At 40.7% G+C, this 143,462-nt stretch overlaps 7 protein-coding genes across 31 annotated transcripts; 5 read left to right on the plus strand and 2 right to left on the minus strand.

Annotated features, from left to right (window-relative positions):
- Positions 1–1,458: 1,458 nt before the first annotated feature.
- Positions 1,459–11,257, minus strand: LOC137104669 (inositol monophosphatase 1-like). Its single transcript, XM_067486226.1, has 8 exons — positions 10,853–11,257; positions 9,988–10,121; positions 9,287–9,391; positions 8,986–9,031; positions 8,743–8,851; positions 8,416–8,524; positions 7,585–7,736; positions 1,459–6,513 (listed from the first exon to the last, which is right to left on the minus strand). Exons 1-8 carry the CDS (start codon positions 10,913–10,915, stop codon positions 6,392–6,394), a joined length of 840 nt encoding a protein of 279 aa, XP_067342327.1. The 5' UTR covers positions 10,916–11,257; the 3' UTR covers positions 1,459–6,391.
- A 115-nt stretch (positions 11,258–11,372) lies between these two features.
- Positions 11,373–18,355, plus strand: LOC137104668 (ADP-ribosyl cyclase/cyclic ADP-ribose hydrolase 1-like). Of its 6 annotated transcripts, XM_067486219.1 has the most exons (11): positions 11,373–13,909; positions 14,044–14,150; positions 14,223–14,345; positions 14,445–14,568; positions 15,036–15,192; positions 15,269–15,404; positions 16,290–16,372; positions 16,480–16,553; positions 16,625–16,720; positions 16,863–16,949; positions 17,076–18,352. In XM_067486219.1, exons 3-11 carry the CDS (start codon positions 14,294–14,296, stop codon positions 17,203–17,205), a joined length of 939 nt encoding a protein of 312 aa, XP_067342320.1. In that variant the 5' UTR covers positions 11,373–13,909; positions 14,044–14,150; positions 14,223–14,293; the 3' UTR covers positions 17,206–18,352. The 6 variants fall into 6 exon arrangements, with proteins under 6 accessions (XP_067342320.1, XP_067342324.1, XP_067342321.1 ...); XM_067486223.1 differs by having other exon boundaries at positions 14,044–14,345; positions 16,628–16,720; positions 17,076–18,355; XM_067486220.1 differs by having other exon boundaries at positions 11,373–14,150.
- Positions 18,356–19,017: 662 nt separating this feature from the next.
- On the plus strand, positions 19,018–25,705 carry LOC137104670 (ADP-ribosyl cyclase/cyclic ADP-ribose hydrolase 1-like). Of its 2 annotated transcripts, XM_067486227.1 has the most exons (8): positions 19,031–19,332; positions 19,956–20,082; positions 20,172–20,307; positions 21,322–21,404; positions 22,230–22,303; positions 23,481–23,567; positions 23,963–24,046; positions 24,140–25,705. In XM_067486227.1, exons 1-8 carry the CDS (start codon positions 19,151–19,153, stop codon positions 24,195–24,197), a joined length of 831 nt encoding a protein of 276 aa, XP_067342328.1. In that variant the 5' UTR covers positions 19,031–19,150; the 3' UTR covers positions 24,198–25,705. The 2 variants fall into 2 exon arrangements, with proteins under 2 accessions (XP_067342329.1, XP_067342328.1); XM_067486228.1 differs by lacking the exon at positions 23,481–23,567 and having other exon boundaries at positions 19,018–19,332.
- A 1,741-nt stretch (positions 25,706–27,446) lies between these two features.
- Positions 27,447–34,787, plus strand: LOC137105062 (TNFAIP3-interacting protein 1-like). The gene is made up of 11 exons (XM_067487013.1): positions 27,447–27,477; positions 29,257–29,273; positions 31,497–31,615; positions 31,701–31,782; positions 32,075–32,149; positions 32,246–32,311; positions 32,425–32,553; positions 32,663–32,797; positions 32,887–32,964; positions 33,811–33,936; positions 34,041–34,787. Exons 1-11 carry the CDS (start codon positions 27,447–27,449, stop codon positions 34,158–34,160), a joined length of 978 nt encoding a protein of 325 aa, XP_067343114.1. The 3' UTR covers positions 34,161–34,787.
- A 1,440-nt stretch (positions 34,788–36,227) lies between these two features.
- LOC137104501 (F-box/LRR-repeat protein 7-like) lies at positions 36,228–63,395 on the minus strand. 16 transcript variants are annotated; one of them, XM_067485767.1, is made up of 18 exons: positions 63,090–63,395; positions 62,866–62,971; positions 61,844–61,919; positions 61,705–61,759; positions 61,458–61,584; positions 61,354–61,382; positions 61,203–61,274; positions 61,014–61,088; positions 60,587–60,663; positions 60,445–60,507; positions 60,203–60,329; positions 59,971–60,095; positions 59,249–59,370; positions 58,947–59,145; positions 58,767–58,865; positions 52,393–52,482; positions 38,599–39,216; positions 36,228–37,680 (listed from the first exon to the last, which is right to left on the minus strand). In XM_067485767.1, exons 2-18 carry the CDS (start codon positions 62,953–62,955, stop codon positions 36,944–36,946), a joined length of 2,781 nt encoding a protein of 926 aa, XP_067341868.1. In that variant the 5' UTR covers positions 62,956–62,971; positions 63,090–63,395; the 3' UTR covers positions 36,228–36,943. The 16 variants fall into 16 exon arrangements, with proteins under 16 accessions (XP_067341868.1, XP_067341865.1, XP_067341866.1 ...); XM_067485764.1 differs by having other exon boundaries at positions 61,014–61,274; positions 62,866–62,957; XM_067485765.1 differs by having other exon boundaries at positions 58,767–58,862; positions 61,014–61,274.
- Positions 63,394–69,323, plus strand: ralaa (v-ral simian leukemia viral oncogene homolog Aa (ras related)). 4 transcript variants are annotated; one of them, XM_067485780.1, is made up of 5 exons: positions 63,394–63,545; positions 65,158–65,389; positions 65,490–65,698; positions 65,898–66,072; positions 66,180–69,323. In XM_067485780.1, exons 2-5 carry the CDS (start codon positions 65,276–65,278, stop codon positions 66,300–66,302), a joined length of 621 nt encoding a protein of 206 aa, XP_067341881.1. In that variant the 5' UTR covers positions 63,394–63,545; positions 65,158–65,275; the 3' UTR covers positions 66,303–69,323. The 4 variants fall into 4 exon arrangements, with proteins under 4 accessions (XP_067341881.1, XP_067341883.1, XP_067341884.1 ...); XM_067485782.1 differs by having other exon boundaries at positions 63,406–63,545; positions 65,256–65,389; XM_067485783.1 differs by lacking the exon at positions 63,394–63,545 and adding an exon at positions 63,604–63,738 and having other exon boundaries at positions 65,256–65,389.
- Positions 69,324–71,532: 2,209 nt separating this feature from the next.
- Positions 71,533–81,107, plus strand: cdk13 (cyclin dependent kinase 13). The gene is made up of 14 exons (XM_067486361.1): positions 71,533–73,621; positions 74,109–74,675; positions 74,759–74,917; positions 75,019–75,158; positions 75,327–75,497; positions 75,586–75,775; positions 75,876–75,932; positions 76,029–76,130; positions 76,230–76,307; positions 76,783–76,899; positions 76,996–77,127; positions 77,213–77,409; positions 78,831–79,331; positions 79,667–81,107. Exons 1-14 carry the CDS (start codon positions 72,474–72,476, stop codon positions 80,365–80,367), a joined length of 4,260 nt encoding a protein of 1,419 aa, XP_067342462.1. The 5' UTR covers positions 71,533–72,473; the 3' UTR covers positions 80,368–81,107.
- Positions 81,108–143,462: the final 62,355 nt, after the last annotated feature.

The raw sequence follows: 143,462 nt of genomic DNA on the forward strand, positions 1-143,462 counted from the left end.
TGATTAATGCCGTCGGTAAAACTGGAATCCGACTTGCTCCTGTAGCTGATTTGTTCTTTCAGGCTTCTCATCTGACTTCCTAACGCAGAATGAACACAGCTAGTTCACAGCAACTGTAACACATTAAAAAAACAATAACTGCATGAACTGCTCGTGTTCCATGTAGACGCTGTTTTTAAAAGATTACACAAAGCAGCAAATATTAATCACATCACCCTAGAAAGGTTCAGTCGTTCCTGGATTATTAAGCGGGAGAGCGGGATACAAAGAAAAAAACTGATAGTAAATATGCTAAATTGACTTTTATGAACTTGTGTGTAGTTCTCTGACCTCTGTGACATTTATCGTATTGTCCTACAAGGCAAATTCCAGCCTCCCAGTACTTCGGGCAAGTTCAAGCAAATGTTAAGATGTATTGTATTTGCAACTATTATCTGCCATGCTCTACTGCAACACATCATTTCACTCTGTTCTCCTCTGCGTGATGAAGAAAAGGAGCCTGGTGTTACACATCTGACACATCTGAAACACGCGTGTTGTGGAATTAGATTTTGCCATTTGAAAGACGGGTGAACAATGTCTCTAGTAGAGCATCCACCATCGTACGCCACAGCAGTGGCAGATGTATAGCGGCATAATTATGCGCAGAAATTGCAGTTAGTTATTTTTCAAAGGCACCAGTTCAAACACATTCGTGGACTCCTTCAACCCCCATCCAGTCTCACGCTGTCACTGTTGCTGCTATCGCTCCTGCTGTTTGTGTTGTTGCTGCTGATGCTGCTGCTGCTGCTCTCTTTCCCATTGCAGTAAGCATGTTCTCTAGGGTTGCTGCACTCTCCACTCTGTAATCTTCATTTGTGACTGATCCTGGAGCCAGTTGGTCTTTTATAGAAAAGGGACAAAAGTACAAGGAAGCAAAGGAGAATTTCTTTGAGAGGAAGAGGCATTTGTAAAGATGCTTCAGAACATGCTGTCAATTTCTACTAACTGTGCAACAACAAATATTTAGAATAAATGTAAGAAAGAAGTCATGCTCATCCACCAAATTAAAAAAGGCATCTAATTGTTGGTGCGTTACTGACCTCTAGTGGTGAACGTTAAAAAGACTGTAATAAATTGTGCAAACAGCAATAATGTTGAAATAGTGGCTCTCGGGCAAAACGGTGATGTTAGCTGTAAGTGAATGATATGACACTTGACAGGGCCAATGTTTGTAAAGCGACTTCCACCCCGACTTAACTCAGCGCTAAGGATTGTTGCCTCATCGGATATTTCCACATCAGTCACATATGATGGGACGGGAAATGACTTCTCGCCCAGAACAACCTTCAGTCTTAGACTTGTTCACTCATTATCTCCTGTAGATGAAAAATTGAGAAGCCAATCCAACACATCCAGCATGAAAGTAAAGACACCGGTGATGACGTTACTCTGCCTTTATTCAAACACCTTGTGTTTTTTACAATGCACTGGGAAATTTAGTGTAAACAGGTTTTTAAGAGTCTTGTCATTGCTTCTTGCAACAGAGCATCCTCCCTCACCGCCACTGGGAATATCTCGATTTCCTTGATGATCCGTTCGGCAGTAATGTTGCCGTTTGCTGAAACCGTCCTTTGAGACCTCAATTCAAACAGCCTTTCTAAACTGTTAAGCAAAGCCTTTATTAATAGAGGTTCCAGCTGTAGTCAGTGTTTACACATGCTGCTCTTATAACTACAGTTTCCACCAATTCTCATTTATTTATTTTGGTTGTTAAAGGTCTGCGATTAGTTTATTGCTACATAACCAGCCCATGATCAAATATGAAATCATACACATGCAGGAGGATTCCTCCTGCTTCAGTGACTGTGTCCAAACACTGTGCAGACAATCTGTTCTTAGTGGGACTGACAGTGTAGAGATATTAAATATATTGTCTTTCTCTCAAAGTCCTTTGAGAAATTTGACAGAAATCATAAAAATGAAGGTGGACTTATGTCTGTTTTACATACACTAACCTGTGATTCTTCAAATACATTTTTTTTCTTTTTGCTCTTGTCTGTATTAGTCCAAGTGTGTCCCAGTGAGCTCTGATAAGGCATCACGTACTTGCAGTCTCAACACTTTGGACACTGCGGCAATTACCAGGAATAACTGTACCAGTCAAAAGCGGACTACTCATTAATACTGTGAGTGTGGGTATTTGGAAAGACCCAGTGTCGGTCAACAGCGTGTGGACAGTGCACAAATCAATCTCGGTGATGCTCATTAAGCTCACTGCTGCCAACTCAGGGTTTAAACTGAAGATGGTTCACATTCTTTTATGCAACATCTTTAACGCCTCATTTCTACTCCAACTTTTTGCAACTGGAGAGTAAGACAATACAGTTGGAGCGGGCATGCACGACTGGGGTGATGGTTAAAAAGCTGCAGCCCACCCACTAGTGCACATAATCCTGTGGAATTTTGCTTTAAGTTGCCTCATAGAATCATGGGGCAACAGGGCATCATCTGTAGTTGCCCTGCTGACAACTAGATACAAGCAACAGCAGACATAAGAATCTAATAAGAAACAGCACAGCATAAAAATTCCATACATTTTTCCTTAATAATAGGTACATCCCTGCTCTTAACTTGGTTTTAACATGGGATTTGGCTTGACAAACAAAGCTGCCGTCAGTTTTATACTTTCTGACAGCTTCACAGCTACTGAGCTCTTCCTTTATGTCCTTTCATTGTATTCCACTGGTGGAAAATACTTTGAAAGGTCCCCCGGTGAGTCAGTGCAGATTATATGACTGTGTGTGTGTGTGTGTGTGTGCCCATTTTCTCACTGCGTCTGCTGAAAGTTGGACAAAGTCTTGACAATATCAGTGCAAGTACATGCACATTCACAGATGGAGATTTATCTGTACGTCTGAATGTGTCCTTAAATCGAATCAGCTCATTACTGCGACATTAATGATGTGGACAAGTAAAAACACAGTTACCGAGTTTCAGAGGAGACACAAGAGTTGAAAATCAAAAAACATTATGATAAAAAATCTGGACAAACTCACTGCAGTTATTCCACCCATGTATTAAAATACACAGCATAGTGAGCTTAAGTCTAGATGATGCCACTTGCAGAGAAAACATTTTAGTATACAAAACAATTCTCTAAATCCTCAAGCTACGTCTCATGAACACCTGACAGCTGTCTCGCAGACAAACCTACCTTGCTGAAAGATGCATCGCTCAATTAGTGGTAAATGCTTCACGTCTAAAGACATTTACATTGTGTCTTTTTTCCAGGACTTCACGGAAATGTGTTATTGACAGGACAAGCACTGAAGCAAATGTACGAAATCTAATCCTCTCAAAGCAAGTTAGTCATCTAATGTCAATCTTCACCGTTCTGTTAAACAGTGATAAAACTGGCAGACAGCACTTGTATCCCACGGCAACACTTCCTAGATTCAGTAGGAACCTGGTGCACAAGCTGTGCACCAGATACATTAACAGACATCTGTTGATTTTAACAGATCAGTATAGGGGGGCCTTGGAGGGAGGGGATTTGTTTGGAGTTTTGTTTGACCAAGAGCTGCAGGATAGCAGTTGTCCTGTCGTCTCTGTTGTGCACTAAATAGAAGACGCTCTCTGAAAATCTGGGAGACAGCGAGAGGGAAGTGATAGGACAAGCAAAACAAATACATCAGTCCTGCTGGCTCTCCGGCAGGTCTGGTATGAATAATTTATCCCGGATGACGGATGTTTTGGATGTTTTGTTCCCTGGAATCAGAGGTGTAACTGATGCCTGCCACGGCGCTAAAGTTGCTGAAGGTCAACGGCGCAAACTGAGAGACGAGCAGCAACTTCAGACAGGTTTCCCCTTTGAGCACTTTAAAAACAAGAGTGTGCAGATTCATTAGAAGCTCTTGTGAAAAGGTACTGAGCTGCTTTGAGATAAACGCTAATGGCAGCAGGTGGAGCAGGTGGAGTTTGGCATCTTAACCACCTTTGTTTAGTGTGCAAGCATTGCTAATTAGTGCTAAACACAGTCGAGCAGCTCTAGCCGCTCTCGTCTTGCCCGTCTAGCTGTTCTCTTTCTGTACGAGCAAACGTTGTTGAGTATGCCACTTTACTTTGACACGTAACGTTATTTTAAAAGCCACTGAGCTTTATTTCTGGTAAACACACTGCACAACATAACCTGGCATTACATCATAGTGACACTATCAATTCATCAAACTTTGTAAATTCATGTTTTCTTTCCTGAAACGGTGACATTTATTGACTTGAAAATTGAAAAAAGGGCAATTTGTATTTCAATAGTGGCATTAATTTGTTCCAAAACCTATCTTCTAATCTCATTGTATAGCAGAGAGGCACAGTCAATCAAACATGATGCGTTTTTAACAATAGAGGTCACTGGGACAGAGGAACAAGCTGATCCAGGCTGGAGAATGTGATTTATTCACTTCTTTACATTAAGATATGTTTTTTTTTTAAACTAAAACAGCACGTGTTAATGACTCTTTACACAAGTTTAAAATAAATAAATAATTTTAAAAAACATTAAGACACCGAAACTGAAGAGTTGTGTAGCAGCTGCTGATGTAGGTGGAGCTGACTGAAGAGGATTTTCAGCTGGCTGACTCCAGCAATCATTCCTAGCACTAGTGATTACGGCTGAACCCCCCGCTGTGAACTAACACGGACCATTGATTTCGGTGGAGGGAGCTGCCGCATATAAGGCCAGCGTTTGCTCAAGTAAAGTGTTTTTAAACCATCAGTTAGTCATCAGCAAACACAAACTGAAAAAAAAAAAAAAAAACCCACAGAAAACAGTCAGTGGAGAGCAAAACTCGAGGCTATTACATAGATCACATCAGCCCGGGGGTGGGGGGGGGTGGGTCGTCCGGGGTTGGGGTGGGGGGTGGGCCGTCCATCACTCTGCATGTGCAGCATCTGCAGCACTCACTCAAAGGCCAGAGTTTTACATGGTATAATGACTGTGAATGCTGCCATTTCTCTGCTGAATCACAACAGTAGCAGTTACTGTTACTTCCTGGTGTTTTATGGCGCGTCAGAGGCCCGTTTTCTGTTTATTTGGCTTCTTTTTCTCAGTTGTTTTTAGAGATTTGACGAGGAGAATGGACAGTTTCTCATTTTTTACAGGTCAAAGTGACCACAGACATTTCTTTATTTCCTGAGCATTTCCGTAATATGAGTCACCGTTTGCCAGTCAACAAAAGAGCGGGTTCCCAGTCCCACGTACACTTTCGCTGACCCCTTGGTAGAGTAGCAGAGAGTATTTAAATGAGGCGGCACACGATTCAGGAGGTGTGCGGACACATTTTATTATGTACCGCTTTCTACATTTATCACCGTCCTTGTTATTTCACAGGGAACAAGTCACGACACCAGAACTCTCGTGTTTACTTATTGGAATTGAAGTTGCAACGTCAGCATTGCTTTCTGCAAAAAACCTTCTCATTCGGGCTTCACTTCCGTTGCCAGTTACCGCCGTCGGCGTTCGAGCACATGCACGCGTGCTGACACCTGTCTCTGTGGGGCTTTAACAACACCAATGCATCCATCTTTGGTGTGTCAAGGGCTGCACGGCAGCAGGAGATATTTATAGTGCTTTAATTATATCCTTACAAAAGCCTTTTAAACATGGTGAACACTGCCAGTGTGTTTCACGTGTTGCCAACAAGCAGCAGCAGTACAGTAGTTGTACAATGTTGAACGCACACATTCTTAACACATTCTTGTGTTATTTTGGTCCAAACTACTGACGGCATTGAAATTCAAGAGCACACTTACAGCAGTGCTTCTCAACTCTGGCTGTCACAGACCCCCCCCCCCGCCCGCCCCCTCGTCTTCGAACTAACCCTGCAAAATGGCCAGGGTTAGCTGGAAAACAGGACTGAGGATGTTTGACTCTTTAACTGAAATCAGTACAATGACCAAGCGCTAACATCCTACATGGAAAAGCAATATGATTCATCAACACCTGAACTTTTAAAATCACTTCAGTCGCGCTTTATAGAGGTATTTTATCTGTGACATTCTCTGATCTTAATCTGACTACATTGTTCTCTTAATTAAATAGAAAACACCTAAATAAAGTGGAATCAACAATAGTAATTAATAACTAATAATGGCCAAGTGGTTTAAAACAATGCAGTAAAAGCAAGTGTGTATTTGTACATACAAACATTACATGTTCATCATTTGTTTTACTGCTGTCCACACAAGACACAACACAACAAAAAATCTGGATGTAAATGGTTCAGTGCAGAAATACAATGACTTAAAAAAAAAGTCTTAAGTTTATAGTTTGGGGCATTTAAAACCTGCTAAACACAAACCATATGAGCAGGTTTAATCAGAATTTTAGGCCGTCTGACGCGTTGTCAGAAGTTTACTCGCCATCTGTGTCATCCCTGCCGACGTGAAACTCTGTTATCGCCTTAGCGATGCGTTCCGCTATCGCTCTGCTGCTGGCCACAATCAGTCTCCGAGACATCAAATCAAATGGTCCACCTGGGTCAAAGACAAAACAATAACATAATAAGTGCAATAAAGCTGAGCATGGAAGAGGTTTATGATTTCATCTAGGATGGATTTTAAACTGTGCAGCAAAGATAAATAAAAAAACAGATTGAATCTATTGATCAACAGGAAACAGATTAACAGTTTTAATCTTTTTATTACACTTTATAAAATGTTAATTATCTTCTTTGATACAAGGATCTGCTGCTTTTCTAGGACAGTAAGCTGAATATGTTTGGGTTTGGACAAAACAAGATAAGCATATAATGTGCACGTAGGAAAATCCTCATCTGAATAAATCTGGCTCATTGAGCCACTTGATCAACGAAACCAACAGAAAACATTAATTTTGAGATGTCTGTGTGTAGAACTAACCAAGGGAAGAAGTGTTACCCACGTAAAACCAGATGGTGAAGGCATTGGAAATAAACGTGCAAAATTACAGCTCCTTTTCTCATTTTTTTAATATTTAAGTTTCGAGGAGCAAAACTGTTGGAGTTAAAAGCTTCAGTTATTGTCGAACGTAGTCACTATGGGCATCAAATTTGCTCCAAAACCTACGTGCAACTGCGCCTCTGTGCGATTTAGATACTGACGGGAGTATCTGGGCAGAAACTGAGGGCATGTTACTCTTTTAATAGAAATAGCAGCAGTGCACGTTTCACTTGACAGTGTGTTAGCAGCTTCCTCAGCTTCTAAAACTAAGACAAGAGGTTATGTCCGAGGGAATGTTGCAGAAATTCAAGATCAAATGTCTGTTTCCAGAATAAAGCCAGTAGCTGATTTTTAAAATGGGATAAAAACTAATAATGATAATTAGCGAAAAACAAATAATCCATATACAATAATAGCTATTGGTGTGTTTGCACTAGAGAAAAAAAAAAAAAAAGCCCAGCAGTCCAGTCTGCTGCGTTGCTTTATAAAGTAATCTCCTCCAGCAACACTGCAATTCTTTCCATCACCCTGCTGTGCACCTCCATTATTTCATCCAGTGACTCAGCACTGCTTTGAAAAGTTTGGAGAAGTGGGCTTTGAAGAGCTTCTATTTCAGCAGTGACTCACCTGAAATGTCCACGATTACGCCTCCAGCTTCAGTCACAACCGCCGCCCCTCCAGCCATGTCCCAGCAGTGGATGCCGATGTGGTAGTAGGCATCGGCCGAGCCGCACGCCACCAAACACATGTTGACAGCTGCACTGCCCGGACAGCGGATTCTGTGGACGGAAACATGATCTTTGCTCCGCTTTGAACTGATGTGCTTTTAGCTTCTAGATGGTTTAATGAATGTTTAGTGCGTTTGTGGGCGTAGAGTGATTAGCACTTTGAAGAAATAAAGCATGATTTGAGACCCTATTTATGGCTGACACTTTTTAAAAGGAACTTGGCAGTTACATTTTGCCTTCAACACGATTTTTATTCCCATGCAAGATTCAAATTCTCTTCACATGGGCCAGGATTTCACAGAAAAAAAAGGAAAACTTTGATATCAAGCTGTACAATGTTGTCAGCGCTAATGGAAACGTGTGGGGGGAAAAAAAACAAAAAAACATTCATAATCATGTTAGAAGCATCCAACTGGTGAAACACAGGACGACTTTTATGGTCCAAACATCCCAACTGGAACTACTGTGATAATCAACACATTATTAAGACATTTTTTTAAACAAAAACAAGCATTTCCAGCTTCTGTTTCTCCATTTTTGTTCCCCCCCGCTATTATTTAACAGTCAAACATCACGAGTTGTGTTGTACTGTGAACAGGCCAGCTGCTCTTCAGCTTTTGCTTTTCTGACAGTGTACAAGCAAATGCTGTGTCACCAACACTAACTACATGCGTCACCAAACCAACCAGGAGCAAAATTGTATAGATGATAAATTTATGGGCATATTTACCCGTGTACAGGGATGGTGAGGATGGTGTGGATGTTATCCAACATCGTTTTGAACTGCTCAGGGTCGCTTTTGAATCCCATCTCTGTCAGTACCAGAGAATGTCTAATATCTCGGATAGAAACACAACACGAGCAAAAATAAAAATCATCTCAACAAACCAAAGGCCGTTTACTCATAGAAAAACAGATTAGAAAAGCCAGACAGACTCCAATAGTGTAATGGTCAACGGCTGTCTGTTAATACAATCAAAGATTCCTCCTGTGATGTTGGCTCCACCTGGTGGAAAACCTATCAACTGCAAAGCCAAGCGTGATTGTCAACATTCACCTTCTTGCCGAGACACCTCGATGGGGACACCATTGCAGAATGCACCTTTCCCTTTCCGTGCTGTGTACAGTTTGTCCTCGATGCAGCTGTAGACGATTCCAAACTCGATCTGAGGCCAGGGAACAAAACAGCAGGGGATCATGAGGGATGAATGCAAATAACGGAACAACAGTGGGGAAATCCACTACTAAGACAGGCAAAAATCACGTCATTTGCTTGTGATTAATGAACAATAACGCCAACCTCTTTCTTCACAGAAAAGCCAATTGACACGGACACGATTGGGAACCTGCAAAGAAGAAACGTACAATATAAAACATCAATTGAATGAACTCCCTTTAGATTCAAGCTCAGGGGAATCCATTTCTATTATCACTGCAGTTTCATCTACATTGTCTAATTATCCCTGACAGAGAGGACCATCCAAGAGAGAACCTAATTAAAAGATAAAAATAGTTAAGGAGCGACAGAGATAAAACGAAATCCAGTGCGGCATCAGGATTCTACGCAGTCCATACAATATTTAAGCGAAGGCAAGAAGTACCTGTGAACGAAGTTGGTGGTGCCATCGATGGGGTCAATGATCCAGGTGGGATTGTCTGTAAGAATACTTGGTGCACCTGCGGCTACAGACTCCTCTCCTATGAAGCTTAACCAAGACACACGGACACTTTTAGGTGTAAAAATAATTTTTAGCTGTAAAATTAATGACAATTTATCACATTAAAAAGGTGTTTTCTTTCATTTTTCTCCTAATGTCTGCACTGTATGATATCACGTACAGACTACCTTACACTGAATACAAGATCAATGCTAATATGAAAAAAGACTGAGGTCACATTTTCTGTGTTTTTATATTAAGTTGGACAAAGTTTTGCACCTTGTGGGGGTTTCCAATCTGCAGAAGACACTTTTGGCTGAAATCTTTGCTACAGCCTTTAGCCTTTTCCTACTCACTTTGCATTAGAGGCCTGTTTTTGTGCGTACGCGTATGTGTGTGGTTTTGCTGGTAACATCAGTATTTTGTGACAGTTCCCACTGAATTACTGGTAAGAACAATTCTAAACTTGCTTATAGAAAACAACCATCCTAACTGCAAAAATGCAAAATAAAGAAACTGCACTAAACTTCCGCCAAACATTGACAGACTAGTTAAGAATAAAATGACACATGACACTGAAGAAAAATAATGTCCAACTCAAGCAATGCGTATAAACCCCGTGTCCACATTTGCTGGTGCACTACCTGTGTGTTGGGTACTTGTCCTTAATGGAAGATATAATAAGCTGTTCCACTTTCTGGTCCGTCTCAGTCACCAGGTCAACCGGCGAACTTTTCTGCACGACTGAGATGTCCTTCTGCAGCGCCTCACAGATCATCTGGCACAAACATAATGACAAACTCAAAAAGGGGATTTCTCACTCCCCCCCATCCCTTCTTCTTTTTGGAAGACTGGCTACATCTGCTACTTTAATTAGCCTAACATCTTGTGTGTGTCACAGCAACATATTGTTGGCAGTGATGGGTCACAGATGGTCAGGTGTAAGCTTTGTCATAATCAGTACACATTACTGTAACGTCCCCCAGAAATCATGCACATTCTGTACAAAAGTAGATAAAATTGCTCAGGTGTGAAGACAAATTAACTCTCCATAAGCACTGGAATATACACTGATGACCTAGTGAACAAACTTAAATATGTATTTTAAGAAATGCCTTCTCCTTACAGGTCAAAAAAGCCAAAATAAAACTGCATTCATCCTTCATTGATCCTTGTCCTTTGTTATTTCTAACCCGTCTATGTTTGTAACACTGACAACTCATAAACTCATTACTGTAATAGTTTAAACATCAACTTCACTGAAAAGGAATAAAAGGGTGTTTAAAATTAGAGATTCAAGTTTCCATCTTCGTCCTCTCTGTCTGCACTCAGTCACCCAAGACACGTTTTTAAGACACTTTGTTCAATAATTACAGCTTTAAACAAAAGCAAAGCAAGGTATAACTATTCCCTACAAAACACAATTATGCTTAATGTACAATGTCTCCCCTCAAAATGAACTGATTTCCGAGCCATGTAAGGACAAGCCCCGCTGTACTAGCTGCTTACCTTCCCTGCCTTTTTGGTGACCTCCACACAGTAGTCCATACACTCTTGCCAAGGATCACTCATGTTGATGTGGAGAAGAATATTCACAGATGCAGATGTTAAGACGAAGCCGGAAGTGGCCGTGCTCTATAGAATTCAGTGTATTGCAGACATGTGCGTTGAGAGGAAGCTCAAAACAACAGGCCAGCTAATTAGGAAGCGTGTAAACCTGCAGCGTTTTTTTTTTTTTTTTTAGCTAAATTAGCTCCGAGAGGTTACTAGCTAGGGAGCTTGTACGGGAAGACAGCACGACTAAACGAAAACAATAAAAGTTTTTGCTAAATGGCGATGGGATGGACGTCAGTTCACAGAAAGATCGGACAATATAACGGAAATAACGCTAAATCCCCCTGCACGCCGGCTAATTTGTCTGTGTTGACGTCTAGAACAAGGTGGGCGGACCTCTTTCTCTCATTGGTCAATAGATGGGCTGTTGGACCGGAAATCTGGGCTCACATTGGCTAGAAAAACCTGCCATTTGTCCATACAGGAAGTTCGCTGGAGGAAAAATAAATCAGTGGAAGTTGTGATTCCGAACTTTTTACCATGATGTCAGAAGAACACGCAGCTCACAATGGACTTTTTTTTTTACACACGTGAGTATAATGTTTGTAAAGAAGGTTCGGTTTATAAAGTATTTTAATAAACCCAGCTATGCCACAGTTAAAGACATATATATTCATAAGCCTCATGTTACATGCAGGTGTTTTGTTTTTTTTTTACAAAACAAATCGGCCCAAATTAATTAACTAGTAAAAAATCATTTCTCTCTGAAATGTTCTGAAGTAAAAGCGTAGTTATGTAAAAGCAAGTTGCGTAACATAGGAGTACTAAGTGATAACACCTCAAAAATGTGCTTTTTTGAAACGGAGAACAAATGAATGTTTTTAAAATGATAAAACACCACGAACGAGCGTCCTGGCTTCTAACTACGCAAACCCGCTACCGTCCAGCAGGTGGCGGCAGCAGCTTTATACAGTATGTGACTGTGTGGATGAGATGCAGCACACAATCACATGATTTATAGGTTTATGGGCTTTTAGTACTGGAGATTTATTTATTTATTTTTGATATTTAATGGTACAAAAAAATTCATTTATTTATTATTGGTCAAAATGCACACATTTATGTGTTATTGCTGTGGACTTTGCATATAATCTGGGGAAACCCAAAGCACTTTTGCTCAGTTCAGTAAAGAAAAACGCGATGGCACAATATAAATTGAGAGTCATGTTCACTGCCACTTTAGCTTATTAACACAAGTGAGTGTGTTAGACCAACTTACTGCAACTAAAGGCAGCACTAAAAGACGTTCCTCAATATCCATGTGACATATGAATAAAGAATTTCATTTCATGCACGGGCTCACTACCATGCCTTCCTAATTTCCCACATTACATGGGAAACATGGGAAAGCCCAGTATTCCGCAGAGCATTGACAAATCCTTTGTATGAAATTAGTGCTTTTTAATCTGCTAGCTTCAGCTCTCGCTTCCATATTTTGGCTCTGTTTAACAGCTTTTTCTTTTAAGGGTATATTCAGCTACTCAGTCTCGAAGCCATGTGGAGACACTTCATCTTCCTGTGCAGAGTGCTAAAAACACAATTATCTTTAAAAGCACAGGGTCACAGTCTCATCTGTGCTGTCATACTGATTTGACATGACTTGGTGGTGGCCAAAATTTTAAGATCATCACTCTTAAGCGCTTAGCAATGTCTGACAATAAATAAATTCAATCTAATTCTGCTAACCGGCCATTCCACAACATAGGATGATAGAGACCATAAGATCTCTCTTTATGATATTTTTCTGTGGATATAAACAACATATATCTTCACCAATATCATTAAACAAGAGTCAAGTTATGCTCATCACAGTTCAGCTAAGCAAATATCATTGAGCCCTCTAATCATCGTTCCTTTGGAATTAAAATGAGGCATTTTCCTTCACTGTGATAATAGTCTTCATTGGAAGACAACATTCATAGAAATCAGCAGTATACAATGCAGGAATGGAGTCCCCTCACTGCCATCACTCGCTCTTAGTCATCTTGTTATAAACATTTATTGCAACATGCCCAATTGGCAAATCCGTGATTTTTGAAAACTCTATAGTGATGAAATGTTTGTATGTTCCTTTTTTGTGATCATAAGTCAACTAATGGACCAATCTGGACCATGTGGACAATAGTGACAAGTGCAAGCCTCTAGCATACTATATTTTGCTGTTTGCATTTTTGTCTAGAACGTGGAAGTAACTAGTTGACATTCGGCTCACTAATTAAGTGAACAAGATGGGAGTTAATTCTCTGTTACTTGCTTAGTTACACATTCATTTTGACTTTTTGGTTCTAGTAGTTTGGAAGATATGTCACAGTTCATAATTCCTTCGGGACGGTTGATATTTAGTGGCTATTGGTGAGATGAGTGGACTGCTGACCCTCTGGCGGTTTGGCTTGTCTTGGCAAGTAACACACAGCACTTTATTATGGCTGCGGATGTTGTTTCATAACGCCCTCAAAATGTGCAAAGTAATGTCAGCACACGGACGCACGGCTTCTTTTCTGTCAAATTAAAGTTTAGCAACACCCTGTGGGCACCGAAGGCATTAGAATGTTAGTCAAACCGAGCATCAGGAACATTATAAAGGTAGAAAGTGCTTTAAAACATAAAATTGTCTATAAATGCCGGAATGATTTACAAAATCGTATACGCCATCTTCCAAATGACACTGAACGTACTCATTTTCAGACATACATATTGTAAATTGAGTTGACGTCATAATTTACTGTACCCAGTAACACAAATGGCAACATATTCGTTCCTCGAGCTCATGGCACCATGTCACAGAGAACAACACATACACTGTGTGCCCAGATTCCTAATGAGAATCATGTGGGTCTGTGCTTTGCAACAAACGGGCTGGAGAAAGCACCTCAGTTGTCCTGTAAGAATGTCTCTGGGAGTTTGGTACCGTTTCAGCTGTTAGGACTGAGAGGAAGGACAGTTTGGAAAATGGTGAGCATCTCATTTTTATTTGATAATTAACGTGTATCTGTTCGTTAACATGATATTTAATGATGGCATGTGCCACCCAAAAGGCAAAAAAAAAACTTACGTGCATATGTTTTGGACATTGTTTGTTATTGCAGAGGATGATTGAAAAGCTGGCGGGTCTGAAAGTGGTGTAGCAAAAAAAAGAAGGAAAAAAAAAATGTGTGGTTGCCCGTGGTGCACGATCATCAGTCAGTCATACCTTGTAAGTTCCTAGGAAAGTACGTGGTGGCCTGGGGTCAATTCCAAAACTGAACTGATTTTTGCTGATCTACAGTAAAGTACATTGAATCAAGAACAAACAAGCTTCTCCAAAGGAACAATGAGGCAGCTCGTGGTCTCATCATCATGACTGTCCCAAAATCCTCGTTGGCTCTTCCAGTTCCCACCGTGACAATATGTAAGTGACTCCTACATTCTTGGCTTTATTTTTTTTTCAATCTGTTACTCATAGATGTGAAAATGTAATCTCTCTTCTACCTTTGTGTTAATCTTAAAGGCCTCGTTCTGCTGCATTCCTGCTCCGCTCAACTGAGAGCTCAGCTCGGAACAACCCCCAACATTAAGCAAATTGTTGTTGGAAGGTGTTACAATTACATCACTTTAATTAACCCCCGGTTAAGGTAAGGCCATAACATTTCCAGTCTTGAGTGGGACTCAGTAGGCAAATTTGATTACTTTGACTTGCCACCAGAAACTTGGAATGAGTTCTTTTTATCTGCTTATACGCAAAAACAAAGTAAGGGAAAAAAGAAATGGCTGTTCTGATCTGTCAAGGCTATCATGCATAATCAGTTTGGAGGTGTAAGCAATGTTATGTGGCCTTCGTGGCCCACATTCCAGGAATGCGATGCGTTCTTATTCTCTTTTCGCATCACTAACAGATCTCTTATTCTGTTTACATTTTGAAATGGCGTTGACTTTAGTGAAGGACATACTGTGGCTTGTTTAGGTCACGAAACCCAAAGTTTAGTTTTTTGCTCCCACTTAGAAGTCAACAAACTTACCATTGCCCTGCTGAGCATAAACAATTTAAAATTGTTTGTGCAAGTACTGTGATGATCTTTTTTTTTATTTATTTTTTTCGTAGGTGTGACTGTGAGGCGATCTGGAGGCAGTTTGAGGAGGCTGTCATGCGTCAGTCATCCTGTAATGTGACGATGGAGGATTATCACGACATGTTTAATGCTGTGCCACAATCCTGGCCTTGTGATAGGGTGAGCAGGAATGAGACTTCAAACTCACAGGTGCTTTCGATCATATTTAACTAAAACCTCAGTGCATGGAAAATCATTCGGTTAACTTGCTTTGCCTTCTCTTTAGTTCCTCTTTTGGAGTAAAACCAGGACATTAATGCACAGCTATGCCGCTGTTGTGCGTGACGTCTGGACACTGGAGGACACACTGGTTGGCTACATGTTCAATGATCTCATCTGGTGTGGCCAAGAAGATGACTCTGGTAAATCCTTTTTTCTAGTGATAATTTCAAACCTATCTTTACTTGTCGGTGTGCAACTTAAGCTAGTTCGAGCGTGAGCCTCAGAAACAACCCTCAGTGCTCTGCCCTGTCATCCATCTCCCTGGTTTTATATAGCTTTGCTTCACTCTTGCTCCACCATGGTCTGCACTCTGCACAGCCCTTCAGGTAGTTGTCCTTACAGTGACATTACAGTGAATGTGATGCAAAGTGATATACCAATCAAGCAGAGAGCATTGCTTTTCTTATTATCCTGATTGTTCAGAAGGGCAGGCTCCAGAACTTTTAGAAGGGAATATCACTGCCGGTGCTGTTCACTCAGTCTGTATTTAGTCTGTCCCAGGAGGTTTGAGTGCACTGCTCCACAAAAACATGTTATGGAGCAAATTTCTGATAAGCAAATATAAAAAAAAAATACTTTAGGCAGTAAAGCAACACAAACACCTTATTTTTGATCCCCTCAAAAATAGCGTATCACCAATCAGAGGTTGCATATACTGTATGTGTAAGAAGAGGAAGTGTCACCTGAAAACAATATTCTATAGGTATAAATTTAAATAACAGAAAAACATTTTTCTTCATTTTGTTCCCTATATCCTGTTTTCTGTTCACATTTCTAAGTCATTTAGTCAGTTTGTTTAAATCTTAACAAGAGATCAAATATTACAGTATTTTGTTGATTTTTATAAATGTGTTTTTAACCATGATTGCAGAGAAGATCACTTGGTAGCATGAAGTCATAATACGACAACTGCATATTGTTTGCATGCCAACACATCCAGCAGATTTACTGTTTTATTATTACTCCTCATTCACATCTCACTTGCAAATTCCAAAAGTAATGACACGCATGAATTTGACACACAGGATTTGATTTCAGCTCTTGTCCGGAGTGGTCAGCATCCAGACATCATCCAGTCTATTCCTTGTGGAGACAAGCCTCCCAAAATGTGAGTTTACCATATCTACTTAATAATCCTGCAGGAGCTGCACCATGCTGTTCCAAAATCAGGAGTGGAATTCTGCTACTGTGTGATTTTCTTCACCCATTTGTTAGTTTGCAGAAATGGCATGTGGCAACATCACTGTATTGCTGAATGGATCTATTGTTAACGCCTTCAGCAGAAAAAGGTAAACGCAACGAGCAAAGCAAATATCCTCCCACAGTGAATATGTACTAAATATTTTTTTTTTGCTTTTAGTAGCATGTTTGGAAGTGTTGAACTAGACGGGCTCAACCCACAGAGGGTGGATTATGTCAACATTAAGGTGGTGACAAATCTAGAGGGACCACACCTGTAAGGACAAATGCCAATGATTGTTAAAGCTAAAAGTGCACTGCATGTTTTTCCTGTTCAATTCCTCTAAAGGTTTAAAAAATGTTAAACTTCTGTTGGCAACTGAAAGTTACTGTCACATACCCAAAACTTGCTTTTACAGAGAATCGTGTAGTCAAGGATCCATTGTAGACCTGCTGCAGCTCCTCCAGTCCCGAGGGTTCCGCTGGACCTGCTCAGACAACGACCAGTAAGTGAGATCTTCATTAGAGAGCTCATGTTCACGTGAGACTTAATGAAGATGCTCGATGACTTTATAAAAATATATATAAAAATTCCAATGAAAGCACGTAACAGACATCATATTTGTCAACAGGACCCTGATGATCCTTCAGTGCATCCAGGATCCCCAACAGTCCTCCTGCCAGACATGTGGAAACAGCCTGTTGGATAGAAAAGGCCTGTTGTCAGTTGAGGATAGTGTAGGCTCAGGGGAGGTGCAGTAAAACATGATTTATAAGTAAATCCACTTAGACTTTACTGTTTATTGATCTGGCTCATTGAATGTGCATCGTCATCTGTTTTATGAATGCTGTCTACTGTATTGTGTTAATGCCATTAAGTTTAGGAAAAAGGACCACAGAAGAAAGAAAAGCAATAGCTGTAATTAGCGCTGTCTTAGAGGGGATCCATCTGTGATGCTTTAAATTCTGATTAGTTTAAAAGGCACCAGAGCAAATCTGGGTTTGATCTTTTAGACATAAGCACAGTTGAACCATACGTTGGGAGCTCGTTTTCACCCCTACACCCATCATAGGCATTCAGGTTGTTGGTTCAAAGCTTTTGGACATTTCTGGAACTCTGGCCTGTCTTGCTCTGTTTTTAAGGGAATATAGAACCCCTAACAGCCCATTCCCCTCCCCAGCTGTGCAGTGCCGGTCCAAGCCCAGTAGAAATTAGGGAGGGTTGCGACCCCGAACTCACGGGATAAGCCGAAAGGACAAAAAAAAAAAAAAAAAAAGATCAGCAACAGAAATGCTTTAGGTGCTGAGAGTTTATTGTCCAAAAGCATAAAGAGTTGCAACAAACCAAACATTATGTAATAATATATTTTGACATAAATAAAGTGTAATTTTTGTCTGGTTGCATGTCCCAAATGTATGTTATCATTTTTGGGGGGCTGCCTTCTTTTGTTCAATCCCCTCGGTTTCCACGTGTAGCAACTCGGTAAACACATTTGTTCAAATTAAATCATATCAAAACCACAGTTCTGACTTTCATTTTAATTTAACACAGATGTCATTTATTTATGGTACAAGATGATTAGAGCAAAAAAAACATCCGCCAAATGATGTTCCTGTGTTATTGTTACATTTTTGCAAAACGGAGATCGACAACCTGTTTACTAGAATGTCTAACCTTTAGCTTTCATCCTCCTGCATGCAGTTAGTCATCAGTATCAGCATATCTGAACATGTCCGCTATTGATGGCTGCTCCCTGACCTTTGAATGACAGATCACAGCCATGAGTTGGTTAGTGTTGATGTGCATAAACGTCAGCCAGCTGAAACTACACAAAGTCACAGTGGAAGAGTTTAACCTAACTTACAAAGTGACAGAAATTCAAGGGAAAGAACATGTTTCTGATGCCTTTTAGAATGACTTCTGCAGGAGGTGCCTGTCTGCAGCAGACAGTGGTATTAGTTTTATATGTAGTTACACAGAACACCCTGGATGACAGTAAACTGCAGTAGTGCAAAGCTCAATATAATAAAAATTATATTGAGCTTTTTTGTTTTTACCTCATTGTTTATGATATGGCTACTGTCAAACGATACTCTAAACTTTTTTCCGAAGAGTGAATAAGAAAGATAAATCGGAACTTAATTCGTAAGGCCAGTCATGGAAGTATTCCATACAAGCTGTGCAGTAAAAATACTTAGTGGTCCTACATAAGTATTGTAAAATGTACTTGAAGTAGCCTGATCAGAATGACATTTGTCAGTGTAATTAATTATAGATGAACATTACCTGCTGTGATTGCAGCGTATTTGAACCTCTGTGAGTTGTTGGATAACTAGCTGTTAAAGAAACCCCGGCTAAATATTGACATAAACTTCAGTACATTTACATGTTGCATTACGTTTAGTTTTTTTTATCTGCAGATAAGAATAATAACAGCTAAATAAGCAGCAATAAACTCATTATGTGTTATTAAATGAGCGCATACAGGTGTTTTTGTACTTGATGAATTCCTTAGACCACACTGATCCTCGGACCTCAGTTTGAGCAGATCCAGCGCGACAAAGCAAGAGTGTGATTGGGCCAAGGCGGCCACGCGCCAGCGCTCGTACGCGCACTGTGATTGCGCCACTCTGTAAACAAGCAGACGTCCGACAACCGGCTCCCGGCAGAACCTCGTCCGAAGTGGTTTATCCTGACACGTTTCCAATGGAGCGCGGCGGGACTCGCTCTCCGCATAAGAGACGGAGAAAGGTTTTGATCGTGACATGCGTGACGCTTGTTCTGCTGATTGTGATTGTCGCCCTGTCGGTGGGGCTGACGCTGCGTCAGGGATCTGACAAGTTCCAGCAAACGTTTATAGGGAGGTGTGAGCAGTTCAAAGGTGATCGGTAAGTGATCCGAGTCTTTCTATGAGCACAGTGTGCAGCCCCGTGATGTGCACATGTCCATAACTGTGAACAGTAAGCTGCAGTGTTGCCACTTACACCTGGCACCAATCATGAAGGTCGTACAGGGCGACTTCACCAATTTAAACTTGTTTTCTTATTCTTTAGATTATGGTGTTAAGGTACATCAATGCTTTTAAACCTAACTCTGAATTCCCGATATTAAAATATTTCTCTGCTTCTTGCTGCAAAAACTCCTCCAGATGACCTCACCCAGGGGAGTTTTTAATCATTAGGACGTCCGATCTGGGGGAACATATTAAAAGCAGGTTGACCACGATTCCAGACTCCTTAGTGTGAGCAACAAGATGGCATAATCTGAACTCAAGGTTCCTCCGGGTGATGTTGTCTGGAGGCATTGTTTTGGCTAGAAGTTGAGAGATAGTTTAATTTAAGGAAGTTGGAGAGACCTTTAATGTACTACTCAAACTAGAACCACGAAAAGGAAGGTTAATGTCAGTGAAGGCTCGTGTTTGATTGAATCCCAATCTGGAGGCTGCACTCGGGTGTTCCTGTTATTTCGACCATCCCATCTAACCATAGGCACACTGCCATCTGTTTTTCAGGTCCGACTGTCAGAACATATGGGGAGCATTTGCACGTGCCTATGTCGGGCGGGACCCGTGTCAAGTTCCTCCAGAAGCCTACGATCCTCTCATCGCTGCAGCCCCCTTCATACCAGCCTGCAACCGAGTAAATCGAACGTCACATCCCCTGCCGCTCCTGCCATCATCAAGAATAACCAGTTTAATAATGTGATGCCAACTGTGTTTTGCTGTTAGGTGATGTTCTGGAGCAAGACAAAGACTCTGGTCCACGACTTCACAAAGAAGAGAGAATGTTTTAAAACCCTGGAGCAGTCGCTGTTGGGATCTGTCCTGGATGGTCTGACCTGGTGTGGAAAGGAGGGCAGCAATGGTGAGACACTCATCACTGGGTAATGTGTAGTTGACCTTAGGCTAATTTTAAAATACGGCAAATAGATTAAACAGCAAAGCACTTAGAGGAAAAAACATAATTTAACTACACGCTGCACATATTTGAAGACGTGTCTTAAGTGCACTGAAAATGTAGAACTGCCCTTTGTGTCTTACAAACGCTTACATCCTTATTTGTGCTGCACACACAGGTGCTGTTACAAAAATCCACTCATGTCACATTTTTAAGCCGCAAAAAAAATAAAATTAAAATCACAATGATTTGCAACAGTCGGGCCCGGGAACACAAAGACCTGAAGTCGAAGGGAGAAATGTTTGGAGAGGGAAAACCTGAACAACCAGTAGAAAATGTTGTTTCTGTTTTCGGTGGCTGTGCAAAGTGTGCTCACTGTTTTTCTTCTTCCCACATTCGTTGTGCAGCTTTTTCGGGGTGTTGTCCTATGTGCAACAGTGTATAGCAACACCTGTACAAGTCTCTTGGACGCACGCACACACACACACACACACACACACACAAGTTCAGATCGACAAGAGCCTTTTTTTTCCCTTTTCTTTTGCCTCGTTAAACACTGAATAAAGCTGAAAACAGGGGGAAACAGCTGCCCTGGCTTGGCGGCTTTCCAGTGACTCTCCGCTGGTTCCCTAGCAGCCTTACAAAGACAAGACCCCAAAAGATGCTGTGCTCCAAGAAATAGTCTGGCCCGTAACACCCTGTAAAATATATGTTGTTTTTTCTGATCTACCAAAGAAGAATTGTTATTTCTTCAGTTGTAGATGTGTTATCACAGACAGAACAGATGTCTCTCACTGTCACTGGCTGAGACCGATATTGATGTTCTTAACCCTCATCAGGAAACACTTTTTTGTCCAAATTGCCAAACTTTAAATTTAACCTCATTTGTATTCGAACTACTTGTTTGTTTGGCGTCGTGTCCTTAGATTTCTGTTTACTTCTGAGTTACCTAAAAGTGATGCTGAAGTTTTTAATCTGCAGAAACGTACACTACCGGCTGCCCGGGGTGGACAGACTGTGACAACAATCCTGTTCGCTCATTTTGGAACAGAGCCTCAGCTGCTGTAAGTTATCAAACAGAAGTCACTCATTTTTTTTTTTTTAACATAGTTAGTTTGCCAAATCATACACACGTGCAACACAAGGTGAAGCCGTTCCCTCCTGTGTATAAGTGAATATGATGCAGGGAAGAAACGAAAAAAAGTCTCTGCCTGGTTTGTCATCAATGAGGCTTTGTGTTGGTCTCCATGGAGCCGCATAGCTCCGTTATGCGGCCCCCACATTTAGAGGAGCCCCCACAGTTGCTGCTGCTGCCCTCTTTAGCAAAACACAGAGTCCAGAAAGTTGCTGTGAGGCAAATCTGGCTCTATATCACTAAATAAAACACATAGTTGTTAGTGTGTTTTGTTTTTATACTCATTCTAATTGTAAGAATACTGTCGTAAAACAAAAGGACCACGTTCCATTTACAAATGAAATTCTATGGTTGGTAAAAGTGCGATTCGCTGAGACTACTGCACGCAGTGATCAGTAGTTTTGCTTGCTACTCCACTAGCCAGCGGGATTCTCTTGGGAGCGGGTCTCAAGTTGATGTGAAGCTTGGAATGTGTTGTTGTTGACCTTCTTCTACCTCCGTGCAATAGTACTTTCCTGGGAAAGTCCTACAAACCCCTGTGCCAGACATGACATCAACTCGTTTGTTGAAATTTATTCGAAAGGTTTAGTCACTGCAAGGACAATGACGACGACAACAACCAATGTAGAGTGACATTAGCTGTTTGAAGGACAGGGTTTTTTGGAATGTTGTAATATCTAGTAATCACAATAACTGCGTGTTTTATCAAGTTAAAGTGGGTCTCTGGTCTAAAATCTAAACGTTCCTTCTGTAGTTTGCAGATGTTGCCTGTGGTGATGTCACAGCAATGCTGAACGGATCCATCAGCAGTCCTTTCAGCTCTGATAGGTGAGTTGCTTCCTGTGCTCACAGTTTTAGGACCTTAGTCTGAAGGGAAATACTTTTTTTTCCTAGTGTAGTTATTCGTGTAACCAATGATGTTCACGGTGTCGTTATGTACTAAAGACGGCCGGTTGCAGTAGCAGTACTTTTTCATATGCATCTCATTCCTGTGTTTTAAGAATCTTGCAAGTAAATTCACCATCCCACCCATACAGTTGGGTTTATCCCCCCCCCCCCTTTTTTTTTAATGGCAGAAAAGAATAATAATGCTGAATATTCAAACTGTACAAATGTTCTTTCATCACCAGAATTAACACAAAATGCTCAAGGAGAGTATCAAAAAGGTCACACTTCAGCAAAGAAAATGAAATAAATTATTAATCAAAAATTAATTAGAAATTAATTCTAACTCTTTTTTACTGTTTTTGCCGTTTCAAAATGAGGGATTCAAACGTTTATTAGAGTTGGTGTGCAGGCATTACTTCTTTCTTATCTGGTAACCAACAGCATATAGTCATAATTAGTCATAATTAGCAAAATCCAAATGGCAGAAAGCAACTTCTATGTGCTGACTACTCGTCTCTAAAAGGTCATTGTAAATATTAACAATGATCTTCCTCTGCACATGTCTTTATGTGCCAATAAAGAAAAAAGAAACAACCGACACCGTGCTGTCCTTATTCTTCTGCTTAACAACCTGCCTCTGCATCTTTTAATGCTCTGCTAATATTAATCCTGCAAAAATTCCTTTTCCTGTTTGGTAGCAGGCTTCCCGGTGGGCGAATACTTCTAGGTGTGTAGTATAAGATTGTCTCTCTTCTTATGCTTTGAACCTAACTGCCTCCCTGCCGCCTGCACATCATTCCACAAACGCTATTGTCTCTTTTAAGGCTGCAACTAACTAACTGAATAGTTTTTGGAATGTGCAGGTCCTGTTAGGATTTAGTTCTACTGACTAATTTGACGTTGTAATGATGTGAAAGTATTTTTAAATTTTTACATAATGTAACTTCAGAACTTCTACACCGATCAGTGGAGCTCAGTGGACAGAGACATTTTAATGCCGACCAATGTCACACATATGTCAGACTTCATGTCTGTCCACCTGGTGGTACTAATGTTATGGCGAGTAAACATTTACTCTGCTCTGACTTCATGTTATCTCTTTTATTGTTGATGTCAGTATTTTTGGGAAAATTGAAGTAAAGAGGCTCAACGCCACCAAAGTGAGGAGCATGAATGTTGTCCTGGTCACTCAGAAGAACCCTGTGTAAGACTTCTGCAACACTTTTGTCATTTTTGTTGGCTCTTTAATGTGATTCATACTCTCATGCACACAAACTCATTTAAGGTCCCATTAGAGTGGGCAGCTTCTGGCTGCCTTTAGTGAGAAATGTGGTAAAATATATGGTTGTCATTTCTTTGTGTGTGTGTGTGTTTGTTTTGAGTCACTTGAACTTTGCTGAATTTAGTTTCTACACTCATATGTTGTTAGTGATACCATTCACCACATATGCATTGCATAGTCCGACGTACTTCAAATTGAATTTGAACACTGACTCAAAGTAATAAAGTTACACCATCACTTTTGCTGCGCAGTGTGAAGTTGCTGAGTAAAATGTAGGTCATATTTTCTTTAACCTCTGCCCCTTTTCTCCTCCTCAGGACAAACTGCATGAATGCATCTTTAAAGGATTTAGAGAAAGAGCTGCAGAACGGAATAAATTACGGCTGCAAGGAGGTGACTGAGTAAGTGCAGTATGTGTGAGAAAGATATGCTGTTCATGTAGTTTCCTGTCCTGACACTTTACGTTAATGTTGTTGTGCTGCTGCTCACTGCAGATCACGAATCCAGGAGTGCAGCTCTAATGAAGAGATACCATGTGGAGCCTGTTGGTGAAGATTTCTGATTATAGCATGTTGACACTCACTGGCCACTCTATTAGGTACTGTACACCATACTAGTACTGGGTTAGACCCCTTTTGCTTTCAGAAACGGCCTTAATTCTTTGTAGCATCAGCTTAACAAGGTGCTGGAAACATTCCTCAGAGACCTGGCTCTCTGCCTAAATGCAGTGCAACCGATGTGATTGGTTGTTAATATGTTTGCATTAAAGAACAGTTGGACAGGTGTTTCCTCTGAGCAAGTCTTTGTATTTTTATACACGTTTGTAGAGAGAGAAAGATCTTTATATTGAATCCTATAAATACATCTTCTTCTTTTCCTTTCGGCTGTTCCCTTTCAGGGGTCACCTCAGCGAATCATGTGCCTCCATCTAACTCTGTCCTCTGCATCCTCTTCTCTCACACCAACTAACTTCATGTCCTCCCTCACTACATCCATAAATCTCCTCTTTGATCTTCCTCTAGACCTCCTGCCTGGCAGCTCCAACCTCAGCATCCTTCTGCCGATTTATTCACAGTTTCTCCTCTGAACATGTCCAAACCACCTCAATCTGGCCTCTCTGACTTTATCTCCAATACATCTAACATGAGCTGTCCCTCTGAAGTCCTCATTCCTGGTCCTGTCCATCCTCGTCACTCCCATAGAGAACATCAGCATCTTAAGCTCTGCTACCTCCAGCTCTGCCTCCTGTCTTTTCTTCAGTGACACTGTCTCTAAGCCGAACAACATCTCTGGTCTCACCACCGTCTTGAACACCTGAAAACCACAGCTCCTCTCTCTGCATCCTGTCATACGCTTTCTCTAAATCTGCGAAGACACAATGCAGCTCTCTCTGACCTTCTCTGTACTTCTCCATCAGCATCCTCAAAGCAAATACTGCATCTGTTGGACTCTTTCTAGGCATGAAACCATATTGCTGCTGACAAATGTTCCCCTCTGCCCTTAGCCGAGCTTCCACTACTCTTTCCCACAACTTCATTGTTTGGCTCAGAAAATCTACTGCCACCTCTCCTAGACACTTCCATACCTCCACAGGTTTGTCATCAGGACCAACTGCCTTTCCACTCTTCATCCTCTTCAACGTCCTCCTCACTTCACTCTTACTAATCTTTGCTACTTCCTGCTCCACACCAGTCACCTCTTCTACTCTTCGTTCCCTTTCATTTTCCTCATTCATCAACTCTTCAAAGTTCTCCTTCCATCTTCCCATCACACTCCTGGTACCTGTCAGTACATTTCCATCCTTATCTTTAATCACACTAACCTGCAGCACATCCTTCCCATCTCTATCTCTTTGTCTCACCAACCTGTAAAAATCCATCTCTCCCTCTTTAGTGTCCAACCTAACATACAAGTCCTTAAATTCTATAAATCGATATTTTGCAGATTTAATTTGTATAATTCTCGGGCCAGTTTCATTTAGAGGAAAATGTGTTTGTACACACTGATATCTTTGATAATGTTTTATCATATGAATAAATTTGTCACCAATTTGTACCTTAGTACTTTATAGTGAAATGATTTTTACCTCAATGAGGCAATGAGTGTGGAGGTTTTACAGCAGGGTGTAATGTACTGCAAAGTACTGCTGTTAATTACTTTGACGGGATCATTCGAAATTTTTAAAATAAAGTTTTCAAAAAACGCCTTCATAAAAAGATCTTAACGATTACCTATGTGAATCGTTAGACAAATACAAATAAAAAAAAAACATTAAAACAAGACATTTACAGTGCTTCCAGAAACTTTCCACATTTTATGTGACAGCCTTATTTCAAAATGGATTAAATTAGTTATTTTCATCAAAATTCTACAAACCCATAATGACAACACGACGGAAGTTTGAAATCTTTGCACCTTTAACACCAATTACAGCCTCGAGCCTTTTTGAGTATGACGTTACAAGCTTGTCACACCTATTTTTGGGTAGTTTCTCTCATTCTTCTTTGCAGTACCTGTCAAACTCCGTCTGGTTGGATGGGGAGCATTGGTGCACAGCCATTTTCAGATCTCTCCAGAGATGTTTAATCGGGTTTAAGTCTGGGCTCTGGCTGAGCCACTCAAAGGGCTTTTTACAGAGTTGTCCCGTAGCCACTCCATTGTTATTGTGGCTGTGTGCTAAGTTGTCCTGTTAAAAGATGAACTGTTGCTCACAGTCTGAGTTCCAGAGTGCTTAAGAACAGTTTGTCTTTTTTTTAAATCAAGGATGTCTCTATACATTGCTGCATTCATCTTTCCCTCGATCCTGACTAGTCTCCCAGTTCCGGCCGCCGAAAAACATCCCCACCACCAGGCCTTACTGTAGGGATGGAATTGGCCAGGTGGTGAGCGGTGCCTGCTGTTCTCCAGACATGATACTTGGCATTAAGGCCAAAGAGTTCAATCTTTGTTTCATTAGACCAGAGAATTTTGTTTCCCCAGATCTGTGCCTCAATATAATACTGTCTCAAAGGTCTACAGACAACTCCTTGGACATCATGGCTTGGTTTGTACTGTGGCACCATATATGGACAGGTGTATGCTTTTCCAAATCATGTCCAATCACCTGAATTTCCCGCAGGTGGACAAGTTGTAGAAACTTCTAAAGGATGATCAGTGGAAACAGGAAGCACCAGAGCTGTCATGGAAAAGGCTGTGAATGTTTCTGTACATGTGATTTATTTTTTGTTTTTTTTTATCTATTTTAATCCATTTTGGAATAAGGCTGTAACATAACAAAATGTGAATACTTTCTGGATGCACTGTAGACATGTGACAACCTAAAAGTGACACCTATAGCTTTGTGGCACACAAATACACTTTAGCAGAAGTGTGTGGTCTGTTGAATTTATGCTAAACAGACAATTTTCTGTTTCTCTTTTGGCTGAAGAATAGCTTGGATCAACTTCCTACGGTTACATAAAGGTGTAAGCAAATGTGGAAACCACAAAACCACTGAGCAGAATTGAAAGTGCATTAGGAAAAAAAAAAAAACCTAACCTGCTTTTGGCCACAAGATGTCTTATCTGCTGTGTGTGAACCAAAGGCATGTGCATGGTGACACAGACAGGAAGTGTGTGTGATCAAGATTCTTATGGCAGGGAGAAAGAGACTCATCAAGCACAGCTAAACCTCCGATTTCACTTCTAGTGATTGCTGTGTCATACGTACCGTAAATGGGCTGAGTAGGTGCTGGGAAGAGCTGTCCGGGGTTCTCAGTGCACAGGTGTTACATAAAGAAGGCCCCTTCTGTAAAACCACGACATGGGGTACTGTGAGAAGAACTGTACTGTCGGTAAACACCATCACAGTATGAGTCACTGCTGCTGGCAACGGCACCACCAATGATCCTCATTTTAAGGCCCTTTGTAGGACGCGTTCCGATCAGCAGAACAAATGTCAAGGGGCCAAGAGCAGATCACTGAGGCTGTAGGAAAGCACACATGTGTCTGATGAAGTGGTAATTTTCAACTAAAGCCCCATGTTAAATCCCTTTTTTGACAGTGTTTGTCAGTCTCCAGTTGTCAATGTTTTAAAAAAAAAAATCACAAAGTTTTATCTGTGTGACTGTTTTCAGCTTGAATGTCCCATTTCCGGGGTTAATTGTTATAGATATAGTGGTTAAGGAGCTGATCTGTACATTGATTTGAGGGTTAGCTAATGAAAGGCTACATTCCCAAATGGTGGACGACTGAAGCTCCGGCATCAGCGTGTGAACCGTCGTGTGCTAATTTTGTTTAAAGTTTATTTTGGATTATACATCCAGTGCACTTTCTTGATAAAAGCCATAATTACCTGATCTTGAAGGGGATTTCTATGTCAAAATCTAGTTTCAGTTTCGTGTTTAAGTGTTGCACATTTCTGAACAATCGCTTGGAGATTAGTTCAGAAACTCTTGAAACTCCTTTTGGGGTCTGTGCAGGGACTTATGGCATATTTACCCAGCAATGGATTGAAATGTACAATTACTCGAGGCTGATTAGATTTCAAGTAGGATGTGTAACCACTACAATCCGTGACATAGGTGGATAAACTTCTAAACCAGCGAGCGGGTTTCTTCATGACTCTTGATATCTTCTTATCTCAGTATCGGATTTCATTTAAACCAATGACTGGTGTGCAGGTGTGCAGCCTGTCCACAAAGCTTAAATCTGCATACCTCTGGTACCTGACGTCCGTCTGTCCAAATGTAACTAAAGTAAGGCCACATTGGACAAAAGAGCTTTATTATTATATGTATAAATGTCCCCAAGAAACAAATGATTCAGCAACTGAAACCTAAACAGGTCGACATGTCTGCAGATCTATGTGCCGCCGTTACCGACAACATTTCTTCTTGGAAATGTCATGCAAATCATCCAAAAAAAAAAAAAAACCCAAAAACCACAGAACGGCTACGAATGGATGCAAAATTACGACAAAGGAACAACGGTGCACCGGAGATGCAAATTGACCAAAAAAGCCACAAAGCCACCACATGGTGTCACAAAACAGCCAAAGAGAAACAGAAAGAGACAGGGAGACACAGTCTCATCCTGAATCGAGGTCTCTTTCAGTAGGTGTCTTGCTCTTATGTAGGAGGAGTGGGGGGCATTTCTCAGGTACCCATTGTCTCATAATTTGACCATGTTTGTAGTTTTGTTCTTAGAAAAGATGTTGTTGTAGTGACATCATTACCCTGAGTTGCAACCTCACTAGTCCCTTGGTGAAGTGGGATAACCCAGAGTAACCTGCAGAAATGTCCCCAACATCTGCTAAAACTAGTGGACCTGGAAGCCCCCACTTAAAATAAAATAAATAAATAAAATACAAACAGAGAGAAAGAGAGAATTACAGCAGCAACCTGTTTAACTTTGCTGTAGGAAGAGTCACCAGATGTGTCTTTTTGCCTGTGAGATTGAAGCTCTGTGAGATGTTAGTGTGGAAACAGTGATGATCTGCAGGGGTTTCTGTGAGACACGTTAAAGGTGTGGCCACGAGCTGAGTCCCCTGCGCTGAGTGCCGGTTACTGGAGGCGGACTTTCCCCTCGGTCTCTTTCCTGAAACAAGTCGCCTCTGACTCAACACCTTTGAGAACACGCCGAAGATTGTGTAAGATAATAAGCCGCCGCGATTTGTGATTTTTTTTTCCCCACAATCCGCAGCCCATGCGTTTTTGTTAATGATTGTTTTTTAGATTTTACTTATGTATTTATTTTTACACTTTGCTGGACAGTTTCTTTTCGATATCAGCGAGTTTAATACGTGTTTTCGGGCTTGTGAGCGCGTGCAGCCACCCAGGAAGTTAGACAGCGCTCACGGCGTGAAACTGCAGGCAGCACACTGTAAAAAACAAAACAAAAAAAAAACAAAACAAAACAAAAATATATGTCATAAATCTCGTTTTACTGGAATATTCTACTTCTTTCTTCGTTGCAGTTTTGCAATATCGAAAGATGGATTTAAATATAGAGATTTCTATTAAAAAAATAATATTTAAATATTTGTATATAAGTATTTTCAAACATATTCGATTATGTTTAAAATCCTCTAAAAATTGTTTTATTGTTATTTCTTTCTAATGTAGCCGTAGCCTATAGTCAATTTGCCAAATAGTAAAATAAAACATAATGAAAAGACCTGCAATAAAATGGTAAAACAATGTTTAACAACATGAGTTTTGTTCTTACATTTCTTACAGTGCATTTGCAGAATTTTCTCCTAGTCATCGTTTCATACGATAAACGCATCCTCTGTTACCGCTCGGGCATTGATCATCTGGTTGTACTTTCCTTTCCTGCGACAAAGTCCGTCAGTGGTCCGGCCCGGGGAGGGAATCCCGCTAGTGATTGGACAATAGTGGTTTTACCACGTCACATGGGGGTTAGGTATAAAACTCGCTATATATAAAACTCACACGCGTCTTCAAATCACAGCTTCACTTTGGTTCTGCACATGTGGAGGACGACTCTTAAATTATAACATGGTGAGTTGGTTTTATAACTTTCTCCACACATGCAAAGAATAATAATAATAATAATAATGATGATAATAATAATAATAATAATAAATAAAAGTTTGGTGTCTTCTATTTTTTTTATTGTTGGGCATAATTTTCTGCTCAAATGAAAAGCGCTTGAACTAAGAACTAAGTTGCTCTCAGCTGCATCATCGGACAATTCAGTGGCTCATTAACAGAAATTGACAACTTCGGATGTTTGATCTTGGTCCATAAGACACTGATTCTTATAAGGTTTCATGTCTTTTTAGTGTTATTTGTTGTTATTGTGGGGCGATCACGTGACTGTGTGGCCATGCGATAATTAACGTCGTGTGTGGGTTTGAATCAGCTCTTCCAACACTGTGAGATTTAAAGTACCAATACTACACTGTACACATTTCTGCATTTATGATTGTAGTACAGCTAGTACAAAGGTGTTCACAGATAAATGTAGTAATTTGGTGGCAGAATGGCCCTTGTGTGGTTTAAGTGGACGAGTAAAAAGTTACAGTCTAGTATAAGATGGAGACACTTGTGTGGACTCTAGAATTGTAATTACTTAACATTAATTACATGTATTTATTTAGTGCTAATGATAATTTTCATGAACAATTCATCTGTTATTTTTTTGTTAATTGGTCATTAGTTCTGTTTTACATTACTAACATACAGGCTAATCATATAACAAATGCTGTATTTTTGCAGTTGTGAGCAGGTATAAGGGCTTTAACTTTTTTTTTTTTTTTTTTACAGCATTCTATCTTTTTATATGAAAACATATTTTATATTGTTACACGTATATTTCACTTCTTTATTGTATGTTTAAATACAAGCCTTCCCTTATGGAGGAATCGCAGTTTTAAAAAATGCTGTACAACATGTAAATATACTTACAACAACTATATATTGTTTTATGAATAAGTTAATATACTAAATTTAGATGATTTACATCTTTAGATTTAGATCTAAAGATGTTTTTGTTTTTTCTGACGAGAAATTTCTGACCACAAATTTTATTTAGACTGGTGTAAAAACAACCTCAACAACAACAACAATACTAATACTCTATAATTACAACCACATTTTCTCAATAAATGGTTTAAAAAGAGTTAACCGACTTACATAACTAACAAACTGAATATAACCCTACACCTCTATATTCTATAGCAATAGTTTTACCTGCTTTAGGCTGATAATGTATGTAAGGATACGCATCAATCCATTATCTAAACTGATTATCCTGTCACGAGCCACTGATGCATGATATTCATTCGGATATTACTTAATATGATTCTGTTTATTTCAAACTACTCATCTCCTCTGTGTTTTAACAGTCGTTATATAAAGATAAGACAGACAGACCCCCTGTGGACCGACCACAGGCCACTGAAGCTGTTCCTAGAGACAACAGACAAACTCACAGACTCTACCCATCACTGCCAAATATAGACAGGTGAGGCTGGATACGTTATGACCAGAGAGCATTTTTAAAATCACTTCCATGTTTTATTAATAAACGGTTGTGAATCTGTTTTTAGATATGATGCCTGTGTGCCGAACCACCGCATCGAACAAACAGCTGGGGAGTTTCATGCAGACGCTGGGCTGGAAGAAACACAGGTACAGTACCAGTACTATACCAGATGCAACACTGGAAGATACTTCTGGGAAAATAATAATCACTCCCCTGTCATCATCTAATTCCCTGAACCCATGGAAATGACCGTGTTCACTTTGTTACTGGAAATTGTCTAAAGCAAAACTTTTAGAAATGTGTAAAAGGAAGTCCGTGCATATAGTCATATTTCCTAATGGCCTGGAGACATTTGGCAGCTGACAGATCCACTGCATACCACATTTGAATAGTTCCTCTTTTCTCTCTCTCTCTGTCTGTCTCTTTTATCTACTACAGTCAGACGTGTCAGCTACAAACGGTGATGTGAGAACAAAACCACAGATTCTTATCTTAGAGCAGCAGAGAAAAGAGGTGAGCACATTTCAGAACTGAGATTTGCATTCATGTCAAAACACATGCATGTACTGTTAAAACTCATAACATTCATGTTCTCTCTGTATTACTCAGCTTCTTTCTATTAATGAGAAATGGGCGAAAGAGTACCGAACCATGGTGCAGTACTACAAAGAGAAGGTGAGACAGGCAGCTTGTGTCAGCTTGTTTTAGGACTTAGATCTTTCCATTATGTCATTTCACTGCTGTTGTGCATTGTGTCACAAGTCTTTTTTTCAATAACACACACTCAGGTCCGGGACTTAAAAGCATTAATGCAACAAAACCACAGTCACTTTGAGCACGGGATGTGCAAAGAAACGGAAATTCACCACACGCGAAAACTAAAATTCAACACTCTCAAGGACAAAGAGATCAAATGGGTAAAGACAACATGTAGATTCTAAACCTGCATACATGCGTATGCTTTTCATTGGCTTAAATCTGTAGGCATGTTTAAACATTTGATCCTTACGGATCATCTTTTGACAGACTGGAGATGGAGATGGCAATGCCAGTTCTGAGTTGTTGAGGGCAGAGGAGGAGGCAAAAGAGCTGCGGCTGCAGAACAGAGCTCTGACCAGAAGAGAGCAGCATCAGCGCGAGGAGATCAAACGACTGAACAAGGTAAGAAAACAAATCCGGCTTCAACAGGGTCGAGGGCACTTTGAGGGTGTCAATGTGGTTGTAATAGTTAATTCATTGTTGCTGCACAGGCCCTAGACGAGGCTCTTCAGTCGGCCCGACCTCTTGGGGCGAGCAGTGAAACACTACAGGATCTGTGGAAGCACCAGGTGGGTTTTTTTTTCATCATCTTTTATGTTTTTTTTTTTTTTAAAGTAATGAGTTAAATGAGAAGATTGATATCACAAAAAATATGAAGCCACAGTGAGCAGACAGTGACTGTAGCTAGATAGAAACACAGGAAAACAGCTACAGTGTCCACAGACAGGACACTATCCTCCACCCAGCACCTTTTAAAACCTAGAGATAAACTCATTAGGGCTCATTTGCTTAATCCTTAAAGATGCTAGTGTATAAATTTCCCAATTGTAGTTGTATGTGGGATCTGTGCCTGACTATTTCTGAGCTGGGACAAAGAAGCCAGCTACGGCCAATAGTTGGTGACAATACACACCCTGGACATTTGAATATTTCATATAAGCACAATATAAAATACATAAATGTACAATTTTACAAGCAGTTTTATTGGCAGGGTGCTTACATTGTTTTTATATACTCTAATTCTACCAAAGATAGTGTCTGGAAACATATGAAATATGGCAAATAATAGAATAAAAACATGATTAATAATGAATGAATTCATAAAGTAATGATTTACTTTAAAAGAAGAAGAATCAGAGTCAATATATTAAGTATTAAATTCACGGACATCCTTCCTAAATGTATTTGAAGGGGGCCCGGTGGTCCGTGGTAGAGCATTGGGTAGGGATGCAGGAGGCCGTTGGTTCGAATCCCACCCCATCAGGTGTGGCCCCACCCAGCCACCAATGTGGCGCCTTGGTGGCCGGATAAAATGGGCGGGTTGCGGCAGGAAGGGCATCCAGTCTTCACGACACATTTCACAAAACGTACAATATTTGTAACTTTACGCCGTGTTTCCCTGTTCTTAATTTTAGGCTGAGATTTATAAGGAGGACTTTTTGAAGGAGCGGAAGGACCGGGAGAAACTGAAGGATAAATATCTGGAGCTGAAGAAGAGGTTTTTAAAAGTGGACAGTGAGCTTTGTGCCTTCAAATCCCAGGTAGGACAAACAGTTCGCTGCTCGTACTTCATGCCGTGTTTGCTACTGTAACCAGCTAAGAAGTAGAGCTTGAAGACTCAAATACGGTGTCTCTGTTTTTACAGGCGACTTGGACTCCACCACCACAACCTGCGCTTAAATGTACCTGCATAAATCGGCAGGGCTGCCAAGTCGGCCAGCAACACACCCAGTTACAAAGGCGTTACACTGTTAACAACCGGTGAACTTCACTGACCTGCTCAGGCTGTGTGTGACTTTCTGTTGATGCACTTTATGAAGTGTCTCCTGGGGCAGATGCTTTGTATCACAGTTCCTCATTAGCACTTCGTCAGGTACTTTATTCAATTTTGTGTGGTTCAATATGAGGCTGCTCTAATAAGATGGGGCCATTTGGCAGAAGGGAAAATAAATATTTGAACCTTATTCATATTAACGCTTCCCAAGATTAGAGGGAGATATTAGTTATGGCACAGCCCAAACACTATTGACATGGGCTTTTGTCAAAATGAACATTTCAACAGCGTGTGCATATTTTTGGTCTCAAAATGCCTTCAAGACTCGAGCACACCTGCATCTGTGAAAGTGAAAATACGTGAAAGTGCCACTTTAAGAAGGAACTAGTACCACGTTGGCCTGGATCTCGGTGAAAGCATTGCCCATGTTCCCAGGAGATTCCTGTTTTTTTTGTTTTGTTTTGTTTTGTTTTTGCAGGACTTTATTGAATATTGGTTGATTTGCACCTGAGGCCTCTCAGTGAGGAGTTGTGAAAAAACAAAGTTGACAAAAGTTTAAAGTTGTCTCGTACTTAAACTGTTTATTGTTTATTTATGAAAATAAACCATTGTATTCTATGCACAGTGCATTGAGTCCATTTTCTCCTACTTAAGCAGAAGGTAAAAAATATGAAACCTACCTTTTTATTCCTTGGTTCCGTCCCGAAAAGAAACTGTATCAGTATATTTCAGGATCTGAGCCATAGCCACTGGGAATAACTATGGAATAAACCTTCAGCTGGAGAGAAGTAGACCTGCTCAGAAACACGTTAAAATCTGTTATCCACTCTGCTTTGGTGTTTGTAACCTAATTTTCTCTTTCATACCCACCACTGAAGTGAGTCCGATGCCTCCTGCAAATGGTCCCAGAGCAGTAATTGAATTTTGATTTCCATTCAAAGGAAAGTGTATTGTCTCCATCTACTGAAGGCTTTATATCGGCTGCAGGAGGCCCTAAAACTGCCACGTGCACGTCCATCACCAGTACATCAAACACTTTGTCCTCATCTGGTAATATTACACGATGGATACTGACAAATCTCTAGCGGCCTCTAGTGGTTGCAAGCATGAATTACAAAAACTAAAAGGCTCTCTTTCCTCCTCCTGCTGCAGTTTTCATAATCCACGAAAGCCTGCTATTAGATCAGGTCAAACATAACATAAAAAATAAAACGAGGTAAATATGAAATATACAATCATAAGTCTTTTGTACTTTGAAAGACACCGGTGAACTGGCCTAATGTCACAAAAGTCAAGGAAAAAAGTTAAAGTGTGATTTCCACAAGGCAAGTAAAAACCCACTACAATCAAATCCGACTTAAGATGGTAAATAAGAAATGTTTATTATTCTCTGAAGTTAAGAGCTCATCAATGCACGTGTCATTTTTCTTTTTGAAACTGATGCTGTTGAATCTATTAATAGCTCCCAACAAGAGCGTGTATCTGTAGCATTGGCACTTAATGGACTGAGCCACACACCCTTTTCCCAAAGCTCGGCTGGTTGGGTTCCAATCCCTTTAGATTTACACATTTATTTTTTGTTTGTTTGTTTGTTTGCTGCTGCTGCTATGATTATGCCACCTAGTTGCCTGCTTTATTCAAGAAACAATTTTACAAGAAATAGCACAAGAATGAACAACAGGTAGAGGAGAAGGTTTCCTGTAGCTGACAGTCACCACCAACCCAGGCCACAGTCATCAGGAAGACTATGTCACCCAGAACAGGAAATATCCCTGCAGCATTAATGACAGTGTCACAGCTCTGCCCAACAGCTCTGCTTGCACCAGATGTCAAACTGCATGAAGCCAATGACGATCATTCATCGACTTCACTCACTCGAGTCATCTGGGGGGGGAACTGAATGTTTTGCAAATCCATAAATGGTTTTCCTACATGTTCTCAGTCGCCACGCTTATAAAACATGAGCAGACTTAAAAGCTTTAAGACATTAATGAGGGGTTGAGTAACAAGCTCACATGTGAAGAGGTGGATTTTAAAAGAAATTTACTGGCACAGTTATAGCAGCAATGTGTTCTTGTTTATTTTCGACAATGAGCCCATAACAGTCTGTTTCGATTTACCATTGGCTAACTGTAACCTTTAATGAACAGAAATATTGTTGAAGAAAAAAAAAAAATAAAAAAATCGGAAAATACGACACTTGGAGCTCAGTTGAAGTGATTGTCAGTACAATTGCATAAAGTGCATATGCACACAACATAAAGAAAGTTAAACTGAGTATAGTTTACATCACCAGGTCGGCCTTGGGGCTACATTCTTAGTGGTTTAGTCTGAAGATAGTTGCTGTTTATAAATAGATGGAGTAATGTATGCTAATTATTAGGATTCAGGGCCTTAAGGTGATGATGACCTTTACAATAAAATATAGTACAATGCTTTTAAATGGTAACTGTACCCAGTGCTCAGTGTTGTAGCATGTTGTTACAATGGAAATTGTGATGTTAAAAAAAAAAAAGTTATATACGGAAACACTGCATGTCTCTGCCCTTTGAAAGATAAATATGTTAAATACATTCTGTTGAAGTATTTTCAGAGAACAGCATTAACAGCCACGAAGCGCAATTTAAAAAAAAAAAAGACAAACTCTGGCCAGTATTGCACACTAGTTTTCAACCAGTTACCGTTTGACAAGTCAGCCGCTGAACTCTGCCAACACTGTAGCGGGAATATTACAACATCCACTTGTCAGTGGAGTGGTCCCATAGCTCCTTGCCTCAGTAGAAAGCAGGGTTTGTGTGCTCGATGACGCAGCGCCGGCAGTGGCGTCTCACAAACCGCAGAGCCTCTGGCGACACCTCACAGTCCTGCACGTTGAGAAGCTGCAGCTCGCAGCAGTTGGCCGCCAGAGCTTTGAGTCCTCGGCCTGTTACGCTCTCGCACGCCCTGAGACTCACGCGCCTCAGGCCTTGGCAATACATAGCCAGCTGCTCCAGTCCACTGTCTGACACCAGCGGGCACTTGCCCACATCCAGAGACTTGAGTTTAGGACAGCTCCTAGCCAGGTGGCCAAGACCGTGATCTGTCAGCCCCTCGCAACCCCTGGCATTCAGGTAGCGCAGTCTTGGGCAGTAGCGAGCCACATAACGCATGCCCACATCTGTAATGCGGGTGCAGTGGGCCACACTCAGGTAGCGCAGGCAGCCCTCCAGTCGGGCCACTTCACGGAGGCCAAAGTCCCCAACCAGGCGACAGTCACTGAGACTCAGCTCTTTTATCGAGGGGCAGTGGAGAGCCAGGTGGCGCAGGGCTTCATCTGTCAGTCTGGTGCAGCGGCGCAAATAGAGATGTGTGAGGCGAGGGCAGTGGTAAGCGATAGTTCGCAGGCCCTCATCCTCAAGGGAAAAGCAGTCGGTCATGTCCAGATAGTGAATGGAGATCTGCTGGCCGTGCAGAGGGGACAGCTGGAGTGAGGCCTCCTGGGTAAGGCTGATACACGTCACCTTAGAGCAGCCTGAAAGAGGGAGAAAAAAAAAAGAGGTTGTCAGCTCAAAAACATACTAGTTCAAAGTTGATTTTGCTTTTTAAAGGGTAAGGCCACATTTTTATCAGTCAGGTGCCCACATGAGCACTGACCTGGATTTTGCTTGCAGTAATCTCTCTTCCTTCTCATAATATTGGCTATTAAGAAACAGACAAAGCATCCAGTGGCGAGAGTGCGGCTGCATTTAAATGTTTATTCTCTTCAAAAGACAGCGTTTCTTATTTTATTAAAATACAATTATAGAGTCAGCTAGTCTTAAAGAGCAGCAACTAACCCGCTTGTAAATGTATCCTTAGGGACCACTTTACATTGAAGGGCTAAGGTCCTCTATGAGTGCCCACTTGAGGGAGCCAGAACAAAACCTGCAGTATTTGGTTACAGGCTGACAACTGAAAGCATGACATGTTTGCACGGCGAACTCCAAGAAAATCAACTCGAATACTGATGTCCCTACCCGTTACAAAGCCAGCTTGATTTCATTATTTTCACAAAGGCTATTTTTACAACAAAGGCCTCACATCCTGGTGGTAGTAGTGCAGATCTGTACAAGTCATTGTTATGTGTGTCACTTCCTTGATGAAAGCAGCAGACTGGCCCTGTCACACATGCTGAGGCTTCCAGCTTAAAGAAAGCCTTTCTTCTCACACATGGAAGTTTAAGGTTGGCAGCGCTGCTCTGCTAGTCTAATGATTTTAGCAGCTTTAGACGTAATGACTAACTGAGAACAACTGAACACTGAGAAGTTTTTTCTTAAGGCAAATCCACACGTGTGTGATGTAAGGTGCCAGCCACTATATATTGTGGTACGCCTGCCTTTAAGCCAACAGTCAAGGTAAGGCTTCCGATGCGTCTCAAAGAATATGACAATTGAGAGGATTGTCTTTTTACCTGAGAGGTTCAGGTGTTCCAGGTTGGGGCAGCGGGACACCACTTCAAACACAGCCTCATTGGAGATGTTATAACAGCCAGCGACCTCCAGGCGCCGCAGCTCTGGGCAGCACTGAGCCACCACGTGCAGCCCCCGGTCAGTGAGCCTCTTGCAGCCATTCACCACCACCGTCTCTAGAGTCAGACACACATTTGGGGTGTCCTGGCACAGCCGGTGAGTCAGGACCCTGATGGCACGGTCGGCATGGAGCAGCTCTCCCGTTAGTCGGATGGTGCTCCACAGCCTCGGGTCCCATGCCAGGTTGTACCAACGACGGCATACGCGTGCGCACCGGCACAGCTGATTGGTGGGGAGATGGGAAAAGATCTGCAGGAGGGTGTGATCAGGGAGGAGGTCAATGGGCGCGTGTGAGTGGGCTTTGGACTGGCGGGAACGAGTGTGGGTGCCGGGCTGAGGGTGGACCACGGCGACCGTCTCGGCGGGAGCAGAGGAGGAAGAGGAGGAGTTGGTCTCATGGCCGTTGCTGGAAAGGGCAGGTGAGGAGAGAGAGGAGGACTTAGACGGCAGGATCAGACCAGGGCTCGGGGTGCTCAAAGTCCTTGTGCTGGAGTCTAGACCTGAACAAAGGAAGAGCGAGACAAATTATTAAAATAGTGAAGAGAAACAATGAGGTCTGTGTCTGTAAATGCACGGTAAAACCCTATGTTTCCTGTTTTCAGATGAAAGGTCTCACGCATCTGAATCTGGGGCCCACTAGTTAATGTAATCCTGGATGACGTATGTGTGTGTGTGTGTATATATATATATATATATATATATTTTTTTTTTTTTTAAATTAATCTACACTGTGTCTGTCCTGAAAATGATGTGATTCCACACGACATCCACTGGGAAAATGTACAAAAAGCCAAACAAAATACATCGAGTACAGGCTTCATCATGCTGTTGCTATAGCCACACCAGCTTTTATCATCAGGAGTTTCCATGGATATAGTTATCATGTTTTGGGATGTTTGGGGAAAGAAAATATGTCACATTTATCTTCCAGGCGTCACGTGGCCTCTTCATCAGATGAACTCTGCAGCTTCAAAGCGAGCAGCTGAGGAGTTTGGTGCCGGGGCTGACACAGTATGGTTAGCCCTGTGTAAACACTGGGGGCCTCCCGACAGATGCGGGATGATTGCCGCCACGTCTAAAGATGCAGCTGTGCGAAGACATGGTGGTGGAATCCTATCGCTGTGGCGTGAGACGATGGAGCCTCGGCTTCATCATCGGCATCCCGGAGACGAGCCGCCACAGCAGAAACTGTTCTCTGTTGTCCTGTCCAAACTTTAGGAGTTCAGCTGGACCGATAGTAATCGGTAAAAGCAAGTAGTCGTAAGAATGATGTCAATGACTCTGCAGCTTTTCTGGAAAACCTTCACAACAGTGACATCAAAAAGACTGTGCATGATCCAGTAATAGTTATTTGATGGTAAGGGCAAGGCTAGAATTAATTTCCAGCGAGCTAGTCGATAATCACATGCTGGCTTCTGATTGTGTTGTGCTCCTTATTTCCAAGTATTATTTTGGTAATATGTTTGGTAATTTTATCATGTAATATTTGTTTTTGACTTCAAACTGCCTGAGACAACATTTGGGTCATTTTTAATGTAGTGGAACCATGTTTGTTAGCGGGCAAATGTAGACAAATGTTCAGCTGGTTCTGCACAGCGTGTGTTGACACCTGCATGACAAATGGACGGCGTCCTGTCTGTCACGTGGACTTGTGTGCAGAGAGAGCGAGATAGGCAAAGGCACCGTCCTACAGATCTGTATTCCAGGACCTTGGCTCAGTCCGCATCCCGGCTCTGCTCTGATGACATCCACAGGCTCTCCCTCTCGGGAACATGTCCTCGGATTCACGGCTACTTTCAAACAGCCTCTTGCGAGCCTTAAAGTTCTCACTTGCATCCAAATTTGAACAAAATCGAGAGAGCTACTGTCTGCAATGTATCACATGTTAAAAATCTGCTGCAGACGCCATTCAGCAGTAATGACGATGTTGGGATGTAATTGTTCTTGTGGGATATGGTTGACCTCAGTTTTGGGTTTATTGCATCACATTCTTGTGGGTGGTCTATCTATGAATGTGTAGGATTATTTGCTTGAGTTCAGCAGGCTTATCTTGGCCCCTGTTATTTTCAAAAGGAATTTGTTGAGAATAAGGAATTTTTTTGCTTAATACGAAGGATTTGTGGTCTGTGTTCAATATAAACATCTCATATATTTCAAATTTCACACACCTGTCCAAATATGTCACAACGATGGTGCTGCTGATTCTTGTGTTCAGTGCATAGTAAACATAGAAAGATTCCTCAGTTAATACCCGGTGTTTGGATTTCTCCAATATGGCTGGAGCCACACACAGAGCTGCACAAACAAGTGGAAATCAGTATATTTTTGGCTTCAATTTAGTCAAGAGAGCTCTTTGCAATTCCAATAAATCCAATCAACGCTACAAGTGCATGTTTTGGGGGCCGAGCGTTCACATCATGGAATCAAGCTTTTGTAACAGGTCCTGTTTTGCTAAAATCACAACAAGGGGCAGACGATCAGATTTTCCACAGATCCACTTGCAGGCGTGGCATGACACTTTTCTTGAGTCATTAGTTTTGATGGATGATCTCGTCTAACATGATGGATGAAGCATGCAGGAGACAAACTCATCTGCCACTGGCTAAGCATCCACTTTCCAATTGCATATAATTACATGTGTCATTGGTGAGGAGAGTCTTCCAAGCCGGAGAAACACAGTGCTACTAATTAGACTTCATCCATCCTTTTTAGACCGAGACACGCTTTCACAAGGCTGCTGGGGAAACTTAAATGAAGACAGCTTTACAGTTGCTTAGCTGCACTGGATTTTGGATAATAGCACCTGGATTACTTTAAGGAAGTCCATGTGTGTTCTAGTACTGAGAGGCATCTGTTTACTCCTTCCCAAAGGAACAACTTTTGACCCAAATATTCACTTTTCTTTTCGTATTTTCCACGCTCTATTAAGTAATAGCATCACGACCTTCCGAGCACCTTAAATGCGGTGGGTCTAATTCAGACACAATTCATCTGCATTCCACAGTTTCCCATATTCTCAAGACCTGGTTCCATCGCTAAAGAAGACGAGCACATTGTCTAACGGTCACTAATGCAAACAACAGACGTTACATAAATAAAGAGCGACGGAATTAAAGCATGCTGTAAATGGGATGTGAATGCAAAAATAACAAAAAACAGGTGACGCATTTCTGGTGGTGATGGTTGAAAGCTGCACATCTGGAACTAGAAAGCATCACGAGTGATCCCGCCAACTTAGGTAAGTTAGACTAATTTAGCAGCAACAACATAATGACATGAACGCAACGTAAGGTCAAACCGAGCTCTTCACAAAAGGCCAGATTGTGGACTTCAGGTTAGCATACTGGGGAAACCAGCATGTCCACATTCTAAGCATAAAGTAGTAAAGGCTACTGTAAGTCTTGGTTGCTGGTGAAAACTGTGCAAGTTAGCCAGCAGTGCTATGTTTTATCTCTGCATCACTGCAAACCCATCATTAACAGAACAAATACCATACAGCTGTTAAACTTCTCCTAAAGGCACTGAGGGGGCAGATGGTGGAAGACTCAGTTTGGTTCAGGAAATCAAAGAAGAAACACTGGAACATCTGGTTTTTACCCTGGACAAAGAACAACGATGCAGTGGTGAAATGAAAGAGAAACTCATGCATTCTGAATGTGCATATAGCCACAGCCAGGCATACTTGGCTGAAATCATTTGCCACTAATACCCAAATCTAAGCTGATGTACAGCAGTGCTGCAGCAGGATCTCATTAACATCAACTTGGGCTTACTTCTGAGACACATCTGCTTTGTGCTTTGATACCAGAAGTTTAATGTAAATCAATTGGGGTGATCACTGGAAAGACAAGATGCCTGCGTGATGAAGAGGCGCAGCTGGATGTTAAGAGTGATGTCGCCCTAATGACAAAAACCTGATGAATTAAAAAAAAAAAAAAAAAAAAAAAACTAATGCATGAAAACAGATTTGAGAGGAAGCAAAAGAAAATGGGGGCAAGAGGAAAGGAAGGAGGGAAGATAAATTGGCAGGAGAGCCTGCAGACTTTACCAGAGACAGAGACAAGTGCACAGGCAGGGTCAATCCAGACTTTGATGCAGTCTGGTCATAAAGTAAAGCTATAGGGATTCTACTCAGGATCTTGCAGTGCTGTGAAGCTCTGCTAAGACACTGTCTGGATCTTGTAGGATTATTACCGCTGCATCTGGCAGAGCAAACCGATCCATTACCTCAATGCCATTAACCCTGTGACATATTCCTGCTCTGCAAGCTTCGGGGCTCCTCCCTGCCAAAACCCAGTGGCGTGGAGTATGCTGGGCTATCGGAGATGAAAATCTTCTATTCCTAAGTCCGAAGATGAAATCCGAATAAACACAAGTGCAGCGAAGCGTTAAAATGAAAGTAAAAGATAATAAAATACAACCGGGGGGGGGGGGGGGGGGGGTAGCACAATTGATTTATTAGCACTAAATGGTTACATGCTCCAGTTTATTAAAGGGAAACATCAGACTGAGAGAGTCAACTCCTGGGGTAAAGAACATCTGGGTCTGTCTCGGGTTTTATTGAATACATGGAAGTTGATATTACTGTACAGTGTGGCGGCCGAGCTATCAGCAAAGCCTTCACTACAGGAAGGTCTTACGTCACTCCAAAACCTGAAAGACAATAGGGCCTCTGGTTCTTTTACAATGTGCACACTCGGACAGGAAACAGACTTCTTAGCTCCGCACAACCCCCACATCTCTGGACTGGAGCTATTCTCACAGTCACTCTGTCTCAGTCTTCATTTTTGAAGTTTCGGCTACGCGCACGCTAACCCTAACACAACACGACTAATTTCCTTAAGGGAGTTTTCTGCCTCTCAGCGGCTCTCTGTCTGTTCGAAAGACACAGACAGGTCTCCACCCTCCACCCTCGTCACTGTGTAAATCCTTAGCTGAGGAGGACAGCACACACTCATATGACCAAAAGCCAACTTTAAAGGCTAACTCACTCGTTCCAAAATGAATTTTTGTGTTCGCACACATTTTCCATAAAAGAAATGACAGACTCCAAAAACGCCATGCAAAACTGAACTGGCCTTTGGTAAAACACAGAAATTCCAGATTACGGGTTTTTGTACAGGTTGCTAAAACAAGATTTGGAGATGGGGCAACAGAATTTGAGTTTTCTTTTTTTTTTTTTTTCTTGTTGTTTTTATAGTGAATGATTTGCATGCTATGCCTTTCTGTACAGTTTATCCTTTTTGGCAGCGGTGAGGAAGGTTACAGAGTGTGGAGTGGCAGTGGAATTAAATGGATGAGGAGGGTAACTTTGGCCTACTGCGCATAACACTGGGTGGAAAACCAAGAACGGGCCCAAATGGCTGATTTGGTTATGATGAGGAGCAAATGTAATGATCTCATGTGGTAAAATCAACAGAACACGGGAAGTGCTGAAACTTTTGCGGTTACATTCGCCTGACAAAAAAAAAAAAAAAAAAGAGTTCACTTTGACTAGTTATTTTGTCTTGTGTAATGGATGTGCCTTCTTAGAGGCAAGAAAACTATTCAAAGGGTTTCGTTGCAACGCAGCAGCCACGCAGTCTGCAAAGCTTGTGATCGGTCCTGCACTATTTATCAATGCCTTGGTGTGGAATGAATGCCAACGTGCACCTGTCAATGGGCAAAGGGCGACATGCGACCTGGACAGGTGCAGCACCATTACAGAAGATCACGGTACTGTGCGGCCACTTTTAAGAGCACAGTTAAGAGGATTTAAGGTGGAAAAAAGCAAAGTCAGGCCGGGTTTAACAACAAAAACATGATTTATTATAGCTCGAATGGAATAGTAGCTGGCGTTTATTGTAGGTAAAGCATTCAATTGGAAGCAAGGCTTGGCTCTGTCAAAAGTTTAAAATTGACTTGTCAAATCACACCGCGTCAATTTAATATTTCAGTTTGTGTTTGGCTGGAGCAAACAAGATAAATCATTTCATTTGCAAACTTTAAAGATCCCGTGTTTCCCCCAGTTAGCAAACCTTATCAGGTCTGCTGTTTCCCTCTGCTTCCAGTCGATATATTATGGCCGCTGGATACTTCTCTAGTTGTTTTTGTGCCAAAACCTTGCACACGCCGCTTTTATTATTGCAACCATGAAGATGAAGATCTGCTGCATGCAAACGACTTCTGGACTTAAGAGGTGGAGTGGGGCCAACATCCCCCATTGATACATGATGAGAATGTTGATTGTTTTGCAGGTTATTTGTGAAATCCCCAAGGCACTGGATTAAAAAAGGATGAAACGTTTGTCCTGATTGTGGTGTAAGATAAAGAGATGGACCAGAGTCTGGACCAGAAAATTGACTGACTGACAGGTCTGCATTGCCATGTCGAGGGCCACGTTAGCAGAAAAGCAAAACAATGGTTAAAAGCTTGATTAAACGATTTACTTCTGTAAAACACAACTTATCCAAGCAGAAACTGCCTAGAGAGAAATTTTCCTCCCATTTTTGCACCATTAAAACTTCAGCCTCAACTCACACTTCTCGGCTTATGTAATGACACAAACCACAGAATGAAATAAGGGGAAGTCCAATGTGTCACTTCTGCTGGTCCACAACTGTGGTCACGTTGCCACATGAAAGCCCGAAGACCCAGGTGTGTCAAAGTAAAAACATCACTCGTGAGCCAAAACCTTTACAGGAAGCGAGCGTGCTTTTTCAGCCAGGTGGCCTCGTTCCCAACTCCTGTCAAACACGCTCCTGTAGTAGAACTGAAAAATGTGACCCTGTTGGACGAAATGGCAAATGCATTCATAACAACAGGACCAGCGCTTCCTCCCTGAGACAGTGAAATGGGAAGATCGAGTAGTAATCAGACAAGAGTTATGGGATGGAGAGCTCTGCCTGCTGAACGGCCTCACCTTCCCCTCCTCCTCCTTCTTTGGTAAACTGCTTTCACTTGTTTTCCCTTTTTCTTTTGCCGCCTTGTTCTGTGCTTTTTCGCTCAGATTTCCTGGCTCTGTGAGCGGTAGAAAGGAAAGGGGGGCGTGGGGGAGGGGGAGGGGCGAGGATAGCTGATGGAGAAAATCTGGGGGAAAAAAAAAAAAAATCATTGGCATGCGTTGCCTCTCTGTGTTCTTTCTCAAGACAATTTTCGACGAGAATTAGAAATAAACCGCAGCTATTTCTTTTTACAATCACAGTTAGCTCGATGAAAAAGCCTTAAAATAGGTTCAGACCGCTGCTTTGTGTCAACATGGTTTCCATCAGCACAGCCTGCAGCCTATGGGTATAAACTCTTTTTTAGGCTTTGAATATCTGTGCATAAAGTGGGAACACTGTTTCCTTTAAACGTCCATACGATCACCTGCCAAGCATCTCCAAAGACAAATGCTTCCTCGTCCAAACAAACTTCTGTGACAACTTTCAACAGACGTGGAGCTGCAGAACAAATGCGATAAGTTTCACAATTTATTGCTCCAAGTCTCTCGCTTAGCACTGCAGGGATAACTACAAATAAATGACTTAAAACTCGCATTGACAACACAACGGAGCAGCAAAAGCCTCTGTGCAGTAAGAAAACAGAAATGACAAATACAAACGCCTCGCTGCAGCCTAAAAAATCAACAGTGAAACTCTATATATCTGACTGAGTAAACACAAGTAAAGGGGTCATCAGCCTGCGAAGTTGCTTTACACATGAAGTGTGAGGGAGTTGCTGCCCTTGGGAGGGCAACAATATTAACATGGTGGAGACAGGCGTTTTGTGGAGGGGCTGTTTAGACTGGGGAGCTAACCCTCACACTGCCTTCAGGACAGCAGTAACATGCCTTCGTATATGGAGCCCATCTCATCTGCCTCCCGAGATAGTGGCTTTCTGTCCTGTTTTCCAGCACATTACTCCTTTGAGACCAGCCGGAAGGGAAATTTTCCAATAAAGTCACAAAAACAGTTGGCTACGGTGGAAAAGTTCAACTGCGATGGAATTGACTGACTTAAAGGATTTTATTATAAGTGACATTGCCGTGCATGTCTTTCTGTCTGCCAGTGATCCTGCACTGACAACGCGGGCCGGCACCACAGGAGGCTTCCTCAAAACCACACAGTTCTGTGCAGGAAACAAACAAAAAAAAGAGCCAACTATGGTGGAGCGAACATTACTGGTGGATTAATTTGTGACGTCATGGCCGTATTTCTAGTTTCTCGAGGTTTGCAGATACGTTTTAAGCCTTTCTCCTGGAAACGGTGTGTAAGGACATTGTTATCACTGTTTGTTTGGCAGACGGAGAGGAAGCCGGCGCGGTCATTGTTCCCGGCGTTCCCTGTGTCTGAGCTACCTTCCTGGTGCCGACCGCAGAGCGTGGCTGCTTTGGAGCCCAAGGATCACACAGGCTGAACATCTCAGCTTAGCTGCTGCCATGTCTGAGGCACATTCCTAAGCCACCCTGAGTTTGGCTGCACCAAATCAAACCCTTGAGGCCCAGACAGGGTCACAGTGTAACCCCCCACTGGGAGATACTCAATTCCATCCCACTGGAAGGATTTACTGTCCAGGACTGTGCCTTTCAGTCCGCAGCTAATAAGCAGCCCATGGGTCAGGCCCCCACAGTCCAGTCTGAATAATAAATGAAACCAGTTACAAAAACTGCCCGTCTTTGTCTGTTTTCAGGAGGAGACTGTATAATGTCCTTATGTTGATTTTGTAGGAATACCTGTTGGACCAGCTAGAAGGACAGGCAATGATCCATGACTTGGACCTTTTTGTTTTGATTCCTGTCTCCTCTCACTCAGCTCCACCCTGACTCCCAAGTCTCTGATTATCACACTTTCTCATTCTGTCACTGATCCCAGTTGTATATAAGGACTCTGCCTGCAGTCACTTGGTTACTGGGAAGTTGAGTCTCTGTGTCACGTACTCTTGTCTGTCTTCAGCTATGGAGTTTTTGCTTTGCCATTTTCACAATATTTTGCCGGTGGGAATTATTTTTAGATTTATTATCAACTTATTTTGGGATCATATCCAAGTTTTCAATGTCTGTGGTTTAAGACTTTGACTGTTTGTTCGTCAGCATTTGGACTTTTTTTTTCTTTGTTATTTAACTTCTTGTTAGCTGTCGGGGTTAGCTCCAGTTTTCTTAGGTTAAGTTAATCTGGTCAAATGAAGTTCTGGTTTCCACGTTACTTGGTCTCCTCTGGTTTGTCTGAATAAACTTTGAATCCTGTTCTTGGAACTGTCTCTGTGGTCGTTCGCTTGGTTCCTGAACCAGCATCGTTGCAGTGGCCTACTTTCTATTTCAATACTGATATTATGGCTGAAAAATTATTTCGTATTTTGTTTGACTGACTTTAAAGCCAAGAAAGTCTAGAATTCCAAGGTGAACAGAGCATCTTTCAAACTCGTCAGAGGACATAAGTTGATTTTAGAAAAATGAGACTTGTGGTGAAAAATCAGTCCAGTTTCCAGCCATTCATTCTCTGTGACTTGGGTTTGGATCTCACACATGAGACTTAAAAGCCAAACTAAGTATATTTTGAAAGAAGAAAAAAAAACCCAGCTGACTTTGTCCTGCAAATGAAGAGTAAAATCCATAAGCAATTTGAGCATTTTTGCTCAAATTAACAGTCTCGGCATGGATTTAATGTTTTTAAAACTTTTCCATGGCCCGTTATTGTCGATTAAAACAACCTTATTAACCCCAGAGGGAAATGGATTTGGGTTGTTACAGCTGCTTTCTGCTAAAAAAAAAAAAAAGTAAAGAAAGCAATACCCAGAAAAAACATACCAACCCAAAAGCGAATCTACAACTGTGTTGCACAAAATTGTTCCAGGTACAAACATTATTTCATTAGCGTTAAGCGAAGGCTGTAATTTAGGATGAAAATAAAATTAAAACACTGACGGAAACTGGTGTCTTTATTTTGCTCGACCACCTCCCTAAACACACTCGCAGAATCACATCACCGACTACCACTCAACGTCCCGTCATTTTTAGTACGGCGGCTAGATGTCGCCAATCAACCAATATCAATGATAAACCAACCATCCTCCTAGTAGGCAGAAAGTGGCCTACTGAATTATAAGTATGGGCTGGACAATAACAGATATCATCATCATCATCATTATTATTATTATTATTATACTACTAACTAAAATGACTTGTTTACATGGTCTTGTATGACCAGTAAATTATGAGGGTTAATTTCTGCAAATGTTCACGTTCAGTTTAATGGTTTTAACAAACATAATTAAAAGCTTTTTTAAGCTTAAAGACTTCACTATTTTGTTTTACTTGAAATGAATGAAGAAGACCAAAAGTCTATTATCCGGATAAATTATAAGCTTGTCCCTGGAGATTGTACAGAACATATGTTGTTTGACAACAAGATTGACAACAACTCACATTCTGAAAATGTCAAAACAGAAACCAAGTAACTAATTAGTAATTGTGCAGACAATACTGCAACACGTGGAAACCGGAGACGCTAATATGAACAGTCCCAGTGTGTGGTGGGGAAACAAGCCAGACTGCTTCCTGATTAGTTTAGTGGACCACATGACGAGGTGGGCAAGGAGTGTGATTTGCCACTGTGTGTGTGTGTGTGTGTCTATTTGTCCATGCATATGCATGTGTCTATGCATTTTTTAAGGAGGGGGGATTTGACTGTGGCTGTGGTGGTTCCAGACCATGCAATTACTCCCACTTAGCTTGGAGAAAAAAAACAAAACAATTTCAGTCATAACACAGGACGGAAATTATAGTTGGGAAACCACTATATTCGGACTCTGTATTTCTATCTGCACAGGTTGTTCTCCAAGGAGACACAATTATCAATTTCCCCATAATACTCCGTGTGCACTTCCAGCAGCTCCTCAATGGACAGATTCGAGTGAGTCAGCATTTCCTGTCAAGTCGAATGAGTAACAGTAATCCGCTTTGCCTGAATGCACATTCACAGGAGCCCCGTGCGTCTCGCTCTATATTTAGTGCGGTTAATCATTAAATTAACCTCACTACAACCAACAAAGTGACACAAAACCTAAACAACAGCAGTTGTTTCATGTGGAGGTTTTTTCTTTTTTGTTTTTTCCACTCTGCTTTATTCTTTGTGAAACACCTTCAAAACTTGAGCTGAGTGACAGGTATAAACACACGCTGTAGCTGGTATTTATTTTCTTGTGGTCAGTTGGAAACCAGAAGAATACTACATTCATCATGCCAGAGAAAATTTAAGATTGGTGATGACAATATATGAAAGAGAGAGGGTGAGTGTATTTGTCCAAAGCAGTCAGTGAGTCACTGGTCAACAGAGAGACACAGAGAAACCACGGCACAAAGGCAGAGAGACCATAATATATCTATGATGAGCCTTGGTACAGTTTATCAAAAGCTGATCAAAATCAATGACTCTGTGATTTTAGGTTCACTGTCTGACTCATACTCTTTGAACATTAACCAGGGGAAATTAAACACGCTCCCAAAACCTTCAAAGCTCTCTGAGATGTGTGGTAAATGAGCAGCATTTACTGCAATTTTACTGATAATGAGAGTCAAGACGTAATTAAGTTAAGATGTTTCTGTAGTTACGTTGTGTCGTATTAACTTTTGTGGGATGTGGCCCGCAGCCTGTGATCTATGCAGGCCGCTTACTCAAACCGTCACAGTTAAATACGCTGTAGTAGGTCGACCAGCAGCCAGTAACAGCCATTAGACAGTTTGGCAAAATTTAGCAGCTTTTGAGACCCTGAAATGGTTGTCCGATGGAGGCAAAGCAGAGGATTTTCCAACAAGAGACCAGAGTTGAAGTCCGGTGTGAACCAGTCACTTGATGCACGAGTGTTTAGAGCAATGGCCCCATTGTAAGCACCAACAAGTGTGCACTTCCAACAGACGTGTGCCTCCCTGCGTCATGGTTTACTGGGTCGTATATAAGAACAGGGACAAACGACCTACATGGCGATTAAGTTCCGCAGGTTACCTGTGTTACCTGCATATCTTTTGTTTGGCTAAAAAGGTTTTTAATTGCTCAAATTGGATGGGACGAGGTTTAAAATTAAAGGCACCCTACCTGGAGAAGCAGCCATATTTGAAAAACGTATAACAATAAATACATGAACGGTTTTTCAATAGCTCTGTGCAAGATCTGTTAATTTGAGCATCGTACTTACAAAAGTAACACGGCACCTCTCTACTCGAATACCATGATGGTGATTCTAAGAATCATGGGAGAAGACAGCCTCCAGCTCACCAACAGAAAGGCAGGGGAATGCTCATAAGATGGCACCAACATCCCCCCTAACACCTGTTTCAGCAGATAAGCCCTTAAAAACCCACTGGACACCAACTGATGAACACCAAACTACACACACATAATATAAAAACAGCCAGACCCACTGGGTTAAAGGCATCCATCCATCTGTTATGTGTCCCATGGGAGGCTGTCCCAGCTGTCACTGGGCAAGAATTGGGGTCCACCCTGGACAGGTCTCCAGTCTATCTCAGGGCCAACACAGAGAGACATACACAGAGAGACAACTATTCACACTCACATTCACACCTACGGGAAACTTAGAGTTATTAGCTAACGCATGGACGCATGTTTTTAGACTGTGGGAGGGAACCAACACAAGCACGGAGAGAACACGTACGGTCCACGCAGAAAGGCCACTACCGGCCAGGAATTCAAACTGGGGACCTCCTAGCTGTGAGGCAGCTGCACTAACCACTCCGCCACCGTGCTGCCACAGAGGAGGTTTTATATACAAGCACAAATTGGTGGCAAAATCGCACAAAAAAATTAAAATTATTTAGTTTTAGTTAAGGGACAGTGAGTGAAAACAATGCAAAACAATACTAATGCAAAATACAATCATGCTAAATTCTCTGTTCCTAGAAAGCATAAGCACAGATTTGAGGTCCTTCCTTGATAATAGTAAAATAGCACCTATGAGACAGAGATATTTTTTCGTGCTTTATTCAAGTTTGTTGAAATGAAGAACGGCTGCTTTGACTGACAGATCAAAATGCATCACACTGAACCATATTTATGGGAGCCGTTGACAGGAGGCTTCAAAATGCATCGGTCAACTGCAAAGTGCATTACAGTGACCGCGCAGTTCACATTCAGAGCACATACTCAAAGAGGAGCCCTTCCCTACATTAACTCATGGATTTTTGTCTGAGCAGACAGGAGGCTGGGGAGGCCAGTGGGAGCCAGATGCATGGGGAGGATTAACAACACTGTCTGAACAGAAGGTGAAGCTTTCTTTCCCCATTTTCACTCCCTACATCTTCACCGTGTCCAGCAAAATCACCCTCACGCTCCTCTTTCGAGTACATGTACCTCCCACTCCCCCTCCCTCCCTCCCTCCCTGGCAATGCTTTGAGCCTGATATGACCACAGTTTAGATAAGCATTCTTCCACAATGAGAAGCCAGAAAGTGTTTTTTTTTTCTTCCCCTTCTTCTTCTTCTTCTTCTTCTTCTAAAATGAAGCCCAAAAATGTCTTTGGTTTCTGGGTTCTGATGGAAGCTGTGAGTTTGTTTTCAGTTTAGGGTTATCCCAGAAACACACAGGTTTCTCTCCAAAAATAGGCAGCACAGAAAGTGGATATGAGGAGGGGAAGGAGAGAGAGGGGAGGGAGAGGAGGGAAAGAAGAAGGGCGGGGAGTTTGGTTAATGAGCACCAGATGCCTTACCTTCGCTGGTAGCCACATTCTTTGGAGCTTTAGTTGGTGTGTGATCTGTGCTCGAACTTATGTCAGAAGAGATGCTTGAGCTCCCTTTACCTGTCGGGGAAATGGGGAAAAAAAAAAACAAAACACAAAACTGCTGGGACACGGCAAACAAATTGTAGCTCCTGAAAACTGTGTGCTAAAGCTAAGGTGGAGTAGCACTTTCGTGATACACTTCATATAGTAAGGAAGTATGAAGCAAGGTCATATGAAGCCCATCACTCTCTGCTCTCATGACATTTATTTTTTTCGGTTTTAGATAAAAGCTAGTCCTGGCACGTGCTCAAAGTCTTTGCTAGTGTGTTTACGTAAGTGTCCCTTTTTTTTTTTTTTTTTTGATATTTGGAAGGAGGATAAAGTCTCATGAAATCACCCTGTTTTCAGCCTTTCAAACGTTTCCACGTTTACCGCATTTAAAGAATTATTACAATTATACATAGTATCAACTGCCACATCAAAGTTACAAAGCTACATTGCATTTGAGACACAGGAGAGCTAAATCTCATAGACGTTTTTTTTTTTGTATGTGTCCTTTTGCTGCTGGAGTCAACAGGTTTGCCTGCCATGGTGACTGCAGGCTGCCTGTGGAGTAGTTGTTTATGGCATTTCATTCCTGTGTCGGATCATAAATGCAGCTTTGTGGCTTTCCTGAGACTGACTATGAGCCTTTCCCCTGCAAGACAGGCCAAAGAGGTATTCCCAAACAGTCACACCCACATGCACCTCAAGTGCAGCCACCCCAACAGACTAGACGGTTCCCGAAACAAGCGGCAACGCTTATGTAGGGAGAAAAGAATGCAACCTGTGTCCCGGTAGTCAGCATGCACGTATGATTACACACATGCGTATAAAGGGTTGCTCATGTGGTATGGGCATGAGTGACATGTTGTGGTGACATCAGTAAGCCAGCACATCTGCTGAGGCTTTCGATCCTCAGAAATGACTCAGATATTTATGAGGAGCTCGCAGATGTCAATGTAAGACCCCTTTTTATAATGTCTAAACCGAGCAGAAAGCATACGGCTTGGTCAACGCACGCAAATATATTTTACTATTTAGCCGCAGGATTTCACTCCTCAGCGTGGAGAACTCTGCTGGGCTATTAGGTTGCCGCATGTGGATCCAGCCGAGGGCTGATTGTTTTCTGGTTTTCATAAAACAAAAAAAAAAAAAAACAACAACTTTCATAAAGGGCTTCTGCTTCCTGTCTCCTGCTTATATAATGTGTTGGTAGAGGGGCTGCTGCACAGTTGTGACCTGTGTGTAATTAATGCGGAGTCATACTAGAAAACACATGGACATGCAGAATTCTGGACTTTAATATTAAGCACTGGTCCTCACCACTATCAAGATGATGAATGCCTTAATACTATCCCGTATTTTCCTGTTATGAGATGCCGATCAACGTTAAAGTTCTAATCTGATTATTCTCACAAACCCAGTCACAGATTTTGAGTTATACTTTAGGTCCTGCAGAAATAGTCGTTAAATATAGTTACATTCTGTAATTACCTCACAATAGAATATTTTTGCTGTTAATCAAAGCAATGTATCCATGTTGAGTCCTTACACATTAAGGAGCTGAAGGAAACTGTTAATTTATGTGCAGCATCAACCACATTGCGTCTGCAAAGCTAAATTATCTGCAACAATGAATCCAACAATGCTTTTGACTTGTGGACATTACACTTTACTCCACTGAGGCTGGACATTTCATACCCAGTGAAATACTCATGAAATATCAATGTCCAATACACTGCCTCAAAGTGATTATGCCTATTTCTTCCGTATTATTATGATTAGCAGCCATGATAAAGTGCACTAAATACACTTACATCCACATCGTATCCTCAAAGACAACTTTGCAAAATGCTTTTATACATTTTTGCATTTAAACCAGATTTTTTAAAAAAAGGATGATATTAACCTTAAGTAGTATTATAATATCGCACACTACATTATTATTTTACATATTGTATTCGCATAACTTATGACTCTTAACTTTATAATAGTTAAATGCTCAGCCCCAGTGTTTCTTAAACTTAAACTATAAGAGTCAAGACTGTGTTAGAAACTTGTACTTGTACCTTAACATACTGGATTTCTAGGTGGGGCTGATTCTGAAGTTATTTTAACATCTGGAGACCCCGTCTCTTTTCTGTGGTTATTGATTTAGGAAAGGAGTTCAGTCGAATATTATTTATATAAACATTTCTGCTGTAAAGACAGCACTAGAGTAGAAAATGTTTTTGGAATAGGTAATGTCAAAGAAATAATAATGGAAAAAAGACACTGGGTGAGAAAGGACATAAGTATTATTATGAAGTACAATATCCTTGGTTGTATCTATATTCCAGGATCCATATTCCAGGATCATCAATGTCCTTTTTATAGTTTTTAGCAATATAAAAGTTAACAGATTCAAATTCTTGTAATCATATTCATATAAAAATTAAGGTTAAATGTTGTCTATCCCCAGTTTATCTTTACATTCCAGACTAACTGTATCTTTCAAATGAGGGAGGTACACAGTGAATGGCTGAACCTGCTTGGCCATGATAGTCTGGACCCTTCTTTGTCTTATAGCCCAGTGTAGCTACGTTAATGATTTAGGCTTATTATTATTATTACACACAAAAAACATATTTAATGTGGTTAACACTGCACATCTTAAATGTGTGTTGCTAAACTGCAGTATGAAGGAGATCTGTGCCAGAGATTTACAGTTTTCTTTAACCTGTCCTCCAAGAAACTCTGGTCCATTGTTTCTAACAACATCTGACAACATGTACGCGACCTAAGAAGAAGCTGATACCTTCAAAACGTGATCAAATCTCAGCACGTTGTCGTGTATTAATGCAGCTATTTTATGTCTAAAGTCTTACAAACGCAGACCAGCCACGCGGGCGTTTAAGGGTCCGTTTATGCACCAAACGGCTTCTAAATCAAAACAATACAAGAATAAGGAATTGTGCACAAAAATCTCTGGAATTGGCTCTTATCAAGATAAGAATGACCAAGTGCCCACATACCCAAACACTCATGCACTTTGACCCTCCTCCACTAAACCTGCAGGAATATGCTTTTTCTTTATTAACATGCCATCAGTCAGTGTGTGTGGTCAGATGAGCTGTTGATATACTATATGAGTTTTATAAATGATTTTGCTGGTGCCTGTGCTTGGTATGTTGCCTCCTGCAATTCGATTAGAGCAAACTTTTTTTTTTTTATATGGATAACAAAAATAAGTAGTCGCTGGTCTAAAGCAGTGTTCATCTAGTTTTACATTTGTCATTTGCTGTGCTATTCCTTATAACTTTTATAATGCTTATGCTATCTAGCTATAGTAAATTAAAATACGGCCACCAGATGTCACTCTCCATCTTGAAAGTGGAATAAAACGTTGCACATCTTTAAAAAGTCTAAAAGTGGGCAATTGGAATTTGGGTGAAGCTCTTAGCTTTCTATACATTTCCTGCAGACTTTATGGCTTTTTGAATGGAGTATGGTGTCTAAGAAGAAAAGCGATGGATATCCTTACTGCAGGAGGTGAAGATTTATGGGGAATAGAGCTAATTTCAGGCTAGCTGACATATGTCCAAAGAGAGGCTACACTAACTGTAGATTGTCGTCTGGTTTTAGTTTAAACTTGACCTAAAGGGAAAAGAAAAAAAAAAAAAAGGCTCCACATAACGGTGACACTAAACTCTCTTCCTAGAGCGGTGCAGTTTGCTAAAACCTCCTCCTCCACAGTGGAATTCAAATAAAAAGGTGTTTTAAAGTAGTAGTTACTGGACTCACCCTCGCTTCCATACTGTTTTCCATTGTTCGCACCCATTTTAAAGGATACATAATCTACGCGCACAACTCGGGTTATCAAAAGGAGTTAAATTCCAGAGGAAAAAGCTGCGTTTCCATAAAGACAGGCTGGAGAGGCAAAGTTTTGTGTAGGGCCGCTAGCACCGACTCCAAATAGTTAATCCAGATGTTGGACAGAGGACGCCTCAGCATTACGCAAACCTAGAATCCAGACGTGTGCATCCAGCGGTACAGACTTTCTATATCTGAACATCCACAGACGCAGCTAGAGAGTTGTACGCAACGATACCGATTCAAGAATCACTTTGGGAGGGGGAAGAAAAAAAATAAAATAAAAAAGTTTGTGAAGTGCCCTAAATGGTAAGCAGCTGTTTATCAGGCTGAGTGCGGGCAATCACAGCGGCCAGACAACTTTGTGAGGACGCGCAGCTCTCGTCCACTGCTTTTGGATTTAAAGAGACCGCAGACCAGAGAGGGAGATGTGGCTATTACAAAAAAAAAAAAAAAAGAAACTAAAAGATACGGCAAGAACAGCTCGAGGCTGTGCCTGGGAGTGTAACAATTCAACATGTGAATAATCCGAGTTGCACAGGACTCACTGAGACTCTTACGATGCAAATGCCTGCAAAATAATTTTTGATTTACTTTTTAAACAAAGCCTGTAGCTTTAAAGTGACAAAATAGAAGGCGGCAAAATCCCAATACGTTATTTTCCCATTGTATTCTGCGTTGATATTTAAGCTTCAAAAGTGTCAAACACACACACTCACTCATCACTGACGACACAATCCGTGAGGATGGAGGCCTGCTGAAAGAGGAGACCAGGTTAACCGCATATGTTGCTATAAATATCAGTCCTATAGATCATTGGATCCTCAAGTGAAGACCAGACAAAAGCAGTTGTCTGCTGATGACAGTGGACTTAATATTCTGGATACATTGTAAATTCCTTTCTAAATGCACAGGCAGTGCCATCATCTGGGGGCTTAACAGTGGGGTTAAATGCCATTTCCGTTTTTTTTGCACACACACACACACACACTAATACAGCAAAAGTATGTAAGGTTCTGTTTTCTGTGTGACTGAGCTGCATGTAGGACTATTCATGTCGGCTTTATATGGAGAAAAATTTCACAGTATACTGTAAAAACTAGTCATTTGTACAATAGTTGTACTGAGTAGCATTCATGAAAGACAACATTTTGAACAGGCTCCTTTGTCTTGATCAATACATTTTATTAGTTTCAACAGAAGTGTTTAATTCCCACTGACACCAGATGTTCATGTTTACTACCATTGTCCACCTTTAAGACCCGTTTTGTAGACTTGTGTTTCAGATCCATCACATCTATCCAAGAGAGCCGTTTATTTCAACATGTACTGTGCTGATCTTATTCTTTCTAGCAACCAAAAAGCCATTATGTACGTTGATGTCCAATTGGCTCACATGGTGCAAATCAACGGGGTTCTTGGCTCTGAAAGGCCAAATGCCAGACCTCAAACATTTACAACCAGCACTCTGTGGCACTCAGCAATGCGTACATAGAAACACTTGAGCGCTCTGCATAAGATGGAGGTGGCAACACACTTACACATTGGAAAATAACCACAAGGTGACATTGTTTCTGTGCTTTATAAACCTGATGTAGGAACTTGACCCGTGTGTATTTACATCACTGTACGTTACCAAAACAACAGAACTGAATACACGTAAATTCAAATCAGCTCAGACAGTTGGCCATTATTGCCCATCCAAAATAAAAATACATCCACAGGAGCGACTGAGTACAGGTTGAAAGCAGGACTTGTGTTTATATCAGACAGAAGGTCAGATTAGGTTACAGACATGGCGTAGCAAGAAGAACCAGCTAAAAGCTAAGCTCTGGCACAGCTGCTTTCTGGGAGGACAGGGTCACTCAGATGCTGTTGGGGTCAGTCACAGAGAGACTGGATCGAGCTGAAGAGTCGTTTTTGGTCTCTGCGGTGGCAAGACAGCTCATAGAAAGTTGGGCGGAGTTGATTTCTGTGAGCTTACTGTAAAGTGTCCCCAAGGTCACAGGAAGAGACATGGACCTAAGTGAAAAGACTGCATTAGAGGAGACTGGCCTGGGGTGGTAAGGCAAACACAGCATGGTCTCCGAACTGGTTTTTAATTTTTTAGGAATCAAACCAAATGTGAATTTTAACAATCCACCCATCAAAAAGGAGAGAGGCCCACTACACGAAACCGTACCTCTTCATAACGGTGGCGATGTATTCATCCAAAGAGGGATTTATTTTTCCTGCTCCAAACAAGCTACATGTAATCTGATGAGAATCAGACATGTTCACCAGCACTGTCAACAGATTTAGGATTTTCATTCACTGCTTGCCTGACTGTATTTAATAATATTGAAATATATGCCAAATGTAAATGAGACAAGTAATGTGGGCAGCTCTGGTTGACTTTGGTACTCACACAGTGTACTTCCCGATACTGTAACCTCATTGAAGTACTACATGCAATAGTAAATACTCACAAACAGCGAGGTTGTCTGTGTCAGGCTGCTGGAAGGTCACAGAAAAGCTTGTGTCAGACTCCAGAAGGACTTCAAAGTGCAGGTTACAGACTAGACCTGCTAAACAGACCCACCAATGACAATATATAATTATAGCACACTGGTGCAGGGATGATCTTATGATGTAAAATTTCTGCTAACCTGAACTGACAAGCTGAGGAGTAATACAGCTGCTCAGCAGAATGTTAAAAGCACACTGTTGGCGCAGCAGCTCCAGTATAGGTGGGACATGGGCAGGGTGGGTGAAGGGAATGCTGTCCATTGCTGTGCCTTTACGCTCAGGTGCATCCCATGCAGCTCCAGGGAAAATATAACGGTGCATTACACCCCCGAAGAGAGACTGGAAGGAAAAGTAGTTTACAAATGGAGTTTCCTGATAATTTAGCTTAGGCACCGGGAATTTGTGCTTAATGTAAAATAAGTGTGTTTAAAGCAAAACATACCACTGTAAAAATAGGATCCCCGTCATGTAATGTCTCCTCATGGCTGTTTGCACTCAGTGAACCCCTCATCAGAAGTTTGGGTAAAGGCGCCCACTGCAGGTCAACATCTAGCATAGTCACATCTGTGAGACACCACAGAGGAAGCAAAGGAGATTGTGAGCTACTGGTTTGAAGAGATTTCCCCTGCATTTTTCCAAAGTCTTTGCCTTTCATAATATGCATCATCATTCATCTTAAGTTGTGGTGGTCTAACATGTTTCACCTTACTTCAGTTCCTATATCTCCACCCTCAGCAGCGCTGTGATAACACACAATTACAATACAGTAACTAACAATGCCACAACACTGAAACACAACACACACACTCCCCACACCCTAATTAGAAGCAGCCCTTTGTTGCACACGCCTCCACTCGTTACTGATACATAAAGTGCTTTCCCCCCCCCTCTTTACATACACAAATGTGTATATTCTGTACAATGCACATGCCTTGAATAAATGCTTTGAATAAAATATGTATCCAGGGTTATATTCGACTATAGGCCAATTATATTTAGTGTTATATTTTAACATGTTTCCTGATGTGAAAGAAAAGGTTGATTTGTTTCTGTGATCGATACAAAATGACCGTAGTCGTTTCATTATTTCTGGCCCTATCAAATTAGAGGGTTTTCGATGCTGTTCTAATCCGATGGTAAAGTTTCTGTGAAAAGTAACCGCACCTGTAATTTCACTGAGCTTCTTAACAAAAGACACCGTCACTGGTACTGCTGGCTGCAGTTTGAGCAGGAAACAGGCCGGCAGAGTCTCATTTGGCACTTCATTCAATGGCAGGAACACAGGGTTGCTGCGACAGGACAGTTTTATGATATCAATAGCACTTGCGCTGACATTCACACTCACTGTAGGATGTAAAAATGAATAACATCCTGAGATTAAACACCACCACATTACCCCTGGGCATCCAGCTGTGGAGGCTGTGGGATCACAGAAGCCATCTGAAGCTTGTGATTCACGTCGCTGACACCCAAAGTCACCTGGGCTGTCTGAACAACCGCCTCCATCTCTTTAAATGCAAAAGCTTTTCAGGAAAACACACAAATTACTACAGCATTTTAAAGACTTACATGTGCTTCTTGTATTTAGACAACAAAATTATAGTTTAGCATCAAGTCTGCATTTATTTGGCATCTTACGTGAATCTGAAGTTTGCTTTACATCAGCTGGGTTGATATAGAACTGGATAGTCGGAGGACAATCTAAAAAAGAAAATTATACATTTAAACTTTGAAATCATTAAAGAAATCTATGCATGTTTGACATTTTTTGCATCTATACCCTGTTTTCCAGCCATTAGACACCCAATCCGGCCATTGTTAATCATGTCCAATTGGGCGTGACTGTCCTTAGGTTCCCTTAAAGCAGAAATATTGTGCCAATTCCTTATTATAATGGGGCATTTTATTGTGATACATTTTTATAGTGATCATTTCCTCGTGTAATTCTTGAGTTAATGAAACAAGTATGAAAAACTTCAGAGAAACAAAAAATGAACCCTTTAAATTGTTATTATTAAATCAGTATTAGTCAAAACCTGTATGTATCTGTATATACACACACACAAGTTTAAGAAGCTCCACAAAGTACACATTTATCATTTACCTTAAAAATGTGAATGAAACAAATTAATCTTTCCAAAATTAGCTATGAGCTTTAATTTATAGAACATGTTTATAGGCACATGGGTTTCTTTTGTGGACCTCACCTTGGCAAAAGTGACATGAGCTGCAAGTCTTTCCAGAGGGATTGTAGAGATGTAAACAGTTTTAATTTGACTTTACTTGGGCAAAAAGGCAGCAATAGATTAGTATAAAAACAAAATACTAGTGGCCTCAAATGATAGAAGGAAAAAAAAAAAGTTTGTTTTTTTAAAAACAATGCAAAAGACGTGTACTTGTCTCCAGGGATGTTGTACTGCCTGAAGAGGCCTGCCAATTTCATGGAGAAGGCAGCAAAATTCTTCAACCTGTACAAATGGCCAAACGCAGTAGAGTCAACATCCGGATATAAAGCTAATTACTGTTAAACAGCTTCTGTCAGTTTACCTCAGCAGTTGTCGAAGGCTCTCACTGGGCTGCAAAAACAATTTCACATTAACATTCAAAGTAAAGGGGAGAGTCGAGAATGGATTGTTGAAAACTGCACTTACAGCAGGAGATCCTCCATGTGGGGCCACCTTCACCTCCTCCACCCCACCACATGGCAGCAACACCACCTCCAAGTAGAACAAGTCTGCTGTCAAGTAGCATGTGTCATCAGTAATGTGAAAACCCATCCTTGGGGAAAAAGAAATGTGAACATGTAGGGTATATTAAACAATTAGAAATTTAATAAGAAAAATAAGTAAAGGCATGAAGCCACAAACTTCACAAAAGTCAGTTAAGGCAACGCTTCACCCTTGTTGTTTGGCAATCATTTCCAAACGAGACCTCATGGTATTCACGGAGGACACTGAAACATACAGGGACACACATGCTTTCAGGTAAAGTAAAAAGGTTTCGTGTACATGCAGACTCACGAGAATGTAGCATTTACCATCCAACCCCTCCTGGAGCCTTTGCAGGGTTCTAACTAGTGGCTCGCAGGGTTTGGATTTATCTCTGGGTTTCTCCTGTTAGGGGACAAAGGGAAGGGAGGAAAAAAAAAAAAAAAAACACAAAAAACAGAGGACCAGTTGTTTGGGAATGTTTTTCTTGGGTAAACAGTCTTCCCGGCCCACGGAACACAAACTGCATGACACTATGGCAAAAGAGAAAATGTGCATAAGTTATACTTTGAGCTGGGTAAAAACAGGGGCATGTGTGATTTTTATGTACCTGAGCCTGTTCTACAGAACACACCCTGCACTGTGGTCAGCTTAGTTTTTGAAAAAGCAGGGAGAGTATATTCTTTCGACATCAGCGCTCGCAGCAAACTGCATGACAAACCCCAGCTGCCTTATCCCTTTGGACCACACATCATTTCAAACCAATCTCTTTACTAGACTCCAGAGACTGACCACTGCCAAGCTTTACTCTGTATTTATCCAAAAGTATTATCTACCCTGGTGCTCCACCCATGTCAAATAAAGAAAACTATCCCACCCTCTCCTCATAGTTCCACGCCACACAGGACGCTATAGCAGAGCAAACACACTTTCTTGTGTTCTGTTGAGGGGGGAAAAACACACAGGAATCTATAAAGATTTTCCAGTCTGGACTCCTAAACCTGTGGCTAAATGGTGCGCAAACATAATAAACATCTTTTAAAGAATGAAGCCAACAAACTATACTACAGCATTACAAAGCCATTGACATAAGAAGGGGCCCAAAAATCAACTTTGCATTAGTAAAAAAAAAAAACACACATTCTAGTCCGTGTGGCTGATAAGAAATGACATAGTAAAGATGCGATTAGCGCCCTGCACGTCAAACAAAGAGATGTGTGTTCCAGAATACATGAGCTCACTCTCAGAGCATCACCACACCAGTGCCTGATTCACAGCACTATCCCCAACATTCAGCAAGTCACTTTAGTAACTGTTACTTTCAAATACCAAGCAAGAAGACCTGTCTCACCATGCATCTGCGGACAAGCTGAAAAGTCTCGTTCCATGACTTCTCTGCAAACTTCGCGTGCAGGTTAGAGATGATGGACTGTCCCTTCATTTCTGGAGGAGAAACGCTAAAAAAGTATTACAGATTTAGAGTATAGCCTAAGCATGAGCAGCCAAGTGGACAAACACTCTGAGTTGAAACTAAACACTGTCTGACTTTAGATTTAACACTCTCACGATTATTACCTGGCTTCTGCAAGTCGGGACACGGCGTCTCCTCTTTCACAAAGGTGCCAGCGTCTATGCTGATTAGCCAATTAATCACCTGACGTGATTCACTTCACTGTCCTCGTCTTAATATCTATTGCGTGTGATCACGCAGGTGAGCAAAATATGTCTGTAAAACAGGCAACATTTAGTTTGTGTGGGGGAAAAAAAATCAAATCAAATAAAATTGAAAAAAATAATAAATTAAAAGTGAGTATTGTCTGGTTCTCCCGGGCGGGCGGGCGTTGGCAGACGGAGCCAAGCCCACAGGACGTGCTGTCAGTCTGTTGCTTAGCCGCTAGCTGGAAAGTCTCTGGAGTTAGCAAGGGAGCCAGCCATGAGCTAACGGACAGCTACCTGCCACTTTTCGTTCTTGCCACCGGAGCTCGGCTGTCTTCAAACGCTGCACCGAGGTGAATACCGCTGCATTTACCGGTAGGTGATGTTGTGCACAATAAATAAATAAATAAATAAATAAATAAATAAATAAATAAAATACCGCCGCGTCATTAAGTTGTGATTAGCTGCTTGCTGTGGGTTGCTAGCCCTTTGCCCGTGTAGCCACCCTCGCTGGCTAGCAGGAGGACGCTGCTGAGTTTGGAAGCAACGACCGAACATCTGTTGCTGGGTATGCGATTTTTTTTTTTGGACGTACCTTAACCGCTAAACCTCCACCTTCATTTTGAATATCTTCACACATGAATTACTGGCTATGCGACGGTCAGGGTAACACTGCTGGGTAATTTAGTTAGCCCGTTAGCCGCCTCGGTCACTGTAGTCTGCCGGCTAGCTAAACGTTAGTTTACCTACAGTTGGCCCCAGCTAACTTTCTAATAAGTATTGTGGATGCGTGTGTGTGAGATTTCAGTTTTCTGTGGTTATTATATTAAGACGTGGGTGTTATGTATTTTTTTTTCATGCTAATAACATGTAGAGCATCTTGTATTGACGTGCCCGTGTTACTGACGTTTAGTCGCCAAACAATGATGGGCTGATATGTTCAAGCGACATTAAAGGTAAATCTGAGGTTATTATTGTAACCTTCATATTTGCTGCTGCAATTCTGTTTCCGTTGTCTTTCCTCGAAATCTTACACACCTACATTTGTATGGAAATTGTCGCATACTTAAGTGTTTTCATGAAGGACCTAGACGCTACGAACTGATGACAAACTAACCTAGTAGTAGTAATAATAATAGTAATAGGACTTTGCCTTCAGTACCAAGTCGTATTATTGACCCCCAGCGCATAGATCCCTTTTGCTAATCTGTGTAATGACCTACTGGCTGGGTTCCCGTGTTTGTCCCTCCTTCCCAGAGGTCTGAGGTCTGAGATCAGAAGGGGCATTTGCACACACTTCTAGACATCAGGGTATTTCCATATAGCCTTCCTGGAAAGTCCTGCACGAGAAACTGATCATTTAATTGCTTTGGCGTGTGTTTGACTTTCATCTGGCAATTCCTGTTAAGAGTTGCCAGACGTTACCAGAAGGTAAAAAACAGGTTTCCTTTGGTTTGTTAGTCGGCTTATGGCTTGTCATGGTGTTACAGTAGTTATGTTTGCTTACCTATATGTATAGTTTCGGATTTGCAAATTTGCTGATCTTTGACTCTTTGCTACAGAAACCATTCTTTTTTTTTTCCTTCCCTCGGTCATCAAATAATTTCCGCACATGCTGCAATGACTGTTACCGTTTCCAGTAATAAAATCTTGTTTCTGTGACATTATTTGCGTTTTTTTTTGCAGACGCACGTAGCTACACTAATGCAATAGTGATAATGAAAGTTACTGATTATAAAATAGTTTGTAATCAATCTATTCCCCGTGGTCATCATTCAAGTCTTAACCAGGTTCAGAGAATAATAGTCAGCACTCCTTTTGTAGTGTAATGGCTTTTCTCTGGCAGTTATTGTAGTGGGATTTATTGCTGTGACACACAATGATGCCTGTGCAAGCTAACTGTAGAAATTGAATCTATAGCCTCAGAAGTGATGGTGAATCATCTCTGGATCTTTTCTTTTTCTCCCTCTCTTTCTTTTCTTCCCAGGAATTATCATTAAACACTTTGCCACAGCTGGAATCCTCAGACTGATTTTGACAAACTTCATCTCACAATCCTTCCCTCCACCTCCCTTTCACACTCAGATCTCTTGGTGCACAGAGCCATGGCAGCTGCTAAGCCAAAGGGGCAGAACTCTCTAGCCCTTCACAAAGTGATCATGGTGGGCAGTGGAGGAGTGGGGAAATCAGCCCTCACCCTTCAGTTCATGTATGATGAGGTCAGCAACTTGCATAACAGCAGTCAAGATAAAATTCAAATGTTTTAACATTTTTTTTTAAACTCTCTTTTTGGTATAATCATTTCTTTTTACCTCCTAGTTTGTTGAAGACTATGAGCCAACTAAAGCCGACAGTTACAGGAAGAAAGTGGTGCTGGATGGTGAGGAGGTACAGATTGACATCCTGGACACAGCTGGACAAGAGGACTATGCAGCCATCCGGGATAACTACTTCCGCAGTGGCGAGGGTTTCCTCTGCGTATTTTCCATCACAGAACTGGAATCATTTGCAGCCACAGTAGACTTCAGGTGCAGTAACACAGTGGCTTAGTTAAACCCTTTTGTAAGACTAGAATTTAAAGAAGTATTTATTCCCCCAAGTATTTATTTCCCCAATTTTTGTGTAATGTCTATGTTACATACAGCAGTATCAGGTGTACAAAAACTATAGGTGAGTAGTCTATTTATTTGCATAAGTTACGGCTGAGTGACATTTCCTGTTTTGCAGAGAGCAAATTCTGCGAGTGAAGGAGGATGAGAATGTGCCCTTTCTTCTGGTCGGCAACAAGTCAGACTTGGATGACCGACGGCAGGTTAGCGCGGACGAGGCAAAGGCGCGTGCTGAGCAGTGGGGCGTGTGCTACGTGGAGACTTCTGCCAAAACCCGTGCCAATGTTGACAAGGTAAGTCTCATCAGCCAAACAATAGCATCAACCTTGTTTAACAAAAAACAAAAAACCAATGTTACTTGCATATGAAGAAACCTGAAGTGGTGTTTTCTATCTCAAAGGTGTTTTTTGACCTGATGAGAGAGATTCGGGCAAGGAAAATGGAGGACAGCAAGGAGAAGAATGGGAAGAAGAAAAGCAAAAGTTTGGCCAAGAGAATTAGAGAGAGATGCTGTATTTTATAGTGGTAAAAGACAGCAGGAAAGCTGCTTATGTACATATACATTTCTCAGACTTTTGCATTTATTTTGTGCCCGTACCTGACCATGACTTTCCTGGCTAACAGGATATCTGACATTGTGTCAGGGAGTAGTAAGATGGCACCACATACACCATTTATAGCTCTAACTTTTTATGTGCTGACACTCCAAATAATTTATGTACTCTCTCTCTGTTACTCTGACCTTGTACAGAGTGTAATGAATGGATGGTGTTTTAATTTAGGCCCAAGCTTGACAAGAGGCTAATCCATGAAATGTTACAAAACCTTTCAATGTTTGATGTGCTTATATTTAGACAACTGTGTTGAAAAGAAAAGTTAAACTGAAAATGTCAGAGCCAAAATTTAAATTGGGGGGGGATGTAACTGGAGCTTAATACTAGAAAGTTTAACATTATATAATTATTCCATCATCTTTGTAGGAAGTGTAAGTTAACATTCAGCAGTGTAGTGTCAACCCAGAATTCATCAAGTGCCACCAAGAAACCTGCGTTGCACTGGTGAGTCTATGAAGCATCTTAATTCAAAGATCATTGCGTAAACAAAGCTAGACCCGAAATTTGATGCCATTCTTATTTGTCCTATTTTACTATGTGATGTTATGAACACTTAAATCTTTACTTGTGAAGTCAAACTTTTTTCTTCTTTTCTTGTATTATATCAACCCATGTAAGATAAGAGCACTAATATTTCCACTACGTTTCCTTTCCAGTGGCTTTGTTAAACCTCTTCAAATGCACTAACATTGGTCATTGCCCAGAATTAGTGAGGGACATGACATCACTTGAACTTATTTTCAATTTTAACATTTCAGAAGTTTTTACCTTCCATTGCCTTTTTTAAAATGTATTAATTTTTATTTTTTTGCAATGATGGAATCCCTGGTGCTCTGATAAAAGGCGATTCCACAACACTACATGATGTCTAACACATCTTGATAAGATAAAATTTAAACTATTTCCACTTATTTTTTAATTTTTTTCAGTTTCACTGTTTCAGGCTCAGGCTTTAAACACTCCCCCCCCCCCCCCCCCCCCCAATTTTACGCTGTGAGTTTTTACAGCTTAAAATGTCAAACATCAGTGCAAGTTATTAGAAGTAAGTTGGTACCTGTTCAAAAAAAATTAAAGTTAAAGCTCTCAGTTACCAAAGAAAAATGCTAGCTAGTACAAACAAGTGCCCACTTAATAATGGAAGTGAATGACACCTTGCTTCAGTGGTCATTAAATGTGAGTGCTACAGATTTTGTGCAAAGACTGTTACACTGATGTAGGAAAAGGCTGATAGGCTGTCGGAGGAAGTGAACACATCTCATTCTAAGTGATCTTGGAAAGATGCAAGGTTGTGAGAGCTTTAGTAATTCATGTACAGTGTATCACTATTGCCTTTCTGTCCATTGTGAATGTGAATAATCCCCCCATGCTCCTCCTGTTTGCCTGTGACGTGCAGAGTTCAGAAGGCATTGATATCCTCTTCCTTTGTAACGTTGCGTGAAAGCCTACCCGGTATAACGATGTTGTAGTTTAATGAAATACCTGATATGCTCCTTCAGTCTTGGTCATGTAGTTGAGTTGATGAGTTGAGAGCAAGTGAAGATTAAAGCAGTAAAATGAAAAAAAATCATTAACAGCTAAATTGCATAGACCAAAGCACACTGTGAAATATTATTCTCTCCTTTCTCCTAACTGCTTTCCATTTAAGACTGAGCCACTCTTTCTTTTTGTACAGCAAAACTGTTTTTTGTTTGTTTGTTTTTAGAATTGGCCATCCAGAGGTTTTTGTCCCAATTAGCTCTGATCTAGACTAAATTTATTCAAGCTAATTGTATTTACATTAAAGGATTTCCACAACCAATGGGATGCCCAACACTAGAGTCTATGCAAAAGAGATTGTTGGAATTGCAAAGAGGAAGATCACTTGAAACTTGGAGTGTCTGTAAACTACTTCTAATAAAGCTAAGTGCAGTAGAAGTACATGAGCTTGAACGCTTTTTAGAAATCTAACGACAGGAAAACCAGTATCCTTCAAAAATAAAGCGTTTTATGTTTTGACATTCTTGCTCATTGATTCTCTGAGTTAATCATGAACACTAAACAATTCCCGGCTTTTACTGCAAGCTGTGTTTTTCTTTTTCTTTTCTTTTTTTTTTTTTTAATGGTGTTAATTGTTAAAAAGCCTTGTAATGCTTAAGAATGTCTGGTTTGTTTTTTACTGAAAAGCACACGGGGTAGCGGTTTTAAGGTTTAGAAATATGAGAGCAGGACTGGATATGTTACAGGTTGCGGGGCAAACTCAAAAATGTTAGGAACCCATAGCACCAGAATGTTTAGAAATTAGTTTGGTTTAATTTGTTTTAAGGGCTAACCTCCAGTACACCATTTCGTGATTGAAACATTTCTAAAAGCTAAAGTGACAGGCACAGAAACAGACATGCAGTCTGTTATGACATACGTTTCTAAGCAAATAGTCATTACATTGATGTAAGTGCTGTGTGTCATCAATACAGAAACTATACTTAAAGTGACCACCGTAGTGCTTGCTTGCTCTAACACTGGCTTCACATTCTTGTTAAAGCAAACATTCATAATCTTTTTTTTTTTTTTTCCTTTCTCTACGGTATAGTTAAATAGTCGATGGCCCAAATATTTTCAGTGACCTACTAAAACAGATGTTTGTGTGAAAGCTATAAGCTAACTGTTCTGCTGGGTATTAAAAAAAAAACAAAAAAACAAACCTGTTTTGCCTTTTATATAAATACCCTTGGAATAAAAAATGAATATCTGTGTCTTTGATTGGAGAGTTGTATGTATGGCATCAGTTAAATGTTTCCTTCATGTTTACCTATTTTAAACATAACCACTAATGTAGCGTTATCTGTGAATGCAGAAGGTAAAGCTTACATTTCATGTTTTTTTTTTGTTTGTTTGTTTTTTTTGTGTGTGAGTTAATTGGAAATGGCAAATAAAAGTGGATATTACTAATGACATCTTCCACCTACTCAGATAATCTTTGTTTAATGTCTTATTTTATGAAGATTTATGCCTTTTACTTGAATTATTGCAGTCAACAGGCAGGCCGAGCTTTAGAGGGACTTGTTCTCTGGGACTTGGCGTGTTTTGCTGCTTGTGTGTCTGAACAGGCTGGACACGCCACATCATTGCTGTTACACAGATGAGGGTGGGTGATTAGAAAACTATCATTCACTCCAGCATGTAGCGGACTATCTCATATATTTTTGAGTTTGAGTTTTTAAGTTTTATTTTTCGTTGTATTTATAATAAGGAAGAATTTTGCTAAATTTGTGTCGTACTATAAATTGTGTGCAAGCGCAGAGTCTATTGCAGTCTATACCTCTATTTACCCATTTGTGCTGCATGTAGTGTCCTTATTATCTGCCAAAAGTCAGAGAATAAAAAGGGTGAGTATTGTTTAAACAAAGTAGAGACATGTATGATATCATACTGCATAAAACACTCGCAGTTTATTGATATGAATACATATGAATTTTACAAAGCAGATTCTTGAAAATGTATTAAACAACAAGAGAGGTAGTGAATGTATGTTACTATTACATTATCTAAACAGTAATTTAGTCAATAGTATTTATTGTTGCAATACCCATAATAAAGCTGCATAACTTTTTTTGAGAATCTTTGAACAATGGAATTTTTTAAAAATGTAGAGTTGCGCAACTGAGAGGCTACTTTTTCTTTTGCAAAAACACTGATCATCAGTCAGGGTGGCAATGGCACTACAATGATGATGTTGATGGAGGGCCAAGTGCTGCTTTTCACTTGTCCCATCTAGATTTAAATCTGCCTGTCCCACAAGCTCACGTTTCTAACTATAGGTTTCCCACCAGTGTCCTAGAAGTTATAACTGTAGTGGTTTTATGCTGTGCCGTGCTTTAGCTTGTGCATGACACAATATCCATGCTGCATGTAATTTGTTGTGTGGTTTGTTTGTTTGTGTAATTTATTCTTAGTCGTACTGGAGTGCCTTAAAAGAAGAGGTGGTTCTAATGTTTTGGCCACCCTATTTAAAATGAATGATGGGGCAAAAACATTAGAACCACCTTTTCTATAATTCTCTCCAGTACAACTGCACTAACCACTTTGACCTCAGTAATAAACTGAGAGTAGAACTAGAAAATGCATTTCCAAAGATAAAATGCACTGCGAATGCTTCAGCGCTCCAAGCTAAGCGGAAAAAAGCTAAATGGCTGAAATAGAAGAAATGAAATGTTGCTTCCTTAGGCAAACTATAATATACTGGTTGGGCAAACGTCAAAGCCAGTTGGCCTTTAAAAACTTCAAAGGCAATTGTGTGACGGCACCGATTACGTCATCAAAGCAATAAATTATTTAAAGTAAGCTAAAATTTAAACTAGTATAAAAATTTTGAAAATTATTAAATATCTTAAAGAGCCATATACAAGCAATATCCTTAAATGTTGTGAAGTTTAAATTGTGTTTCTGGCTGAAAATATGCTAATGTAACTACGTGCCAAATACATATGAAATTTACTGTATAAAATAGCACCTTCACAAGATTCCACATGTGCTAAAACATCAATATGGATAATCAAATAATATTTATTTATGAGTTGGTAACTTATTGGTAGCTGCTGCTCCTTATTTTGCTTTCGGCTGTTTCCTTTCAGGAGTCGCCACAGCCATCTAACCCTGTCCTCTGCATCCTCCTGTCTCACACCAACTAACTTCATGTCCTCTCTCACTACATCCATAAATCTCTTTTGTCTTCCTCTAGACCTCCTGCATGGCAGCTCCAACCTCAGCATCCTTCTACAAATATATTCACAGTCTCTCCTCTGAACATGTCCAAACCACTTCAATCTGGCCTCTCTGACTTTATATCCAAAACATCTAACATGAGCCGTCCCTCTGATGGACTCATTCCTGATCCTGTCCATCCTCGAAACTCCCATAGAGAACCTCGACATCTTAAAGGGTAACTTATTGGTAACTAATATATCATTATTATTATACTAGTGCTTTTACTTTTGGTACTTTGAGTATATTTTTGGTGCTAATTTGTTCTTATGTATAGTGTTTCCAATGTATGACTTTCCTTAAAACCGCAGTTTTATTTTGAAGGTAGGGGTTTCCCTTGGCGTGATGACGTGACAGTTGACGTGGATTACATCGAATGGTGTCATTGGTTCACACCGACGCACAAGGCCTGTAGTTCGAAAGCTGTCGGGGCCCAGCGAGCTGAACCGTTAGCTACAGTTCGAGTAAAGTTACAATATTTTCAAATTAATTTAAAGGATTTTTGAGCCATTTCACCCACAAAGAGGTGTGCAACTTTTGGAAGATGCGGTTGTCAGAAGGAGCAACAACCCAGCGGGATACGCAGGCGTGTTTTTGAATGGCATTGTTTAACTGCATCTTGGCTGAGTTGCCTTGAACTCCACGCAAGGAGAAAAGAAAGCTAACTGGTTAGGTAGCTAGCGGCTAACTAGCTAGCGGAGGCTATCTGGCCAACTCGCGTGCTATTCACTTCCTTGTTGCACGTTGGAGTGGGATGGAAGGCGAGAAGAAGGTTGTGAGGAAGAGACAGAGTTGTTTACCTTAAGTTTTACACTACCCGTCGAATGGATTCACATGCGTGCATGGACTGTAGCATCTCAGTGGGACTGGATTATACATTTGGAGGGGCTTTGGGCCTAAGCTTGACCAAGAAATGGAATGCGCCTGTCTAGCCGGACGCAGTTAGCTAGTGAAGTCTAGCTGGCTAAACCGACTAGCATTAGCTATCAAACCTAGGATATGTCCGTCCTAAAGTACAATGGTTGAGTATTCACTAGCTTTATAACTACGCACCGCTATTTTGGATTTTATGCTTCGGTGTCTGCTGACACAAAGTGTCATGAAATACCTTCTGGGGTAACTAACTTTATCTGCATTCTCAATTTAGCTAGCTCTGTAATGCTATAGCTGTACTTGTGATTTAGCTACTTGTCTGGTTGTGAATTCGCTGTAACGTAAGCTAATTAGCCTCTTACACAGCTAGCCCAATGTTTTGTTCAGCTACACAACCGGGGACATAGCTTTGCTAGGACACCATATAGGGATAATTCTAGACATCGCAATAAAATTTATTTAATAGATAAATGCCTAATTCAGAGGTGCTTCGCGAGGGTCGGGGACGGAGTCCCTCCGCACAGAGAAATGCTAACAGGCAGGACAGGCGTAGTAAACCGGGCAGCGGTGCTGCTCAGCGCGAGAAACACCGTGAGAAGAGGCGGTCATCGGCTTCTAGGAGAAAGAAACGCAGGCAGGCCAGGGAAAGAGACTTGTGGCATACCGGTACATCAGAAGAACCTGACAATGATCGAAAGAGCACTTATGAGAAAGACGTTGAACTTCGGACATTGGTAGAGTATGATGACGTGAGCTCTCAGTCTGAGCGATTTTCTGGGAGCCCCTCTCCTAAACTTGAACCCCGTGCTGACCGTCTCTCAGTGGACCGACTCAGCGATGTTGACTACAAGGACTATAATGGACCAGCATCCCCAGACAGGGGTCGCTTAAGAGACCGAGAGGTAGTGTGCTTGAGCAAGGACGAACAAACAAGAGGACCATCGGAAAGAAGCAGGCAAGAGAAGGAGGTTGGCAGGAAAAAGGACCGCCAGAGTCGTGAGAGAGACTCCTCGAAAGCAAGGAGTGGAGGAAACCTGAGTGGTTCCAAAAATCACAGAGACACTGTAAGGAGCAATGACAGAAATGGGAAAAGGACATCTTCATCACAGTCCTCACAATCTGCAGATAAAAGAGATTCAAAAATGCACAGAAGTAAAACAAGATCTGATAAAGAGCCCCCGTCTGCATACAGAGATGCTCCACAGTCTTACAGAGATGACCGTGAAGACCTCAGGGCATACAGGAGAAGTCCTGGTTTTAAAGCAGAAAGTCCCTATGGGACATCATACACCTATAACTACCAGTCGCCTGGTGGTTACAACCAGCTGATATCTAGAAGAAGTCCAACATATGGGAGCAAAAGACTCTCCCCTAGCTCCACATATTACAGCCGTGATGTAGATGTTTATGGGGCATATGGCATGCCAAAGTCACCCAGTTTATATTCCAGCAATAAGAGGAAGCGATCCCCAGCGAGTCCGGTGAACTGGCGCAGGTCACCAAGTTATGGCCGTCACAGCCCATATGAACAAGGAGAGTTTGGTTCAAGTCCTTATGGAAATCGCAGAAGATCACGAAGTCCATACAGGAAGTCCTTGAGCCCAAGTCCAGATGTCAGGTGAGTTTGTATAGAGCAGTTAATAGGATGTGGATCTAATTATTTGATGTATTTGTTTGATTTGTTATATTTAGCTATAGCAGGTTCAAATTTAATGTGTAATGCTTTAGTATAGTGTGGGAATGGGAACTCTTAGTGAAGCACTTCTTTACCATATTCAACTTAGAATATGATTTCTTTCTGGCTGTGCAGCGATATTCCACAAAATGCATACAATTAAAAATAGTTGCACAAACATATCATGACATTTATGTTTAAGGTCATATTTTCTTTCAGTGTTTTCTAGCATGCCTGTGCCTTTCCACAATCCTTATTATGTGAGAGATAAAGTACTTGCACATGATATTGTGCAACTAGTAATAAAAATTAGTTTTTTTCAATTTGTTCAAACTAAACACATTTTTTCTTTCAAGTAGATAAATGTCAAGTTTGTAATGTAAAGGCAAAATCCAAAAATGATGTCTTATTTATTTAATTTTTTTTACAGGCGAACTGCTAGGTCTCGTAGCAGAAGTCCATATTCATCCTCAAGACACTCACGTTCTCGCAGCCGCCATCGCCACTCTCGCTCCCGTAGCCCCCCTTCTAGTCTCTCACCAAGCACGCTTACCTTTAAAAGCAGCCTTGCTGCTGAGCTCAGTAAGCAGAAAAAGGCTAAAGCTGCAGAAGCTGCTGCCAAGGCTAAGAACTCCAGCAACACATCTACTCCGACTAAGGGTTCCTCCTCTACTCACCAACTCAGTCCTAAATCCAATCACACATCCAGGAAGGGGCGTCCTCCCTCTCCCCCACAACCAGAAAAAGGTCCCAGAACTCCAACTTTGAGTCAGCCTCAGTCCCCGTCTGACAAGTCATCTAAGAGGGCCACTGAGCACCAGACCAGCAGAGACAGAGATGCAAAGGGGAAAGATGACTCTCTACATCGGGACAAGAGAAAAGCATTAGCATCTGGACAGGGCAAAGACAAGGAACGAGCCACTGTCCCTCCCCTTTCTACTCTGTCATCTTTACCATTGTCCCAGACAGTTCTTGAGAACATAGACAAAGGAGAAAGGTATAGATGTGTTGATCTAGAATTTTCATGTACATAATTTGAACTTGACTGTAGGCACTTAAAAGTAATCCTTTGTTTCACAGCTTAAAGGAAAACTCGGCCACAGGAAAGAAAAAGTCAGAGAGAAAGTCCCGTCAACTTCTGACAGATTTGCCTCTCCCCCCTGAACTTCTTGGCGGACCATCTTCTCCACACAGCCCACCGGAAGATAAAAAGTCCCAACCACTTCGCAGAAGACCGCAGTATGTTATGGCACATTTAATGCCCTTTTTTCTGTTCCTCTGCTACTGTTTGCTGCATATTTATTTTTGCGTCTTTTGAAATATTTTATTGTGATTTCCAGAATTTGCGGCCCGAGATATGGTGAGATTAAGGAAACTGAAATAGACTGGGGCAAACGCTGCGTGGACAAGTTTGAGATCATTGGAATCACAGGAGAAGGCACCTATGGTCAGGTGTACAAAGCAAAAGACAAAGACACCTGTGAGTGTTCTGACACTTCATGTTCATTCATAATTGCTCATCAACATTGCACACAGATCAATTCCTCGTGTTCTTCTTTCTAGTGGGCTCAATTATAAATACATTTTTTTAGGGTGCAATTAGCTTTCAATCTCATCTTAACAAACTCTCCTTCGTTGTGTTTCATAGCTGAAATGGTGGCTTTGAAGAAGGTTCGACTGGACAATGAAAAAGAGGGATTCCCGATCACCGCTATCAGAGAGATTAAAATTTTGCGACAACTGAACCACAAGAGCATCATAAACATGAAGGAGATTGTTACAGACAAGGAGGATGCTCTAGATTTTAAGAATGACAAAGGTACAGTATAGTAATTAAGTAATGATTTAATATATTCTTCATATATTGTCTTTTGTGATAGCTCAATCTTTTTCCTCTTTTACCTCAGGTGCTTTTTATCTTGTATTTGAGTATATGGACCACGACTTGATGGGTTTACTTGAGTCTGGCCTGGTTCACTTCAACGAGAGCCACATCAAGTCTTTCATGCGGCAGTTACTGGAGGGCCTTGATTACTGCCACAAGAAAAACTTTCTGCACAGAGACATCAAGTGCTCCAACATCCTGCTTAATAACAAGTGAGTCATCAGAATAGTTTTCAAAACCCTATATCTTTTATTACGTTGTCAAGTGTTTTCTCAGTTAAACTTAATACTTTTCCCCTCCCCCTGTAATCAGAGGTCAAATAAAGCTTGCAGACTTTGGTCTTGCACGGCTGTATAACTCTGAAGAAAGGTAGATATCATGTAACTTACTTTGTGGAAATACATCACGATCTTTCTCCCACTTTAATGAACTTTCCAACTAAATCCATTTTTACTGTATTTCTAGTCGACCATACACCAATAAAGTGATCACACTTTGGTACCGCCCCCCGGAGCTGCTCCTGGGAGAAGAGAGGTACACACCGGCTATTGACGTGTGGAGCTGTGGGTAAGAGCAGGGCTGTTTATAAACCTAAGTTTATATAACATGATTCTACTGGGCTACTTCTTCTAATTGTGAATTGTGTCCTATTTTTTTCTATCATAGATGCATTCTCGGAGAACTGTTCACAAAGAAACCCATCTTTCAAGCCAATCAGGAGCTTGCCCAGTTAGAGCTTATTAGGTAAGTTAAGGCTAATTTGGATAAAAATGTTAATGACGCAGTGCACTTTTGAACCCTAGACAGATTTTAATTGGTTTAACCTATATACATTAAAGTAGGAAGCAAAAACAGGAATTATTTTCCTCACTGTTAGTCTCAGTCGACCATAACCATGAGATATGTTTTGTTACTACTGCCCTTGTCTGGCTAAAGTTGAAGGTAGTGATTAATTAGGTGGAGGGAGCGGGTCTCTACTGCAGAAACCATTAACCTTTTTTGTACTTTAAACCATAATATCAAAGAAATATCTAAATTACTTCATCACTTTGCAAATTAAACTATGCCAAGTGATCATAAGGGAGGTAAGAGTGAAGGCAAATATAATGCAGTCAAAGGGAAGAAGCTTGTTTCGGTGTTGTCATTCTGTGATATGCAAGAGCTTACCATAACAAACGTCCACACATTGTCACTAAATAAATAAATTTCTTTGTTTTAGTCGAATATGTGGCAGCCCCTGTCCTGCCGTCTGGCCGGATGTAATAAAGCTTCCCTTTTTTAACACCATGAAACCAAAGAAACAGTACAGGAGACGGCTACGAGAGGAGTTTGCTTTGTAAGTCAATGCACGTGATGCCATATAATATATTAAGGGCCTTGGAACATTGTGTTTTTACTGTGAACTTGTTCATCTGTTGTTGTTCTTGTTTAGCATTCCTCCATCTGCCCTGGATCTGTTTGATCACATGTTAAACCTGGACCCCAATAAACGCTGCACGGCCGAACAAGCACTGGGCAGCGAGTTCCTCAAGGATGTGGACCCAGACAAGATGCCGCCACCAGAGTATGTTTGGGTTCATGTTGATCCAATTAGGGTTCACTTATCCTTAACATTTTCTTAACATGTTAACTATCTTCTGTCCTTCCAGTCTTCCACTGTGGCAGGATTGTCATGAGCTTTGGAGTAAAAAACGTCGCCGTCAGAAGCAGATGCCGGAGGAACTTGCAGCCCCAAAGGCACCGCGTAAAGAGCTGGGCCTTGATGACAGCCGTAGTAACACTCCTCAGGGCATTCCTGCTCCTGGAGGCACCAAAGCCCAGACTGCAGCTGCTTCTGCCCTGCTTGGTAAGTTTGACTATTGTTTGTATTTGTAGTCATTTGAAAGGATCATTTTAGTACATGTAATTCAGTCTGTGTACATATAGTCGCAAGAAAAAGTAAAAATAAAATTCCTAGTCATAAAACGTAATCTAATCATTATCAAAGTAAAATATCTAAACTATACTGTTTCTAAGCTGATTGGGGAAAAAAAAAAACCTTGTCTTTACTGAACACACTGATTTAATCATACAAAACCATGGTAGAAAAAGTATGTTATTAAAAGACAAGTGGAGTCAGGTGTTTGTAAGTCCCTTTGTATAAAAGCCTCTGCAAACCTGGAGTCCAACCAATAAAATGTGAATTAGAAATAACTTGACATATAAAAACACAAGAAGCAGCAGCTGATACGAGCTATGCCTTACAAAATAAAAAAACTCAAAAGACCTGTCATCAAGGGTTGTTGATTTGCATATAGCTGGAAGGCGCTACAGGCTAATCTCAAAGAATTTTAGATATTCGTCAATCCACAGTTAAACAGGTTGTCTATAAATGGAGCGATTTGGAACTGTGGCTACTCTCCATAGAAGTGGGCACCCAGCCAGGGTCAATACAAAGGCACAACACAGAATGCCTGATGAGGTAAAAAAGAACCCTAGAGTAGCAGCTAAAGACTTGAAAAACATTTCTGTTCATCAGCCAACCATCCTGAACCTCCACAACAGTACTGGGAAGATATTTTATGTAGAGATGTATCAAAAGTTAGAAAGAGCACTATGTATGATATAAAAAGAGAAGAGCATACCAACATAAAAACATTATCCAAACGGTGTAGTATGGTAAGGGGAGGATTATAAGTTTGGGCTGTTTTGCTGCCTCTGGACCTGGACCGGTTGCCTTTGTAGAGGGAAAAGTATATTCTGATGTTTATCAAAGTAATACAGGAATCATTTTAACAATCCCCATACCAGACATCAGAATGTCAAAGAATCGCCTCTGCTCACATTTAGTGTCTGTCAGTCTGCAACTTGGATGAGTTTGTTTGCCTGGTTGTCCAAAAACGAGTAAGCATACATCAACCAGCCAAACTGCTCCACTCCACTGGATGATTTTTCGTTTTGAAATTTTAAACAGTGGCTGACTCCCTTTAGAACGAAAGGTACAATCGTAACTGTGCAATTTGCTTTTTTTTTTAAAAAAAATAAAAAAAAATTGTGATAACAATGGCTGTTTATTGCACGGATAAATAAGCGAACCTGTACGCTTGGTTTTTACATTTTTTAACATAAAAGTGGTTTTGTATGCCATTTTATTTTGCATAAGGTCTCTAAAATATGAATGATCTGGATGTGTAGAAAGTATTTTAGATTAACTGCTCAAACCACAGATGTGGATATAAGCTCTAGAAAAAAGCCTGTAATATAAATTACGTTTATGTTTTCTTACAGACCCAAAGGGTCCAAACTCCCAGCTGACCCAGGAGCAGCTGGCAGTCCTCCTGAACTTCCTCGGCCAGTCCAAGAATGCAGTGAACATGTCTCAATTTGTCCAGTCAATGAGTACCAAGGTCAACCAGGAGACATTACAGCAGCTCTCTAAAGCCCTAGCTCCCTCAGACCCACCTGAACCTCTTCCTTTGCCAACACCTGCCAAGCTTCCCCAGCCTGCTCCTCCAGCAGGTGTACCCCGTACACCCCCAATGCCCAAGCCTCCTTCACCGCCCGTGTCTGCTCCTTCAGGTATTCCAGAAGGAGAGGCTGCAGCTGCCACACAGACAGCCATGACAATGCTGCTAGCTCAACTCCTCCAGGCTCAACAGACTCAGAGGCAGGAACCGAGTGATGTTGGAGAAGGAGCAGAGAGCACAAACCCTGCAGAAGCAGCACCAGGGGGACCTCTTCTACCTCCAGAGGTCAAACAGCCTCCCGAGCCCAGCCCAGTCTCTCCAGGTAAACCTTTTCCTGTATAGTATTATCAGTGAGTCAACTGAACATAGGGTGTGGGTCCTATGACTAATTAGGAAAAAATATTTTTGTTGTCTACTAATTCAAAGTTATGAGAATTAGAGAACATTGTTTTAAAAGTTGAAGTCAAAAAACCAATGAGGTAAAGAAGATTTAACAGAGAAAGTGATGAAAATATGTTAAGTAGCAATACAAAACCAGTGTAATCCATTACCAGAGGACAAGACTTGGATAAGAAAAGGGACATCACAGAAGTTAAATAGATTGTCGCAAATAAAATACCTTATGTTTAGTAATTTGTTATAATTTCTTTTTTCCAGTGTCTGAAGTAGGTGGAGTCTCAATCCTGCCTCCAGACCAGAGACCACCTGAGCCTCCTGAGCCTCCACCACATGCTGACCTCGACTACCGGCAGCCTCCACCTGAGCCCAAGACAGGCCTGGCTCCCCCTGTTGCTTCTGCAGGTGGAAGTGATGGAGGGAGACCCCCTGAACCAGACTACCCACCTCTCCCTACAGCAGAAGGTCCTGGATATGGGGGAGACTACAGCCACCCACCGCCTCCACCCTTCACTCCTGCAGGGTTTGGGGAGAGCTACATGGGTCACATGTTAGGTGGAGGCCTCCCGCCACACACTCTGAGAGAAGTGTTTAGTGGTCCTGGCCAGGCTGTTGGCTCATCGTCTGGTGCAGGGGTTCTGACTCGGGCCCACCCAGACCCCTTCCCTCCAGGTGCTGGAACCTCTGGACCCAGCACCATGGTGTTCACCGGGGACAAGGACCACCGTTTTGAGTACAATCACAGCCCCTTAACTGTGGAGGGACAACCCAACCCCAGCGCTATCCACCTGTACAACCACACCATGGCTAGAAAGGATGGCGTCCCTCCTGCCCCAACCGTCCCAGCTCCAGGACAACCCTGGGGCTCCCCTTCTCAAGTCGGGGCTCCACCACTACCCCTCGGCTTTGTTCCACATGTGAACTCAACTGCAACAATCAGAGGACGAGGACTGCCCTTCTAAAAGACAGGAAATCTGACATGGCAGTTTTTGACAATGGACATTGGCTTCAGGACTCAGGACTTTTGAGTATGAAGCCTCTCAGGCCATACCACAAAATAACTTAAATCTGTCTAAGACCTTGTATTCCTTCTCAGTCTGGTATGTGGAGTAATCTGCAGCAGGACAGGCGAATAACACCACAGGAGCTTTTCTTGCTCATACCATTTTCATAGTTTTTTGTAATCTGTTCTGCTGTCTTTTAAATTAAACTTTTACCTTTTTTTTTTTTGAGTGTACATTATCAGGCTGGGTACATTTTAAATCTCTACCTTAGCCTTTCTGTAATTGCTCCAGGGCAGACTAGTATTAATGTTTTGCACTACTGACTGAAGTAGGCGGAAACTATTTTAGCTATGAAAGGAATCAGAAGATGTGCTTTAAGTGCACAGTTAGGAATCTGAGCAGTAATGTAGTGTCCCTATTTTTATCATCATAATTATGTTGAAAAAAAGGCTCAGCTGATTGGGTAGATGGCTCAGCTATCAGCACAGAGGTACCAGTATAGTACCAGAGAGACTGGTAGTACTTGGGTAACTGCAGCAAATCTGGTGTGACTTTATGGAGAAAGGCTATTTTCTTTTGCCACACACAAACTTCACCCCACTTAAAAAGGAAATTTTTCTTTTTTTTTTGTACAGAATATATTTTGGCCCCTTTCCCTCCTCCTTTTGGAAATGTTTATTAAAGAAATGCCAACATTGTATTATTGTCTATTTGGATTGAATGTGTTGGCTTTATAGATCACACCACCAGAGGGCAGTGTCATGTCAAATATCATCCTGCTCACTTAACACACAGTGGATACTCCTTGCAACGGATGACTGTGGTTTCTGTGATGCGCGTCGGCCTTCGGTGCTGCATCTGTAGGTAAATGTACTCGCTTGTCAGTCTCAATCAAAACCAACAGACCTTAGCTGGCAACTAGGTTTTTACTGGTGCTAAATCATGAGCATATGAACCTTTCATAAGATGACGAGCTCCTTGAGTAAGTCAGTATAATGCAAATAGACATATGTTGTGGCTGTATTCATGCTACAAAAATGGTTGTATTTTGTAGCATGAAAACACTTGGCTTGAATACAGAACCCTGAATGAAAAGCGGTGTGATTGTCAGGGATGTACAAATACATGATGGCACCCACATGTTTCTTAAGGAAAACCACTTCTGAGATCACAAGTTCTCCTGAAGGCCTCTGCTTAATGTCAGCTTTGATATGAATTTTCTACATATCACTAGACCTTTTTTTTTTTGCCATCTCCACCTTCAAATGAGCTGCTTTTCCTCTCACTTCAAATAAAAGGCTTTTTCTTTTTTCCTCCAGTGCTGTCATGCTGCAGGGTTAACTGTCTCTACAGCTAAGTAGTATCAAATTAAGGGTAGGCTTAACAGACACCTTCTGAGAGAGGTCAATTCTGCAGGAGCAAGACAATTTAACAGTTATGCAATAAATCTCTTCAGGATAGTGGTAATGAAAGTTCTGTTTAAACGTTCAGAGAGGTGTTGATTTGTCAGCTCATGTTTTAAGCTGCAATAGACCAAGGTGTGAGATGGTGATACATAACAGGTTTTTTCAAGATTTAACTACTTAATTGATCCCATAGTCGAATTGTGTAAAGGAGTTGAATCATAATTTTAAACTAAATTGCTAGATTGCATACACGGACTTAATTAAGGAAAGATTCAAATAATGGAGATTGTGAGAAATGACTTTTATCATCCAGCTGAACAGAGTCTTACTCCAAACTCGTCTGTCCGTTGTTTCACCCATCACATCCAAATGTGAATTTGTCAGTGATTATCTCAGAGGGGCTCCGTTCCTCAAGGCTAATTCAGAATGTGGATGGCAGCTCAAATCAACGGCTTTCGGCTTGTCCCTTCAGGGGTCACCACAGTGGCACGCGTGTTTGTACGCCGGGTGGCCTTCCTGCTGCACCCCTCACATTTTTTTTAATCCGGGCCCCCTGGTGGCTGGGAGGGGCCACACCTGGTGGGGTGGGATTCGACCCTGCAGCCTTCTGCCTCCCAACCCAATGCTCTACGACTGAGCCACCAGGCCCCCTCTTTACTGTGATTAATAAGCCGTGGATGATGGATCGTTGAAAATGTGCAGTAGCTTCAATGGGACACTGAGCTTTAAAGAGAAGATGGAAAGGAAGAGTGAGGCAGGCGATGTATGGAAGAGCATAGATATGAACCAAACCATCACTCTTTACATGTTAGTACATTTATTCAACAGAGCTAATAAAAAAACAATCAATCATTCTATTTACGTTCAAATACTTCAGTGTACATGTGAGCAGATATCCAGCCACATGACTTCCTGCTGCGTAACCAACAAGAGAAAACCCACAGCAAAACCAAAGGAATAAAATTATCAGTGTTTCACCTCATTTCTTCTACGTAGAAATAAAATGAAAACGGACATTTCTTTGTTTGTTCCCATAGTTTGGTATTTTTGGGGAATTCATTCATTCACTTTCTTTTGCAGAATCGAGTCTGAAGATTGAAGCCAGTTCCATGTACTGTAAAGGAAAAAAAAATCTAAGATCAAAATCTATCTAGCAACTCATGAGTGTATCTCCAACTCATGAGTAAAAACGTGTGTGTGTGTACGTGCCAAGCTACACTAACCACTCATTACTGGTGCTAAGTTAATGTTTACTACGCAGACATTTATTTTATTTCATGTTACAGGTACAACATGCAATTAGCGCTAACATGAGACTGAAATGATTCCACTCTGTTTCTCCCAGCTCTGCCACAGTCTGCTAAGCTATGCTGGATCCAGATGTCTTTGAAATTCTCTGATTGGATTGAAGGGTGAGTCTTGGTTTACAAAACACTTTATGAAATAAATCCCTCTGCTCTGCAGGCAGGGGCTGTTTAAAGAGTCTGGATCACAGGACAATCATTTTAGAGCATTCGAAAGCAAAAGTCACATGCAGACTGCAGCTTCAGTTCCTTCACATTCAGACCGACATGTTTTTTTTTTTGTAGTACTTCCCAAAAACAGGAGATATTTGCAATGTTTTGTGTAGAATTTGCACACATTGCCCAACACGCACCTGGACTGAAGTGGGAAATGATCATCTAGAAAGAGAACAAGTATTTTTTTTTTCCCCTTTTGTGTTAAAAAAGTAGACAAATGTCAGGCAGGATTAAATGTAGATGAAATGCATATTTTTCAGGAAGTGAACGGTAAATATAGCTGCAGGAAAGAGCCCACAAGAGCCACGCTGACAGGAAAATTGGCAAAAAGGGGAAAAAGAAAAGCTTAACCCACGTAAATGCTCTCAGCATGCTTCCTCTTTTCTGCTCTATGACGGTGTTTACTGAGCTTCCTCTGACTCGCCCTCTCTCACACACATTTGTGCTGAAACGTATTCCTCTGACAAACGTGAGAATCAGCAAAATGCTGTGTACATTAAAACACACACACACACACAAACCACTGCACTGCTCAGCTTGAGCACAGTGTGGTGCTAAAGCACTGGAAAGAAACTTGGAAATCAGGAGCATCTTAATCCGTCGACTTGATTTCCTAACCCTTGCTGAAATTGTGACTGAGATATACCTTTCATCCTTGAACCAAAGCTCCAAACATATGGACCCATAGTCATTAAGAGCGATGTCTGACGCGCAGAATGAATTCATTTGTTCTTGAATGGCTCAAACACGACTCTCTGCAACTTCTTTAGCTGCTGGCTCTAGTTGCAAATGGAACACAGCCAATTTCATTATGATCCACCGACTTATTATATTTGACTAATCAGACTTAGAGCTTGTTAACTCATTACTGTTGTAAGGTGGCCCAAGGACAGCGAGAAGTGCTACCTGTGCTCGGTGTTGACAGTTAAAGAGGGAATGGAAATAATTAAGAGTTAACGATGATTTATTGAAGAATTAATGTGCTGACTTTGAATTAACCTTTGAGATTCTGCAGCAGATGAGCCATTAAGTGACCCGCGGTGCATCACTCTGCCTTGGGCCACACTGCTCCTGGAAGAGGTGAGTCAGCTCAACTAATGGCTGTTTAACTGGTCAAACCTTGTGTGTTTGTGTTTGTGCTTGAGCCGACAGAAGGAGACAGGAACAGCATGCAGCTGACATTTTTTTAGATAATATTTTGTTTACAGTTGTTCTTTTTTGTTTTTTTGTGTTAGTTTTGTTCCCCCCCCCCGAGTGATTTCCTCCTGTGGCTGTGTTCAAAGTAGTTTTTAATTAAAATGTGAAATCTAAAAGTAGTGTCAGTGAAACAATAGATGTGCGGTCTTCCACATGCATGCACAGCGTCAGTGATTCCACTGGCTGCATATCATTTGAGCTTAGGTAGAATACTAACTATTAACACCGACTGCATTACAGGGTTTTAATCTCTCTTAATGAGCAGTTTCTTTTTCAAGACGCCACATTAACTGTGTTATTTCAGAGATAGTGATTTCCTTAATATTCAGTGAATAAAAAAAAGACTAAAAAGCCATTGGAGCAGGCCGTGAGTGGAGTTGTTTAAGGGAAGCGTTTTCCATCTTGAGACTCCGTCACGTGTGAGGTCAGCAGTAAGGTGACACCAAAGGTTACGGTGCACTGCCCTTTATTGTTCTGCTGTCACACATGCTTTAGTTAGTAAAACCATCACATTAACAAAGGTCATACATTTGATCTCCACAACTGTCAATGCAGCCATCAATAGCCACACGTGCTGGGAAACGGTAGGTTTCCTGTTGTCTGTCTTCTTAAGGTATTTCACAGCTTACACTGAAACATGCTGTTCGTATCCTATGCAAATGTTCATCTCTCCGTTTTCCCTCCTTCACTGTGAGACATGACCTCACCTTCTCCCCCTGACATCCCCATTAACTATCCCCATGAAGACAAAGGGCGCTCCAATTATTTACAGCAGATATGATCCATAAATGTCATGCTCAACTTCACTTCACAACTTACCTTTGACATGCAAGGTCAAGATCTAGTAAGTTATTATAAAAGCGAATAAGTGAATTGCGCCCTGCCAATCTGCGCCGGGCATTTTGACCCTCAGACTTCTCTTGGAGGGCAACGCATGAGCTGGAGTTGTTGTCGAGGATTCATTCAGTAAGGCTTTGGCTGCATGAAGCTGGAGCAAACCCTTGCACAGTTTGGACACAGTTGCACACTGGAGAGCTGTTTTGGTGCTTTGCAAAAGCAAAATTATGGATTATACGTCATTATCAGCTCATAGGTTTTGTTTGGTAGATCACCTACTACCTACTGGCACAGTTATTTTAAGTGAAACATGTAGGAAATAGGAAATTGATTGTGTCAATAATAAAAAGACAAAAATGTCTGTGTTTGAAGAGGTGGACTTTGGCACGTGTGGTTAGATTTGTCACAGTTTCTCAAAGTTTTGAAGATGAAAATTCATCAACCCGATTTCTTTTCAGCACTTGTTTGAACCCCTTTTTTGTGTGTGGCTTATATTTTCTTACACTAATATCACCACGTCAGGCTCTGCTTAACAAATTAATTCCTCTTACTGTAGCTGTCAGAGAGCTGCGGCTCTGACTGCAGCAGCGATGGGTTGTAATATTGAGACTCTGCTCCTATTTTTACTGTAGAAAACGTTGGATCAATACAAATCTGCTAATAGGAGAAAGAAGCAGCGGCAGCAGCAGTGGAGTCAGGTCTCTGTCTGAATTTATCATCACGCAGTGACAGTGGTTTTGTTCTAAACAATGGTTTCAGTGTGGACAGAGCAATGTTTTATGCCATTCAAAGGCTCATATCTCCAAGGTGAAGCAAAGCTAGATGATCTGTGACAAAGGGTACAAATGTTTTCATAAAGCAACTTTGCAGGCATTATGTCTGTCCAAACCATAGCAAAAACAATCTCCAGAGCCATTAACCTAAATTGCATAAGCAAACACAACTGCTTTTCTACAAATGTGGAGAGAAATATGAAATCATGCGTGAAATGTGGGAGTTTCAATCCACAGAACCACCGTGGCTCCGGCTGAATTGGCATTGAGGGGGGAAGGGGGGGGGGTAGATGGATACAAAACAGGCAACCACTTTGACATACATAAAGGTCGATAAGTCAATAAGACATCTTGCATATGATTCCTTGCTTGTTCTATAGATTAGGCTTTGCGCAAATACTGCTCAGCAGTTCTGTTTGCTGGACTGCAAAACCTTGATTCTGCACTAGAAGACGTCACATATTCATGAGTCTACAGTACATCTTGTTCTGCAGCGTGTTTCTCCACCAGCTCCTGCAGAAACACGCTGTTGCCATGTTGAGTTGCGAGTGTTATTTCAAAGTGAATATGGCCTAGTGACATCTTCCTAAGCAAACAACCTGTCAGAGAAAAACATACCACCTCACACCCAGGGTGCACATTTACCTGGAGGGAAAACTCACCCCACTGACTCTTGAACCTGTCAGACTGAAGAAATACCAGCGGTTTGTGTGGGATTGTGTAAAGAAGTAAAACAAAATATATCGACAAAGATGAAGACCGACGCTGTTTTAAAAATGTCCGATAAATCTGTGAGAATTTTTGATTAGTATTTTCAAATGGTCAAAAGTACAAAAAGGTGGTAATTAATGGAAGCTAAACCAGAAACTTTGCAACCAACAGCAACATTATCACCAAAAACGACTTCACGCCATTTTGATCTGCAGGTTTGGTTTTTTTTTTTAAATTCTGTTGACGTTACTTAAAGCCACAGTTCGCAAGTTTGCAAAGTCTCCATACTCAACAAGATCCGCAAATTGATTTTGACTTGCAAATTTGGTGGAGTGCCCCTTAGAGCGTGGCACTTCCCAGATTCCCCAGTGGGAAGGAATCTTGCACCCGTCCCTCTTCACGAAAAGAAAAAGAAATCTGAATAGAATCCCAGCTCGCACCTGCAGCAATTTACTTTTCGACACATAAATTAGACCTGCTGTATTCTCTTCAGATTTGTCAAAGGATCAAACATTCGATGCTAAAAAACGCAAAAACAATCCACATTCACACACTTACTGTAGCTGGTAAATCCCTATTTCCAAACAAGTGAGTGCTCCAGCCTCAGTGCGTTCGCCTGTGAATCTACAATGACTCATGAGTTCAGGTTGCAGGTAAACTGCTGCCCTCAGGTTGGTCTTTGAATGTGAAGACCCATCTAAAGCACAATAATTAGAGAAAGAAGAATATTAAAAGGAGCTCCTCATTACCATGCCCCTGCTCATTTCAAATCATATTCTAATAGAATATCAAGTATGCTTAACAAACTATGGTTCCTGTGGGTGCAATTGTGTCTCCCAGGAAACTTGATTTGACTTGGCATTCGAGTTGTAAAGTACATCAGACACATTGCCAATGTCTTTCCGTCCGTTGACGGATGAACGTTCTGTTCTGAATCACAAATATCCTCCTCTCTCTTTGAAACTGTTGAATGTTATTGGTGGCACCGGGTACCGGGGCACGCGCTGTCTGGGCTCATTACAGAACCACAGTCTCCATTTGCATTCTTTGTCGCTTCCGGGTTTAAACAGGTCATATACAGCACTTAAGGGTTGAACCTTCTATTGATAATGACGGAGTTTTTAATATGTTTGTCATGAAAATAAAGTCCTGTTTCACATCTTTCAGAAAGGTTATCGTTGGACAGATACCGTACCTTCTTTCGTGAATGCTGTGTTACACATGTGGACCCACAGGTGGAACAAAGGCTTTATTTTATCATTTCGGGATCATATTTGATTTCTGTCTGAGAACTGGATGAACAAAAACTTAACACAACTATGAACAACTCAAGTAGACGGCAACCAGGAGCTAGTCAGCTTATCTTAGCATGGAGAAACAACTCCCATCATGATTTAAGTAGCCATACTCATACTCATCACTTGATAGAGTGAATTATTAATGAAACAACCATAATACTGCTGACAGGGACTTGGTATTTAATGTTATATATTTAATTAATTAAGTTTAGTTCCTGATGCTAAAATGTGAAATCATTTTACAACAAAAAAGTAGCATCAGTCTAAGCACACGTGGAAACGATATTTTGTGATTATAAACCCCTTGATCCTCTTGGTTCTTCACAGCTCAACGCCATGAGCACAAGCAGCATGCGGTTATGTAAGAATCACGGGCTTCGTGGCTTGAGAGACAAAACATTTTGACAACAATTACAGTAGATGCATTTCAGCTGTATCCTCTACATATTGATGATGTCATGTTTAGGATCCAGCTAACTGGTCATTATCGGCAAGGCACTGACACGACAGCAAGAAAACACTGCAATGCAATAACAATGCACATAGAATACTCCACATCCTTCACAGCAGCCAATAATATTTAGGTTTTTTTAAATTTACATAGCTAAAATCATTATCAACAATGTACACAGCTGTGCTCATGAGTCATTTATGACCCTATGTGGGTTTCTGCTGTAATAGCACTTTGTGTTGAGGATGCTGAGATGAGGACAAACTGTATATTTAGTCTTCACCCCAGTCTCTTGCAGCGTGATTAATGAGCGAGCAGACAGACAACCAGGGTGCATTCTAATCACCCACAAGGACAAAGAGCCATACAGAGAGACAGAGGGTGTGAAAAAGTGCCTCCTTCCTAATGGCTCCGACAGCCTGTGATACCCAGGACATGCACCAGAATTTGGGTGGAGGGAAATCCAGCTTAATGATCAGAATAATGACAGTTGCACACACACAATCGCTCAATAATCTGCCCTTGGACAAGTCAGTCAAGTTTAGAAAAATAATAATACTCAAGCATTGGTCTGTAAATGTAATAAAAGAAACTGCACTGCCTTCGCCCGTTCTCTCACAAACCAAACCGATAGTCTTTTATTCATTTAACAGATTTGTACTTTTTAATGATTACAGATATGCAACTATTCATAAAGTCTATAAATACAACCTTTGTCCTTGAAGTACAAACAAATAAAAAGGAGCTTTACTCAGGGTTTTTTGGTCTCTTTAGTTTTTTAACCTACTGTAGTTGACATCATGTACTGTTAATTGTCGGGGCGGTGGGCTCCAGCTTGTGAGGATCCCCCTGCCTTTTTGCTGGGGAGTTGAAATGTGGGTTTTGACTTTCTGTGATGACTGACCACAGTAGGTCAGTGCTGCTTGCCATAGTTTCAAGGGTGGATTTTGCCATTTATGTTGGAGGGGGCAAAATCAAGCCAGCGAGCTAAAGCGTTAAAAGCCCCCTGTGCAGTGTGCAGGACAACCTGGACCAGAGATATTCGATATCAGCTGGGACTGTTGGTAAGTTTTGCATTGCATGTATAGGCTGTCAACACTGGGCAACACGGGGAACCCATCTGCCTGTGGATGTCACCACTGTAGGTGAAGTAAGTGGCATTCAGACACAAGTCCAGGAGGGAGCAGATCCGATCCGGGTGGAGACTGAAGGGTGCTGCCCTGTTCTAACCTCCTCACAGACACCCAGCTTTGCCAGGACTATGCCCTGGGTTTCACACTGCTTCCTCTGCCATGAAGAAATCCAGTCAACCTCCAGAGGTCCACAGATCTTATTTTGTGCCAAAGTTCAGAAGTCAATGAGAATTTTCATTGGCTTTTTGTCAAGGCTTCCCAGAAAAGGTTAACTTCATCTCTATAGCATATTTATATTTGTGGAAATGTTAATATATGTTATGTTAATATAATAAACTGTCTTTGCTAAGGCTCGCACATTTACACATCTAAAAAAAAAAAAACAGTCTTAATATTCACTCCCATTTTTGACCTTTAATGTAAGTTCTGTGGGAAACGTTTATCTCTTAATCTGCTTGACTTTTCCCTGCTAAACAGGTAGCAAACAGTGGCTTCATCATTGTTTTGTTTTGTCAGAAAACGGTCCATAAAAGCGGTGTGGGTGAACCAAAACCACGAGGTCACGAGCCATAAAACCAACCCAGCAAGGAGCTGCCATCAATCACATGTCGCAAAGCTGCAGCAGAGATCCAATATCACACGAGACATTTAAACGTTTTTCAAAAACTTTATTAAATGAGATTAATGTGCACATTTGGGAACACAGCAAGAGACAAAATCACTTTACTTCCGGTTTCTGCCTCCCTTATTCCCCACAGTTTTTGTCTCCATAATAAATATTCAACTGTCAGTCACAGCCCGGTGAAGCTAATCGACAAATCAAAAACAAGACGCTTCCATTAGCTGTAAAATAAAACATGGGTGTATGAAATGAACGTGAAACTGGTGTCCTCTTACTTACTGCACAAAACTCTTATTACGAAATATTTGCTTTCAAATCAAATTTGAATATAGAAAACACGGTGTGGTCAAAGTGCTGGAAAACTGGGAGCACTGGGAGCTGTGGCAAAATTAGGACACGTGCAATGACAATAAACTGAGTCTGTTCTTTTTTCTTTTCTTTTCTTATTTATGTTCTTATTACACACCGTCAACAAAAGCAAAACCCTTCAAGCCAAAGGGAGAGTCCGTGGTTCTGGTTTCCATACCTCTCTTATCACTCCCGTTTTTTTTTTTTTGTTGTTGTTTTTTTTTTCGATGAAAATTGAGTGTCCATGTGTGGGATATATTGCCAAAAGTCACCATAGATTTAGGTGATGTATCTGCTGTCACTTTGTGCATTAACGCTCTGACCTTTTCTTCCTATTTCAGAAGCAATGTGGCCCAAGTTGGTAAGAAAGATGGATACGCAGAGGATGAAATCTGTCACAGGGAAAGAAATTGAGCAAGCACACTCTCCACCCCTCACATATAAACCACAGCAAATAGCAGCGAAAATGATGTGAAAGTACCACGTGTTATCACACATAACTCTAATACACTGAAGATGCAGAAGAAAATGGACTTTAAGTGATCTGATGGAACAAAGAACCAAAGGAGGAAGGAAACATGAAGAAATGGGCGAAGACAGAAAGGAGGCAGAAAAAAGGGAGATGGGTTTCATTGCAGAGGAGAAACTAACTTCTTTCTTCATTTCGTGCTCCTTTGTATGTGGATGTGGATTGATTATGCTGTCGATGTCGGCATTATTCCCCCGTTTGAATGAATTTAATATTTGATTCAGTTTGTTATTCGTGCTCCTGATTCTTTGTGATAGCATTTGGCTCCTGTCACTGTCAATTCATCTTGTACTGTCCTCACTGTCACTAACTGAATGCAGTATTGAAGAATTGAAAGATTTGTTTCCAACAATGGTGCTCGCTGTTTTTCTGCATTATCCACGTTTTAATTTCGGAATTCACAAACATTTCTAGGGCTATTTTCTGATGCATATGTGCCACATGTTTCACTACACTTCAGGGGAAAATAAAACACATTTTACTCCATCATCATCTATTTTATAGATTATGTATTTCAAAGATTTGGGGGGGGGGGCGGCCGTAAGCAGTCGTCCATGGACCACAGGGTCAGTGGTTCGACGCCCGGTTCCGGCTATATGTTGAAGTGTCTCGGGGGAAGACACTGAAACCCCAACAGCCCATTCCGCTCCCCAGCTGTGCAGTGCCGGTCCAAGCCCGCTGGAAATGGGGGAGTAACTAATAACATTGTGTTTAGTGCTATAAATTACAAACAGTGTGGTGCTGTGGCTTAGTTGGTTCAAGAGCCTGACATGTAAACAGGAGATCCTGGGTTCAAATCCCTTTGCCAAAATAACCTGACTGTAGCTTTAAATGTCGTCCATAGTTCAACCCCGGGTCCTGGCTACGTGTCCAAGTTGCTCCCAGTGGGTCAGGTGAGCACATTGCATGGCAGCCACTGCCATCAGCATGATAGCATGCTAATATGCTAAACTGAGAAGGTGCTGCTTATCAGTGTAATGCCATTGTTAGTGTGAGTGTGTTAATGTGGCCGCAGACTTGTAGTCTTGTTAACCAAAATCCGAACTACCTAATGTAATAAAAACAACAACAGCAATACCAATATGCAAGAAAGAGACATATTTAGTCAAATATTTAAATAATAGTAATAATAATAATAAATGATTAATTATTATTTAAGTATTAATACCCAACTACCCATAATCATTGCATACACATGTCAGTAGAGGCATTTCACAAACCATCATCAAGTCCACTTTTTCTAAAAGGGGACTTAACCAGTGTGTTGCTTACCTCTGGACGACAGCTACAGAAGCTTGGTGTAGCTTTAAAGTCAACAATACAACCCAGTCGACGGCAACGGCTGATTTTGCAACTCGGGAGCAGCACCAGGGGGGCACTTGATGGCTGGGTGGAGCCACACCTGGTGGGGTGGGGTGGGGTGGGGTGGGGTGGGATTCGATCCTGCGGCCTTCTTCATCCCAACCCAATGCTCTACCCATTGATCCACCGGGCCCCCTACCAATACAATAAAATCACATATAAACATGTATCAGTGACACTGAACCAATCCTTTACTCAGTTAAGTTGAAATTCATAAACAGGGTTTTTACTTAAATAGGACGTGTTATGTTGTAATATTACTTTTACCTGCATCTGGCAACCTCTTCCATCACTGCTGAGCTCCTAAACCTGTGCAAATACAGTGAACCGTATCAACCATTTTTACATGAAACAACCCTTCCAATGCCAGCAACTTGTTTTTGTACCAGTCTACATCCTGTGTCCTAAATTCCCGTCATCATTTTACAGCTGATGATTTTTCTTTTTTTTTTCTATGTAACCACTGTGGGCTCACGCTGCTCTCTGACTGCAGGAGGCTTTTGGTGTATTATTCTTTTGTCATCACAGATATTTACGGTCCACAGCACCAGACAAAGAGCCACATCGCAGCATACAGTAGCCGCACTGATGTGAAAAATGTCTATGTGAGGTGATATGGTCTAATTGGAAAGAGAAAATACACAGTATGCCATGAAATAATCTTTACTATTTTCATATATATGATCTTAGAAAATTCAAGCATGGATTCAAAACTTTGCACACAATCATGTGGATTCTGAAATTCTTCCAGTAAGTGTGGATTTGTAGAGGATAAGGAGTAGAAACCCAATTCCAGCTATTCTGTTGATGCACACACACACACGAAATACGGAATCTTTACTGTGTGATACATTATTTATGCATTTTGATCTTTCACGCTGTGGGCTACTTGCCAAGAGGGAAGTGCAGAACCTGTTTGTTGGAGCAGTTTTTAATGTTTTTCTCTTTTGGGGTGGATTTCTACAGCGAGCTGGAAGGACTTGGGTATGTAAAACCCTACGGACTTGGATGTGTATGAGATGCAAGCACACGCTTACTGGTATCTTGGCACCTGAATTCCTCAGCATGAGCATATGTTTGTTGGAATGGATGCCTGGCTCCAGTTCACGGAGAGGTGAACTGCATGCTGGGAAGGCTGAGGGCTATAAGAGAGTTGCCGGCTGGCGTAGCTATGGCAGCAGCGGTGGTGAAGGTAAGGGGGCTGCCTCTTCACATGACCTGCGTTTGCCGCAATGCAAAGCACGGATGCCAGCCGTCGTCATGGTATCCGCCGTGAAACTTCCCCAGTCAGTTAACAGCCGGAGGGGAGGAACCGTTCAACAGCATGAGCTGCAATGAGAGGAGGAGTAGCTGTGAACCGTCCACCAAAACACACACACACACACACAAACTGCATCAGGCTGCTTAAACAAGATATGACACATGCCTCGTCCCCTTATGCCAGTCCATGACAAGTGATCAGACCGTCTCATAATTCACGCAGCGCTGAGGTCGCTGATGCACACATTGAGATGTATCTCTATGTACAGTAGCACTGCTGCAACATTTAAGACCTTGGTAGCTTCATTTGCCTTCGGTCTGCATGAGAAAATGTATTAGTAAACAATCAGTTGATGTGTAAGGGTCCAGAAATAGACTCAGGCGATGTTACCAGACGTATTTGTGAATGCATGAGCTGTGACCTGGAATTTCAAATGTGATCCTATAAACTGCAATTCATATTTGATGGGGTAATAGAACATGAATTTTTTACTTGGCAGAGAGAGTGCAGAGAAAAAAAAAAAAGCTGTGTGCGGTTTGTTGACGCACAGGTACATGCACGGAAACCAACCGTCACACCGACACTGTTCGTGCTGTTCACGAGTAGGAGGCTCCAAGCGTACGGAGAATCTGTTTGCATGAAAGCAAAGCGTTTGACACTATTGCAATTATGACTTTCCTGCTGACAATTAGCAAGTTGCGTGTCTGCCGAGTGAACGTGGAGGCTAAGCCAGAAAGATTTCATGTTTTGTTCATATTTTTTTTAAATGAAAAAGCATAAATGCCATATTTCTTTCTCACCTTCTCGTGCTTCCACTCTGCTGGTTTTAATGGCACCTGGCAGGAGAATTGTCTGTAATCAGGCCCATTTTCTATAATGTCAAACCATTTCTTTTATTAAACATAATACAGCAGTGACTCTAAAGGCTGACCCCACTCCAGCAGATCTTCCCTTACACATTATCTTATGCTTGTGTGGTGATGCAGCTTTAGGAAATACAGGTTACTGAGGACAACGCATTTGCTTTCAGATACTGATCCCTGAAGAGAAAATAGCCAGAGATTGTCTTCTGCGAGGAATCTGTGCTGAAGTGGTTTCATAAAAAGAAATATTTATAACCAGGCTGCTTATCACCCGGCAAATGTCGAGAAGTATTAATATGTAACATCCTGCAGAGCTCTCCAGGACACTTGCCATAGCTCCAAAGAGGGAGAGATCCCTGTGTTATCGAGGCTTGGCAGTGTGACTTGGTGATGGTATCAGCCATGCTGACTGGATTCCATTAGCCAATGCCCACATCTATGTCTACTGAACATATTGGCTGGCGCTGCAGGAGGAACACAGCAAGTGATAGGCCTGCAGTCATGACACACGAGCTATCATCCACCATCCAGGAAGGCATATCAGCACACTCGCATTAGTTTACTGCAGACCTGATGCTGCACTGCAAAGATTATAGGTAGTCTCTCTCCCCCTCATACATATCAGGCTCGGGCGAAAAGAAGCAGCATTTCGGATGATGGGAATATTTTTTAGCACTTTCCCCACTTTTTGCACCCCGACGACTTCCCCAAATGCTCGGATTTTTCAGCACTAATAGGACAAGTCCACCCACCCCCCCCCCCCCTTTGCCTTTGTATACAACGAGCTGCTGATTTAAGCAACAGATTTGCATCGAAAAGATAGAAATAGTAAAATTCTAAACACACAAAAAGGGCATAATGAGACGGCACATACAGTATAAGTAATGAGATACGGGTCCCTCTTAAAAGTGTAGTGGCCCTTGGAGGTCAGGTTGGTAAGTCTGACGACGGTAAGCTGCGCTTCTGCATCGCGCTGCAGTTTTAATGAGCCCCAGATCCACACGGTCATCAGAAATTTAATGCAAATCAATGAGTTTATGGTAATTCTAGTTACCTAATAACTTATGGCTGGATCTAAGCTCTTGCAATGAATGTTAAGAAAAGTTGGGACACTGTGAGAAATGTAAATGAAAACAGAATGCAGTGATTTGCGAATCCCGCCTTTATTTTATTCACAATAGATCGTAAACCACATATCGGATGTTGAAACTGAGACATTTTACCATTTCATGAAAAAATATTAGTTTTGATTGATGGCGGCACAGGTTCACCAATGTATGACAACCTGCATCCAAAAATTGTGGCTTACTTGCAAATCATTGCATTCTGTTTTCATTTTTATTTTTTCCCATCTTTTTTTGAATTGGGGTTGTATAATGTTTTAAAGTATTATATTAAACATATTAGCTCCGGTTAATACCAGCGCTGTTTGGCTTCGACCGCCATTGGACAACATCATCTCATAAACAAAGGTAATATCACACACTAATGTCACACGGCTTCACACTGGACAAAGTTTTGTAAAAAGGCCGTTTAAAGTGGTTTGTATGACGGATGAAAATGCCACATTTTTACAAAACCCACCTGTCTACATGTGAAAAAGCTCGTAGCCTAATATAAAATTACTTTTATCTCTAAAGAAAAAAAACAAACAAACAAAAAAAAAACGGAATTAGTTTTTATACACTAAACGCATTAATTAGCAAACTTAGTGTGATGATGTGCAGTTTTTAAAATTGGATTTTCGTTGGAACAGTGCCAGATAAGCCGCGCTTCCAGTCTTGAACCAGTTGCAGGCTATTGCCTCACATAGTGGCCGCAGACAGAAGTGGGTGAACATTCTGACGTTTTCGCAAAGAAATTGTGCGTGTTTCGAAAATCCTCACCACGGATATCACACATACAGTAGGTAATAATGAATGTACAATATTTCTGTCCCTCTCCAGAGAAACTTTTTTTTTTTTTTTAAAACTACAACTGCTGGGCGAAGGCAGCGCTGCTCTAACACACAAAACTTTTCACACAAACAATCATCAAGGGAATTTTCCCACTGTAGAACGGAGCCGCACCATGTCTCATCACTTGAGCAGCCACCTTTCTGCTGGGGTTTTTCTCTCTTTGCTTCTCTCTCTTAAAGTCTGCTTTTGTTGTGAATGTGGGTGTTCATTCATTTTCTTCTGTGGCAGCTTACAGGCTCAGGCTTGAGTTCACAGTTCTCCCATAGCTCAGACAAACACATTGTGTAGCCTGTTAGGATTATCTACAGAGGCAACAAGCTTTGGGGACACTGCCAAACAAAATCCTAATTATGCCGCATGCACTGTGCTCTACAGCAACACGTATCCAAACTGTTCTTACATGAACAATTGGGCTCTGGGAAGTGTTGTGATAACAGATATTAATCTTAATGGATCATTAGCTCTTTTCAAAGATTAACCTCTTTAGCTTTTCATTCAGCTACTGTACAGTTTGAAAACATGGCACAGCTTACTTGACAATGTTTTATATGACATGAAAGCTAGTTGTTTTTTTAACTAGCTTTTTGTTCTTCTTCTCCTTTCGTCTGTTCCCTTTCAGGTGTCGCCACAGTGAATCATGTGCCTCCATCTAACCCTGTCCTCTGCATCCTCCTGTCTCACACCAACTAACTTCATGTCCTCCTTCACTACATCCATAAATCTCCTCTTTGATCTTCCTCTAGACCTCCTGCCTGGCAGCTCCAACCTCAGCATCCTTCTACCGATATATTCACAGTTTCTCCTCTGAACGTGTCCAAACCACCTCAATCTGACTTTATCTTCAACACATCTAACATACTTCTCTGCCACTCCAGACGTCCTCATACAAAACCACAGCTCCTCTCTCGGCACCCTGTCATACGCTTTCTCTAAATCTACGAAGACACAATGCAGCTCCCTATGACCTTCTCTGTACTTCTCCATCAGCCTCCTCAAAGCAAATACTGCATCTGTTGGACTCTTTCTTCACATGAAACCATATTGCTGTTCACAAATGTTCACCTCTGCCCTTAGCCGAGCTTCCACTACTCTTTCCCACAACTTCATTGTGTGGCTCAGAACCTCTACTGTAAAGTACAAAGTATTTCCATCCTTATCTTTAATCACACTAACCTGCTGCACATCCTTCCCATCTCTATCTCTTTGTCTCACCAACCTGTAAAAATCCACCTCTCCCTCTTTAGTGTCCAACCTAACATACAAATCCTCATATGCTCTTTGTTTGACCTTTGCCACCTCTATCTTCACCTTACGCTGCATCTCCCTGTATTCCTGTCTACTCTCTTCAGTCCTCTCAGTGTCTCACTTCTTCTTAGCTAACCTCTTTCTCCGTATACACTCCTGAACTTCCTCGTTCCAACACTAAGTGTCCTTGTCCACTTTCTTCTTTCCCAATGACACACCGAGTTCCCTCCTACCTGTCCCCGTGATCACATTAGCTGTAGTCTGTGACTACAGAGGACAGAGAGACATGGCAGGACATTTCCTCCTTAGTGTGAAAACTACACAACCTTCTTCCTGTTTCAACTTCCACCACTTCGTCCTCTGCTCTGCCTTTGTCCTCTTCATCTTCACCACCAGAGTCATTTTACACACCACCATCCTGTGTTGTCTGGCTACACTCTCCCCTACCAATACTTTGCAGTCACTGATCTCTTTCAAAATACAACGTTGGCATAAGATGTCGTCCACCTCACTGTTTCTACCTCCGCTCTTACATGTCACCCTATGTTCCTGCCACTTCTGGAAGAAAGTGTTCATTACAGCCATCTCCATCCTCTTTGCAAAGTCTACCACCATCTGTCCTTCTGTGTTCCTGTCCTGAAGACCAAACCTGTCCATCACGTTCCCAATCCCCTCTGTTTCCTTCACCTACATGTCCATTAAAATCTGCACCAATCACCACTCTCTCACCTCTGGGGATCACTTCATCTTACTCACTCCAGAATTTCTCCTTCTTTTCATTTTGCATTACCTTGTGGTGGTGTTTTTATTTTTGAACTGAGCTCTGCTTTTCCTCTGCACCGTAGGCCCATTCACCGATCCATCCATGCTTGTCACACAGTCTGGGAGGTTTTATAAATTGAAATAAAGTTGAAATATTCAATACAGTGAATATGAAAGGGTGTTACTACTCAGACATGTGGTCAATAATGAATCAGAGTGATAAATGCATTAAAGATTGTTTGATCAATTTTAAAAATACACACCAGAAATAACAGTTTCCACAAAATATGACCTATTAAATCTGCCACCAAGGCTCCATGTGAAACACAGTGCATGGAAATCTGTCACAGTTTTACACAGTACATATTGTGCCCTTGAATACATTGAATGTCTTTGCTGCAGTGAGGCTCAGTGTTTAGAGCAGGTAGCTTTGTTTCCCAGACCAGCAAGAAAAATCTGGTGAAATGTGACAGATAACACTCTGACAGCAGTGGGCAGCTCAAGGAAGTGAACAAAAAGGCGTGTGTGACATTAAAATAATGTAAATGAGGCAAACATTAGATGAGGCCAGTGATTTTATGTATTTTTTGTCACTCAGCACATTATACAGACACTAAAACCAACTTTAATGAAACAATGAACATTAAAGTATGTGAACCCAGAATCTGATTTAACTCTATTTACACACACACACGTCCACTTCTTTTGATCTGTGCCATATAATGAAAACAATTAAAAGACATAGGTAATACAGCTTGGGTGGTATCAGTGTCTGTATGGGATTTATTGACTAAAATATAGAAAATGTGTGCATATATGATCTCAGAACATAACAAGACATAGTTTTTATAATGAAAAAATTAATACAGTGGAAGTACACTGATAACTAAAAGATAAACAGAATATACACATTTATTTTTCATAACTGGCTTGACAAACGTAGCTACCAAACAGAAATCATTGTTTAATTTTGAATTTGAGCATAGAAGCTCAGTTGGTAAAGGCAGTCGTCCACGGACCACAGAGGTTCGATCCCCAGTCCTGGCTATATGTCGAAGTGTCTCTGGGCAAGAGACACTGAACCCCTAACAGCCCATTCCCCTCCCCAGCTGTGCAGTGCCGGTCCAAGCCCGGTAGAAATTGGGGAGGGTTGCGTCAGGAAGGGCATCCGGCGTAAAAACTGTCCCAAATCAACATGCGGACAACGATCCGCTGTGGCGACCCTGAACTCACGGGATAAGCTGAAAGGACAAAAAATAAATAAATAAATAAATAAATAATAGATGCAAGATGGTTCGATTTTATTTTCAGACTTTTCCAGTATTAAAGAAAGTACATTTGCTCATTTTCTCGGTTATGGATTTTGTTAGACTGAATTAAAAAAAATAACAAAAAAAACAATATAATTCCGTACAACAATAACTTGTGGTGCTGTGTGGCCATGATTGTGTGGGATAATCAATGCGAACAGGAATAACAACACCACTCATTTAGTATTGGACTAAATACAAATTTTAACACAAAAACTACATTTTATGTAAACATGGCCTTATTATCAGCTGGAATAAGAACAGTTGTACATGTCCCTTTCATTTTGTGATGCACATTTCTGCAGAATGCACAAGGTGATACTGAGCTACAGGTTCATGCAAAAGTCTGAATTGCCTTATTTTGAAATGGCAAAAAGAGTAAAATAAACTAAGGTTTTTGCATATTTAAAGCACATCCATCTAGGACAAATCTTCCGCCATTGGAAATTAATTCGATTCTATTTCTTATTAATTTATCAAGCGGAATGCAAATGTTTGCACTAATTTTCATACAGGTCCTTGACCATTTGTAATTCTTCAATTGATGAAAGAACATTTGCTAAATGTACATTTTATATGTGAGATCTGGGGTTAAGGTCACATCCCTTTACACAACAAACTGTAAGAAGATGCAAACTTTTGGATCCAAGTGTATAAAAGACATATTTCTTTAATGATTGAAGAGTCTGGAGTCGTATTGCACGTTGCTATGCGCATCCGAAAGAGAAATAAAAGAAAGTTCCTAAAACGTTTTCTTGGTTGGATGCACTAAAAACCTGTTTACAGTAAAAACATCCAGTGATTTAAAATTAATGCAGTTTGAGTGTTAGTTTTCTGCACCCAGATGTGTTCAACACAAACATTTGCTGGAACACACAGACATGCCTATGCTCCGTTTCCTTATCTCTCATTAGGATGGTTCTCACTCGCATCCTCCGACAATCAGGCAGCCAAGCGCATCAGCCAGTGACAGGTCTAGGAGCAAAGCTGATCGTCTGATAACACAGAGTTATTTTCTCCAACAAGAGCAGGGGGTTGGACAGTAGCTGCATAATTCTTTTTTTGTTTTACGAGATACGGCGTGTGTTGCATGTTCTGGGTTTTCTTGTGGCTGCTGTAAGAGGTTAGAATGGTTTGTATCCCTTTTGTTTGCTTTGGTTGTTTCGATTCAAATTTAAACGAGAAGAGGAAGAGATGAAGTGGTAAAAAAAAAAAAAAAAAACTGCAACCTCAAGGATATTTGGGAAAACTAATAATGAGAAACAGATAAATAGTGGTTCCTTGAAAGATCTGCTAGTTTGGGTACAGTCGTACTTGTTAGTCTCAATTTAAAACTATTGCTTAGACTGTGGAGTTCATCACTCTGAGAATGCTGGTCTGGGATGCTGTTGAGGTCAAGCTAACATTACCAGCTCTGACCCAAGGGACTGAATTTAGGGCAGTTTTATCTTACAGACCAAATACACACATGGCTAAAGTCTCATGACAGTGTTTCAAAACGTTGAGAGCAGCTGTGGATCAGGAGGTTAAGCAGGTCATCCACTAACTGCAAGTTCAGAGGGTTTATCTTTGGCTCCTTTGGTCCACATGGTGGAGTGTCCTTGACGAAGACACTAAGACAGTGCTCCTGGTTTGTGTGTGTGTGCACATCACTTGTAAGTTGCTAGGGACAAAAGGATCTGACAAGCACCTGAACGTGAATCTGTCAATGTTTTTGTGAACTGTAATTCACATGTCATGCGAACCACTGAAAGCTGAGCTGACTGAAAATGTGAAAATGAAAACTGCTTTAAAAACATTACGGTCACTTTGGAGGTTCTAGTGAAAAATGTATTAAGGAATGCGGCAGGTAAGTTCACAACACTTATTTTTCTATTTCAAAGGACAAAGCGAGACCGTGTAAAATATTATTATGTTTACAAAGGGTTTGTGGAATTCCATTAATTCTTTAAGCCTCATAAGATGCAGTGATGTGGCTGTGAGCAGACACCACATAACGAAACAAATTAAACAATACATAAATGTGACTCGCTGTTGACTGACGGGCTAAGTTTCTCTTTCAGAAGTTGCTTGTTTTGTTCACGGCTGAGACGAGAAAACTGTCCAGTCATCCAGGAAATAAGAGAGCAGCCGTGTGATTTAGAGAGGAGAGTCTCTGTGAGGTATCCAGTCCACCTGAGACTGAGATCATTCTAGGTGTTCAGCAGCGCGTTGATGGATAGACACACAGTTTTATTGCTTTTTCTGGCCTTTGATCATCCCATTGTGGACATACTATTTCATGTTTTATCTGCACTGCAACATTATTTGTGGCATATCATGTTGTATACCAAGAGCCTGTGGTGGAGTTTAGGTGTTTTCTGCGCATGTGTGTGTGTGTGTGTGTGTTTAAGTGCAAGACCTGGAGATCATGCCTCTGGTTGATTAAACCTCTGCAACTCAAGCCTCTTCATGGCCTTGGCATTTATCGGCAAGCACTTCAGAGAGATGCACTCACACACACACACACACACACCAACCAAACAAACACCCACCAATTCTATTGAGCTTTGCTTCGTAATGAGCATCTAACAGTAATTTAAAGCCACAGCACTGACACCTGTATTGATCTAGGTGGACAGAGCATGAAGAACACCCACAAATCAGTGCAGAGGTGTTAAATTGCCTCTCTCATCAGACAAATCACCACTGTAGACCGGCCACAAATCCGCGGCGTCTTCATTGCATCTCACCCATTTCCTGTTGCATGTCATATTTCAATACTGGGCACTGAAAGGGACCGTTACATTTATTTATACTCTACATAAACTTCTGGCACACAAAACATGCAATTGTAAACGCGTCTAAAATAAATGTGCAGCCGAATATTAATAATGCAGATGAAAATCCAGGTTTAAAGATTCTCACACCGCTTTGGATTCTGACACTAATTGATTTTACAGTCTCTCAAACCCACTGCTGCAAATTTCCATTTCACCTTTGTGGGGGAACAGCTCAGGTCACAACAACTCTTCACTGACAAGTGCAGGGCACTTTTCTAAAATGGGACTGTGTGGGAAATAAACCAAACATACGGCGGCACATGAAGCCCTCATACTCTAACAAGACATCCTGATTGCACTTTGCAAAATGTGTATTTTGTCGCTAATGTCCACGAACGAATAAATATACAAGTGATGTTGAACAGTTAAGTCATCAATGATGTGGCAACATTTCAAGTGATTCACAGACTTTTGGAATGAGGTAAGTTTACATTTGGAAACGGGACTTTATATAAGACTACTTACATGCAGATTCCATTTGGTACCGTTCACAGATGTTTCCTTTTGTAATTGGGAGACAATCCTACTATAGGACACTCACTTCCTCACGAGCATGGTCAAAGTAGCACAGTTGTGATTAGTGAACCTTTTCAAAATGACAGAAAGGAAATGACAGTTACCATTTTTTTTCAAAAAGCAGCTGAAACGTCAGGACTCTGCATCACTTCTCATACTGAAAGAAAATGCAACAGTACATCAGACCATCATTATCTCAATCATGACATATACTATTTTCAACACCGATTATTCTTTTAAGTTTGGCTCCAGGCACCAAAATGGAGGCAACCAACCTTGTCATCCTCCTCACAATCTTTGTGTCTAAAGTAAATGATAATACATGTCTTTTGAATGTTTTTGGCTGTTGGTGAGGTTTATTTCACAGGTCTGTTTACTTTTACATGTCGATTTGTATCTTAAAAGCTAAACACATTGTGTCTCTCGTCCTTGCTACAGTGCATGTAAGGTATCACACACTAATTAGTCAACATAGCATTGCGCTGTGACTTTTCATCAGATTTCACATTCTGCCTCTTCTCCTTTTAGGAAGATCCTCCCCCTGCTGCAGTTTGGAGCTGCCAGTGTTCAAAGCTGCTTTGTACAGATTTTGCAGAAAGTCATGAGCGAGAGACTGTCAAGAACATTATCAGAAACGCATTGATGGAATATAATGAATTCTTTAGGTGAGAAAGCAATTTTCAAGGAGTGTGGAGAGGCTTCACGCCAACACACATTTAAATATTTTTCAAAGTTGTTGAATGGAGTTTCTATGTAATTTTCCACCATCATTTGCCGTTTCTGCCTTAGTCAATCTGGAGAGACAGCATGTTAGGACAGAGGAGACATTTAATGAAAACGTAACTTTTAGATGGCACAGACCACCACAACAGAAAACTAAAATGTTGTAATATTTAAAAAATTTTTTTACATTGCATTTAAACACACACTGCAGATGTGACTGTGTTGCCAACAGCAACATTTAAAGGGATACTATAGTTACATAAATATGCATTAGCAATTTTAAAATGTACAATAGGCGCAGATAACCTGGCTGTATAAAAAGGATTTTACGATTGTTATTAATTATTTTCAACTGTGTTTAAATATACCAATGGTAAAGCCGCAATATGGACGTCATGCACATTAGTGGTGCTATGGAGAAATGTTTTGATGCCTGTGTCCATGAGTTGTTTTTACCTGTTGCAAACACAGATAGATGCACGTGCACGCAGTAATCCGATACGCTCTTCTGCTGCCACTTTCAAGCTTTTTCAATGATGAAACGAAGCGTGAAATGGAGCAAGGCATCTGTTAAAGTCAAGGAATAAGAATGTAAACAAAGCAGGATTCGAACTACTTTACAAATGTCTTGGCAAACGTTTTGTTAGCCAATAAATCCGTTGTTAGGAGGAAATTGAAGGACACACTCTTTGAGAAACACTTAATGTGTAAATCTGAAGGATACTTTTAAATATGCCTTTGTCCATTTATCCGTATCTAACAGTGATGCTGTGCTGCCGTCTACCTTCCAGCTGAAAGTCGTGTATCCTCCTGGGCCACGATTTACACACAAACATCTCCTAATATGACACATAATTCATTTGCTTTATTGTGATCATGGTATAAACATGTCATGTTCAACTATGAGCCCCTTCTTCTAAGGCAGTGAATGTAAATTCTGATGCATTACTGCATCTGGTAGCATAAAATCTCCCAACACAGAGCTTCTCTATTTCTCTGTGGAGTTTTCTCTTCACCTGGAGCAAAGCTCATTTCACTGGAAAATTGGCTCTAGCTCTCAGCTCCCCACTCCCCCATTCTCTCCGCCTGCCTCTCTAAATTCAGCCGTTATTGTAGTGCCTTAAGCACTAATCCAATTAGCTATAGGAAGCAAATGGAGCTCTCTCTCATTTTAGCTTGTCACCTGCGCAGGGGGCAAGAGGAAGGGAAGCAACAAGTTTTATAGGGATTGTGTCTTTGGGGAATAGATGGCACCCAGCATGCAGATTTTCAAGCCCACAGAGGAGGAGTTCTGACGTCAAGATGAACCTTCAACAGAAAATGATCTGGCAGTTGTATTCGTGGGGGAGCTGTAGTAGTGTAGTCGCAAATGTGGCTTTTTTTTTTTTCCCCCCACAGACACCTGGAAATACATAAGCTCGTGGCATGAACTTCCAAGTCGGGGTTCCACAACCCCATCACTCGGTAAATAAATCTCAACAACTGTACTTTTCTGAGTTCTTTGACCCTCATGTGTGGCCTCAGGTGGACGGTCAGATTCCTGGCTCTGTGCCGATCATTTAGATGCTGCAAACATATATTCAACTACAAAGCACTTGCCCCGGGTTACCCTTGGGAGCCTGACATCCAAGCAGCAGCCATATCTCTGAGTGCTTCACTGTAATGCCAGATGGTGTCAGCGCTCACAGTGCCTGAAAACAGTGTGGGTGGTAAATTCATATTGTATCTGCAGCGATGAGGGGCCACTTTGCAGTTTGAAGGCACAATGGAAAAAAAAAAAAAACAACAACCATTTTGAGTCATTAAAATCAGAATGTGTTTGGGTTTATTACAGAATTAATCACGTTCTCCGTGACTTGCGACCACGTCATTCGGATGAATAAGCGGTTGGGGATTTGAGTGACTCATCCTCCTGAAATCACAAATGACATGAAATAAGTGACCCCACATTTGAAGACTTGTTAGACTGCATGTTGTTTCACTTTGCATATTACACGAATTCCCTCTACCGTGCACACATTTAATAAAAAATATTTGGTGCATAATCTGACTGCAAACATGCTATAATTTCATCTACAAAGGCAAAGCAAACATATTTCTATAGCACATTTCACCCCTAGAGGCAACTCAAAGTGAGTACACACCCATAAGTACAATATAAGTAAATATAGAAAACAAAAGCAGGCACAAAAAAAGTTACAATAAACAAAGCACAAGGAATAAGAAAAATCTAAATATATATAACAAATCCTAAAAAATAAGGGACTATACTAAAAATGCTGATTTGACTGTAAACACCAGTGCAAGTGTATGAAATTGCAAATCCGACCAGATAAAGTAACAATGCATTCAATGTGAAGCCGTGGTAAACCAGTACATCTGTAATTTGGGTTTGATGGTAGTCGGGCCTGTGTCAAGCTGAGCTCCTCTCACAGAGTTTACAGAGGAAGGTAAATGGTGAAGTGTCAAGCACTCACCTCCGCTGCAGAAGCTTGTAACACTTTCACAGAGGGTCGAGGGAGCCTTCCTCACCGCTCCCCTTCCTCACCGCTCCCCTTCCTCAGGTTTCAGTTTGAGATGGGCTGCTCTTGGCAGATTTCCTCCGGTGCCATATTCACAGTTGCTTGTGGGGTTGTTGTTGTTTGGTCTTCACTGTGTAGTTTTTTTGGCCAAGACGTATTTTACACTACAATCACTTGAAACACTTAAGATGCATTTGATCTTCATTGTGTGTGACGTCTAAAATCAACTCTCAGCACCAGGGATGATTTTAGTGCTTTTAGTGAGTAACTTTTGAAAGGAGATGCATATTTATGAAGCCACTTGGGTTTCGCAGTGTATCACTTGTAAATATCTTTTTCACTTTGACATTATGCAGGATTTTGTTTTTGTTTTTTTGATCACTTACTGTCACATCCAATAAAAGCCTTTATCATTTTTTACAGGCACTGTATATAAGATGGGATGATGCGACTGTGCTGCCAAAAGTGTAAATGTTAAAATGGCACACAAGCTCACCACAACTCAATTATTTTTTTTTCATTTTTTGCAAATGTATAATTTAAACAAATCATCTGAAATTATGTGCACTGAACCTGACAATTAAAAATACAAACTCAACATCAAACATGGCTTTTTCATATTCATCCGTCATCCATCAGAAAGTCTGGCCACAGTATCAGATCGCTTTGGTATAAAAACACCTCAGTCAGAGTAGAACAACTCAACTGTGCCTGGTCTTAGCACCACTGTGGCTTTGTCCTCTGTCGACTGTCACCAAACTGCTCACGTAACACTGGCAGACCTTGCCCGTAGTGCCGCCTCCTTTGTGGACACCCAGATGATGTCGTGTCATGATGACAGTTCTGCCTTTTGCCCTCACTCAGCGCTGGTAACAGCCTATAGCTTGTGGTGGACTGAAACATGATTAAATGGACGCACAGAGAGCAAAGACCTGCTGGTGGTTCAGCATCTGTTTTAACTCTGGTACATGACAGCAAAGTACAGCTGCTCGCATAAGGGCATCTCTTGACATTTTCTATAATAATGTACATTTATTGTATGCGAGTGTGATGAAAGCTTATCTGCTATTCATGCAGTTCTTGAGGAGACTTGGCTTTCACAGACGGAGCAGCAGCAGACACTAAACACATATTGTGATAAGTGACTTACCAAATCTGTCAGCTATCAAAGCTCTATTAAAAGCAGCCGTCAAAAAACTCAGAAGATGTAAATTAAGCTTTTTTTTTTTTTTTTTTTTGCCTGAAAAGAGACTTTGTTTGTATTTCACCTATTTTAACCGTTGGGCCAAGTCACACTTCCAGATGAACTCATTCAGTTGAAAGAAAGCTTTCGAATGTGTTCTACTGTGCAAAGGGGGACAGGGTAGGTCAAACCCCAGCCTCCATACCACTGATGTCTCTGAAGAGGAAGTAGATGAAACAGAGCAGACTAATTGAGACAAAGTCCACCCCCTGCCTGAGCGAGCTGCCATTCTCTTGGCTGAAGACACTTACTGTAGGTAATTACAGTGCTAGACAACACCAGTCTCTCAAGCTAATGTCCAATCACGGGTTTGAGCCTGACATTAAAAGGGAATCTTACCGTATTTGGTTCACATAAGAATCCTTGTAAATATAACTGCTGAGATGACTGCGTACCTGCTGGCTCCCTGCAATCACTTATTTGTCCCCTGCTGTTTTGTGATTGTTCGGCAAAAATTAAAGAGATAAACAAACAAACGAAACACTCACATTTTTCAAACCAAAAACACCTTGGATTTCTACTGTATACACAAAGAAATGGCTCAATATTTGATAGCTGTCTACATTGTATGAATCCTACAGCAGATGGTATACAGTCCATGTCAGCAGGGGCAGTACTAAATTATTTAGCAGGCGCTGAATGGTAGTATGACAGTGATTAACACATGGCTAAATCTGGCTGGATAGTAAGTGCCAATGACATTTTGCAGCAGTAATTGTTCATCTTTATTCGAGCTTTTAACTCCATTTCACTTACTTTTCTTGATCTTTTTTTTTTGCCCCATGTATAATAAAAACACACATAATTACTTGTTTATTTAGCAGCTACACACCACATACTCAGACGTGTGATCAATGCAACAGAACTAACAGTACTCATAGTGTAATATGTTTGAGGCCTTGTAGGCATTGAGGCAAGGCTCAGCGCGGGGATATGGATCCCATGAGCTCCCAAAACAGTTACTGCTGCTTTGTAGAGCACAGCATTCTGGGATTGGCCAGCTCCATAACAGTACAGTGTAATCCAGTGCCATGATGCACGACACATTCAATTTTCCTAATACACGTTAATTTCACAAAGTGACACTGATTAAGATATCTGGGGGGGTTGTACTAGACCAGCACCAGCACAATAGCGTACAGTACAATACTATTGGGCCTAGGATGGAGCCTTGAGGTACACCGCACTTTTAAACGCCAAGTAAACATGTGGGTTGCGACCAAAAGCCTCCGAATTTCAGTTTGGCAGGTCGGAAGAGAAGTATTTCAGGTAAGTTGTAGTCATCTCTAATCATTCACCTCCATCTCAACATGAGTTGTAAGCGGTGGAGGTTGCAACATTCAAGTGTGCAGCAAACATGTGTTCAACACATAGATCAAATGTACCGCAATTCTGAAAAAAACCTGAACATGCCATGATCCAGGCAGGGATAAGGGACTGGTTGCATCTCAAATTAAAATAGTAGCTAAAGTAAGTTATTTTAACTAGTAGTAAGTATCCAGTCAGATTTGAAATGTTCATCGTGTTTCATTTGTTAGAAAGCTTTTTTTTTCCCCTTTACCCAAACTACTTCTATCTCTATAAAAATGTATTAATACTGTGTGTGGAAAGTATCAGGAGGATACTTTTGTGTATGGAAAGTATCAGGAGGATATTTTTGTAAAATGAAGTAGACCAAGACTGTTTGGTACAAGAAATGGGGTCTCTGTAGTTTAATATTCCCATCTTTAAATACAAAGAAAAGGCTTTCGGTTGCCACTTGGCATCAGTCAGTCAGTGTAATGGAAACCGAATGGTGAATATTTTCTGCAGAAAGTATTTACAGTGGCTAAAAACTTTTCAGGCTGTGGACTATTTCACAGGAACATTTAGAAGCTAAAAAAAACAAAATAAAAACCATTAATTGGAGAAGGACATCAAAGAAGCTTTAACAAAAAAACAAAACAAAAAAAAACTGCAAGGTCTTCAGCCTGCAGCCAAAACAGTGTTAAAGGATAATCAGGACAAACATCAGTCAACTGGGTTTGTTCATGAATCCTCAACCAAAACCAAGTCAAAAACAAATCCTCAAATTCGCAGATGCTGGAAAGTAATAACACTCTGAAGAACAGCTGGCTGACTCTGAATATAGATTAGGTTGTTGAGTTTTTCCTACAGCTTGTGTGTTTACAACAGGGAAAATCATTTCAAATAGATTAGTTGCATCAGTGGGCAGCTGAACTTGGGCTACATCAAAAGTAACATCGACAACTGGGAATTCATGATGACTGGCTTTGCTCGGGATTTTGTAAAACACGCAGGTAAGAGTTTCATTTTTTCCATGAGAAGAAAGGTAAATAAAGTGAGACTCGGGCACGTTCGTCTCACCAGACAGAAACAACAATCGGCCTTGCGTTTCATTTCTTACTGAATATAATGGATGACAGTACTGGCCAATGGAAAAATGATAAGTCAGGAGCTGCATGTCGATCTACGTTTTGAACGTAGACATTCTTAACTGTTCGTGTCGTTGGATATTGTATTAGACAGCAAAACATCAGCCCTCATAACCAAAAACTAATTAAGGCCAAGCCAAGCTAAGGGAAGACTGTCTTCTTGGCATAAAAAAACAAAAAAAACCAAAAACTAAACAAAGTACACCCACATCAGATAATTGTGCCATGTAAGTACTGTATCACACTTTCAGTCTAAATGTTATCGCATGTCTCTCTCAGCTACCTAATAAAGAAACAACACTTCCTACAAAGCTCTAAAATCAGTCTTTTAGTATTGGAAACATATCAGCTAAAGACCAAAATGCAGCTTGGCTTTTGGTTTAGGAAATAGTTCTGAGACTGTCCTGGCTGAGGAGCTTAGGCCTGCGCAATTTGCATTATCCTTTAAATCACTCCTCAAAATCCATTTGTGCCCCTTTTAGAGCAGGACCGGAGGCTAAGATCCAACTGCAGACACACACACACACACGGAAATGTGCTTTAGTCAAGTTTTAGTTTTAACCACATACTGGCACCGAAATAACAAATGCAGACAAAACTGAGGATCTAAACCAGTGTGTAATGATGATGCTCATACAAGGCCTGATCACACTAGCATTTGACGCAGCTAAATCAATTAGGATGCGTGGAATTGGGACACAGTGTAGGCCCACATGCACTAAACACGCTAACTGTAAGTGGGGCGGCTCTGCACAGAGGTTGAGCCTTGCGGAAAGCGAACGGTGTTAAAGTGTGGAGTGATGGTTAAATAGGCCAAACAGCAGGTGCATCAAATCATCAATCATGAGCCTCAATTACCAGAACTACCACTCCTGCTAAGAGAGCAGGACTCGTGCCAACACATTTTCATCCTTTCATTGCCACCTTTTATTGCTTAGATTTAAGAATGAAGTTTCCTATTAACATAATGCGAATATGTTGTCATTTAACATGAATAACACGATGGACATGTTTCCGTTTCCACTGAAATTTGCAATCGTGCAGCGCAACATCCAGATTTTCTGACTACGGCCTAATTAAATCTTTTCAAGATATATATATATATATTTGAGTCACTTCACACTCAATCTGTTTATTTGCATTCGAACTAAATCAGAACGGTTCTCTCAGCTTGTGCTGATTAAACCCACCTGCACACAGGACTGCTGTGCTTTGTATGCCCCACACATGCACCAACCTTCTCCTCGCAATTTTCTTTCTGTTGCAAAATGTAGCTCTTCATTCATTCAAAAAATTCATTACATCGGAATATGATCACTCACTCATTGCATTTGCTTCAAAACAATATTTACAGGTTAGCGTCGGTGACAAGTGCAATGCAATTACAATTTACATGATTCGACAAAAAAAGCAGAGCATGCTTTCCACTCACATATACAGACATATCTGTACACATGTTGTTGTGAGGACATCATTTATTCACTAGTCCCTCAACCTATTAAATCCTCAATCCTTAATAAATCCATATGTTAAAGCTTTATTCTAAAACTAAGTTTTTAAGCCTTTTGATGTGTTCAGGGCCTAAAAGATTTCTTCACTGTCCAAAAATCAGTCCTCACACAAATAGACAGGTGCACACACACACACACACACACACACACACACACACACACACACACACACACACACACACACACACAGACACAAACAGAGTTGTGGCTGGAACATTTTGAGGCTGCGAGCCTTTAAAGCTTTTAAATTAGAGCCGGTCCATCTCTGCTGTTATGACTAAGAAAATAAAATGCCCACAAGCTACAGTCATGGCACATTGTATCAGCGGCTAGTGGTGGATGATCATTTCTCTTAACATGAGTAATTATCATGTTCAACATGACTAATTTAATTGAACATAAATTAGTGTGAGGCTCCTCAGGCATCAAACTCCATCTATGTTAACTTACATTTATAGTCCAACTGAAATCCAAAACTATTTAGGGACTGAGACATAGACAAACAGGGAGGCAGATTAGATTAGATTTTTTTCAAATCAACCTCTAAAACTTGCTCTTAATGCATTGGTGACAAAACATGTTCTACAATGAACTTGCTTGTGCCAAATTTTAAAGAAGGTCCGCCAAGGTGTTCCCTGAGGTATCTGCTCACAAAAACGGGACAAATGGAGGGGATGGGGTCACAGTGAACCTCTGACCACCAAGCAGTTTATTATTTAGTCCAAGTAGATGCATGTGTCAACTTTGGAAATTCTTTGAACGTTTTTTTGAAAGGTGTTGACATATATGGAAAATCTGGAGGTATTAGCAACCCTGACCTTTGACCTCTGATACTTGGGCTAAATTTGAATAAGTTTCCTCAATATCCTTACTTTGATATTGTGTTCATAAGAATAGGATGGAAGTACATAATGCCACCGACTATGACTGGTAAAACAATAAAACACTACATTTGTCACATGAAGCAGGTTTATGGTTGACAATATGTAGGAACTTTGAAGGGACAACATTAAGTTCAATCAAATCACACAGTAACCACACAAGAGATACAACCAATTTTGAACTGTCCTCCCATGCAAGGTGCTCACCAGGTCATGGTGTCACCTTCCGACCCATCAGTTACACTTCCTGCCTTTGGACTTTTATTTTGTAGCCCCTTTCCCCTACTTCCTGTTCCTAGTCCTGTCCTTTAACTTTACCTTTCATTATCCCGCTTTATTGTTTGCACCTGTTCCTCTCAGTATTTAGGTGCAGCCTTCCCCACAGTTCCCTGCCAGGTCCTCAGTTCTCAAGCAACTTTTGCTTTAGGTTCCTTAGTCTTTTCACGTGTGTTCATTTTGATTTAGCAGCTTATGTTTCACCTCGGTGTCTTATTTTATTTCTCAGCCGTTTCCCTAGTGTCTATTTTGGTTTACTATATTTCACTCCTGGTGTCGACTTTTGATCTTTTTGGCATGTTGTCAAAAAGATCTTGTTGCGTGACACAATGGTGCAGTGGTGAACATTGTGGCCTCGTACTGCAGCTAGAAGACTGCATGGATTTCTATTGTTGCCTGTTTCTAGAGACAAAGCTTCTAACTCTGTTTCTTATATGTGAGCATAAAGGACACAAATCATTCAGTGATGTGTTTATGTCTACTAGGTGCCATACTGTCCGGTGGTTATGCTCCTGTGCAGCTAAACTGCACGTTTTCACACAGCAGGCATTTAATGTAACTCGAACAAGCTCACCAACAAAAAGAGATCATGATTTTCAGTATCTGACTCATCTAGTGGCATCCTGCACTTTCACAAAACAGCAGATCAGTTTATTGTATTTCTTTATCGGTTTGACTATTCATCTATGAAAATACATGCAGAAAGAGATGAACGTGTAGGCTGAAACAGGGCAAAATGAATGTCAGCTGCAATGTTATATCAGCCATCTTAGGCCAAATGTCAGCCGGGGCTTTTTTTCTGATAAAGAAACAGAGTTATCAACCTGCTTCCTATTGCTGCTGCCATGGTGACAGAAAAGTATAGAGAAGGTGAATCAGAGGCAAGTGATAACGCTTGGAAATAGATGTCACTGCTGCTCCCACACTTCGCTCATATGTTATGAAATTGTTCAAACCTAGGACCAACGTGGCTTTAAAGAGTTGTGTTAGGAAAAAAAAAAAAAAAAACAGTACAACCTCAGCTGTCATTTGTAATTTGTAGGAACACATTAGTGTTTTTAGCCTCTCTTTTGTAGGCTGCACGCCAGGCATCACCCAAATGTCAAATCTTTAAAAGCGACTTGTTTTTCATGTTGGGTGTGTTTTTTATTTTTTTATTTATTTATTTTTTTTGAGATTATCCGGTCAGATTTGAAAGGATTTCACTATGTCCAGGAAGGGCACATCTTCTTAACCTCGTAGAAGAGATGTAATCTTTCCAATGGAAAAAAAATAAAAATATATAGAAAGGAAATAAAGCTTAACCTCCCCGGTTTATAAAAATAGAGTGTATGAAAATGTCCCATTTTATTAGGTAGAGTTTTCTAGCAGATTTGGGACTTTACCTCCATCACATAACAATGTTAGACAGACATGACTGTCAAAGTTTTGTAATGATGCAATATTAATAAACACTCCTCAGCAATGCACTAACTGATGCAATTATTACAATATGCAGAGAATAAATCGACGTTTTCTGCATGTATATTCATTAAAAATGAGCTCGATCTCTGCAAAATCAATCTGTCAAGTATCACAGCTTGAAACCTTTTTACCTAAAGGTGCTATTTTTTATTTATTTATTTATTTTGCCCTTCATAATTTCCCCACAATTTGCATATGAATGAAACTCACCTTCATGTGTACATTTTAGATTTAACATTTAAAAGGCTTTAAACATTCTGTTGGATGGAGATTGCATCAAGATTAGCTCCAAAACTATGACAGTTTAATTAACTTGCCACTACCCACCAGACGCAGGCAAGTTAAACACTGATGATACAATCACTCATGCATTTGCTGCAGTGGGCGGACCGCTATTTGAAATATTCAGACAAAAACATGCCTGACACTCTAATCACCACACGGTTTCTGGTAGAGTAATTGTTGTTAAGAGCAACTGAACAACAAATGTGTGCCCCCCCCTTTTTTTTTTTTTCTCTCGACTCACCATTGTTGTTGCTGTTAATACTCACACACAAGCAGCCATAATCATGCAAGTCAGTGACGGGAAACAAAGGGAAACCACTAAAGTTTACAGTGTTTCACTTTAGAGTTTTGACAGGAATTATGTGTAAACAGTCCAGTCATTCTTTCCTCCTTACCAAGTTACTTATCCTGGCAATTTATTTGCTTCAGCTGAGAAAAGAATGCGGTTAACATGTTAAAGTACAGAGAAAATTGTTGATTTTTATGTTTAAAAAAAAAAAAACACTTAAAACCACATTCTATAATGACTGTTGAAAGGTGTGTGTGTGTGTGTGTGTGTGTGTGTGTGTGTCACTGCTGGTTAAGGCCCATACTGTACTGTGATGTCACACGGAGGTGTGATGCTGGTGGTTTGAATCTAGTTTGGAACCACTGTCACATGTCTGTATCAGTTTCTCCCAATCTCTGCTCTGTTCAACTAAATGATGGGGGGAAAAAGAACTCCACCTTCTAACCCACCTTTTGGTGATTTGTGCTTTACTTTCTCCAAGTTTCTAAAATATAATAGTCTCCTAAATTTTCTGCCTTCACCCAGGTAGAAGTGCATTTTTGGTGTCACACCATTCAAAAGTTCAATTTCAAAAGAATGCAATAGAAAATGTCCAGAAAGTCCCAGGTGGATTGGCATCCAATCAAAACTGGTATTCGTCATCAGGCATTTTCACCTAAAAGACAAACTAGGTTGCTGGTGTCTCACAAAACAAAAATATAAGACCATAATGAATAATTCCTGGTGCTGTTTTAATGGTTTGTCATCTCGATGGTTATCATAATAGGAGATGCAGTCGGAAGAAACCGACGAGATGTGTCGACTTCCACCCTTGGACATTTTGTGGCAGCATTTGAAACAGCAGAAGTATCTGTTTATCTGTTGAATGTTCACGCAACATTTTATGTGACAATAAAGCTGTTATGTGCAGAGCTTCAAGGGAGCACAGAACCACAAAGTCCAGAACAGATGAAGCTGTAACTTGTGTCATTTGTGCTACTCACTTTTACCTGTAACCCTTGATGGGTCTGGGCATAAACTACTCAACAAAAGAGGAATCGTTCTCAGACACACTGCTTTTAGCAGAGCCGTTTCCCTATTTAATAACTCTTTTATTATATCTAATGTTAAACATCCTGAAAACAAACTTTTTCCTGAAACCAGAGGAGACTGAAGGAGCTGAAACAGACCATTTCACTCTAAGGACCAGATGAAGTGTTGCATAAAGAGCCACTATAAGATAAATAAACACTTTTCCCTTTTTTAAAGTTGAAAATCGTACATATTTTAATAGAGACACAAACAAAATGTACGCACAGTATGGCCTCTTTAAGGAAAATCTTATGTCTGCATGTAAAGCTGGACAGTTTAACAACAATGCTGCCTCTGAGGACTGTTTGTACTTCACTGTCGAATGTTCTTTGTTTGTACTGGCTGTATTATCATGGACTCCAGTTTCCACCTGACAAACGATGTTGTCTTTCTCGCTTGTCGCCTTTGTTTTAATTGTCACATACCACCTTAATAACGCTACAATAGATACAAAGCAGAACTGTGTCACTTCCTGTCAAACAATGCCTCATAAGTCAACGCAAAAAACCGTCAATTTGTCATCCTTTGCATTCACACATGCACTAAAATGTACTTGCTCCAAATTCACACAAATTAATTTCCAGAACACAAGAATGTAGAGCTGATTGGCGTCTAATTTAAGGCACCATCTTAAAGCTTATTTATTCCGCATTACTGTACACAGGCAGCATAATGATGGAGTAGGAAGCAGACCATGATGAAATCTATCCTCTCACTCAGAACACTCAGTCATTACTGCATATTTATTTCCCTCTCAGCCGATGTACCCGCATGCTTTCAGCGTTCCCAAATGCCTGTAGACAGTTGAGTCCCTCAGCCAGATGTAATGCATTTTTGTATGGACCACAGTGAAAGCTTTAAGAGCTGTGCTCTCTTCCCGAGCCCTGAAAAGAAGGAGTTGAGTTCAATGAGCAACTAAATGCAGAATGTTTTGTTTCGTGTCAAATATTGATACGTGCCATTCAGCTCATTGATCTGATACGCTGACTTCACATTAACAAACGGGATAAGTCCAATTATGAACCACTCCATGATATAAATGCATTGTGTGAAGGAAAAGCAGGCTTTTGTCTACACAGCCTTTTTCCTTGAAGGGTAATTAGACATCATCAAGGACTCTCTTCATCCTACATAATAACCTGACCTTCAAGAAGCTCACATTAAAAACCATAAACACAAACCAAAAAGTGTCAAGCTGCACATGTAGCTGTAGATAATGTCAAAGTTCACCTGCTCTGGTGGCTGTGCTGCCCTCTGATTTGTTCAGCCGTGTTAACAGGCTGTGTTCACCTCTTCGGAGATCAAAGGTGTGCGACTCCTGTCTCTGCGAGGGCGGCAGAGGGACGCGGCATCCAGCAGGCTAATCCAATTAAGTGTGTTTGTTCGTGGTTTGTGTTGTGACCGAGCTAAAGCGGCGATGAAGGTTGTGGCGACGCTCTGCAGCAGCGGCAGCTGCAGCAGCGGGAGGAGCGGGAGCCTGATTAGACTGATGTGTCCTCGGACCACGCACGGCCAGACAAAAATTGAACTTGTGAAGCATATTTACAGTGAGCGCACAAGGCAACCAGCAGCTCAATTATTCAGCATGCGGAAGAGATGTAATGACTTTCTCCTGTTATTAATGGCCCACGCCTAAGCTTATTTATGAAGGGATACTTGTTTGTATTAGGCAGTAAGATGAAGGACCACGAGATTGAAGATTTTTTTTTTTTTTTTTTTTTTTTGCTTTTGTAGTGATTCAGACTTAATTAAAAGTTTTGTGAAGCCCAGGCAAATAGATTGGCTCTTTACACTTCCTCCTATGTGCATAGAAAAAAAACCTATTTTGATATCAATTTAAAAATGCTACATTGACTCATTTCAAATAGGGTTTTTCTTTGCCTAAAGCTAATGTTTGATTGGTTGATATCACATGTCAGTGTCTACATTAGCTCGCATGCCCACACAGCCTACTTTTGGAGGGGAAAAAAGCTTCAATTTATGTAAAACAGTGACCTCCCTTTCAGTTAAAAGGGCAAAAAGGAGCATAGCATGCCTTGTGCAAAAGAAATGTTTCACTTTTTCCTCTGTTAAATAGAATGGAACTTTGAAAATGAGGTGTCCTTGTGCTAAACCAGGGATTGTTGAAAGGTAGCATGTTCAAAACTCCATTAATGAATAGAGTGTTGTGATGAAAGCAAAGTTTCCCTCAAGGCCTGAATCCCCGTGTGACTTTGAAACCGTTATTTCATCTAAAATAAAAATATTGTCTTGCTGCATTTGAATATCCTAGAATGGACATCAGCTGCTTGTAATCCCTGTTTGCAAAATAAACCTTTTTCTCCTTTTTCATTTGAGGCGGTGGCCTTCTAATCGACCCGAAATGATGGTTCTCACAGGATTTGTAGAGCTGGCCAGGATGCACTTCATCTGTATTTGGTGGTCACTAAACACCCCAGTGGAAATGATAACACACACACACCCTATTTATAAAAAAAAAGAGAGAAAAAAGATCTGCTGACTCAGAAGATATGGGACTGTAAGTTGAGGGCAGCGGATGAGTCTGGTTTATCAATACTTATTGAGGTGTGGCCTAAACTGGACACATGGCTGCTTCTCTGAACGTTCGGGCCCGTGATCAGTCTGCTTGTTAAAGCTGAGAGGAGCTGCACATGCATTTATGTACCAACTTAATATGACCGACTGTTTTTGTTGCCTTTGCTTTGGGTCAATATTAAAACTCTGCAGTAATTTCGGTGCCTTCAAGGGTTTCACACAGATTTTATAATGCCGTAGTGATGTTGCGCTATCGTACGAACGTTAGCATAGAGCTGATCCCAAAGGCAGGAAACACTCTGGACTGGTCATCAATATATCAAGGGCCACACATAGAGAACCATTTATGCTCCCATTTATTTTGTCACCAATTAACCCGTGTGTACAGTTGGGAGAAACTGGAACTTTTTTTTTTCGGGACTGTGATTGTTCTTGTCAGATGTCAGTGGGGTTTGCTTCCATCCTTGTCAGCTAGGAGTCTCAGTATTTATCCTAAAGAAACCTTTTGAATGTTTAATCTCCTCAACAACATCTCTCTCCCTGTATGGGCAATACATTGCTCAAAACCAGTCATAGGAGGTCTGGTCATTGCTTTCAGCAGAGTCCGACCCACTACTGTGACCTCTATCAGCTCCGCTGGAAGCACAAACGTGTTTTTGGAGGGAACGTCAGTACAACACAGTTACATTTTCAAAATAATATGGTTATATTATGATTACACGTACATGTGGAATTGCAAATGTTATCAGACAAATGTTTGTTTTTTTTTTTTGGGGAAAGTGTAAAATCTAGCAGTTTTGTGGTAATGATAATACAACCACAATTCCAAAGAAGCTGAGATGATGTGTAAAACATGCATAAAAACACAATGAAATGATTTGCAAATTTTTGTCGACCCATATTTTTTTCCACAATCGAACATAAACAAGATATCAGATGAGATTGTTTTACCATTTAATGAAAAATATTAGCTCATTTTGAATTGGACGGCAGCATCTCTGAAAAGCTGAAACAGGACCAGGTTCACCCTTGTGTAACTTCCCCTTATCCCCTCCCGGTTTTGGGGGTTTTATGAAGCTGTGTGCCTTCCAGCGTGCAGCTACTGGTCCTACCAATCTGTTCGATGTTTTGCTGTTGCTTTTTGTTGCTCTGTTCTCTTCTCTCTCCCCTTTCCACTCACCCTAACCGGTCGAGGCAGATGGCCGTCCACCCTGAGCCTGGTTCTGCTGGAGGTTTCTTCCGTTAAAGGGAGTCTTTCCTCTCCACTGTTGCCTAGGGCTGGCTCCAGGGGGAATTGTTGTGTTCTCTTTATACATCTTTATAATCTTGACTTTATTCTGTAAAGTGCCCTGTGATGACTTTGTTGTGAATTGGCGCTATATAAATAAAGTTGAATAAGAATGATGCGCTAAATGTTTTCTATTGGTGAAAGGCCAATTCAAGTCCAATTGTGAAGCCCAACCCTGGTCCTTAGTGACCCCTGCCCTATTTAACTATCCCTGGACTACCCTATCCCTGCTGACTGAACACGCCTGATCCAAGTAATCAGCAGTGGGTAGGGCAGTAGTTGTCAGGAGATAGTTGTAGTAGTGCAGGGGTCCTTGAGCACCAGGGGTGGTCTTAAAAGACCAATCTTTTATGATCACCTTTCTCATTATTCTGAAATGTTTTCTTTGTATAAAATAAAACCATCTGTGTTGTAAGTGATGTAGCCTGTATGTTCCTTGCACAGTAACTCTCACTGGGTGGTAAGTGATTTTTTTTTTTTTTTTATTATTATTATTTTTTTTCACTTATTGGCTTTTATTTTCCAGGGGGTCCCTTTGTTTAGTGTAAGAGCAAGCACAAGCATACCGCCTGGCTCCCATCTATTTAGAAGAAGAAGGAAAAAAAGGTTATTTTCTGTGCAAATTTGATATATTAATTCCACCAATTCTCTCAGGTGCTGTCCTATACACTCACACTGTGCAGTCAGCTGTATACAAATTGGAGCAGGTACACAGCTTGATGTGTTATTACTGCCACACACAGGAGATCACTGCAATCAAACATCTTGAGGAGACTCACTGCAGCTGAGCCACCAGGAAGCCATTTTGGTCTATGCATCACGCAGCCCGATGAATAGCGAACGCTCACTCCCGCTCCAATAATGTGTGCTTCATGTAGATAACCTCTCCAGTGTGAAGACTTCACAAGCATCAAACCTGTGAAGTCAATTCCTCTCTGCTTATTAACCCAGGACACAATCAACAGCGTGGTATTGGAAAATAAACATCCCACTTATGGTGTGTGATAGAAGGTGTTAGCAGACTCCTGGGGAAAGGATTTTCTGATTGAGAAAACACATGTTGAGCCTTTGGTGTGATGGACGGGTTGGATTTTGCCACTACAGTCTTTGTACTTTTGTTTCTTAACTTACGCTTATTAAGTTGGTTTCATTTAATTTTTTTACCGTATTATGTTTAATTTGATTTAATCTTATATTATAATTGTGCTTCAACCTTTATAAAGCCCATGTTTTTAATGCTGCCGTACAGTGGGGACAGTTTCTCAGGAATAGGGGGAGAAAAATCTCCTAAAAACTGCAAACGCAGTTTATTACATTCTGAAGCAACATATTTTTTGAAAAGGAAGCTACCAGGAGGTGGGTGGGGATGGTGGCGGGTGGGGATGGTGGCGGGTGGGGATGGTGGCGGGTGGGGATGGTGGCGGGTGGGGATGGTGGCGGGTGGGGATGGTGGCGGGTGTGTAATGCACAGGACGGTCAAGCCAACATCCCGAGTTCAGTTCCTGAGGCTGGCCCCGGAGTCCTGTCTCTGATTAGGTTCAGGCAAGAAAACCGCTGACTGTAGGGCTGTAGAAAGATTGTGGATGTGTTTCAAAGCGATAAAACACGTTTTGCATAAAACAAAACCGGATATTTTGCCGCAAGATTAGATATTTTGGCAGACAGAAATAGGGTTACTATCGCATATCACATTATTGATGGACGTTGATAGTGAGTGTTGTGCGATGTCTAGCTTGATTTCCAAAAGTTGAACTTTTAAAATTCAAGATTTGTTTTTTTTTGTTTTCTTTTGATTCTTGCTCCCACCGTGTTTTATAATGTCCTGTGACATTACAGCAGCAAACATCTTCAAATTGCTCACGTTGTGCTGAAAACACCAACATGATGTATTTGCTTCTACCTTACAGCGCTGCAGTTACACTAATGTTCATAGATCAAAGGAGGCCGAGGCATCGTGTTGAGTGGTTTTAATTAACCTGAAAAAAGAGCAGCGGCTTTAGCCCCCAATAAATGTTTCAGACTTGTTGTTTACAAAAGTTATTCTATCATAAAACAGTCAACATATAAATATTTGGTTAATTAATAATGAAATATTTTCATTTGATTAAAGAGGATAAACTCTAAATACAATTTAACATTGTTTAGCATTCCGGTTAGTGTTTTTTACTAAGTTGCCTCAAGTTGTGTGATTTTTCCTTAACATGTGAAGCATAAAACAACTAATATCTATGTGTTGGCTCCATTATGGGTCCTTCCTTGGGCAGGGAACTCAATTAAGATGTGATTTTCACATCAATTTTCTCTCAGAATGCTTCCTCAAGAAAACGCCACAGGCAACTAATCTCAGGGTAATAGCACTATATCTGTTTTCATGATTAATATGCATCAAAAATCACATATATATTCATTTTGCAGTTTCCAGAGATTACATTTTGATAGGTCAAATATCTAATGGGTTTTGTAGAGGCAATCAAGCTGAAGGCTTCATTTTCTTTTCTTGGCAATTTGGGAAGGGGAGAAATTTACATCCACACACTGAAAGACCCAAACATATTAAGAAGAAGTGACTGGCCATAACTCAGACTTAATGGCCACTGCAACAGAAATAATTTAATGACAAATGCCTCTAATAAAAAAATATGTTCCTGCTGCTTTGTTAAGGTGAAGAACAGCGACAAAACGTTTAAAGAAAAAATCTGCTGGTGTAAAGACTTGGATAACATCAGGATTATTGTACAACGAGAGCAACAGCCAAACACACAGATTATCTCATTAATTATGCTGCATATTAACTGTAGTAATTGTTATAGACAGCAGAGAGATAATGGAAAGCAGTGTACTGTATATGTAAACGCCAATAATGTTCCGCAAATGTAAATATTTGACTCGGTGAGAAGATATGTGTGTGTGTGTGTGTGTGTGTGTGTGTGTGTGTGTGTGTGTGTGTGTGTGTAGGATGTGCGATGAGCCACAAACGTTTGAGACACTGCAGTTTATTTCAGAAGATATAAGCCAAATAGAATTTCTCTGTTTAAAAAAAAAAAAAAAAAAAAAAAAGATTTGCCCATGTTACTGGAAGTTTTGTTAATGGATTAATAGTGACTTGATTGAACAGTCTGCTGCATCCTGCCGCACTCTGCCCAGTGATTCGTTTAGTTTCTGAACTTACAATAACTGAGAATCTTACTAATGAGCCCGCGGTATTTGAAATTCTCTGATTAGTTAAAAGGGTGAAGTTCACGCTGAAACGTTTAAAAGTAAATATGCTTTACAGGTAGTGTTGAGCAGTGAGTCAATAGAAGCTTTGACTCCACCTTTAATATTAAAGATAAAGAAATATATTTCTTGGGAGGGAAAACAAGTTAATTTGCAAGCCAGTTTGCAAATCCCAAATCTTTGAAAAATGAATCTTTTTATTTTGAATTTGGTAACCTGGGGTCCTGGAGAAGTGCCCATGCTTATTCATTACAAACTGCCAGCAACAGCTGCATTTATCAGTGGCTTCTAGTTGTCTACAATAACGGAGTAGTGTGCCTGGTTTGGTAATGAATAGAAATGATCTGCCAGGTTAAATAACTATGACTGAATATTTGTTTTTAAAAAGATACTGGGGATGTTCATGTAATGCAGATCTAAAAACATGGCCCCAACAGAAATCTTACAGGCTTAGGAACCTTAACATATGCGGAGAAGTTTAGTGTTATAAGCTGAGTAAGCTAACGAGCCTACAAATAAGGGCCAAAATGGGACACATTCGACTCAGTGATGAAAATAAATGGATCCATGGAAATAGGTCATGAATAAAATGTAATGTAGTTTGAGGGTAGAGACATTATTAAATAGCAATTACTTAAAACTAGACAATAATTGATGATGACGTCTTATCAGGGGATTGATTTTGCAGTTACTTCCATTAGCAGCCAGAGGATATAAGGTTTACCCATAAACCAAACATTACAATTGTACAACTTTTGCCAGTGGACTAAACGTATGCAACTTAAAATGAAGGAGAGAGTCTCACTGAAAGACATCAGACAAAATTCTTTCAGACCTGTAATTGTTATATTCTGTGTAGTATAAATTCAATTGTTATAATCTCTGAATTAAAGTGAAAAAAAAAAAAGCTTAATTTAGTTGTTAATCGTGCGAACGAGGAAACACACAAACACAGTGACACATTCAGAATCGACCAACATTTTTTCTTTCACCAACTTCCTATGACCCTAGTTTAATAATGTTTAATAGTGTTTCTAAGCTCGTCTGTCGTCCCCCATATTCAAAAAATATGTTTGCGATATTGTGTTGTGTGACTACTAATATAAATTCAGATCCTGACTTTTAATCTGGCACCATAATCAGTTGAACATGTGTCCCTATATTATAGTAGTATGTTATAAGTATGTAGCATTTATGAAGAGCAGATGTATAAAAAAAACACGATTATGACATTAATTTTGCCCTGTGGGATTAAGTCTTACCGTTACGATTAATCTTTTGTGCTGGGCTGCAGTTTGATGCATACATTTAATGTATTTTTGAACAATCAAGTCATATCATACTTCAGAGATAAATGACTATCTGATTAGTGTGTCCCAAACAGATCAAATGAAATTTATAAAGGGACATTTGCAATAAATGACTGTACATTTTCTATAGTTCATCGTGGCAGAAGTACCCAGGGGCTGCAACATACTCACACATTTACCACTAAACTGAGCACTAGATTGTATGTAAATATTTAATAGGTGTGAATGTAGAGAGATCCTGTGCTTTTGAATTCTTCAGATGCTCCTGAGGACATGATGGTGTTTATTTAATTCAGTAGTTTTCAGCACACAGATGGGAGCAGCAGGCAGACCTCAGCCCATTTTCACCCGAGTGTTAATTATGCAGGGAAAGGTTTGCTGAGCACACACGGTCATGGTTTCTTCCTGAAAAGGTTACAAATATTCACACTTGGGAAGCGCCACAGTGTAACCGCAGTGTTCTGCTTAGTGCCTATCAGACTGGCTCGGGGCCAAATGTCTTGCTAAAGGGTGCTTTCTGTGGAACTCGCTCAACCTCACCAACCAGATTATCCCAAATGGTCAGTGAACTGGTAGGATTTGAACTCCCGACCATACAGTCAAACAGACATATCTTTAGGCTACAACTGTCCCTGATGTGCAGCATTTTTGTTTTACTAAAGGCTAGAGGAGAAGTTATTATTAGAGAGGCCCCGCTCGCCTCCTCCCACTCCTCGTCACATTATCCTTAGCTGACCAAAAAGACATCACATATGATCAAGTACTCATTAAACACTAACAAGTGCAGCCAGAGGGCAAACGAAACATGGGAGGAATTCGCACACTGCATTTCTCTTCTCTGCTGCTGCCATTTTAATGAAATATTTGGACTTTCCCAATGCCAACGAGGGGGAGGGGTCTGCGCATCCCTGGGATTGTAGGGGCAATACCTCGTGTTGGGGCCTCCAAAGACTGACAGCAATTCCCAAACCGCATATGGAATGACAAATTAGTAACTGTGGAATTGGATAACGGGACCTACACTAGAATTAAAAGCGGTTGTGAAAGCCAGCAAGCATCTGGCAGCAGGCTTTGACTCATAGAGCAAGAAAAGACCGAAGTGTAGGCAGGCTGACCCCAATTCATTGTGCACTGTTTCTAGGAACATAGAACATCACGTGTGTGTGATTGGCGAGGAACTAGATTTGGTGCAAGAAATGAAGCAAGACCAACTAGATATAGATGCCATATTGATACAGACAAGGAAAAGAGCATTTAAACAAATGGCCTGTTTTTCCTAACATCATCTTTAAGAAGAATAAAAGGAATATTTTAGGTTATTCAAAAGATAAATAGAGGTGGGTTTGTAGAAATTTGATTTAAGGAGGCATCGAACTATAAATGAGCCTGTTTGAGTTTGTTCATCACTGGTTTAATGTTGGACTTTCTTCTGCTTTTCTTGAGGCTTTAGTAGATTGTTTGTTCATCCAGTCTGTCCAGGTTTCTCATAGCCGCCCATGTCAGTGTTAAAGTCTCCTAACAGAACTACACAGTCTCTATGCTGAACCTTAAATATTTTCTGCTGTACTCAAACATCTCTCCTGGTTTGTAAGTTGTACACCTAGACCCCGACAGACATTATAGCTTTTATACTCTTTTGAATTTTAAACACAAAAGATAAACAGTAAGTAGTTCAGATTGTCTCCCAGTCAATTCCACAACATAGAAAGGTCATAAAATGTTGCTCATATTACACGAATTGTTAATCAATGACTGTTATTTATTGTTATTAATTTTTAAAGATGTAATGGTTTTTATTGTTAAAAACAACTAATATTTAATTAATGATTAATTGTTAATTTTCAATATAGTATAATAAAACAGGAAAGTTCAAACTTTCCACATTTACACTGAGCAGCGAATTACAGTGACTGTAGAAGCGACTTACAAGGGACGTATACAGTTAGCGCAGGCCTGAACCTGTTTGAAAATCATTTCTTTAAAGGGATGTTGGTTATGATTTGCTTATGATCTTATCAATATTTTCCCTTTTATCTTGGAACTGTGTAATGTGAACATCTTTTGGTCAGTTTCTATTCATATGCAACAGAAGCTGGTGATGAAAGTGGTTCACAAAGCTCCAGAAACTCTCAAAGAATGTAGAGGAAGGTATGAAAGCTGCAATCAAACTACCTGCTGTCCATGAGAACAAACCTTGAATTTTAATTGAAAGTTCTCCCCCTGAAATTGGTTTCCTTTTTCCCTTCCATGTTGTTGTATTTCAAATCTAAACCCAACACAATGGCTAAGAGCCTTATGTGCAATGAAAGTGTATTTCCTATTTTCAGACACAATGATTTGTTCAAGAGTTTCTTTCATGACATTTTATACCATTCAATTGAGCCTTTATTCCACAGCAAACCAGACATATTGTTTCAGAGAGTGTCAGTCATTTGGCAAAAAAAAAAATCATTTTTTGATTTGGGTTGTTCCACTTTGTTTTGGGCAATTCAGTGAATTTGCAACTGTCTTTACTGTCCACGTCTGAGCTCCATTGATACTACTGATTAAGAGCGACTAAGAGACAGTAAGAGGGGTCAGAAAGTTAAATGGTCCCATCTCATCTCGGTCAAGTAATGGGATATAATTGGAGAATAAATGGACCTTGTCTGTGGAGGATGAGGGGAAAAAATAGAGACAGCTTAGTATGTTCTGTAAGAATAATCATGCATGTAGACCTGACCTCACTAAGGATCATCAGCAGGCACTAAACTTGCTTTCTGTTATTTTTGTTTTTGCATGTGCCCTTTACAAAACAAAGTGTGACAAAGTAACAGTCTTTGGTGAAGTAACCAGTAGCCATTAAACCTGTAGTTCCCAGCACAGACTTTGCTTTGAGGAGATGGACATTGTTCTTTCCAGATGCTGTTTCTGGCTCATATAGTATTTCCAAATTTACAACTTCAACCCGAGATTTGTATTTCACTAGTGAGATCCTGAGTAGCTGCTGAACAGCATTTTATCTGGCAATTTACGACTCACAGTTTGCCCTTGAGACTATTTGAAAAATCACTTGTGTTCCTGCCACACAGGTGCACTGCAACCAGAGACAAACACACAGTGATCACATTATGATCATAGTTTCTTTTGGATCCAGGTAAGACATTCTACATAATAATGTATTTGGTAAGATGCTTGTCGTCCCACGAAGCTCGATACTGTATTATGAAGTACTAACGTGTGAGGACACATGTAATATGAACTCTGTTTAGAAAATAGTTAAAATGTTATCCTATGTTAAGCCATGATGATTGTGCTGCATTGAAACTAGTAAAGGTCCCTATGGTCCATCCTGAGGATGACATGAATGAGTCTACATAAATGTTAGGGGTTGAACAAAGTCCTTAAGGTCCATCCTCTGGATCAGTGATTCCCAACCCTGACCCTCAAGCCCCCTGCCCTACTTGTTTTTTTAACTATCCCTACCTAAATTAAGGCTCCAATCCTTCTTGTTCACTCAAGCAGAAGTTCGGAAGATACTAATTTGCGATTTGGGAATCACTTAGTTGCTGTTGATGCATTTACCTAAGAAGAAAAAAAGTCCAACCTTATTCTGCTGCTACAGGAAAAGGCATGAGATCACCACAGTTAGTGAAGGCTTTTCAAAGCTATCTGGTTTAGTGTACTTGAATCGAGCACTGGTTCGTTTTTCACCTCCGTTTGGTTCATTTGTGTAGGTCAAGCACTTGGGTGCAGACCAAATAATTGTATTAAGACCCTTTACTCTGTGGTCTTCTTATATTTGTGGTGGATATGGTCTCAGTCTGGTCCCAGATAAACTCTGGAGTGGTTCGTTTGTGGTGAGAATATGATCCAATCTCAATTCAGCCCGAGCCATTTTAGTTGACAGCACATCTTCTTCACAAAGTGTTTAGCAGTGTAGTTTATAGTAGATTTAGCATTGTGCAGCTAAGTTGTCATTTTCCTTATTTCCCAGATAATTACCATGGTATGAGAGATTGCCAGTTGTGCAGTTGATCCATATTTCATAGCATTTTGTCTCCTTTTTTTTTTTTTATAAGAATATTCACAAGTACAAAACAGGATCAACTTCCTGTTTGTTATCAAGCTCCCACGTCAGATCCACTCGCCCAATGCACGGACAACACTTTCTTGTGTGACTTCTCGTGATGCCTGTATGTATGTATGTCTGATTCAGATCAGAGCAAATAAACTCAGAACTTTTGAAGACAGCATAGATGGAACAACCAATACAGCCACCTGAGTCCCATAGTGGTGGCAGCATGGATAATAGCCCATGTATTGTATAACTGGGAGCAGACAGTCAGGAACGAATGAAACTGAAGGTTACTGGTTGCATAGAAACATGTACAGACTGTCTGCATCAGGTAACTTTAATAATTGATGTACATGCATGACACTGAAAACCTGTTTTACCAGAGGTGTCCGGCAGCTGGTTGAAAAACAATTAAATTCTACTCTTTTTATGATAAAATGTAAGCGTTGGCTGTGCTCTTCTATACCTTCTACACGAATCACCTCAAAGTGCGTATCAGTGGGCAACAGGCAGACCAGTGATAGAGAGAATGATAATCAGGAGGCAATTTAACTATGAACTCACCCTGAAAGAACCCTCAGTCTGTCAATCAGCTGACCCACTGCTTTCAGAGAGCCTCTGCTGGCATCACTGAAAGTCTAATGCTCGGAGTCCAGCTCCAGCCATGTAATGAGATCTCTGGGTAATCTGATTGAATTATTCTGATGGTTTTTAGTAGGTTTGTGCCTCAGGTCTTCACACTTCTCACTGATAAAGCCTGGCTATGAAAGAGAATAAGCTTGTGTGATGGATACACAGATACAAATACGCCGGATCACTGGGGTCCTCATTCGATGGCCAGACCAGTCCATTTTACACATTAACATTAACCTTGTGTTCTTGAGTCTCTATTTTTCTGCACGACAGCAATTCATTCCTATGTGATTATTTATATATATCTCAAGTTTTTGAACTCTGTTATATTCTTCATCTCAGCTGCCAGGTGTTCAACCTCTGAACCGCCTTGTACTATAGCATCTAAGTAGCATTGATAATGACTGTCTGGAGACCAAAGTGAAACACATAAAAGCTAGTGTTGCTTGATAAACACTGAATAGCAGCCATCTGCCAGCTTCCTCTGGATGCATTTTGGAGAATGAAAATTGGAAGTAGCTTAAAAAATGCAAATGAACAGAGGCTCACAAACAAACTTAATCAACAACTAATAACGCAGCTGTTTCAAAGACTGAATATATGAGCCAGAAATAGGCTTTTCGGCTTTTTAATTGGAGCAAATTAATGATTTAGCTGAGCATTAGCTGACTCAAGGCACTCATTGTGACTAATCTTTATAAAGTTATGCACTGATAGATGTGGAAATGGAAGTATATGAATGAATTGATGAAATATGTAGATGCATATTTCGAGATAGGATGTTTAGACGTGGCGTATCTTCCTAGTTTGTAATTCCATTTGATTTATGGATGAAGGACTGTGCTGCTCCCAGGAAACTATATTAGGAACTCAAGGCTAATTGAAAAAGCTGTAAATCATCATTTGCATGCAGCGCAGCAGTCATTTTAGTTGCACTGGTGCTATGAAAAACACTTGATTGTTCAAGAATTGTCCACTTTCATTGTGCACTTGAGGGTTAACAACGTTTCAGCTGCACTTTAACAACAATTCTTCAGCTTGGGAGTAAATTTGTTCAATTACCCAGATAAAGCAATTGACTTTGGAATCAATGTATCTGACAAGTTGTCCATTACACACACGCACACACACGCGCACACATGCACACACACACAGTCTGATCATTTATCAATTTCTTCTATGAGCTTTAAAAGTTATGTTACGGGTCGCCACAATGGATCATCTGGGATGCACATGAATTTGGCATAATGCTTATTCCTGACACAACCCTCCCCAGTTTTCTTGGGACTGGCTGGGGTTTTGGACAGCTTGGAAATATGAAAGTAAACAGCAATGAAGTGTAAATGTAGAGGAAAAAATGTCAGGGGATGCTGGATAAAACTGGCAGGAAGTTGCCATCTAGTTATCTAGAGAAAAATACTAGCAGAAAATACTCTGCAGAGTGTAGTTACTTTGGCTGATTTGTGGCTATGTCCTGCAGTCAGTGGTCCAGCTAAGTAGCACTGTGGGAGAAAATAACATTGCAAAGGTTAAAAAAAAAAAAAAAAGCTGCTGTTTAATGCCTGAGACATGAAGGGAGATCATGGATTGGATTATGGGAGAGGAGGACAGAAGGAAAAGAATTTGGGTTTTGGCTTCAAGTAATGCTCATTAACCACAGGGCTGCTACCGGTGGGCCAGCACAGTGTGTTAAATGGCTTACTGAGTGTGTTGAAATAGCCAGTTATATAGCTAGGTGTGTGTGTGTGTGTGTGTGTGTTGGGATTGTACAGTCATTAACTTGGTGTACATTAAATCTGCTAAAACGGTTACAGAGTTACGGGGGACTGAATGCAAATTAGCCACGTGCTTGGTTTCTATATTAGCAATGCACAGCTGTAGTGAGACAGGTGAAGTTTCCCTTTTGATATTAGTAAAGAGTGAACAGAGATTATAGTATTTTCTGTTTACTGAAGGAAAAGGAGTTTTACAAGGGATTTATTTAATATAAACTACACTAAGTTTTGTCCTGTGGGGATTTTTCCACCTGCTGTTTCTGCTTTATGAACAACTCAAATCTTGAGTCCTTCCCAGTTGATTTAGGCCTTTTTTAAAATTCAGGGTGGGGTGGGGGTGGGGTTCACTGTTGGGTTGTAAACTAATGTTAAGACCAAACCTATGGCCTTGATGTTGGGTCATAGTAAAAAAGAGAGGAAAAGCCTATTTGCACAATATGGGCATCAGTCCAGCCAATATGTCTTTAAACACTAACAGTTTATGTTTGTGGTTTTATCGTAACATTATGAGCAGAGCTTTATGTTGTATGATTTTCATTTTATTTTTTTACATTATCATATAATCACCTCGATTATTCCCTTTTATATTTTATATCACTACAACATGTTTTGTAACTTCCACTGTGGCCTTCATCTCTGCTGCTTTCATGGTTATATGACATTTTTAATCAGATAATGTCCACATCAAATAAAGCTTTATATTTGCCATAAATCATGTGAGCACATTGACATCGATCCCATTAAATATGTGTCAACAGTTTTTATTGGTATTTCTCAACACTGCCTTTCTAGAAATTACATTTATGTACAATTAATTTTCAATTGCAAATTGCAAATACACTTTAACAATTATAATGGCAGCTGGATTGCGTTCTCTATTAATGTGATGAGGATATGTTGTTAATTTCCGTATATTACTACAGCATGGCAGTTTGCACATTTTACCCAGAATGATCATCTTATTTCTTTTTTTTCTTGGGCTAAATGGAACTTGATTTAGGTAACTGTGCTTCTCATTTGGATGAACTGTTTCCCATTGCCACAATATGGTAAAAACTACATAAATATACAAAATAAGTTATTAAAATTGCTAAAAACCTGTGAAATCATTTTCAAGTTACGCTTGGAATGGACTTGACATCGAAAACATTCGTAATTACTGTGCGCTGACATGTTGTCACCCACTCTCTCACTGTATTGATTGCCGTCTATGTGCTTCTTTTTGCATGAAATTGCAAACACTTTCCCTAAACTTCGATATTAATTGCTTCATTTTCAGCTGCTTTTTGGTTTATGTTTTACACAGGGAAAATGTCAGAGCCAAAAATCCCGTGTTTGACCATATGCGGCCGGAGAACGTACTGTACCTTTTGGTGATGATAAGACTGGATCATTGGATTGGACACATTCCAACACAATGCAGTTTACTCAGGGATTGGTAGCCGAGTTTTCTGACTTTATAGCTGTACCTGTGACACTGAAATCGATTAGGTGTTGTGAAGCCATGTTTGAAAAGAGCAAACTTATATTTTGGAGAGACTCATCAGAAAATTTCATGCGGTTATCAGTCACTCCCAAGCAAAGTGGAGACTGTAATTGGTGTCCAAATTGCCTCTTTGAGCTGTGACCCAATGGCTGACCCAATTAGTTTTGGAATTGTGTTTGTTACACTATCGCTGTCTAACTGTTGCAACTCGTCTGCACGAATACTTCAAACTAACATTGGCAGTCAATTACATCTGTATTTGTAACGTGTCAGCTCGCATGATTAGTTAATTATGTTTGCACTCTCTAATGATGGCGCTGCCAAGTGTCTCTCAGATGACTCTCCATCTCCTTTGCTACATTTCTCTCGCATGTACCTTTTTTAGTTTTGACCAGGGTTTAAACCTGGAGGGAAAATAGATGCGTAACATAAAATGAATTCTTCTTTACATGTCAACATGTGGACTGTGACTTGCTGCAGGATGTCAACAATCCATTAGAGGAGAATTAGTCAGAATGGGAAACGATATGAAACAAAGGGGACCGTATAATACAAGAGGAATGCTCCATAAAACATCATGGAGTATGGAAGCAGATATCAGATACTGACATCATCCCGCAGGTACGAAGATGGTAAATAAAGCTAGAATATTAGAGAATTTATTGTTTGTCTAATCGCATGCCACAAAAATAGCAGAAACACTTATTAAAACTGATTGGTTACAAGTGAACCTAAAGCTACAGTCTTTTTTTAATTAGGGCACAAAAACCACTGGCATAAATTTGAAGTTTACATTGAAGTGGGTTGCGAAATGTTGTTTCTAAATTCTGTAAAACTTATCACACATGTCCGCTAGGTAGGAGGCAGCCAACTGTACCATATCTATGAGCTGATTAGTGAATGTCCCACTGAGCTGTGGGATAATGGTTAAATCAGTGGATCTAGAGAACGTAGTCCAGCTGTCCTTTTCCAGTTTCTGATGCGTAAAGAAAGTGCCAATAATCCTACAATTTAAAATTTGCTTCTGATGGCAGAGCCTCATAAAGACACATGCAAACAAATTCCTGCACATCATCATCAACGCAAATCATGTAACGCGGGTTGCGCTCATGTTGTGTGGTGCCTTTTTAAGAATTTAAAAGTGAAAAGACAAAAAAAAAAAGTCTGACTATTTAATGTATAACCTATTTTTATTATTGGTCATATTGAGGCTTATAAGCCCTGGGCCTTGATAATGCTGGACACAGAAAATGACCCCCATATGAAGTGATCATTAGTCCCACAGTGCATGCTGTCATGTACCAATTATGTTAACGGTAGTAGCTAATGGAAAAGCTGCGGTCTACACGAGTCAAATTTAACTTTTCCCGTCATCGAGCAATCAGATTATTCAATCAGACATTTTTTTTTTAAGGCACATACAATCAATGAGGTTTTTTATACACATAGATATTTTTATGTAAGTTTGAACAAAATTATACCTATAAATACAAACCAAAGCAGGATGTAAAAGAATTTTAATTAACAACAAATTAGCAATATGCAATTACTTTGTGGTGACAACACACACACACACACACACACACACACACACACACACACACACACACACACACACACACACACACACACACACACACACACACACACACACACACACAGATAGATGGCATTTAAATGAACATTTAATTCGATCACACATAAAGCTGTTTATAGAACTCTGTTTTGGGACAGATGAGACCTCAGACCGTCAGGGAGACAGTGGGAAAGGCTGATCCCTCCAGAACCAGCTTGGAGCTGACCCAGATGAGGATGCTCTGCTGTAGTCAGGCCCCTGAGGTAATCTAGGCAGGACATTATCTGCCTCAATGCTTCTCTGCAACATCTGGCAGCTGTGCCACCTGCTCAGAAAGGCCTCACACCTCTCCACTGCTTCTTTTTCACATTGTTTCTTTTTCTTTTCACCCTGATTTGCTACTCGGTATTTAGGCATGTTCTCAGGAATCATGGATCATTTGTATGTGTTATGTTTTTGGGCATTTTATATCGGATTTATCCCACAAACCAGATCATTTCTGGAATATTTTACAAAATAATTTTGCCTTATTTATCAGTACTATCCCAGTTTTAGTCATTCATTGCTATTGAGCATACATAATGCATGCATGCATAATATTGCAAGTGAGTATGTGTAGCCTCAATAATTACTTTCTGTTTACACAACAAAATCATAAAAACAGGCATTTGCCTCAACACTGAGTTCACAATTAGTGTTGACAGCATTTTTAAGGATGTGCCTATTTGTTTCTGTGCAACATAACAAGCTATTCTGAATAATAAACTTGTATTGTCTCATGTTTTTGGAGGAATATAGCTTCAGATGCAAATGTCCCCAATGTATATGAGCAGAAAGTATGAAACGTTCACTCTTTATCCCACTTAAAGAAGACCACACAATGTATGTAATATTTCAGTATAGACTACAACAATTTGTATCCTCCCAGTCACTCCGAGGACTTAAACTAAGAATGATTTCATTAAACTGACTTGATTAACTACCCTGCAAAGTTTTTAAATTTATCAAATGATCTGCCAGAACTTATTTTAAAACCCAGTTTAGCAAATAAGTCTGGAGACAAAAGGCTAACTCTAATTAGCACCATTGGTCATGAGAGTGGGAGTAATCGATGCTCGCAAATTAAATTCTTATAAATCAATTCTTGTTTGTCTTGGGCTACTTTTTAGCTCACAATAGGCTGTCTGTCTGATTTGTGAAAATAATGGTGCTAAGATTTCAGTGAGCAGCCACAGTAGCTTTTGCAAACTATAAGCACATAAAAAGACAACAAGTAGAGAGCACGTGAACGAACAAGTGCACGGATTGCTCTGAATGATGGTGATCGATTGTCCTAACTTTATCAGTGATAGTTAAGTCTGCACACGTTTCCTTTTTAAGTCCTTTCAAAATAAATGTATACTTAAATTCAAAATCACTTCTTGCACTGTTAAACTATTAAATCCGTGCATGCATCACTACAAGTTTGAACACTGTAGCTCAGTTATAGGGCAGTTGTCTACGGGCCGCAGGGCCAACTCCCTGGGTCCCTTCTGGGTATGTGTCTAAGTGTCCATGGGTATTACATGGCATTGGTGCGTGTGTGTGTGTGTGTGTGTGTGTGTGTGTGTGTGTGTGTAAATGGCTTAATGAAAAGCAACATTGTTAAGTGCTTTGGGTAAAAGGGTTACAGTATATAAGAAGACCATGTAAATTGGCCTGGCTAAAATTTAAAACACGGCTCACTAGTCAAATGTATTATTGTTGCAGATTGTAAAAAGAGTCTATTTGGCTGCGCAGTGTGCAAAATGCTACCAGCAGCATGCTAGTTATGCTCACAGCGACAAAGCTAACATGCAGCAGTTCACCATGTTTGGTTCAGAAAAAAAACTCCGTAGAATATGTATATGTATGTAGTTAAATCAGCATGTACAGTTTTATCTTTGCATATACGTATTAGCCTATATTTAAGAATAAATCTTGAAACTAGTGAAACTGCATGGTTGGCTCTATAATGATCAATCTCTAACAAATACAAGGATGAAAAAAAAGCACAGCTTTGTGAAAAATTAAACATTTTGAAGAAAGCTGTGTGGCTTCAGCTGTACACTGTGGGCACTCGCAGCCTGCCTGCTTCATCACGGCGTCAGCATGCGCGCGGCACACAGACAGGGACCAGTCACTGTCAGCCTCGAAATCTGTCAAAACAACAACCCTCTTCAAAACAAGTCAGTCATACTTATGGATAACTTCGGAAAGAATAAACAGCCCAGATTGTTATTTCCTGAAATATTTATAGACGGTGCAGCTTGAGCAGTGAGTTCTGCAGTGCTTTCTGACAGATCCTTAGTATTTTCACGTCTGTCAACACTACAGAGTGTGAAAGAGACTGCTGCTGTCATCTGCATCAATGCCAGCCGGCTCTCCCCTGAGACCCAATGCAAGCCTTTCACGCTAACAAAGATCTTCAGAGGGCAAATATGATAAACTGAGTAGTGTAGGTACAGTACACGGGGAATGCTTGTGCACTCCGAGCGAGACAAATCATTCCCTAAAATGACATTCAGAGTGATCTTGCAGGGGATGCTGCTGTAATACACTGTGAAATTGATTCCATGAAGTGAATCATGATCTAATCTCGTCTAGCAAAACAAGGTGGCTTGTTCAAAGGATAAAACAACTAGACTGAAACAAACCACAAAATGTACCTTCCCATTTCTGCTATTATTACGCAGCTACTTTTTTAAGACATCACAGAAATCAGCTCCCTGCGCTGTTTTTCAAATTGCAAAAGTTTGGCTGACTTATGAGGTATTTGATCGTGTGATTATGGCTCTTTTCGAAAATAAAGTGAAACATGTTCAGCATAACTGCTCTAACAACAGGAACACTTTGTTGCTCTCTGAATCATTTTTTATGAGTCAGAACTTTTGTGTCATTGTAAAGGTTTCCCTTCTCGGAGCTGATGCTCTTTGTTTTGGATTAGAAACCTGAATCACAGAGTGACTGAAGCTTTGCATCGCAGATGTTTAATCGCACCGATCGCTGGCCTACTGAGCTGAGATGGCGCCAGTGACTCACTCAATGCCATTAAATATGAGAACAAAATGTGAAAATACCTATTATTTTATGTGGACTGTGGGAAGCAGTCACCGTTTTTGAGCATGAGCGCTGCCTAACCAAGCTGTCAGAGGGTGATGACCTCTGACTCACGTCTTTACACTGTTGACTGCTGTTTGTGCTTGGATAGTTGTTCTATGATTTTCCATTTGGCACATTGGGCCCGGGGTTGAGGATATTGGTGGTTTTTCCAAATGATTACTGAGTAGAGAGATGCTCCGTAACTCATAGCATAATGTGCAGAGGTGCTGTCAAAGCCTTTTCACTGAGCAGCCCAATTTCCAAAAGTTCTATATTATATTTTTAAGTCAGCGCAGTAAATTGAAATGATGTGTTTTTTTTAAGCGTGGGACTTACTTATTCAGTTTCAGACAGTGCATGTCCTTATCACAAAATGTCCAAAATAATATATATTAAAAAAAAAAAAAACATTAGCACAATGCAGTGGCAACAAGGTTTGAACTGAGTGGAGCGACACAAACCTGGCAATACTTTGCAGTACTATACACAAAGGATTTACCTTGAACTATATTAGCAATGACTTGACATTTAATGAAAACTCTAAATTGACTCCTTTATAGCAAATAATTATGAGATAGTACAGAACTGTCTGGGAGATATATATATATATAAATGTCTGCAAAGATTCACAGTGATCCAGGTGAAGTTACTAGGAATCAAATCATACACACTGAAAAGAAAGACGTCCACTGGCTATGACTTAGCTTCCAGCTTCCAACCTCACCTGACTTTCAGTCTGTTGTTGACTCATCCATACTATCCAAAAGAGGCACTCAATGAGCAAAAACAAAAAGAAAATGTCTGAAATTCTGTCTGTGCCCAGGGTCCCGTATTCACATAACCCCCCTATGTGCCCAGTCTGTTTTCTAATAAAACAATATTATGTAATGTACCAAAATCAACTCTAAATTATTCAGGACTTGCTCACGAATCAGATCATTCAATATTCATTTCTCAGTTACAGCCGTTACAGTATTTGTGTACAGTATTCCCAGTACAGGGTGTCAATTATCATCGTAACAGATGAACAGATGATCTGTGAAATGTTACCAGCCTACACACTGAATTTCATCTTTGGGAGCTTGGTAATTGGTGGAAGCGTTGGCGTTCTCTCTCTCTCTCTCTCTCTCTCTCTCTTTGGGTCGACCGTCTTTTGATCAGATTGGACTAATAATCCTCAGGTTTATTCTGATTGTGGCTGGCTGTCATTGGCTCCCTTTCAAATTGCATCCTTTCTTTTTAAAAATTAATGTATGCACAGAGGGGACTATGGGAAGTTGACAGTCAGACAAGTTAAGATAAAATAAGATAAAAATAGAACCTCATGCACCGATTTTCAGTACAAATTTTAAAAAAGCAAAAGGCACTTGGCATGTTTAGATTTTTATCCATTATCAATTCCATTAGGGAAGCTTCTGATCTCTCCCGAATTCGTTCTGCAGAACAACAGCACCAAACCTACAGCGAGAAGAACAAGGAGTCCTGCAGCAGATGGTACAGTATATCCCCCACAGAGCCCTCATCCTAACATCATGTAGTCAGCCAGGGAAAACGGGAAGAGACAGAAAGTACTAAATGCACAGAACAATCATGGCAAGTTCTTCAAAATGCAAAATCTACCCACCAAGTCCCTTGAAAATAGTATGTGTCCAGATGAGAACTGGGCCTGGTTTAAAGGAAAAGGGTTGGCATGCGTTTGATTCAGATGCTTGCTACTCCTTGTACAAAAGCCAACTGATATATCAAAAACTATACAAGGCATCATCACTTTACTTAACTTTTGCACAATGGTGTGCAAAAGTTTTAAAGAGAAAAAATACACGCAGAATAAGTCAAAGTGCAAATTACGAATGATTGCAATAATAAAATTAAAGTGCAGGGTGATAGTTACAATGCTGCAAATTATAATCAATGGAAAAAGTGCATCGCTTTCCACTGTGTGACAAAGTACAATGGCAATGAATAGAAACTTAAAGTGGTAGTAGAATGACCATCACTCAACCCTCCTGAGGTTGCAGTCACATTACATTAGCTGTGAACTACTGATAATCAGAATAAAAACACATCATGTAGCCACGTCAACCAGGACAGACTGGGCCCGATCAGAATGCATTTTTAATCTTTGTTCTGCAATTGTTGTCCAGCCTGTTCACAGTCCCAAAGTGTCTAAAACTGCCACTTTGTCCAGTAACGTTTGGTGTTACATGCTGAGGTAGGTCGGTAAGAGACGCTCAGAGCTGTGAGTAAATTTCAGTGGTAGCCCTGGGGATTTGATATTTGATGCCTAAAGAAATGATGTAGTACATAAAGGCAAAAGTCCTCTTAGGGAAGTGGTGGAATGGTTGGATGATCCAAGAAGCAGGATTTTCCAACAGAGGATTGTGGGTTCAACTCCCATGTAGGACATTGTGCACTGTAATAAAAGTCAGCGCACAGTGTTATGCATATGGTTATTTTAGAAAGGAAGTACTTGTGCAACGTTGTCACCATATGTAGGTTTTTAACAATGTGTTGTTATATGTATTTTTCTGTAAATATTACCCTCTAGTTCTGTACATAAAGCAGTCGTGTGTGTAAAGTTGGTTCTATGGTGTCAAATATTGGGTCTTCTGGGAGGCCTAATAGTGTGTCCAAATAAGACACCAAAGGACCTAAAAGTCATTGTTGACGTCTTGATAATGTCCTTAATATACTCGGTAATGAAAACACATAACTTCTATAATAATACATCTGTGCTTCTATTTGTTGATCAAGCACATCTGCCTTGTCAAAGCTGAAGAAAGGTGAAATCTGAAACTTATAAAACAAACAATAATTTGACCGGAGTTGTGTGGGAGCATGGATTATAGAACAAGTTCGGCTGACATATTGGCAGAATAATGAACAATTTAATCCGAGCTGATAGCAAGGGCTGACAAAAGACTCCTGATTTCCCTTTAATAAGAATATGCAAACAATGGAATCACAGCTGCGCCAGTGGACATCCCATCAGTGAAAGAGTAAAGCCTGTTACTTAATGTTTAAATTAAAATGAACTGAACTTTAAATACTGCGTCAGTGTATCGGCGATGGCTCCCCGGCAACAATGGCTCATTTCAACAGAATATTAGACATTGAGTCAAACGGTTCCACATAATTGGCACTATAAAGCCCTCCAGACAGGCCCTGTTCTTCAGATATGGGTTTAATTGTCCTGAATGTGATTGCTAAGTGAGAGATCCCCTCACTTATCAAATTAATGGCTTTGAAAAGTGGGACAGTGGAGTACTTTGCGCTTATTAAGGTGGAATAGGTTATGCCAAAGGTAAGCTGTTTATCTCCTGAAGGAGAGCAATGAGCAGAGGAGGAACCGCCTGACAAAGGGAATGAACGAAATCACGAGTTTTTCCACCACACCCCAACTCTCATTAGGACAGGGTTCGAAAGCTGGAGTGATATTTGAGAATAAAAGTCTGAATTTTTTAACATGTAGGGCAGAAAAAGTTATAAACAGACAGACACACACACACACACATGTAAGTACAATAATTAAATAGACCCTTGTTTATTTCCTGAATAAATCATCCACACTTTCCCAAGTTTTATTTATAAAAGTAAAAGTAGTGTATGGCTACACATGAGCTATCACATTTCTCAGTGTTCATTTATAGCTCTCCCGTGTGAGCCTGGCTGAGCACAGATAACAGTAAAACTGCCTGAAGGGCATTCACAACACCCCAATGAGGCATACAGGCCATCATAACACCCAGCAAGAAACATGGTAATGCAGGTAAACTCAAACCTCTTATCAAAATGCCATACACCTTTCAACACTGCGAATGGAGCGGTGTGGACTGGCTGCCAGCTGGCCTGATAACAGTGCAGACATCTCAGGTCCAAGTGTGCTGGTTTGAGCAATGCTTGGTTTATTACGGACGGGAAAAAAATGAAGACATTTATGCTGCTTAGTGCATTGATTCTCACTAAAAAAGTAAATCTATCATTTCATGTTCCTGAGGTCGTTAGTAAGAAAAAATGTCCTCACTATCTGTCGGACGTGTTGTATTAATTTAATTTAGGCCCCAAAACAAAAATCGGTTTCACACATGAAAACATTTGTGCGTTTAGTCATTTGAGAACATTGCAGTAAGCCAATTCAAGAGTTTGCATTTCAAAGACCCAGCCCAAATCCTTATCCACTTTCTGTGGCCCCCCCCAAAAAACCCAGAGTAAACTCTCTTGCGTTTTAAACAGCTATGTAAGTGTCTCTCTGGAACCTCAGGACTAATCTCTCGTTTTCTGGTCAGCCCGGCCCCAAAAGCCCACTGGGGATGAACCAAGTCCCCAGAGTCAGCACTTGGCAGTAAAAATTAATTTAGGGCAGTGGCCAGTGGTGGTAATGCATTTCTGTTGTGTTGGATCATGTGACTGGCCCAAAATCAATGTTGAAATAGAGAATCATTCCGAAAGGAGCAGCTATAAAACCGTACTTCAGTCATTAAACAACACATGCTGTTTGCAGCATAATGCATCCAGTGACTATGTTTCCTACGAACATGTTAATGCGCTCGTAGGTTAGTCGCACAGTGCAATGCCATTTTTATGAGACTGGGTTGTTCCCAGACTCATGTTCACTTTGTTTGGCACCAAAAAGACAGAGAAGTGTAGCTGGTGAACTCATTGGAGCGTTTGGGAGAGCAAAACAAAGTGAATCCGAGAGTAAGCTGTGCATAACAGTCAGGACTTGCTTACTCTAAAAAAACATGATTGCAGTTTGTGGTTTGTGGTTCAAAAAGGCATAAAGATATAATTAGTTCATTTATTCTTGAAAGATTTGTTGTCCCATTTTACTTGGTGTAATCACAGCTGCCATTGTGTTCACAGAAAAACGGGTGATGAGGGCGTGAAACAAAAGTGGCACCGTGTCTGTTTGCAGGGTTAATGTCATTGTTCGTTTTGCCTTTGGGTCTCGGCGGAGAGACACTTGACCAGAGGGGCACTAATGGTGACCCCAGGGGCATTATGTTGCCATCGTAGCTCAGCACAAATAAACGGACCTCTTTGACATGCAGCACAATACGGCCCCTGGCAGACCGGGCTTTGCTTGACAGCGCAGGTTTGACTTTTTCTCTCTCTTTTTTTTTTTTTTACACATTTTTCAGACCTTTGCATATAAGCACAGATCAGCATTCTCAGCCGTTCACACAAACACCACTTCCTGTTTGACCAGCTTATACAAAAGAAGGCTTCTACTTGACCTTGAGAGGCAACGTGCAAACATCTTCAAACAATATTCCTTGTGATGCATTTGCATTCTCCAACTGCAGCTTCAAGGCAGCCGCTAATCTCTTTCAAATATTAGGAACCATATGTTAAATGGAGATAACTGTGTGTGGCAGGGTGGGCATTTGGAATCTGTAATGCTTGGGGCAAGTTTTGCCCAGTGGGTTGTCTCAGAGTCATCTATCTTAGAAGAATTCTGCCTCCAATGATGTTGCAGAGCACTCAGTGTCATGACTTTAATGGCTACAAGGATTTGGTTTCCTCGTGCCCAGTCTTATTTCTGTGCACAATATCAGTGAGGCAGGGAGTGTAAACCGGAGAGCAAGAATTTTCTCTCTCCCCATGGTTGCTTCTCTAGTTTTTCTTATCCACACATGCAGTACAACATAAAACAGGTTCCCTGCTAGTGTGGCTGAATAACCTAATAAATCAGTATAAAACAGTAGAAAAAAAAGCAAGAATAATAACAGAACTGACCACTGTCCGTACAAAATGCACTGTTTTGGTCATGTTGTCCTTTGCAGGGATCCACTAAGGCTCAGGTGAAGCTTCAGACACTGAATTTACATTTAGATCTTTAAAGTTTAAAGTTTTAGCCAAATTTCCCCTTTTCTCCCTCAGATATTAGCTCATCGCTGAGAAGTGGTGGAGACTTTAGATTGTATGTATGTTTCCTTGCTGCTAACTGGCTTTCAGTCAAGTCGTACATTTGTATGTTGCAGACTTGATAGTGGAAGCGTTCTGCAGTTTGTGGTTTTGTGAGTAATTTCTTTAAACTCTGACTGTGTGTTTGCAGGGATGTGTAAAAGAGCTGCTCAGAGTGCAATGAACGATTGATTTGCTGCTTCCTGCCTCATATCACACAGTACATGGCTGAAAGAAACAAGCAATAGGCAAAACCATTACACCTACTTCCATGGGAGATCCTGAAAGCACCACGTTGGCTAATGGTCAAAAGAAACATAAATACATGGTTTGCAAATCTAGGAGAGTTGAATCGGGATGGAGACTATTTCTCAGAGGACAATTACCACAGTAGGAGAGTTGCACTTAGAAAATGTCTGAAGAGTCGGGTTCCCCAGCTGGGCTAACGACGGCTGATAAGGTGGTATATAAATACATGGGTTGTTTTTCAATCAAGCAAACGAAAAGTCTATGAAAACATAAAACG

Source organism: Channa argus, chromosome 19, assembly GCF_033026475.1.
Source record: "Channa argus isolate prfri chromosome 19, Channa argus male v1.0, whole genome shotgun sequence".
Classification (NCBI taxonomy): Eukaryota; Metazoa; Chordata; class Actinopteri; order Anabantiformes; family Channidae; genus Channa; species Channa argus.

Excerpts from the sequence above, each read along its gene's own strand:
- LOC137104669 (XM_067486226.1), bottom strand. The coding sequence starts at position 10,915 with ATGAGTGATCCTTGGCAAGAGTGTATGGACTACTGTGTGGAGGTCACC. Across the intron at positions 9,032-9,286 it reads ACCACCAACTTCGTTCACAG|GTTCCCAATCGTGTCCGTGT; the intron begins GTACTTCTTGCC and ends TCTTCTTTGCAG. Across the intron at positions 6,514-7,584 it reads CGTAATCGTGGACATTTCAG|GTGGACCATTTGATTTGATG; the intron begins GTGAGTCACTGC and ends TCTTTGACCCAG.
- LOC137104668 (XM_067486220.1), top strand. The coding sequence starts at position 14,294 with ATGACTGTCCCAAAATCCTCGTTGGCTCTTCCAGTTCCCACCGTGACA. Across the intron at positions 15,405-16,289 it reads TGGCCAAGAAGATGACTCTG|GATTTGATTTCAGCTCTTGT; the intron begins GTAAATCCTTTT and ends TTTGACACACAG. Across the intron at positions 16,950-17,075 it reads ACCTGCTCAGACAACGACCA|GACCCTGATGATCCTTCAGT; the intron begins GTAAGTGAGATC and ends ATTTGTCAACAG.
- LOC137104670 (XM_067486227.1), top strand. The coding sequence starts at position 19,151 with ATGGAGCGCGGCGGGACTCGCTCTCCGCATAAGAGACGGAGAAAGGTT. Across the intron at positions 20,083-20,171 it reads TCATACCAGCCTGCAACCGA|GTGATGTTCTGGAGCAAGAC; the intron begins GTAAATCGAACG and ends TTTTGCTGTTAG. Across the intron at positions 22,304-23,480 it reads AGTCCTTTCAGCTCTGATAG|TATTTTTGGGAAAATTGAAG; the intron begins GTGAGTTGCTTC and ends TGTTGATGTCAG.
- LOC137105062 (XM_067487013.1), top strand. The coding sequence starts at position 27,447 with ATGGGGTACTGTGAGAAGAACTGTACTGTCG. Across the intron at positions 31,616-31,700 it reads TCACTGCCAAATATAGACAG|ATATGATGCCTGTGTGCCGA; the intron begins GTGAGGCTGGAT and ends ATCTGTTTTTAG. Across the intron at positions 33,937-34,040 it reads TTTGTGCCTTCAAATCCCAG|GCGACTTGGACTCCACCACC; the intron begins GTAGGACAAACA and ends CTGTTTTTACAG.
- LOC137104501 (XM_067485764.1), bottom strand. The coding sequence starts at position 62,955 with ATGAAGGGACAGTCCATCATCTCTAACCTGCACGCGAAGTTTGCAGAG. Across the intron at positions 61,920-62,865 it reads AGCTTGTCCGCAGATGCATG|GAGAAACCCAGAGATAAATC; the intron begins GTGAGACAGGTC and ends GTCCCCTAACAG. Across the intron at positions 60,330-60,444 it reads AAAGCAAACTTCAGATTCAC|CTTTTGCATTTAAAGAGATG; the intron begins GTAAGATGCCAA and ends TTTCCTGAAAAG.
- ralaa (XM_067485780.1), top strand. The coding sequence starts at position 65,276 with ATGGCAGCTGCTAAGCCAAAGGGGCAGAACTCTCTAGCCCTTCACAAA. Across the intron at positions 65,699-65,897 it reads GCAGCCACAGTAGACTTCAG|AGAGCAAATTCTGCGAGTGA; the intron begins GTGCAGTAACAC and ends CCTGTTTTGCAG. Across the intron at positions 66,073-66,179 it reads CCCGTGCCAATGTTGACAAG|GTGTTTTTTGACCTGATGAG; the intron begins GTAAGTCTCATC and ends TCTATCTCAAAG.
- cdk13 (XM_067486361.1), top strand. The coding sequence starts at position 72,474 with ATGCCTAATTCAGAGGTGCTTCGCGAGGGTCGGGGACGGAGTCCCTCC. Across the intron at positions 75,498-75,585 it reads AGATTTTAAGAATGACAAAG|GTGCTTTTTATCTTGTATTT; the intron begins GTACAGTATAGT and ends CTTTTACCTCAG. Across the intron at positions 76,900-76,995 it reads CTACGAGAGGAGTTTGCTTT|CATTCCTCCATCTGCCCTGG; the intron begins GTAAGTCAATGC and ends GTTCTTGTTTAG.